The sequence below is a fragment of the Nomascus leucogenys genome, chromosome 20, assembly GCF_006542625.1.
Source record: "Nomascus leucogenys isolate Asia chromosome 20, Asia_NLE_v1, whole genome shotgun sequence".
NCBI classification, from domain to species: domain Eukaryota; kingdom Metazoa; phylum Chordata; class Mammalia; order Primates; family Hylobatidae; genus Nomascus; species Nomascus leucogenys.
Genome location: NC_044400.1, coordinates 83017760 through 83139685, shown reverse-complemented (window position 1 = coordinate 83139685; position 121926 = coordinate 83017760). Strand labels below are relative to the sequence as shown.

General features: G+C 54.6%; 5 protein-coding genes and 4 long non-coding RNA genes across 17 annotated transcripts; 4 read left to right on the top strand and 5 right to left on the bottom strand.

The window, feature by feature from the left end:
* Positions 1-4947: 4947 nt before the first annotated feature.
* On the bottom strand, positions 4948-7379 carry TMEM271 (transmembrane protein 271). Its single transcript, XM_030800848.1, has one exon. It carries the CDS (start codon positions 6685-6687, stop codon positions 5554-5556), a length of 1134 nt encoding a protein of 377 aa, XP_030656708.1. The 5' UTR covers positions 6688-7379; the 3' UTR covers positions 4948-5553.
* A 208-nt stretch (positions 7380-7587) lies between these two features.
* On the top strand, positions 7588-29506 carry LOC105738287. 4 transcript variants are annotated; one of them, XR_004027216.1, is made up of 4 exons: positions 7588-8010; positions 9293-9406; positions 28755-28949; positions 29434-29506. It is a non-coding gene; the product is annotated as an uncharacterized LOC105738287 (long non-coding RNA). The 4 variants fall into 4 exon arrangements; XR_004027214.1 differs by lacking the exons at positions 28755-28949; positions 29434-29506 and adding exons at positions 14834-14918; positions 16969-17008; XR_004027215.1 differs by lacking the exon at positions 29434-29506 and having other exon boundaries at positions 28755-29080.
* Positions 29502-53777, bottom strand: LOC115831733. Its single transcript, XR_004027218.1, has 4 exons — positions 53768-53777; positions 48669-48676; positions 31917-31923; positions 29502-30476 (listed from the first exon to the last, which is right to left on the bottom strand). It is a non-coding gene; the product is annotated as an uncharacterized LOC115831733 (long non-coding RNA).
* LOC115831734 lies at positions 34698-35226 on the top strand. The gene is made up of 2 exons (XR_004027219.1): positions 34698-34794; positions 35136-35226. It is a non-coding gene; the product is annotated as an uncharacterized LOC115831734 (long non-coding RNA).
* On the top strand, positions 48726-92412 carry PDE6B (phosphodiesterase 6B). 3 transcript variants are annotated; one of them, XM_030800845.1, is made up of 22 exons: positions 48726-49198; positions 57893-58045; positions 58446-58535; positions 75434-75574; positions 75662-75736; positions 76400-76464; positions 77886-77952; positions 78191-78238; positions 78689-78838; positions 79957-80100; positions 80882-80947; positions 82627-82773; positions 84811-84918; positions 85186-85295; positions 85753-85840; positions 86493-86593; positions 86814-86921; positions 87581-87644; positions 87956-88030; positions 89238-89321; positions 90448-90595; positions 92042-92412. In XM_030800845.1, the coding sequence occupies exons 1-22, from the start codon at positions 48731-48733 to the stop codon at positions 92101-92103; spliced, it is 2562 nt and encodes an 853-aa protein (XP_030656705.1). In that variant the 5' UTR covers positions 48726-48730; the 3' UTR covers positions 92104-92412. The 3 variants fall into 3 exon arrangements, with proteins under 3 accessions (XP_030656705.1, XP_030656706.1, XP_030656707.1); XM_030800846.1 differs by having other exon boundaries at positions 48731-49198; positions 92045-92237; XM_030800847.1 differs by lacking the exons at positions 48726-49198; positions 57893-58045; positions 58446-58535 and having other exon boundaries at positions 74853-75574; positions 90448-90533; positions 92042-92237.
* On the bottom strand, positions 74142-78596 carry LOC115831732. The gene is made up of 4 exons (XR_004027217.1): positions 78110-78596; positions 76483-77148; positions 75647-75795; positions 74142-75553 (listed from the first exon to the last, which is right to left on the bottom strand). It is a non-coding gene; the product is annotated as an uncharacterized LOC115831732 (long non-coding RNA).
* Positions 92413-94741: 2329 nt separating the features above from the next.
* Positions 94742-96686, bottom strand: ATP5ME (ATP synthase membrane subunit e). The gene is made up of 4 exons (XM_030801195.1): positions 96507-96686; positions 96207-96261; positions 95601-95699; positions 94742-94833 (listed from the first exon to the last, which is right to left on the bottom strand). Exons 1-4 carry the CDS (start codon positions 96633-96635, stop codon positions 94808-94810), a joined length of 309 nt encoding a protein of 102 aa, XP_030657055.1. The 5' UTR covers positions 96636-96686; the 3' UTR covers positions 94742-94807.
* Positions 96687-96805: 119 nt separating this feature from the next.
* MYL5 (myosin light chain 5) lies at positions 96806-104205 on the top strand. 4 transcript variants are annotated; one of them, XM_030801194.1, is made up of 8 exons: positions 96806-96977; positions 98377-98513; positions 100978-101085; positions 101233-101308; positions 102280-102384; positions 102860-102938; positions 103421-103469; positions 104070-104205. In XM_030801194.1, the coding sequence occupies exons 4-8, from the start codon at positions 101245-101247 to the stop codon at positions 104169-104171; spliced, it is 399 nt and encodes a 132-aa protein (XP_030657054.1). In that variant the 5' UTR covers positions 96806-96977; positions 98377-98513; positions 100978-101085; positions 101233-101244; the 3' UTR covers positions 104172-104205. The 4 variants fall into 4 exon arrangements, with proteins under 4 accessions (XP_030657054.1, XP_030657053.1, XP_030657052.1 ...); XM_030801193.1 differs by lacking the exon at positions 98377-98513 and having other exon boundaries at positions 96806-97081; XM_030801192.1 differs by lacking the exons at positions 96806-96977; positions 98377-98513 and adding an exon at positions 100240-100347.
* SLC49A3 (solute carrier family 49 member 3) lies at positions 104135-111368 on the bottom strand. The gene is given in 10 exon segments (XM_003280533.4): positions 104135-104553; positions 105016-105125; positions 105445-105602; positions 105843-105995; positions 106711-106827; positions 106944-107081; positions 108060-108136; positions 108332-108545; positions 108778-108936; positions 111234-111368. Coding segments are annotated over 10 exon segments (1680 nt in total).
* Positions 111369-121926: the final 10558 nt, after the last annotated feature.

The window sequence follows — 121926 nt, the reverse complement described above, 5'->3', positions numbered from 1 at the left end:
TCCTCAGGAGAATTCAGTTGTGGGGACATAATGATATTTGCACACTAGTTTCCTAAATTATTTTCTTCTTCCATTTTGTTGCTGTTTTTCTATCACATGCTGGAAGGCAGCAAGTTAAGCAAAGGCACAAGGCCACTGAGAAACCGAACCCGCTGCCATCAGGCCGCTGCCTCTGCCTCATTTGAAAAGGCAGGTACATCGGTACACAAACAATGTGTACTGATTTACGTGCCAGAATTCACTTTTCTTAAGGTTTCTACCATTTAGAAATTTTCTCTTGTATTTTAGTGAAAAAAATGATGCTTTGGAGTAATGATGACTTTGTGGGGCACTGAAGGACGCCATTGCTGCTCCACAGAAGAGCTGGCCTGAGGGCGACACATGGGGGTGCTGGCCCGGTCAGCACCAGAGTCAAGTGTAGCAGTGCCTGAACACCATGGACCTGCCGTGGGGCCTGGGAACTCCTCCTGGCACATCCGCCTCTCCGCCCCTCCTCCCGCTGCTCACCCGAACTCCAGCGCTCTCCCTAAACGGCTCCCCCTTGCTGTGCTGGCCCACAGGTGATGGCTGCCCCGTAGCCTGCTCCCACATGGACATGACACAGCATTCAGGGAACCTGCGTGCAGCTCAGCACTGACAGGGCGCCCTCCCAGGGACATACTTCCTGAGTGCTTATGCTAAGATGTTGTGGCAAGGGCGGCCAGGACAGCATGACCCAGTCCACAGCCAGGCCACAATGCCTTGCACAGGTTCCTCCTGCACCCTGGATGCTCCGCACAGGGCTGCTGGCCTGGCCCTCAGACACTACCCAGGAGGCCATGTGTGTGCATGTACAAGTGTGCACCCACGTGTGGATGTAGGTGTCCTGTGTGTGTGCAAGCATGTGAGCGTAGGTTCATCTATACACGTATGCATAGGTGTACGCTGTGTACGTGTGTACACATGTGAGCACGTGTTCATATACACATACATGCACACACACACATTCAAGGCTTCTTCCTGCAGTGCCTCAGGACACCAAGCAGGAGTAAAAACTTCAATCACCTGCAGTTTGATCTTCACAACAAAAAACCATCTGACTGATTTTTAGAATTAAATTATTGTTTAATTGCGTTTTCAGCCAAAAATCTCAGTTATGTGGTTCAAATTCACGTTGTCAAGGCCAGAGCACCTGCTCCAACCAAGGAAAGGTGTGGAACTTCAGATACCTAAGACCCTGGCTTGCTTGGTGACCGTGCTGCCCAGTTCTGCACAGCATCATGTGTTACCTCTGGTAAGCAATCCCTTAAAGTCGATGCCTCGCCAGCCACGTGAGCTGTGAGCTCCTACTGCTGAGCCGAATCACAGCTTTGTGTTTAAAACAGTAACTTACAAACTCAGCATTTTGCCATGTAAAAATGCTAAAATGTGTTTAATTTTTTATCTCATCGTCATGATAAACTCTTGACAGGGAAGCAGAATAAGACTCATTTTTAGAAAGGTCCAAGAACTGGCTGGGCGTGGTGGCTCACCTGTAATCCCAGCACTTTGGGAGGCCGAGGCGGACGGATCACCTGAGGTCGGGAGTTTGAGACTAGCCTGACCAACATGGAGAAACCCCGTGTCTGGTAAAAATACAAAATTGGCCGGGCATGGTGGCACATACCTGTAATCCCAGCTATTCGGAAGTCTGAGGCAGGAGAATCGCTTGAACCCAGGAGGCAGAGGTTGCGGTGAGCCAAGATTGCGCCATTGCACTCCAGCCTGGGCAACAAGAGTGAGACTCCGTCCCAACAACAACAACAACAACAGGGAAAGAAGGAAAGAGAGAAAGAAAGAAAGAAAAGAAAGAAAGAAAGAAAGAAAGAAAGAAAGAAAGAAAGAGAAAAGAAAGAAAGGAAAGAAAGAAAGAAAGGAAAAAGAAAGAAAGAAGAAAGAAAGAAAAGAAAGAAAGAAGAAAGAAAGAAAGGAAGAAAGAAAGAAAGAAGAAAGAAAGAAGAAAGAAAGAAAGAAAGAAAGAAAGAAAGAAAGAAAGAAAGAAAGAAAGAAAGAGAAAGATCCAAGAACTGGCATTATTTTGCAAGTAGCACAACAAAGAACCCACTCTCAACCACTAACTTCAAGTTTTAAAAAGGTACAATGAGCATGAATAAAATTGCTGCCGTGAGTTGGATAACCTCATTATTCAGCGCTAGAGCAGTAACTAACATGTCAGTGGTAACTAGGAAGGAAGATTGATGTCTTCGTGATGCTCCACTCATTTCCCTGAGAATTGATCTTTGGGGCAATTTGAGTTTAGAGGTATGTGGGATTCTATTTCCTCTGGTAAACTAAAACAAAACAAAACAAAACAAAAACCTTAGTATTCCACATCAGTACACGAACACCTATGACAGTGGAGGTAAGAATAGTCCTGGAGTTAGGGACACTCAATCTTAAAACAACTCATCTAACTTTCTGGTATGGAAGAGGCCAGTTTGCCCCAGCTGGGTCTTTGTGCACCCCTGGATTATCCTGCCACCCCGGCCAGGGAGGTGTACACAGAGACAGGAGGGTGTGCATGCAGGGACAGGAAGGGAGTGCACGCAGGGACAGGACAGGTGTGCACACAGGGACAGGAAGGAGGTGCACGCAGGGACACGAGGGGTGTGCATGTGGGGACAGGACAGGTGTGCAAACGGGCGACAGGATGGGTGTGCATGCAGGTACGGGAGGGTGTGCACGCAGGGACAGGAGGGTGTGCGAGCAGGGACGGGAGAGTGTGCGCGCAGGGACAGGATGGGTGTGCAAACAGGCGACAGGATGGGTGTGCCCGCACGTACAGGAGGGTGTGCCTGCAGGGACAAGAGGATGTGCGGATGTGCGTGCAGGGACACGAGGGTGTGCACGCAGGGAAGGAGGGTGTGTATGCAGGGACAGAAGAGTGTGCACGCAGGGTCAGGAGGGTGTGCCCGTAGGGACAGGAGGGTGTGCACGCAGGGACAGGAGGGTGTGCACGCAGGGACAGGAGGGTGTGCACATAGGGACAGGAGGGTGTGCACATAGGGACAGGAGGGCGTGCACATAGGGACAGGAGGGTGTGCACGCAGGGACAGGAGGGTGTGCACGCAGGTACGGGACAGTGTGCATGCAGGGATAGGAGGGTGTGTCCGCAGTGACAGGACGGTGTGAAGCCTACTCCTGGCCATGGGCCTCTGCTTTCTGTTCTGTCCCAAGAAAAGCCTGACACTTTAAACAGGTCGCCGATTTTGATCACAAGTTTGAAAGACTCATAAGGCATCTAACATTTTAAGCTGTACAAACAAAATTAAGACTAAACACTTTGGAAAACAAAAAGCACACAGGAAATTTGGCTTTTTGCATCTGCGCTGCCCATGCACTTGCTCCAGCCAGGGCAGCGCCAGGCAGCCTTCTGCAGGGAGCCACCAAGTGCCCATCCCCGGGCAGATCCACCTGGCTCCCCTGTTGCGTAGTTCTGGGAGGCTGGCCTTGCAGCCACCTGAGAGGCCTCTACTCAGAAAGCAGGAGGCACCTGGCAATGCCACGCTGATTGGATGTAGGCAGACAGAAGGAAGTATCTTAAAAGTCACCCTGCTCTGCCAGCGATCACATTTTTGCTTAGGTTGATGACTGCTGGGCTGGTCGTCCTGGGGCAGGAGAGGACTGAGCTGTAAATGGACAGTGGGACCAGTCAGGTCATGCCCTCTGTCCGGCTGGACCCCCTTTCTCACTCCACCATTCAGGGAGACCTATTATGAGCCAGTATCTGAAGAAGCCTGTGGATGGAAACCTAGTAAATTGGCTGTGATTCTTTGTCCTCTAGCAGCATCCACATAGCAAGGAGAGGACACTGGCCCATGGCATCTTTGACCAGATTCCCGAGCTTCGCAGTAACGGAGCAGGCATCAGCAGGGGAAGGTTTGCCAGCTCTGGAGATCAGCCCCCTGAATGGCGACAGGTTTCACTTCTCATCATGGAAATGGGGCTGCAGCCTCCTCCCTCTTGGGGCCCCTGCAGCAGCAGGGAAACCCAGCCAGGTGCCAGCAGGGATGGGGGTCTTGGTCACCAGGGGTACAGGGAGCTCCAGCTTTGGGCAACTAGGGGCTGAGGAGAGGCCTCACTCCAGAGCCTGCACCTGAAAACTATGCTCTGTCCTTAAATTTGGATACATTTTCCACAGCTCTAAGTAGACTTCCATACACAATACAGATATTACACGTGGTTTCTGTAGCTTCTCTCTCCTAACTGCTCTGTGCTGGCACTCACCCCGCAGAGCACTGGCTGCCTCTCCGGTCCCGGGGCAGGAGGTACTCATCTTTCCCACCAGGCTGTGGCTCTGCTCCCAGCTGCTCAGGGTCAGCAGCTACCTGCCTGATGCCACAATTCCAGCACGTGGGAGTCGGATCACCTTTTCCCAAGACTTGGAGCGGGACTGGATCCCAGCCAGCCCAGCAGACAGATGGAAACACACTCCACCAGCATATGGAACTCATTTCACATCATGTGTGAAAACACACACACACATAGCCTCATCATTTAAAAGTATGACCTTCACATCAATTAAGGCGATTATGGGGTATATTTTAAATGAAATGCTATCATACTCAAAATTACCAGATTAATGAAATAATCAACAGGAAAATTATCTATGCCAGAAAAACTATGATTAATTTTCCGAAATAGGATTAGATTGTTCATATGTATTAACCAAAAATAAGGTCTGCTTTGCAGTCGAAGCCACACAACCAGTTTCAAAAAAAAAAAAAGAAAAAAGAAAGGTATAGGATGTGGCATCAGTGTCTCTACACACACGGAAAGTTAGCTTTAGAAAGAGGCTGGATTCAGTCAACTAGCTAGCAGAATACAACTGTTCACACTCAACATTTGTCCGACCAAATGAAGCCATTTCCCCCCACACTGACTTGTGCGTAGACATTCTCTAATTCCAATTTGATGAATATTCTCCAATAACATAGCAATTAATTTAATAAAGGAACTCACCAATTTTAAATTGCAATAAATTTACCAAACATTTTCACTATTTATGGAGAGCTTTACAGTAAGAAAGTATCAACAAAAGCAGGCACATCCGTGTACAAAGTGTTGCTGTTGGGTGTTTTCACTTCTTCTTTCTGAATTACCAGCTGCTCTGCGTCTCCGTCTGCTCTTCCTCCGTGGGAAGTCGCCGTCCTGGGGCGCTCGCTGTGTCCCCCTCGCCTCGGACCACCAGGCAGAGCAGCCCCAGGGTTTGGACTTGCCAAGAAAAGTGCAGTCGGGCTAGCCAAGCCCAAACATTTATTGTAAACTTGAAAATGGAATCCAGATATGAACGACACAAATAAGAAGAGAAACCTCCCAGACACAGAAATGGTCACATCAGGGGCCCCCTCCTGTGGTCACGGAGCCCGCAGAGGGAGCCAGGCCGGAGGCTGCAAAGCCACGTGGAAGAGGCGGCGCCCCTGAGGCCTGGCCCTGGACCCCGCCCCGCTGCCCGTCCTCCCTCGCCGCGGGGGTCCTGAGCGGGGCGGGGGGAGCGCAAGCGCGGTCCGCGGGATGGGGGTCCGGCCCGCGGGCTCAGCAGGCCCGACGGGTTTCCCAGGGCCGCGGCGTCTCGCAGGGCGGCCGGCAGCAGTAGGGGTAGGAGGCGTTGAGGTCGGGGTCCGAGGGCGCGTACCCCGGCAGCTCCACCGACGGGTGCCCCCCGCAGCGCACCTCCGCGCCCGCCTCGTCCCGCGCGTGGAGGACGCCTACGTTGATGTAGGAGACCGCGTGGTGCGCCGCGAAGCCCGCGCAGTCCCCGGGGGCGGCCAGGTCCGACTCCTCCGGGGACAGGATGGAGGCCTCGCTCGGCCGCGGCTGCAGCCGCCGCCCCCGCCGGCCCCGCCGGCCCCGGCGCGCCCGAGAGGCGGGCGGCTGCGCGCGGAGCCCGGAGCCGCCGCGGGGCCGCGCCAGGGCCCGGCCTCCCCTCCGCCTGCCGCGCCGACCGCGCCGGGCCTGCGACGACTTGTAGTTCTTGACGAGCAGGAGGCTGAGCAGGCCCAGCAGGCACTCAAGCGAGTTGAAGACGGTGGAGAGCACCAGGCCGCGCTGGTAGTCCTTCAGCTGGCGGCACTTGGCGGACGTGGCGCTGTCCAGGGTGCTGCGAGCGCGCGGAGCGCCGGGGGCCGAGCCCGGGGCCGAGCCGGGGGTTGAACCTGGGGCCGAGCCGGGGCTCGAGCCTGGCGCCCGCGGGGGCAGGCAGTAGTGCGAGTACTTGCGCTCCACCAGGGACACGGTGTCGCCGTCGATCACGGCGCCCGCAAATGCGCTGAGGACCCCGAGCATGAAGACCAGGACGCCGAGCAGAAGCAGGTTCTGGCTGCTCACCGGCCCCGGGGCCCCGGCCGCGGCCCCCGGCTCGCCCGGCGCGGCCTCGGGAGCTCCCGCCGGCGCCGCGGGGACCCCCAAACCCGGGCCCGGCTCCGACCCCGCAAGGGGCGCGTCCCGGGGTCCGCAGCAGAGCAGGGCGGCGCCGAGCAGCGAGAGGCCGGCGGCCAGCAGCAGCCCGGAGTAGAAGGCGCCGGCGGCGGCCCCCAGGCGGAACGGCTCCCCGCGCAGCTCCGAGCCCAACGAGAAGCACTTGAGGCCGACGGCGGCGGCGCTGAGCGCGCAGGCGAGCAGGAGGCAGGAGGAGAGCGCGGCGCAGGCCCCGCGGACGCTCCACTTCATCCTCCGCGCCCGAGCCGGCCCGCACCCCGCGCGCCCGCCGCCGCCCGCCGCCGCCCCCGCCGCCTGCGCCTCCTCCCGGCGCCGCGCGGCCGGACCGCCGGCCTCCTCCTCATCCTCCCGCGTCCTCCCGGGCCCGCGCCGCCGCCGCCGCCGGAGCCCGCATCCTCCGCCTCCCGCCGCCGCCGCCGAAGCCGCCGCGACCCCGCGCCGGGAACCGATGCGGCGCAGAGACCGCAGGGCGCGCGCCCCCTCCCCAGCCCGCGGGGCCCCTCCCAGGACGCTCGTTCCCCCCCAACCCCCCACCCCGCCCGCGGCCCCGCGCGCCTCGCCCTGGCGCCGCCCTTCCCCGCCCGCGGCAGCCCCCGCCACCCCCGGGACGCCCCTCCGCCTCCTCCTCCCGGAGCGGGGGCCCCTGGCCGCGTCTCTCCGCCTTCCCTCCCTATCCGCGCCCCTATCCGGCGCGGGCCGCTGCGGAAACGCAGCTCTCCACCCCCAGCTGGCTCTCCCGGACCCCCTGGGCCCCACCCCCAGCGCTCCCCACCGCTCGGCGCCCCTGCGTCTGCGCTCCCCTCTCTCCCCTCTCTATCCACTGGGTCTGGGCCGCACTTCCCGCCCACCCGCCTGCCAGCGGCCGGGAAGCCTGTGGAAGTTATGGGGATGCAGGGAGAGGGGGAGAGGGGAGCTCGTGTGCTAGGGGTGAGTGGGTATGGGGGAGAGCCTGGGTAAGGAGAAGGGGAAAGGGGGAGCCTGGGAGAGGAGGGGGGAAAGGAGGAGAACCCGGGTGCTGGGTTTGGGGGGAAAGGAGCCCGGGGAGGGAGGGGGAGGGGCCGGGTGCTGGGGGGTGGGAAGGAGCCCGGGGAGGGGCCGGGTGCTGGGGGGAAGGGAGGAGTGAGCCCGGGTGCTGTGGGGGGAGGGGGTTGTTCAAGGGATGGGGACGATCAGGGTCTCTGGGAAGTGCTGACGTGTGCGCGTGTGCGGTGTGTTGCTTGTGGGTGCATGTGTGGTGTGTTTCGTATGTGGTGTGTGCATGTGTGTGCGCGCGCGTGTGTGCGGGGTGTGCGGTGCGCGTATGCACGCGGTTCGGGGGATGAGCAGGGGCGCTGACTTTTAGGACTAGCCATTTGAACCAAGTTGGAGGCGACGTCTTAGAATCTAGGATGAGTCTCGTTTGGTTTTAGTCTGCAAAGCTCGTCTGGATCAGACAGGAATTTTCCCCAGACGCGGGTGCACGTGAATTACTTCATCAGAAGGCGGTTCACGGCCTGAGTGAGGGGGACTAGGGCGGCGAATCCCTCCGCCTCATTCCTACCCTGACGATTCGAGGTGGGTGAGAGGAAGGCGTGGGGCGGCTGGGTGCGTGGGGTGGGGGAAGGTCACCTCTCCGGCCTCTCTGGGCCCTCCAGCCTCTTCCTGAGAGGAGCTCGCCTCGGCCCCTTGGCTGGGGGGATGGGAGCGTCTCCGGAAGGCCCTGGGCCGAGCAGCTGGGCCTGCACCCCTGGTCCCTTCCAGTTCGTTTCTGCTGCGGCGGCAGGAGGCTGGGGAGCCGATGACTCACCCTGCCGGCTAATTGCAGCGTTAAATAACTTTGCGCCGGATTCGGTGGCTGCAGCAGGGAACGCACTCCGGGCGCCGGGGGAGGTGCAGGGACGCCCTGTGAGAACGCACCTCCGTCCCTGTCACCAGCCTTAGCAAGTTCTGGCCTGTGGAGCCCTCACCCAGAGCGCACAGCTTCATGCCCCTGAAGGGCGCAGTGTGTCCCGTGGTGCCCGGTGGGCCCGGACAGAGCCCCCAGAGGCTCTGTCTGAAGGAAGCTGCACCCACAGGCTCCAGGCAGCGCGGGCGCGGGCCCGTCGCCCACCTTTCTCGGAAACCATCTGCCCATGTGAATCTGTGTGAAGGCCCTTCATGCGCTCCTGGACATCTGCGTGGGATTTGCTTCAACTGCTATAGCTGCGAGGAGGACGAGCATGTTTCACTGTATTTTTAGCAGAGAGTGCAGATTTTAGAACCTCGAGAACGGTCCTGTACCTACTGCACGATGACTCGCCAGAACAGTAGGAATAGTGACCCTTCCTTTGCATTTATGGTGCATAGGTTTTCAAAGGACAGTGTGTAAATCAGCTTGTGTAATAATCGTGGCACCCACGCGCGCAAGCAGACTTACCATGAGCTGACTTCCACTGATTATTTCAGTTTCCAGGGAAACGAGGTTTGCAGCCCCCTCCAGTGAGGGCGGAGCGGCCTCTCCATTCCCAATGCAGCAAGGCTGCTGCAGCCACGATGATTAGGCTTTGGAGGAGGAAGTGAACGGATGGGGCCTCATCCACCCTCCCTAAAGGATGAGGGTGGAAGGATGCGGCTGTGCCCTCTTAGGACAGGGAAAAACAGCTTGGAGGGGTTTCTGCCATCAGAGATCCCGTAGTAGGCAGGTCAGTCCTGTGGAATTTCTCCCCAGTCTGGCCTCCAGCCTCCCTGGCCCCTTCCAGAGGCCTCCATCCCACTGGCGGCTTGCTCCTGCCACCGGGCCTTTGCACAGGCACCTCCTGCAGCCTAGGGTGTGTCGCTTCTCCACGTCCTCACCGGCGTCTGCCTTTGTATTTCCCAGATGCTCGCTTCACCCCACTGAGGAGTAACTCAGTTTTGTGGGATCCCACTGCCCTCCAGGTGCCGCTCCGAGTGCTCTACACAGATTTTCATTCAGTCCTTGCGGCACACGAAGGTAGGCGGCCCCACTGTCCTCACAGAGGCTTCCCATGCAGAAGCCAGTGACTGGCGGAGCGCCACTCACACTCAGGCTCCGCGAACTGCCTCCCTGCCCTCCCCTGCCCCGGACAGACGGTCCTCCATAACAGGCAGGATTTCTCTGTGGTCCAAAGGTGTGTGTCCCTGCCAGATTGGGAGTTCAGCTCACTGTGGTCCTGTCCAGCTTGCCCCCATCTCCCGTCCCCATCAGGATCTGGCTTTGCCCCAGCTATGTGGAATGAATGCATGAACAAATGAATGGGTGGGTTGCCCCATCTTGTGACAGGACAGCAAAGTCAGCTGGTTCTGCTCCTATGGCGCTCAGGGTCAGGTGAGGCAGGCTGGCCCGCAGCCACACAGGCCCTCATCTCTGTATTGGGGGCGGGGAAGGGGCTCTGGGAGGGCGCATGCCCCAGCAGCAGGAACGTCAAGAGCAGAGGCCCTGGAGGAGACAGCCCGGAGCTGGCACACAGTAAGGTCCTCAGATAGGAGGGGCAGAGTGAGGTGCCACCGTCGGGCAGCAGGTGCCCATCCAGAAGGGTCTTTGAGCCTTGCGGGGAAGTTCAGACTTTACCCTGAGGATAAGGGAGGCCCTGGACCCGCAGGAGGATGCCCTGGTGGGTCTAGAAGGAGCCCTGCCACTGGGGAGCTGGCGGGGTTTCCGCCCTCACGCTGCAATCACAGGGTTGCCTGCTCATCTCCCCCACCCTTTTCCCATCACTTCCTGAGACTCTGCAAATGGTCAGCAGTGTTCCTGAGTGGATGCCATTGGGTTGGCAGAGAGAGGGGAGGGCAGTCTGTGGTCCCAGTCATGCAGAGCTTCCTTGGACAGTCTGTTGAGCTCACAGAGACCCCTCAATGGCCCTTCACTCCCAGGGATGGCCTCTGCACTTGAGCTGGTTTCTGACACCTAAAAACAGAAGTGGAAATGGGAGCAGACGCAGCCACATTTTGAAAGCTGATTCGGTTGCTTTCTGGCAGAATCCGTGCCCCCAAGCACCTGCTAGGCCCACCCATGAAGCCTCTTCCCACCCCTTAACTCCACCCCATGAGGGGACCTCAGGCAGCTGCAATCTAGTCAGGTGATTTGCAGGGCTCAGGGCTCAGGGAGGGGCACCCACCTCAGAAAGAAGCACCGTGCTCATGAGAAATGACTTCTACAGGTTGTTGGGGAAAGAGGAGTTATTTTAACGATGACAGAGCCTGTGATGTGCCAGGCACGTTCACACAGGGCATATAGTCTCCGCAGCTGCCTCTGTGCTGGGGCCACGTCACCGTCCTGTTCTAAAGACAAGGAACCTGAAGCCCAGAGATGGTGTCTTAAAACAATCGTGTGGTTTTTTCTGATTACAACAGCAATTGTGTTAATCCAACAATATTTTTCCTATCAACTGTAAACCTTATTTTACTATTTGCATAATTATTAGCATTTAAAATTCAGTCTCCTAGAATATTGACTTCAATTAGTTTGGCTGATTCTAATTTTTTTTTCTAATTTATTTATCACTTAACTTTTTAAGTACATTTTTTTTGAGACGGAGTCTCGCTCTGTCACCCAGGCTGGAGTGCAGTGCTGCAATTTCGGCTCACTGCAACCTCTGTCTCCTGGGTTCAAGCGATTCTCCTGCCTCAACCTCCTGAGTAGCTGGGACTACAGGCTCCCACCACCATGCCCGGCTAATTTTTGTATTTTTAGTAGAGATGGGGTTTCACCATGTTGTCTAGGCTGGTCTCAAACTCCTGACCTCAAGTGATCCCCAACCTCGGCCTCTCAAAGTGCTGGGATTACAGGTGTGAGCCACCATGCCTGGCCTCTTTTTAGTACTTTTATCCTTTATCTTTTTAACTACATAAGTACTCAACATTTTAAATTATTAATCTTCACTGTGTTATTTCCAAGAACAATCACTATTGATCTTTCACTTACACAGCCAGTGTGCACCTCTCTGTGTAACTGCACAGCTGGTGATTTATTGAAAGAACTTACTCTCAAAACCACAGCCAGCGAGTTCTCAGAGACACAATAATGCACCTTAATTATGAGTTTAAAAGCTCTTGTCTTGTGAAATGTAATCGATCCACAGAAAAATCATAAAGTATACATGTAATAGCTTAATGACTTATAAATGAAGATCTGTATACTTCCCATTCGAAAAACAGAATGTTGCAAGATTTGAGTACACAACCCATACCTTTCCAACGACAGCCTCCCTCCCACCAGAGCTTCTGCTGAGTTCACTTGAAATCACTTCCTTGCATTTATTTATACTTTTATTACCTTGACATGCATCCCTAACCATTGTAGTTTGATTTTGCCTGGTGTTTGAACTTTATATTAATGGAATCATAGGACATATTTCTTATATCTCTGGCTTCTTTCATTCAACTTTGTGTCTGCGAAATGTATCCATGTTGCATGCAACGGAGGCTCATTCATTGCTGGTTACTGATTCACTGCATGAATGTGACACAGTTTATTAACCATTTCACTGCTGATGAACATTTGATCGTTTCTAGTTTGGGAATACTATTAATAATTTTTGAACCTTCTTATTTGTGTGCCCTGATGTACATGGACATGCATTTTTGGGGTGTATACTTAGGGAAATTGCCGGTTCATGAGTAACACCTATCTTCAGGTATTACTTTTTGTGCCCTTTTATACTGAGATACAATTTACGTGCAATACTAATCATTCATGTTAAGTGTACAACTCAGTGAGTTTAGACAACTGGACACCTTGTTATGAGTCACCACCACCAAGACGATCCAGCACTGTCCCAACTCCCCCCAAGTTCTCCTTTGCAGGCACCCTCTCCCTCCATTCTGGGCACAGGCAACCATGACCTGCTATCTGTCACCATAGCTTTAGTATAAAATTTCACATACATGGACTCAGGGAGCATAGAGTCTTTCCTGTCTGGCTTCTTTCCGCTGGCAAAATGCTTGGAGACTTTTCCATGTTGCTGTATGAATCAATGGATCATTTGTTTTCGTGGCTGAGCAGAATTCCACCAACATTTGTTTACTCATCCATGAAATGATGGACATTTGGTGTTTTTCCATTGAGATTGTTATGAGTAATGCTGCTATTGTCATTCAAGGACAAGTCTTCTATGAACATCTGTTTTCACTTCTCTTGGGTACATCCTTAGAAGTGGTATTGCTGGACTGTATCAAAAGTTAATATTTACCTTTCAAGAAACTTACAAACTGTTTTCCAGAGTGGCTATACCATTTTGCATTCCCAGACTGAAGTGCGAAAGCTCCAGATGCCCCATGCCCTCACCAGCCCACGGTGTTGTCAGCCTTAATAATGCTGACCATTCTGGTGGGTTTGCAGTGTATCTCATTGTGTTTTAATTTGCATTACCTTGACAACTAATGGCGTTGAGACTTTCATATATCTTTAGTAAAGAGTCGTTCCAAATCCTCTGCCAATTTTTTAAAAATTGGGTTGTCTTCTTGTAATTGAGTTGTAAGAATTATTTATGCGTTCTGAACGTAAGTTATTTATTGGATAAATGTTTCGCAAGTATTTTCTCCCAGTCTTTGACCTACCTTCTCATCTTCTTATCAACATCTTTTAAAAAGCAAAACTTTCCATTTTGATGACATCCAATTATTACTTTTTTCTTTTATGGTTTTTGTGTACTATTTAGGAAATAATTGTCAAAACCAAGAGTACAAATATTTTCTTGTCTTTCAGAAGTTTTATGGTTTTAGCTCCTAAGTGTACATCTGCGATCCACTTTGAATTAATTTTTGTATATGGTGTGATGTAATGGTCAAGGTTTTTATTTTTGCATATGGATATCCAGTTGTTCCAGTACCATTTCTTGAAAATAATCACCAATACCATTAAATTACCTTGGTACTTCTATTGAAAATCATTGACTGGAAAATGTGGATTGATCTCTAGGCTCTCAGTTCTGACCCATTGACTTATATGTCTGTTCCTTTTTTTTTTTTTTTTTTTTTTGAGATGGAGTCTCACTCTGTTGCCCAGGCTGGAGTGCAGTGGTGCTATCTCCGCTCACTGCAACCTTTGCCTCCCAGGTTCAAGCAATTCTCCTGCCTCAGCCTCCCGAGTAGCTAGGATTACAGGCGTGTGCCACCGCACCCGGCTAATTTTTGTATTTTTAGCAGAGACGGGGTTTCACCATGTTGGTTAGGCTGGTCTTGAACTCCTGACCTCGTGATTCACCTGCCTCAGCCTCCCAAAGTGCTGGGATTACAGGCATGAGTCACCACACCCAGCCACATCTGTTCTTATGCTAACATCACAGTATCTGGATTATTGTAGCTCCATAGTGAATGCTGGAAGCAGGTAATGTGAGTCTTCCAACATTTTTACTCTTTTTCAAAATAATTTGGCTATTTTAGGTCCTTTGCATGTCCATACAGATTTTAGGCTCAGCTTGTCAATTTCTACCCAAAAATGTCTGATTGAGATTGTATTGAAACTATATCTTAATTTGGGGATAATTAGTCTGTTAGCAATATTGAATCTTCTAACCTACATTTATTTAGTCTTCATTAATTTATCTCATCAATATTTTGTAGTTTTCAGTGCACAGGCTTTGCACACATTTTGTTAAATTTCCCTATAAAGATTTCATATTTTGATATTTTTCGTTTTGTAAATGTTAATTTAAAGAAATAAGACACCCTCGTTACTTTTCTTTTTTTTTCTGTTTTTTTTTTTTTTAATTTTGTTCTTTTATAGAGACAAGGTCCTGCTATTTTGCCCAGGCTGGTCTCGAACTCCTGGGCTCAAGCAGTCCTCCCACCTCAGCCTCTCAAAGTGCTGGGATTACAGGCAGGAGCCACCACACCTGGCCAGATACCCTCGTTAGATTTTTGTGTCTATTCTTATTTCTTTAAAGTAACATTTACTTTAATAAATGTTACTATATAAACATATAGCATTAATATAAAATTGTTTGTTACTAGTACATATAAATACAATTAACTTTTTAGATTGCCCTCTTACCCTGTGACCTTGTTAAATTCACTAATTCTAGCAGCCACTTTTGTGTATTTGGTAAGATTTTCTACATAGACAATCATGCCACAGGTAAATAGAACCCATTTTACTGCTTCCTTTCCAAACTGCATGCTTGTTTTTTTTTTTTTTTTCTTGCTTCATTGCATTGGCTAGGTCCTCATGCATAATAGTGAATAGAAGTAATGAGAGTAAACACCCTTGCCTTGTTTCTTCTCTTAGTGGGAAACCATTTCACCCTTAAGTATAATGTAAGCTGTAATTTTTTTGTAGATGCCTTTTATCAGGTTGAAATCTATTTCTGTTTTGAATGTTTTTATCATGAACAGTTGATGAATCTTGTCAAATGCTTTTTCCCTCATCTTTTGAGATTATCATATGGCTTTTCTTTTTCAGCCTGTTAATATGATGAATTACACTGATTCAGTTTCAAATGTCCAACCAAGCTTGCACTCCAGAGATGAAGCCCACTTGATCACATGTATTATTCTTTTAATATATGATGGATACGACTTGCTGTTCTTTTGTTGAGGATTTTTGTGTTTATGTTAATGGGGATATTATTTGTAGTTTTCTTTTCTTGTAATATTTTTGTCTTTGTTCAGTGTCAAAGTAATGCTGACTTCATAAAGTGAGCTCCCTCATTTTCTCGTTTCTGTAAAAGAATTGTATAGAATTGATGTTATTTCTTCCTTAAGTGTTGAGCAGAATTCACTTGCAAAGCCATCTGAAGTTGACATCTTCTTTGGGAATGACTTGAGCTATAAATTCAATTTATTTAACAGATATAGGGCTATTAAGGTTATTTAATTTTTTTCTTGAATGAGCTTTAGTGTCCTGTGTTTTTCAAGGAATTTTTCCATTTTATTTAAGTTTTTAGATTTGTTGGCATAAAGTTATCCCAGTATTTCCTTAGAAGTTGTGACTTTTACTGCATATAAAACATTCCTCAATAAAGCTAAAATATATATATATATATATATATATATATGAATCCTTTTTGGCCAGGTACAGTGGCTCATGCCTGTAATCCCAGCACTTTGGGAGGCCGAGGCAGATGGATCACCTGAGGTCAGGAGTTCCAGACCAGCCTGGCCAACATGGGAAACCTGTCTCTACTAAAAATACGAAAATTAGCCAGGCGTGGTGGCGTGCGCCTGTAATCCCAGCTACTTAGGAGGCTGAGACAGGAGAATCGCTTGAATCCGGGAGGTGGAGGTTGCAGTGAGCTGAGATTGCACCACTGCACTCCAGCCTGGGCAACAGACTGAGACTCCATCTCAAAAAAAAAAAAAAAAAAAATCCCTTTTTATCTAAAGGATCTGTAATGAAGTCCCCTCTTTCATTTCTGATATTGGTAATTCGTGGGTTTTTTTGTTTTTGTTTTTGTTTTTGCGATGGAGTCTCGCTCTGTCACCCAGGCTGGAGTGCAATGGTGCAATCTCAGCTCACTGCAACCTCCGCCTCCCGGGTTCAAGTGATTCTCCTGCCTCAGCCTCCCAAGTAGCTGGGACTACAGGTGCCCGCCACCATGCCCAGCTGATTTTTGTATTTTTAGTAGAGACGGGGTTTCACCATGTTGGCCAGGATGGTCTCGATCTCTTGACCTTGTGATCCGCCCACCTCAACCTCCCAAAGTGTTGGGATTACAGGTGTGAGCCACGGCGCCCGGCCTCGTGTGTTCTCTTTTTTCTTAATTTGGTTAGAGATTTATCAGTGTTATTGATCATCTCAAAAAAACTAGTTTTTGGTTTCATCATTATCTTTATATTTTGTTTTCTATTCATTGATCTCTGCACTCTTGCTTATTATTTCCTTTTTCTGCTTACTTTGGCTTTCGTTGCCTTTCTCTAGTTCTCATTTGAGACCTTTCTTTTTTTCTTATATAATTTTTAATGCTATAAATTTTGCTTTAAACATTTCCTTAATTATATTCCACAATTTTCCTTATGTTATGTTTTTATTATTATTCTGGTGAAAATATTTCCTAGTGATATTTGTGATTTCTTCTTTGACTCATTGGTGTTTAGAAGTGAGTTAACTTCTAGAGACATTTGGGGTCCTTTCTAGATTAGTTGTTGCAGATTCCTAATTTATGACTGTTGTGGTCTGGAAACACTCTGCAAGATATTGACCTTTTGAAATCTGTTGAGACAAGCATGTGGCCTGTCCTGACGAATGTTTCACATACAGTTGGAAAGAGTGTGCGTTCTGAAGTTGTTGCTGACTATTTTCTCTAAATGTCAATTCAGTTTAGTTCATAGTGTCATTTGAATCTCCTGTATACCTTTTTCTTTTTGTCTACTTTTTGTATTACTGAGAACAGCATGTTAAAATCTCCAGCTATGATTGTAGATTTTCTATTTTTCCCTTTGGTTTTATTAGTTTTTGTTCATATATTTTGGCATTCTGTTATTACATGTGTATATGTTTGTAATTGTTGTCTCTTCCTATTGTATTGAGCAGGAATTATCCTTTTTGTCTCATAATACTCATTCTATTGAAGAATATTTTGTGTGCTATTAATACAGCTGCTACAGGCCATGTGCAGTGGCTCGTGCCTGTAATCCCAGCACTTTGAGAAGCCGAGGCAGGAGGATTGCTTGAGGCCAGGAGTTTGAGACCAGCCTGGGCAACATAGTGAGACTCCCATCTCTTAAAAAAAAAAAATGTTTAGGACATCGGCCAAGCATAATGACATGTGCCTGTGGGTCCTACAGAGGAGGCCCAAGCAGGAGGTGGCTGAAGCAGGAGGATCTACATAGGAGGCCGAAGCGGATCGCATGAACCTAAGAGTCGGAGGTTACAGTGAACTCTGATCACACCACTGCACTCCAGACTGGACAACAGAACAAGGCCCTGTCTTAAAACACACATGCAGGGCCAGGCGCAGTGGCTCATGCCTGTAATCCCAGCACATTGGGAGGCTGAGGTGGGCAGATCACAAGGTCAGGAGTTCAAGACCATTCTGGCTAACACGGTGAAACCCCGTCTCTACTAAAAATTGACAAATTAGCCGGGCGTGGTGGCGGGCACCTGTAATCCCAGCTACTCAGGAGTCTGAGGCAAGAGAATGGCGTGAACCCGGGAGGTGGAGCTTGCAGTGAGCCAAGATCATGCCATTGCACTCCAGCTGGGCGACAGAGCAGGACTCTGTCTCAAAAAAAAAAAAAAAAAAAAAAAAAAAGAAACACATGCACACGCACACAACCTTAGCTATGACAGCTTTCTTATGCTAGCTGTTTGCATGGTGTATTATTTTCTATCCTTAAATTTTAATTTCCACCTCTTTCTGTCTCTTGAAGACAATATAAGGTTGGTTCTTGCTTTAAGTCAGTCTGACCATTTCTGCCTTTTGCTCGGGATACTTCATTTATGTTTGATGCAATTATTTAAATAGTTATAGTTACATGATATTCTCTGTCTGTCTCATCTGTGTTTTGTTCCTCAGTTTATTCTTTTTTGCCTTCTTATTCATTCATTAATGTTATATTTTCTTTGGAGATATTTTTCTTCATTCATTGGTGGAAATAAATTTCCGTATCATTATTTTATCCATTAAGACCAAGCTGCACTGTTTGTTCAAATTTACATTCCCCGTCCCTTTCTCAGTTACCTTTTTCAATCTTTTAACTTTTGTTTTTTTTTAAATTTTATGTCTCTCTATAGTTTTCTGGTTATATCCATTCTATCTCCTTCTATATATTCTTATTTTATAAATGGTGGGCAACAAGTATGCCCAGAGAAAGGACGCGAAGCAGAAAGCTGACCGTGAGAGTGATGAGAGGAGGCTTATCCCCTGCTGCCTTGCCCTGGAGCTGCTCTCTTCTGGTAGCTTGAATCCATTTCTTTCACATCCAGTCTTCATCCCTCAGCAACCCAACTGGAGCCACTCAACACCCATGAGCCAGATGGACGACCATCGTTATTCTGGGGCAGGCAGCAGCTTCCAAGAAGATGGCCTTGTAATTCCAGGTCACGACTGCCTGCTGCCTTCAGAGGACGGACTCACCACAAATCCAGATTCTGCTGTGCGTGGCTGTCAAATGTGAGGCCATCTGGGGATGTGTCACGGGGACTGGGGTGGCCGTAAGTCACCTTTCTAGCTACCTGTTGGATAAGCTTTCTATATTTGATGAAAAGTAGTACCTGACTTCCGGACCTGGAGTTTGAAGCTCAGTTTCCAGCTGCCCTGAAACATGCTTGGGAGACTGACTTGGAAAACAGAGCGGCAAGGAAGCGGCATCTCAGCGTCACTTCCTGCGGGGAGGGGCAGCGTTTGGCGTCTTCTGAGGATGACTTCTCAGCAGAGGATCCCTGTGCCTGAGGCCGCAGTGCCTAGAGGTGCCAGGTGGAGCGGGAGACATGGTAACTGGGAAACGTAGCCCCCAGCCCAGTTACTGCTCCTCTTAGCTAGGTTAGCGAGGATTCAGTAGTTGCAGGACTCTGCCTGACGCCGTGCCCGGGCGTGGTCTGGGCAGTCTCTTCACATCATCCGCGAAGGCATCTGGGCTTTTTCCTGTCGGTCAGCGGGTGACTCCTTCCTCCGTCGTCCCTCCATGTGTGCGGCCATCTTTTCAGCAAAGGCATCTGGGCTTTTTCCTGTCAGCGGATGATTCCTTCCTCCGTCGTCCCTCCATGTGTGCGGCCATCTTTTGTCGCGTGCCTGCACTGTCGATGTCAGGCTGGGGACACACAGGACCGACTGAGCATGGTGAGATCTAGAATTTATGTCTCATTCAGTTAATGTTCTTTAGATATTTGTTCAACATTTATTTGGTAAGAAGTGGGTAAAAGTTTCCCTTGCACTTTCTCAGTAACCTATGTACCAGCTGTCCTTTCGCTCACACCTTTGAGCTTTTCTCCCTGTATTAGTCAGGGTTCTCTAGAGGGACAGAACTCATAGGATAGATGTATATGAAGGGGGGTTTATTAGGAGAATTGACTCACACGATCACAGGTGAAGTCCCACAATAGGCCGAATGCAAGTTGAGGAGCCAGGAAGCCAGTCCAAGTCCCAAAACCTCAAATGTAGGGAAGCCCACAGCACAGCCGTGTCTGTGGCCAAAGGCCCGGGAAACCACTGGTGTAAGTCCAAGAGTCCCAGAGCTGAGGAGCTTGGAGTCTGATGTTCGAGGGCAGGAAGCATCCAGCACGGGAGAAAGATGGAGGCCAGAAGACTCAGCCGGTCCAGTCCTTCCACGTTCCCCTGCCTGCTTTTATTCTGGCCGTGCTGGCAGCTGATTAGATGGTGCCCACCTGGATTGAGGGTGAGTCTGCCTTTCCCAGACCACTGACTCAAATGTTAATCTCCTTTGGCAACACTCTCACAGACACACCCAGGAACAGTACTTTGCATCCTTCAATCCAGTCAAGTTGACACTCATTATTAACCATCACACTCCCCAGCTCTAGAAAGCAGAGAAAGAAACAAAATCCCCCGAAACAGAACTCGACTTTCTCAGGAGTGTTTGTGAGCAGAACTTGCTTAGGATTGCAGGGGTACAGTGGCTTCTAGGTCCACAGCACCTCCGGAGAAAATTTCCTTTATCTTTCCTCCTGCCACGCCTCCCTCCCAGCCTCAGGAAGGCGGGCGTCCTGCCTCCCGACCCCACTGTTCAGTCTTCCCAGCTCCTCCTTTCTGGCTTTCCCTCAGGTCCCTTTTCCCGTCCCCCCTGTAATGCAGGGCAGCTCAGCTGTGTCCTCCCAGCTCCTGTCTTCAAGCTTGAGCAGCTCCCTCCAGCATCTCCAGGTCATCAGACACCACCTTAGAAAGTTGTGGGGGTATTTTTAAAATGGGTTTTTCTTTTATGAGTTCAAGTTTAAGGGAGTCAATTTACTCGCTAGTTTTTCTATTTCTGCGTAACAAATTATCACCATTTTAATAACTTAAAACAACACAAATGCATTTTCTCCACTTTGTTTTTTTTCTTTTTCCTCTCTTTTTTTTTTTTTTTTGTTTTTGTTTTTGTTTGAGACGGAGTCTCGCTCTGTCACCAGGCTGGAGTGCAGTGGCGCCATCTCGGCTCACTGCAACCTCCACCTCCCAGGTTCAGTGATTCTCCTGCCTCAGCCTCCCGAGTAGCTGGGATTACAGGCACCCCCCACCATGCCCAGCTAATTTTTGTATTTCTGGTAGAGACAGGGTTTCACCATGTTGGCTAGGCTGGTCTCAAACTCCTGACCTCAGGTGATCCACCCGTTTTGGCCTCCCAGGGATTCCAGGCATGAGCCACCGTGCCTGGCCCTCTCTCCACTTTCTATGGGGTCAGTTGGGTCTTCTGCCCCTTGCGCCTCCAGGCCAAAATTAAGGCATCACCCAGAGCTGTGATCTGATCTGAGGCACAAGGGTCTCTTCCAGGGTTGTTCTGGTTGTTGACTTGTCAACGATCAGTTGTACGGCCGAGGCCTTCACCCTTTCCAGAAGTCACCACCCTTCCCAGGTGGCCCACACGGGCCAGTCTGCGTCCTTCCTGCTCCTGCTTCTGCTCGCTCCTCTCAGGGCTCACCTGATGAGGTCAGGCCCACCAGAGGAGCCCAGGAGCCGGCATGTGCTGGAGTCGACGTGCATTGCCTCCCGGAGCGGGTAGCTGCACTGCCAGGAGCTTTGCTGTTAGATACAGACATTGCCGAAAAGTAAATGATATGCACTTACAATAAAATAAAGCTTAGTTAAAACATAGGTAATAAATACTCGAAGCCGTTGCTTTCTAATTATTTTACTACATTTTACATTGCCTGCGTTCCTGAGGTCACTGATATCGGCTGTATCTGTAGGGGTAAAAGCCGTAATGGGCTACCATGGTCTCTTCCTAGCACCGTGCTCGGTGACTTTTTGTGTGTGGCTCTAAGTTGGCCACGAGGGGGGCATTTACACCACAGAAATTGGCAAATGCTACAAATGCAGGCTGGATTGTTGCTTTATTGACTGTCTAGATTTAATGAAGTTATGGGAAAATATGAGTAATGTAGATTAAATTTAAACATGTGTTGTGGCTGTAACCATTACATTGTGAATACAACCAAAAATCAAGGAAATGTTCTTCCAGTATTAGAAAACTGTCGTCTGACTCAGAAGAGGCACTCATGTCATTGATGAAGTGACATTCCAATGTCTTTGTGATTTCAATTATCTTTTACTTATTAACATAAATGAAAGTATGAACCACATTCAACGCAGAACTGCACTGTTCATTAATAATGTGAGGAAGCTCTCTGCTGGGTCAGATGATAATCACGTATTTATTCAAAGCCTGTTTTTGTGATACCATTGTTGGTGATACAATTATAAAAACTGAGAGTGGCCCAGGCGCAGTGGCTCACGGCTGTAATCCTGGCACTTTGGGAGACTGAGGCGGGCAGATCACTGGAGGTCAGGAGTTTGAGACCAGCCTGGCCAACATGGTGAAACCCCTTCTCTACTAAAACTATAAAAATTAGTCAGGTGCGGTGGTGCACACCTGTAATCCCAGCTACTTGGGAGGCTGAGGCAGGAGAATCACTTGAACCCAGGAGCCAGAGGTTGCAGTGAGCCGAGATCGCGCCACTGAACTCCAGCCTGGGTGACAGAGTGAGACTCGATCTCAAAACCAAACAAAAAACTGAGAGTAGATTTTGTAAGAAATAGCAAGTCACACTGGAGTGATAGGTACAAAACAAAAAACAGATAAGAATTTTAGCTTAAAATATATGTTTTTTTTTTTTTTTTTTTTTGAGACAGGTCTCACTCTGTCGCCCAGGCTGGAGTGCAGTGGCGCAATCTCAGCTCACTGCAAGCTCCACCTCCCAGGTTCATGCCATTCTCCTGCCTCAGCTTCCTGAGTAGCTGGGACTACAGGCGCCTGCCACCACACCTGGCTAATTTTTTGTATTTTCAGTAGAGATGGGGTTTCACTGTGTTAGCCAGGATGGTCTCGATCCCCTGACCTTGTGATCCACCCACCTCTGTCTCCCAAAGTGCTGGGATTACAGGCGTGAGCCACTGCGCCCGGCCTGTTATTTCTAAAATTATATGAAGAAATTACTGATGGAAATTTTATGTTGAACTCTCAAGTAGTAGCACGGATTTTAATAACATAAAATTATTTTTCAAATTTTTATCCCTAACCCACCAAGAAAACAGAATAACTTATGTTTTTTAAGTGTGACAATGGTAAAAACACAGAGAAAAGAATCCTGGTGCCCTTCACTCCTGCACTTGCTTGTTGATTTGTTACTGTCAGGCAGCCAGGGGTTGCCCCAGGCCTTGGGGTACAGCAGTTTGCAAAAGGACAGGGCTCCTGCCCACTGGAGGAGCGTGGTGGGAGAGATGGAGATGAATCACATCTTCACAAAAATACCCAGTTACAAACTGTAAGTCCAGCTGAAACATACAGGAGCACGTGGCAGGGGATGCTGTCTCATGGGGGCTGGGTGGAGTCCCCTTCACACAGGTGTCCCTGAGGCTCAGCCCTTGATTCTGTCCCTTCTGTCTATACTCACTCCCTTGGTGACCTAGTCTAGTTTTTCTTTTCTTCCTGCCTTTCTTTGTTTCTTTTTCTTTCTTTCTTTCTTTTCTTTCTTTCTTTCTTAACATTTGAAGGTTTTTTTTTTTCTTCAGCTTTTAAATTCAAGGGTACATGTGCAGGATGTGCAGGTTTGTTTCACGGGTAAATGTGTGCCATGGTGGCTTGCTGCACAATCCATCCCATCCCCTAGGTAAGAAGCCCAGCATCCATTAGCTATTCCTCCTGATGCTCTCCCTCTCCGTACCTGCCACCACCCTCCAACAGGCCCCAGTGTGTGTTGTTGCCCCCCACCCCATGTCCATGCATTCTCATCATTCAGCTCCCACTTATAAGTGAGAATACGTGGTGTTTGATTTTCTGTTCCTGCATTAGTTTGCTGAGGATAATGGCTTCCAACTCCATCCAGGTCCCTGCAAAAGGACATGATCTCATTCCTTTTGATGGCTGTATAGTATTCCATGGTATAAATGTACCACATTTTCTTTATTCAGTCTATCGTCAATGGGCATTTAGGTTGATTTCATGTCTCTGCTATTGTGAATAGTCCTCAGTGAACATATGTGTGTATGTATCTTTATAATAGAATGATTCATATTCTTTTCTTTTTTTTGAGACAGAGTCTCACTCTGTCACCAGGCTGGAGTGTGGTGGCACGATCTCTGCTCACTGCAACCTCCACCTCCTGCGTTCAAGCGATTCTCCTGGCTTAGCCTCCTGAGTAGCAGGGACTACAGGTGCTTGCCACCATGCCTAGCTAATTTTTGTATTTTTAGTAGAGACAGGGTTTCACCATGTTGGCCAGGATGGTCTCGATCTCTTGACCTCGTGATCCACCCGCTTCAGCCTCCCGAAGTGCTGGGGTTACAGGCGTGAGCCACCGCGCCCGGCCAGAGTGATTTCTATTCTTTTCAGTATACACCCATCAATGGGATTGCTGGGTCGAATGGTGTTTCTGCCTGTAGGTCTTTGAGGAATTGCCACACTGTCTTCCACAATGGTTAAACTAATTTACACTCCCACCAACAGTGTAAAAGCATTCCTTTTTCTCCACAATCTTGCCATCTTAGCATCTCTTATTTTTTGACTTTTTAATAACAGTCAGTCTGACTGGCGTGAGATGGTATCTCACTGTGGTTTTGATTTGCATTTCTCTAGTGATTAGTCATGTTGAGCTTTTTTCATAGGTTTATTGGCCACATGTATGTCTTCTTTTGAAAAGCGTCTGTTCATGTTCTTTGCCCACTTTTTAATGGAGTTGGTTTTTTCTCATAAATTTAAGTTCCTTGTAGACTCTGGATATCAGGCCTTTGTCAGTTGGATAGATTGCAAACATTTTCTCCCATTCTGTAAGTTGTCTGCTCACTCTGATGCTACTTTCTTTTGCTGTACAGAAGTTCTTTAGTTTAATTTGATCCCATTTGTCAATTTTTGCTTTTGCTGCTATTGCTATTGGCATTTTGGTCATAAAATCTTTGCCCATGACTATGTCCTGAATGGTATTGCCTGAATTTTCTCCTAGGGTTTTTATAGTTTTGGGTTTTATAATACATTTAAGTCTTTAATCCATCTTGAGTTAATTTTTGTATAAGGTATAAGGAAGGGGTCCAGTTTCAATTTTCTGCATATGGCTAGCGAACTCTCCTAGCACAATTTATTAAATAGGGAATCCTCTCCCCATTGCTTGTTTTTGTCAGGTTTGTCAAAGATCAAATGGTTGTAGATGTGTGGTCTTATTTCTGAGTTTTCTATTCTGTTCCATTGGTCTATGTGTCTGTTCTTCTACCAGTATCATGCTGTTTTGTTTACTGTAGCCTTGTAGTATAGTTTGAAATTGGGTAGCATGATGCCTCCAGCTTTGTTCTTTTTGCTTAGGATTATCTTGGCTATTTGGGTTCTTCTTTGGTTCCATGTGAATTTTAAAATAGTTTTTTTTTTTTCTAATTTTGTGAAGAATGTCCATGGTGGTTAGATGGGAATAGCATTGGATCTATAAATTACTTTGGGCAGTATGGCCATTTTCACGATATTGATTCTTCCTATCCATGAGCACAGAATGTTTTTCCATTTATTTGTGTCATCTCTGATTTATTTGAGCAGTGGTTTGTAGTTCTCCTTGAAGAGGTCCTTCATTTCCCGTGTTAGCTGTATTCCTAGGTATATTTTTTGTGTGTGTGGCAATTGTGAATGGGAGTTCATTCATGATTTGGTTCTCTGCTTGCCTGTTGTCGGTATACAGGAATGCTAGAGATTTTTGCACATTGATTTTGTATCCTGAGACTTTGCTGAAGTTGTTTATCAGCTTAAGAGGCTTTGGGGCTGAGACAATAGGTTTTTCTAGATATAGAATTATGTCATCTGCAAACAAAGATAATCTGACTCCCTTTCTTCCTGTTTGAATACGCTTTATTTCTTTTTCTTGCCTGATTGCCCTGGCCAGAACTTCCACTACTATGTTGAATAGGAGTGGTGAGAGAGGATATCCTTGTGCTGTTTTTCAAGGGGAATGCTTCCAGCTTTTGCCCATTCAGTTTGATATTGGCTGTGAGTTTGTCATATATGGCTTTTATTATTCTGAAGTATGTTCCTTCAATACCTAGTTTATTGAGAGTTTTTAACATGAAGGGATGTTGAATTTTATCAATGGCCTTTTCTGCATCTATTGAGATAAATATGTGGTTTTTGTCTTTGGTTCTGTTTCTGTGATGAATCACAGTTATTGATTTGTGTATATTGACCCAGCCTTGCATCTCTGAGATGAAGCCAACTTGATCGTGGTAGATAAGCCTTTTGATGTGCTGCTGGATTTGGTTTGCCAGTATTTTACTGAGGATTTTCGCATCAATGTTTGTCAAGGATATTGGCCTCAAGTTTTCTTTTTTTCTTGTATCTCTGCCAGGTTTGGGTATCAGGATGATGCTGGCCTCACATAATGAGTTAGGAAGGAGTCCCTCCTTTTCAATTTTTTTGGAATAGATTCAGTAGAGTAGTACCAGCTCTTCTTTGAACCTCTGGTAGAATTCAGTTGTGAATCTGGTCCTGGGCCTTTTTTGGTTGGTAGGCTGTTTATTATTGCCTCAATTTTAGAACTCGTTATTGGTCTATGCAGGGATTCAATTTCTTCCTGGTTCAGTCTTGGGAGGGTATATGTGTCCAGGAATGTATCCATTTCTTCTAGATTTTCTAGTTTATGTGCGTAGAGGTGTTTCTAGTATTCTTTGATAGTTGTTTGTATTTCTGTGGGGTCAGTGGTGATATCCCCCTTATTATTTCTGATTGTGTTTATTTGATTCTTCTCTCTTCTCTTATTAGTCTAGCTAGTGGTCTATCATATTAATTTTTTCAAAAACCCAGCTCCTGGATTCGTTGATTTTCTTGAAGGGTTTTGGGCATCTCTATCTTCTTCAGTTCAGCTCTGATCTTGGTTATTTCTTGTCTTCTGCTAGCTTTGGGTGGGGCTTGTTTGCTCTTGGTTCTCTAGTTCTTTTAGTTGAGATGTTAGGTTGTTAACTTGAGATTTTTCTAGCTTTTCAGTGGGGGCATTTAGTGCTATAAATTTTCCTAACACTATTTTAGCTGTGTCCCAGAGATTCTGGTACATTGTCCCTTGTTCTCATTAGTTTCAAAGAACTTCTCGATTTCTGCCTTAATTTCATTATTAAGAGTCTTTCAGGAGCAGGTTGTTCAGTTTGCATGTAGTTCAGTGGTTTTGAGTGAATTTCTTAATCTTGAGTCTTAATTTGATTGCACTGTGGTCTGAGAGACTGTTATGATTTCAGTTCTTTTCCATCTGATGAATTGTTTTGCTTCCGATTATGTGATCAATTTTAAAGTAAGTGCCATGTGGCAATGAGAAGATTGTGTATTCTGTTATTTTGGGGTGGATAATTCTGTAGATATCTATCAGATCCACTTGATCCAGAGCTGAGTTTAGGTCCTGAATATCTTTGTTAATTTTCTGTCAATGATCTGTCTAATATTGTCAGTGGGGTGTTAAAGTCTTCCCCTATTATTGTGTGAGAATCTAAGTCTCTTTGTAGATCTCTAAGAACTTCCTTTATGAATCTAGGTGCTCCTGTATTTGGTGCATATATATTTAGGATAGTTAGTTCTTGTTGAAATGAACCCTTTACCATTGTGTAATGCCCTTCTTTGTCTTTTTTGCTTTTTGTTGGTTTAAAGTCTGTTTTGTCGAAAACTAGGACTGCAACCTCTATTTTTTTCTATTTTTCATTTGCTTGGTAAATTTTTATCCATCCTTTTATTTTGAGCCTATGTGTATCTTCGCATGTAAGATGGGTCTCTTTATTTTATTATTATTATTATTATTATTTTAGATGGAGTCTCACTCCGTCACCCAGGCTGGAGTGCAGTGGCGTGATCTCAGCTCACTGCAAGCTCTGCTTCCCGGGTTCATGCCATTCTCCTGCATTAGCCTCCTGAGTAGCTGGGACTACAGGCACCTGCCACCACGCCCGGCTAATTTTTTGTATTTTTTTCTGATGGGTCTTGGCTCTTTATCCAGCTTGCTACTCTGTGTCTTTTAATTGGGGCATTTAGCCAGTTTATATTTAAGGTTAATATTGTTTTGTGTGGATTTGATCCTGTCATCATGATGCTAGATGGTTATTTTGCAGACTTGCTTATGTAGTTGCCTCATAGTGTCACTGGTCTGTGTATTTCAGTGTGTCTTTATAGTGGCTGGTAACAGTTTTTCCTTTCCATATTTAGTGCTTCCTTCAGGAGCTCTTGCAAGGTAGGCCTGGTGGTGACGAATTCCCTCAGCATTTGCTTGTCTGAAAGATCTTATTTCTACTTTGCTTATGACACTTGGTTTGGTTGGATATGAAATTCTGGGTTGGAAATTCTTTTCTTTAAGAATGTTGAATATTGGCCCCCAATCTCTTCTGGCTTGTAGGGTTTCCACTGAGAGGCCTACTGTTAGTCTGATGAGTTTCCCTCTGTAGGTGGCCTGGCCTTTCTCTCTGGCTGCTCTTAACGCTTTTTCTTTCATTTCAATCTCGGAGAATCTGATGATTATGTGTCTCGGGGTTGATCTTCTCATACAGTATCTTACTGGGGTTCTCTGCATTTCCTGAAGTTGAATGTTGGCCTGTCTTGCTAGGTTGGAGAAGTTCTCCTGGATGATATCCTAAAGTATGTTTTCCAGTTTGGCTCCATTCTCCCCATTTCTTTGAGGTACCCCACTCAGATGTAGGTTTGGTCTCTTTACATAATCCCATATTTCCCAGAGGTTTTTTTCATTGCTTTTCATTCTTTTTTGTTGTTGTTGTTCTTGTCTGCCAATCTTACTTCAGAAATACAGTCTTCAGGCTCTAAGATTCTTTCTTCTACTTGGCCTATTCTGCTATTGGTACTCGTGGTTCCATTGAGAAGTTCTCAGGTTGTGTTTTTCAGCTCCATCAGGTCAGTTATGTTTCTCTCTAAACTGGCTATTCTGGCTATCAGCTCCTGTATTGTCTTATCGTGATTCTTAGCTTCTTTGCATTGGGTTACAAATGCTCCTTTAGCTCAGCGAAGTTTGTTATTACCCACCTTCTGAAGCCTACTTCTGTCAATTCAGCCATCTCAGCCTCAGCCCAGTTCTGTACCCTTGCTGTAGAGGTGTTGCAGTCATTTGGAGGAGAAGAGGCCCTCTGAGTTTTCAGCATTTTTGCATTGATCTTTTCTCATCCTTGTGGGCTTCTCTACCTTCAATCTTTGAGGTTGCTAACCTTTGAATGGGGTTTTTGTGGGGACTGTTTCGCTGATGTTGTTGTTGTTGTTATTTTCTGTTTGTTTTCTTTTAACAGTCAGGCCACTCTACCATAAGATGGCTGCAGTTTGCTGGGGTCCACGCCAGACTCTAATTGCCTTGGTTTTTCCCATACCTGGAGGTATCACCGGTGAAGACTGAGAAACAGCAAAGATGACAGCCAGCTCCTTCCTCTGGAAGCTCTGTCCCAGGGGGTACTGATCTGTTGCCAGCCTGAACACACCTGCAGGAGGTGGCTATAGAGACCTGTTGGGGGATCTCACCTAGTCAGGAGAAATGGGATCAGGGACCTGCTTAAAGAAGCAGTCCTGGCTGGGCGCGGTGGCTCACGCCTGTAATCCCAGCACTTCGGGAGGCCGAGGTGGGCGGATCACTAGGTCAGGAGATCGAGACCATCCTGGCTAACACAGTGAAACCTCGTCTCTACTAAAAATACAAAAAACTTAGCCATGCGTGGTGGCGGGTGCCTGTAGTCCCAGCTACTCGGGAGGCTGAGGCAGGAGAATGGTGTGAACCCAGGAGGCGGAGCTTGCAGTGAGCCGAGATTGCACCATGTCACCTCCAGCCTGGGCAACAGAACGAGACTCCGTCTCAAAACAAAACAAAACAAAACAAAAGCAGTCCTGCTGCTTTTTCATAGAGCAGGTGTGCTGCGTTTTGTTGTGGGGGTTGGGGGGGAGGTCCTTCCTAATCCACACCATTTGTATTCTCCAAAGCTAGCAGGCTGGAATGACTAAGTCAACCAAACTACAGAGATGGTGGCTGCGCCTCCCCACAGGAGCTCTATCCATAGAACCCTGGCTGGAGTGGCTGAAGCCCCTGCAGGGAGGACCCACCCAGTGAGGAGAAGTGGATGGGATCACACTTAAAGAACCACTTTGGCCATGATCTGGCAAGGCAGCTGTGCTGCCTGTGGGGGACCCCTTCTCATCTGAACCACTTGTGTTCTCCAAAGTCTGCAGGCTGGAACGGCTGAGTCTACCGAATTGCAGAGATGGCAGCCACCCCTCCCCTGGGAACTCGGACCCTTATCAGGCAGAGTCCAGCCTGTTGCTGTTGGCTGGCTGGGATTCCAAGCCAGTGGGTCTTAACTTGTGATGTGCCATGAAAGTGAGGACTGCGGAATGATTCTGCTTGGCTCCATGGAGTCAGCCCTCTTCCCAGGAATCTGGAAGGATGGATTTCCCACCTTGCCAGGGATCCTGGGGCCGGAGTATGTAAAACGCCTGGGTCTCTCTGTGTGGCTGAGTGGCTGCTCTGCTGAAGTTCCACAAAGCTCTGTGTATCGGGCCCAAGCGCTTTGTGGTGGGGGCTCATGAAGGGATCTCCTGATCCACGGTTGCAAAGATCCATGGGAGAAGCATGATTTCCCAGCAGGGTCCACAATCGCTCACCACTTCCTTGGCTGGTGGTGGAGGTTCCTTTGGCTCCGTGCCACTGCTGAGTGGGCCATTGACCCTCCCACCACTTCTTTTCATTCTCCGTGGGTCGAGTTGTTTGCCTAGTTAGTCCCAATGTGAGAACCTGGATATTTCAGTTGAAGGTGCTGAATTCACTCACCCGTTTTCATTCTTCGCTGTAAGTGCCTCAGACCGCAGCTGTTTCTAATCAGCCATCTTGGATTCACCTGAAGGTTATTTTAAAGTCATCTAGTTTCATGGCTTTAAGAAACACCTGTATTCTGGCCACTCCCAAATTCATATTTCAGCTCAGATCTTTCCCTGGGCCTCCAGATAAGACAGATCCGCGTGTCCAACATCTCCCACCCATAACGTCGAAACTCAAGCGTCTGTTCTGCTCACACAGATCAGACCCACCCTGTTGTCCCCTGTTTGGGGACTGGAAACCCCTACTTTGCTCTGGCCAGAAACCTCAGGGACATCCTCTACGCCCCCCACTCACAGCCAGGCAGCAAATTCTGTGGCCTCCAACCTCGACGTGCATCGGATCCTGACGGACCCCTGCATTTCTGACCTGGGTGCTGAAGGAGCCACCCCTGGTCTTCAGTCTATTCCAAAGGAGCAGCCAAAATTAGCCTTCAAAATTTTAAGTCAAGTACATCATCCTGTGCTCAAAATGGCTTTGGGCTCATTCGGAGTAAAAGCTGAAGTCACTAAAGGAGACTGAGTCACTGTGTGAGCTTGTCTCTATCCACCCCCAGCCCTGCGTCAGCCTCCGCCTCTGACAGCCACAGGGCTGCCCCTCCCCCTCTTGATGTCTTTACCCAGACATTGCGCAGGGAGGCCTTCTCTGACTCAAAGTGCACCCCCAGGGCTCCCAGTCTCTTTTCTCAGCTCTATTTTTCCCCATAAAGGAATCACCTTTGTGTTGTAGAAGTCACTTGTTTGCGATGTTTATCTTTCCCATAAGCTCTGGAAGACAGTTTTGTCTCTTTTGTTCACTGATGTTCCCAGGAGGAAGAACAGTGGCTAGCACAAGGTAGGTGCTCCATGAGTATTTGTGGAATGAACTAGCTAAACAGTTTAAGTAATTAAAATCCGTGGATGGAACCTTAAGCTCTTTGCTAGGATGGGCTACGGTGAAACGCCCTTCATTACCCAAATCCTCCGCACACCTGCTACTCACCAGGGTCGCTGACGGGAGTGAGGGGCAGGGCCTGGTGTCCAGGCCTGGGGTGCTGGATTTCGTTCTGCTCACACAGATCAGACCCACCCTGTTTCCCCCTGTTTGGGGACTGGAAACCCCAACCTTGCTCTGGCCAGAAACCTCAGGGACATCTTCTGTGTACTGGGAGACTGCTAGGACGTCTTGATCAGGAAAATGATGGGACCAGATCGGTCGTTTCAGAAAAATCTCACTGGCCACAGCATGGAAGAAGGATGGGGTGGACGAAGCTGAGGTTTGGGCCACTCTCGCCGCTTGGTCCCCACACACGGCTCTGCCTTGTTTCTGCTCAGGCCTGGGCACTGGCAGCCGCCCTGCTGGGCAGATCAAGGCAGCGAAAGCATTTGTTCTCCAAAATGCTGACGGGAGATGGCTTGCCCCAGCCACCTTGGTCGTGAAAGAGGAATTTCAAAAGCAGTTGCCGAGGATCCCACTAGGCTTCAAGAACACGTGGCCTCTCTCAAATTCAAGGCGCCAAAGGTGGGGGCGGACTGAAGGGACGTGAGGGAGCCCCACGGGACAGACGGGGGCAAGCGGCCCAGCCAGGCCACAGGGGCTGCCTCAGCCCAGTCACCTCCCTCCTCGGGCGTTTGTTCTGCCCCTTTCTACCCAAAGCCGGCCATCCCCCTGCCCTATAACAACCCACCCATGTCTCTGTCGAGGGCAGCAGGCACCCCAGGCTGCTAAGACATGCACTCTGAGCGCCCTCCCAGCCCAGGAACTGTCCCCAAGGTCCAGCTGCCCTGGGGCCCTAAGCAGCCACTCCCACTTCTTGTCATCACAGCCGATTAAGGACCTGCAGATGAGGGCATCCTATCCCACCCCAGCCCTGGGGGCTATGTTCAGGCCAGGAGAAGCCACCAAACACTGCCACCATCTTCCTGGCTCCAGAGGCTCTGTGCCAACACCAGGCCCCCTTGGGCCCACCTAGCCCACAGACCTTGCAGGCAGGTGCATGAGCAGGTGCATCCATCTCATGGACTCTGATGGGCTGTCAGGAAGGATGCAGGTAGAGCCCAGGTCTTGCCCAGCAGGTGCAGTTCCAAGGCTGCCTCTGGGTGGCGTGCTTGGACCAGTCAGGTGCCCTGTGTTCGCCTAACACCGCAGAACCCATTTCCAGCTGCCAGGGCGATGCAAGCCAGTGGAAGCACAAACGCAGTCATTGCTCAGCCCTGCCCAGGCCTCGAGGGTGGAGGGTCAGGGACCTCTGCACAAAGGCTTTGATCCCCCAAATACACACAGACCCCCACTTTCCTTGTTAGTTTTCTAACACTGCCATTGCAAGCTACCACAGAGTAGGTGACTTCAGCAGCGGAAATGTGTCCTCTGACCATTCTGAAGGCTGAGCGTCCGGGATGAAGACGTTGGCGGATGTGGTCTCCACAGAAGCCTCTCCTTGGTCTGCAGACAGCTGCTGTCTCGCTGCCTCTTCACGTGGTCTTCCCTCCACGTGTGCTCACCCAGGGGACTCTGTGTGACCGGGTCTCCTTGTCTTACAGGAATGCCAGTCATGTTGAATTAGAGCCCCACCTTCATGCCTCATTTCTACTTATCACCTCTTTATTTTTAAAATTTATTTATTTTATTTATTTATGTCTTTTTTGAGACTGAGTCTCACTCTATTGCCCAGGCTGGAGTGCAGTGGCACAATCTCGGCTCACTGCAACCTCCACCTTCTGAGTTCAAGCGATTCTCTTGCCTCAGCCTCCCGAGTAGCTGGGATTACAGGTACATGCTACCACACCCAGCTATTTTTTTGTATTTTAGTAGAGACAGGGTTTTGCCATGTGGGCCAGGCTGGTCTTGAACTCCTGAGCTCAGGCAATCCACCCGCCTCGGCCTCCCAAAGTGCTGGGATTATAGGCGTGAGGCACTGTACCCAGCCTAAATCACCTCTTTAAAGATCTTACCTTCAAATATGATCACATCATGAGGTACCGGGGGCTGGGACTTCAACATATGAATTTTGTGGGACACAATTTCAATCCATAACACTGACGTAAGGTTCTTGCACTGCATGTGAAGTGGTATAATATGTAAATGTGACAATTCATAGAGAAAGAAATGTCTTTTCAACCAGTGATGCTGGAACTATTGAATATGCATGTGCAAAAAGAAAAAGCCTCAATCTATACCCGGACCACATATAAAAATAACTCAAAATGCACTGTAGACGTAAATGTCACACCTAAGACTACACAGTTTCTAGAAGTAAACATACGCGAACATTTCTGTGATCTTGAGTGGACAAAGATTTTTTAGCCATGATATCAAAAGCATCATCTATAAAAACTATAAACCAGCACAACTTTTCTTCAGGGTTAAGCATTGCCTCTTTTTTTCCAAAAGAAGAAAAAAATGCATTGTGGTAAAATACATAAACATAAAATGTACCATCTTAACCATTTTAAGTATGCAATTCAGAGGTATTAAATATGTCATGATGGCTGCACATCATGAATATATTCAACATGTAAAAGGTTTAATATGTAAAAGGATGTAAAAGGTTTCATCTCCAGAACCTTTTAGTCTTCCCAAACTGAAGCTCGCCACCATTAAACATTCACTTCCCCCTCTCCCGTCCCCACCCCGGCACCCACCATTCCACTTTCTGTCTCTGGGAATGTGACCTGTGACTGCTCCAGGGACCTCTTACGTGGAATTACACAGTATTTGCCCTTTTGTGTAGGCTTATTTTAGTCAGCGCAATGTCCTCAAGGTTCATCCGTGCTGTGGTGGGTCTCGGAATCTCCCTCCTTTTTAAGGCTGAATAACATCCCATCGTATGAATGGGCCACATTTTCTCATCCACTCGTCCCTTGACAAAGGCTTGGGTTGCTTTCATGTTTTAGCTGTTGTGAATAGTGCTGCTATGAACACGGTGTACAAACGTGTCTTTGAGACCTGTGGGGTGGTTTATGGTACAGAATTGCGTCTGCTTTTCTGCAGCTGTAAACAGAGGGAATTGTTTTCACTACTTACTTTGTCAAGATTTATTTCACCAGAAATTGGGAGAGCTGGCAGGTTTTTTTTTCAAAGGGATACTGTCTTGCTCTGTAGCCCAGGCTGGACATGAACTCCTGGGCTGCAGTGATCCTCCTGCCTCAGCTCCCGAGCAGCTGGGACCACAGGCACACACCACATGCCCAGCTAACTGGCAGGTTTTAAGGCCAGGTGTAGGAATTCCATTAATTAATTCTAAGAGGGAAAAAAGACCAGAGTGGGAAGTTCAAAATTGACAGAACATAAAAAAGCCAGAAATATGTTATTGACCCATGGAAGATTGACACATGGAAGATGGACCCATGGAAGACTGACACAAGGAAGATGATTGACCCATGGAAGACTGACACATGGAAGACTGACACAAGGAAGATGATTGACACATGGAAGATGATTGACACATGGAAGATGATTGACACATGGAAGATGGGATGTGCCCTGTTTTGCAGGTACAGCGCACAGGTCCTGGTGAGACCGCTGAGGAGGGAGTGTGGCGTGGAGGAGCCCTGCCCCTTCAGGCTCAGGTGGGGGCGTGAGGGTGGAGCCTGAGGCAGAGTCAGTGAAGAGCAAGAGGAAGGTGCGGAAGGGGGTCAGGGGAACACAGAGCCCCTGAGGAGCTTAGCAGTGAGGGTTGTGGGAGGGCGTCTGAGCACCTTTGTGTCGGTGGGGAGGCGACCTACCCAGAGAGAGCTGTTGATGCAGCAAAACCCTCAAAGTGGTGACAGGGTGGTAGCGTAAGCCAGGAGGGATGGGAGAGAGGGAGACACAGGGGATGAAGGTCTCATTGCAGGTGCTGAGTATCAACGTCATCCGTGCAGCTGAGAACCCGGCTCCCTTGCTGATGGAAAAAATTAAAATTAAAGCTTCACTGATCATCCTAATGCTGTCTCAATGGACTCCTTCGCCTTCCCCCAGATTTTCAGTCACATCATCTAAATAACAATGAGAAGTTCATCTCTCCCTCCCCGGAATTTAGGCTCCAGATTCCTGTTTCCTCTCTTCCAAAGTAACATTAGGGACAGTGTTATGGCAGTTGTCTCAGACTGGCACCGCGGGACGTCTGTGAAGATGACACAATCCCTCCCTTCGCCTCGTGCCTCTGCGATGAGACTCTGCTGCTCTGTTATCAAAAGGTGAAGCCTTTTCTCTGCCCCTTGGATCCAGGCTGGGCTGTGACTTACCTTGACCCACAGAGAGTGCCAGAGGAGCCAGGAGGGACCGTCCCAGGGAAGGCCTCCAGGCCGCTCAGCTCTGCTCCTGCCTTGCAGAACCTTGCCTGAAGGCTGTGAGGCAGCCAGCTCTAGTCCTCTGGAGTAGCAGCAGCTGCGTGGAGCAGCTGAGGCCTCCTGGACCAACCAGTCAGGGGCGGGCGCCAGCTGCCAGGCTCATGAGAGGTGTTGCCACATCCAGCCCAGGACAGCTGCCAGATGGCCAAGCTGCACAGTAACCATAGAGAACTGCCCAGCTGAGCCCAGCCCAAAAGCCTGACCCACAGAATCATGAGCAAATAAAATTGTTTAACCCACTAAATTTGGGAGCAGTTTGCTATGCAGCAAAAGACAGCTGATACTCCAGGACTGCCTAGAAAACAGCCTGGGGCAAGGGTTAAGCGTGAATCATTTATTAAGGAGATACAATTCCAGGCAGTAGTGATTCAGGGAAGAATTGGCAGCAAAGCCAGGAACAGCGTTCGTGTCTCACACCTGGCTTGTGACAAGCTGCAAAGAGACGCAACGGGTTGCTCAGCACGTGTGCTCTCGGCCGCTTGCAGGGCGGCATTTCACCCCTGTCTAGAAATGGCAGAAAAGAACAGCCAAGAGGGAGATGATGCCCTCCCAGCCCCCGTGATGGGTCAGCACCAGGTGGCACCACAGGGACCCAGGTGGGCCAGGCGGAGGTGGCTGAGGCAGAGACCAGGAACCTGGGGACAGCGGCCCTAGGACCATCTAAGGGGAGAGACTATACAAGCAAAACCTGTGCACCGTCGGAAAGTGAGGAAAGCATCACGCCTTCACCTGCACGCAGAGGCTGGGTGTGAAGTGTCGGGGGAGCAGGTGCTGGTCTTTCTCAGTCACGCCTTCACCTGCACGCAGAGGCTGGGTGTGAAGTGTCGGGGAGCAGGTGCTGGTCTTTCTCAGTCACGCCTTCACCTGCACGCAGAGGCTGGGTGTGAAGTGTCGGGGAGCAGGTGCTGGTCTTTCTCGGTCACACCTTCACCTGCACGCAGAGGCTGGGTGTGAAGTGTCGGGGAGCACGTGCTGGTTTTTCTTGGGAATGCTATTTCCATTCAAGAGCTTTATGCTGGGCCAGGCACAGTGGCTCATGCCTGTAATCCCAGCACTTTGGGAGGCCAAAGCGGGCAGATCACTTGAGGCCAGGAGTTCAAGACCAGCCTGGGCAATATGGTGAAACGAAACCTTGTTTCTACTAAAAATACAAAAATTATCTGGGTGTGATGGCCCAGGCCTGTAGTCCCAGCTAACACTAATGCATAGTATTAGTTTCTTTATTCCCAAGTGCATCCATGTCAGATAAGCTGCCGATTCTTTTCTCCAAGAGCCCCTCCTCCCAGGCTGTGTCTTTGCCCTCTGTAGCTGGGCGAAGGCTCCTTCCTGGGTTCTGGGCTCTGTCTTAATCATGCCAGTGCCTCCCTCCAGGGTTAACTCTCTGGGGAAGCCACCTGGGTCCTGCCTCACTCTGATGAGGTGGTGTTAAAATGCCAGAGCATAGGAAGCCTGGCTCCATTGTGGTCTAGCAGCGAGCACCACAGCTAGAATGAGGCAGGTGTAGCTCCTGGGACAAGGTGCCACCGGTGGCCACCTGGAGAGCAACCAGTTGAGGGAAGGTCCTGGCACGGCTGTGGCTCAGGCATTGGGGAGGCATGGGGCGGAGGGTGGCTGGGCATCGCCAGGTGGTGGATGCCGGTGGAAGAGCAACAGGAAACTGAAGGCAGATGCCAACTGTGAGAGCCCGAGGGGCCCCTGAAGAGAGGCACTCATCTCCTCCGAGGAAGGGCGGCCGGGCCGAGTGGACAGCGCAGGCCCCAGTTGTGAGTGACAATGCCCCAGGGCGTTTAACTGCTCAGCCAAGGCAGGGCTGGGGTGAAGGGACTTCTGGCTGCATCAGCCGCCCTGCCATGGAGAAGCTTCTGGACTGAGAGGTACCGGAGGGTTGTTTGCTGGAGGCACAGCCAAAGCCCCCCTTGGAGTCAGCCCTGTGTGATGGGGGACAGTGCACCACCTTCCAGGTACACGAAACCCAGGGCGCCGTGTGACATCCAACGCCACCAGGAAGACCAGCATGAGCCTGGAACCAAGAGGCAGAAGTGGGGTGCTCTACTCCCTCCCCCCAGGGACCCTTGGGGCCTGGTGCTTCCTGACCCTAAAACACTGGCTGGCGAGGCTGGGGGTCCTCATCTCCTAAGGGGGCATGCTGTTAACAGGGGCCACGACTCAGGTCCTTGCTGCCGGGAACTGGGACTCTGGTGTCCAGGGTTGAGGCGGGAGAGGAGTGGCTGTCTTGGTGGAGCAGCTGGGCCCGAGCAGCAGAGGATGTGGGGCAGCTGCACACAGGCAGGAAGGCACCTCATGGGGCCAGGCCAACCTCAGGGCACCCTTGCCCTGCATCACTGTGCTGGGCAGGTGCAGCCACCCCTAACCCAGTAAGAGTGTGATCATTAGGGGTTCAGTCCCCTCACGTAGCCAGGGAAGACCCCAAGACCTACAGAAGTGATAGTCAAGGGAGAGGAGGTGAAAAGCGAGGATGGAGGAAGAAGAGAGACCCTGTCATGGCCCAGTGAGAAGCGATGATGGAGGCCAGCTGCAGGGCTGGAGGCTGTGGCGTGCCCCACTAACTGTGCAAAGCCTTCTCTCGGGGACAGGCCCCAGGAACCATGAGGAGCTCCTTCACCGGCGTGGATGGAAAAGTTGGACTGTGTGGCCTGGGGCATGGACTGGCTGCCATGGTGCCTGCTCAGACCTCCCTTCTAGAGACCCACACTGAGGAGTGGGGCCACGGCCTCCAGGCATCCCCGCCACCCACTCAGCAGAATTGGAGTTGTCTCATTCTGCTCAGGCTGCCATAACAAAATACCACCCCGACCCAGTCTCTGACACAGCAGACACTTATTTCTCATAGTTCTGGAGGCTGGGAGTCCAAAATCAGGGTGCCAGCACGGTCAGGTTCTGGTGAGGGCTCTCTTCCTGGCTTACAGACAGCCGCCTTCTTGCTGTATCCTCACATGGCCTTTCTTTGATACATGTGTGGTGGAGGATCTCATCCTCTTTTTAGAAAGCCACCAGTGGTGTTGAATTAGGACCCCACCCTTGTGATCTCATTGCACCTCAGTTACCTCCTAAAAGCCTTTTCTGCAAACAGTCACATTTGAGGTCAAGGCACAATAAATAAACTTTTGCGGAGACAATTCAGTCATATCTGACTGAGCTTGTTTAAGTCTCCAACCATGATCATGGATTCATAGCTTTCTCCTTGTGGTTTTTGCCTCACATGGTTTGATTCATATCCCTTAAGGATTGTTATGTCTTCTTGAACAACTCGACTCCTTTATCATTATGGAATGCTTTCTCTTCATCCCTGGTAGCTTTCTTTGCTCTGAAGTCCACCTTGTCTGAAATTAAAATAGCTACTCCTGCTTTCTTTTCTTCAGTGTAAACATGGTGTCTCTTTCTCCACTCATTTACTTTTAGTCTATACGTATCTAACTGTAAAGTGTGTTTCTTGTAGACAATATATAGTTGGGTATCATTTTTTATCCACTCTGATATAAAAATCTCTGTTTTTTTTGTTTGTTTGTTTGTTTGGTTTTGTTTTTCGGAGTCTCGCTGTGTCGCCAGGCCGAAGTGCAGTGGCGCCATCTCGGCTCACTGCAACCTCCGCCTCCTGGGTTCAAATGATTATCCTCCTGGGTTCAAAATTTCTTCTGCCTCAGCCTCCCGAGTAGCCGGGACTACATGTGCATGCCACCATGTTTGTTTTTTTTAAGTAGAGATGAGATTTCACCATGTTGGCCAGGATGGTCTTGATCTCTTGACCTTGTGGTCTGCCTGCCTCAGCTTCCCAAAGTGCTGGGATTACAGGCATGAGCCACCGCACCCTGCCAAAAATCCCTGTTTTTTTAATTGTTGCATTTAGACCATTGATGTTCAAAGTAATTATTCATATAATTGGATTAATATCTGCCATTTTGTTACCGTTTTCTATTTGTTGCCTTTGTTCTTTTTTCCTGTTTTTTTTCCCACTTTTTTCTGCCTTCTGTGATTTTAATTGAGCATCTTATATGCTCAGTTCCATTTCTCTCCTTTCTTAGAATATCAATTAGTGATTGCACTAGAATTTGCAATATCATCCCCAATTAATCCAAGTCTACTTTCAAACACTCCACTGCTTCACAGATAACATGAGTTCCTTACAGCAACAACATAATCTTAATTCCTTCTTCATGTCCTTTGCATGATTTATGCCATTTGTTTCCATCATGTCTAAGCATACATGAGCGTATATGTACGTAAGACACATGCAAGATACATAAGGAACCATACATAATTGAATGCATTGTTGTTATTATTTAGAGCTGTTATCTGTTAGATCAGCTAAGAAGAAGCATATTAACAATTTTATTTTACCTCACTATTCCTTCTTTGGTGTTCCTCCTTTCTTTATGTGGATTTGAGTTTCTGATCTATGTTACTTTCCTCTCTCTAAAAAGCTTCTTTTAATATTTTTGCAAGGCAAGTCTACTGACGACAAATTCCCTCAATTTTTGTTTTCCTGAAAAAGTCTTTATTTCTCCTTCACTTTTGAAGGATAATTTCATGGGGTGCACAATTTTAGCTTGGTGGGTTTTTTTCTCTCAACACTTTAAATATCTCACTCCGCTCTCTTCCTGCTGCGTGGTGCTGTGGTTCGGATGTCCTCTCCAAAAGTCCTGTTGAAATTTAATTGCCATTGTGACAATATTGAGAGATGGGACCCCTGAGAGGCGATTAGCTCCTGAGGGCCTCACCCTCGTGAACAGATCAGTGCCATTATCTCAGGAGTGGGTGCATTGTCTTGGGAGTGGGCTCCTGATAAAAGGATGAGTTCAGGCTGATTTCCTCTCTGTCTCCCCTGCTTGCGTCCCTACTCTGCCCCTCACCATAGACTGACCCTGGCCAGATGCCAGCACCAAGCTCCTGGACTGCCCAGCTCCCAGAACTGTGAGCCAAATAAACTTCCTGATAATTTACCCCATCTGTGGCATTCTGTTACAGTGGCAGAAAATGGACTCAGACACATGGTTCCTGAGAGAAGGTGGATGTCATTCTTATCCTTGTTCCTCTACAGGCAAGGTGTTGGTGTTGGGAGGTTTTTTTCTGGCTTCTTTCAAAATTTGTTCATGTTTGATTTTATGTAGTTTAAATATGAGATGCCTAGGTGTCATTTTGTTTACTTGTTTTCTTCGGGGACAGAGTTTTTTGTTTTGTTTTGTCTTGGCATTTATCCTGCTTGGTATTCTCTGAGCTTCCTGGATCTGTGGTTTGGTGTCTGACATTAATTTGGAGGAATCCTCAGTCATTATTGTTTCAGTTTTTTTGTTGTTCCTTCCTTCCTTCCTTCCTTCCTTCCTTCTTTCCTTCCTTCCTTCCTTCTTCCTTCCTTCCTTCCTTCTTCCCTTCCTTCCTTCCTTCTTCCCTTCCTTCCTTCCTTCCTTCTTCCCTTCCTTCCTTCCTTCTTCCCTTCCTTCCTTCCTTCTTCCCTTCCTTCCTTCCTTCTTCCCTTCCTTCCTTCCTTCTTCCCTTCCTTCCTTCCTTCCTTTCTTTCTTCTGCTTCTGGTATTATTTGTGTTACACCTTTTATGGGTGTCCTACAGCTTTTGGATATTCTGTTCTGTTTTTTTTTTAGTGATTGTTCTCTTTGCCTTTCACTTTTGGAAATTTCTACTGAGCTGTCCCCAAGCTCAGAGGCTTTTTCCTCAGCTGTGTCCAGTCTACTAATGAGCCTATCAAAGGCAGTCTTCATTTCTGTTGCCGTGTTTTCTATCTTTATGTTTCTTTTTGATTCCTTCCTAGACTTTCCATCTGTCTGCTTACATTGTCCATCTGTTCCTGTGCTGTCTACTTTACCCACTAGAGCTCTTGGCATCTTAATAATTGCTGTTTTAAATTCCTGGTCTGATAATTCCAACATAACTGCCATGTGTGGTTTTAATAGTTGTTCTGGCTCCTCAAATTCTGGTGTGGGTTTTTTGTTTGTTTGTTTGTTTTTGTTTTTTGCCCTTTAGTGTGTCTTGTAATATTTTCTTGATAGCCAGACATGACGTACAGAGTATAAAGACCTGCCGTAAAGATGCCTTTAGTGATGCAGTTGTAAGATGTGGGGGGAGGGGAAGCATTCTAGAACCTTCTAACCAGGCCTCAGTCTTTAGTGAACCTGTGCATTGGGCTGTGAACTTCACAAGGGTTTCTCAGCCGCCCACCCCTCACCTTCTTAGGTGGGACAGGATGGCTCGAGGGGGCAGAAGTTGGATATTTCTCTTCCCCCGCAGGTTATATTCTAGTTGAACAGTTTCTCCTGAGGGCAGATCTTGTTAAGGACAGAATGTTCTGGTGTGTTTTAAAATGATTCCATTTTCCATCCTCCTACCTGCGGAATGAGATTTTTCTCTGATATTCACTGTGAGAATGTGGTAGAACTCCTGGGGTAAAACACACACGTGTGGTGTCCGCCGTGACTGGGTCCCCCTGTGCTGTCCCCCATGACTGGGTCCCCCCGTGCTGTCCCCCATGACTGGGTCCCCCATGGTGTCCGCCATGACTGGGTCCCCCTGTGGTGTCGCCATGACTGGGTCCCCCGGAGGAGTTTGGAGTTGCCCGCACTGAGCCTCCAGGGATATATCAGCTACAGTTCAGGTTTCCCCGCCCTGGAACAGGCTCCTGAGGTGGTTTCCACTGATGCATCTCTGCTCTGGCAAACCATGGCCCCTGTCATTGACAGGCTAGTGCCTACCAGCCCCTCAAGTCTTGGGTGTACCAGGTACCCTCACATTTCAAGCTATTTTGGGTGTGGGAAGAATTGTTGATTTTCAGTCTGCTCAGCTGACTTGTTGTTAGGGTGGAGCAGCAGCTCCTGAGCTCCTCACGTGAGGTGCCAAAGGCTGGAAGTCCAGTTTGGGCAATGGCAGGTGCTAGACTCAGAACGTTCCATGCGCAGGGGCTCCCCCGAAAGGCGTTCTTTCCCCAGGGCTCCTCCAAGCCTGGCTAGTACGGTCTCGAACTTCAGTCTGAGGCTGGTCCTGCCCAGCCACCTTCCTTCCCTCTCCTTCCACAGGTGCCACAACCACACCCCCACCTGGTTCCCCACCTGCTCCTCCTTCATCTCCCTTCTACCCCTCACAGGGAGCCCCCATCCCATAAATCCACTTCCTATTCTGCCTTGGCATCTGCAGGGCAAGTCCCAGATGGCCTTGGAATGAACAAGCCCCTCCCTTCTCATGCGTAGTTCTCGAGAATACCTGAAGAATGTGCCAGGAATGCAACCACCTGGTCTAGGGAAGGACCGGCCGGACAGCCCTGGCTCTGCTCCTGTGCCTCCTAGGGCAGGATGTCCCACACACTGTAGCCCCGTGAGTCACCCCTGGCTGTGGAACCCAGAGCAGAGTGCACCTTTGGGATCCCTCAGCTGTGTGAAGCGGGGCACACATAGACAAGGCTCCATTCGTTCTGGGCAGCTTTCCCGAGCCTCGGGGACGCGCTCACCATGGATCCTAGGCTTCTGCTGTTCCCTGCTGCCTGCCTGTGAGTGATAAAGTTGCTTTCATAACTGGTTGTGTGCGTGTTCTGTCTCCCTGGACTCGTGCATGTGAGTTGATGCCAGTTCACGGTAGTGGGAGGTCTCTAGGGTCCTCCCCGAGGCTGAGTCCAGGGCATCAGTCAGGAGTCCAGGCTGAGTCCAGGCTGAGTCCAGGCGGAGTCCAGGCTGAGTCCAGGGCTGAGTCCAGGGCACGCTGGAGTCCAGGGCATCAGGAGTCCAGGCTGAGTCCAGGGCACGCTGTCTTAGTCCAGCTGTGTTGCTGTAAAGGATCACCTCGGGCTGGGTCATTTGTAAAGAAGGAGGTTTCTCTGGCTCACGGTTCTGCAGGCTATACAGGAAGTCTGGCACCAGGGTCTGCTTCTGGTGACAGCTTCAGGAGCTTCCACTCGTGGGGGAGGTGAAGGGGACCCAGCATGCCAGGGTGGGAGAAGAGGGGGGTGGGGGCCAGGCTCTAACAACCTGAGCTCACAGGGGGTGAGAGAGAGAACTCAGCCCCACAAGAGGAGCACCAGCTGTTTGTGAAGGATCCACCTCCATGACCCAATCACCTCCCACCAGGCCCCACCTCCAACATCAGGGATCACATTTCAACATGAGGCTTGGAGGGGACCAACGTCCAAACAAATCAACAGTGAACCTGCTTCCCAGCATCTGCTTCCTGGGGAGTCCCAACTGACACCAGCCCCAGGGTCTGAATCTCTTGATCCTCTGGAGCTGTGGGGTAAATCAGTGCTTCTCACAGGGGGACCTTCCTGTGGCTTTTTTTTTTTTTTGAGGCAGAGTCTCACTGTATTGCCCAGGCTGGAGTGCAGTGGTGTGATCTTGGCTCACTGCAACCTCCGCTTCCCGGGTTCAAGCAACTCTTGTGCCTGAGCCACCCAAGTAGCTGGGATTGCAGGCACCCACCACCACACCCAACCAATTTTTGTATTTTTAGTAGAGACGGGATTTCACCACATTGGCCAGGATGGTCTCAAACTCCTGTCCTCAGCTGATCCACCCACCTCGGCCTCCCAGAGTGCTGGGATTACAGGCACCCACCACCACACCCAACCAATTTCTGTATTTTTAGTAGAGACGGGATTTCACCATGTTGGCCAGGCTGGCCTGTGGCCTTTTTGGTGGGCCTCCCCTGCGCCTTTAAATCAGGCAGCCATAGCTCTCATCTGCTGGTAATCCTCTTCTGTTCAACTGTTCTTTGTAATTTCATTCCTTTCTACCAGTTCAGTGATTGTTTCTCCAGAGAGTTGCCATTCTCTTTTTTTTTTTGGAGGGGGGACGGAGTCTCACTGTGTTGCCCAGGCTGGAGTGCACTGGCACAATCGCGGCTCACTGCAAGCTCCGCCTCCTGGGTTCATGTCATTCTCCTGCCCCAGCCTCCTGAGCAGCCAGGACTACAGGCACCCGCCACTACGCCCAGCTAATTTTTTCTATTTTTTTAGTAGAGACAGGGTTTCACTGTGTTAACCAGGATGGTCTCAATCTCCTGACCTCGTGATCCGCCCGCCTCAGCCTCCCAAAGTGCTGGGATTACAGGCGTGAGCCACAGCGCCCGTTGCAGAGAGTTGCCATTCTAACATTCATACCCATGCCATCTACATTTTAAATATTTTATGGATGATCACTATGGGATAATAGAGGAGAAAATAATTTTTAAAAAGACTCTGCAAAATTACAATCGTTCTCCTAATCATGAGATGCTTGCTTCAGAGTTTCGGGATCCATCCAACATGGGAAGTCAAAGCCTCTCTGGGATTCTACAGGGCTAAGATGCACAGTTGCTCAGGTTGTGCACAACACAAGGGCACCCTATTCACATGAAAACATCTTCATTATTTTGAAAATCTGCAGAGCACTGTGTAGACACATTAGGGATTACCTTACATGAGGCTCTACTAATTTATGATAGCAATTATTTATGTGCTGTTATGGAAAACTGGGAGACAAAAATGAATTACTGTTTTGAGATCTTATGAAGCTTGGAAGACAGATTGGCCCTGGGGAGGCAGCGGTGGCTGCAGTTTGCAGGGAAGATATCTGCCGAGGAGGAATCTGTGCACACAACAGGCCCCAATGATCTGCACAGAGCCACATGGGGCTTTGGCTGAGGACTAAGCTTCGCACGCATGGCACAAAACCCCAAGAGCTGAGCAAGAGTGGCCACCTGGGAGCCCCCTGAAGGCTGCACCAGGACAAGGCCCCTCTGACCAGGGCAAGTGGAGAGCCCTGAGGAACCTCGGTTGGTTATGGAGACCTCAGAAAATCCCGGCCACTAGAAAAGAAGTGTTTACATGATTGAAAAAAACGTTTGCAGAAAAGAGGTGAAATGACAGAACGAGGGAAAGACTCAGCAGAATGTAGCCCAGAGACATCGCGATGGAGATGTGAGCTCACTTTCTGTCTCCTCATCAACCAAGAACCCCATAATCAAGGGCAGAATGCTCCCTGTGTCCAGCACTGAGACCGAGACTGAGATGCACCAAGAGATTGAGAAACTGAGACCCACAGACGCGCAAAGACCTACAGATGCACAAAGACCCACAGACGCGCAAAGACCCACAGACGCGCAAAGCAAAACACGTTCTGACGCCCCGTGTCAGATGCGTCCTGAAGGATGAGCGATGGTTTCTGCCCGCTGAGAAGTATCCATCTGGAGCTGAGATTTAAGCCCCTCCACCCCACGGCAGCAGGAGTCTCTCCCCACGCTGGCGTGACCCACATGCAGAGCACGCACACATGTGAGGGGCGCCAGCTGAGAGGAGGTGGTGCCTGCGCCCCCTCCAGGCTGCACCTCAACCTGTCCCACCCTAAAGTGAGACAGACTGGATCCCTCACCGGCCAGGGCTGCCTGGCGTCACACCAGCTCCCTCTGCTCTCTGCGCCATCGTCCCCTCCATGTGGCTTCCCAACCCACGGACACCCGGCATCTCCATCAGCCTTGGGCCTGGGCACAGTGAGTGTTTTCCATGCATTTGTGGGATTTTTAAAATAAACTTCTGTTGCCCTCATTAGATTATAGGCCTTGTGAGAACAGGGACCAAGTCTTTTATGGATGAGGGGCGGATGTCCGGAGTTTCAACATGGCACTTCCAGGGCTACAAGGAGGTAAATGGATGAAGAGCTCCTGTTGAGTGGAGGCAGAGGAGCCCTGGGGCCTCTCTATGAAAAAGCAAAAATAAGCACCATGGAGCAGGTGGTCGTGCCGCTGGTGGGAGCGGGATCATCCCGCTAGGCACCAACCGCCCCCAACCAACAGAGGAACACAGGCTCTGCACCCCCTCATCACACACAGAAACGTCCTCGGCTGTATTCAGATCTGAGCAGGAGCGGGTGCCGCCCTCACATCTGGAGGGAGCCTGAGACTGCCCGACAGGAGCCACAGGTACCACATGACGAGGACCCCCTTCCAGACAGCCCCCTGCCCGGCTCCTGTGGACCCTCCCCCCAACCTTTGCCAGGCGGGGACCGTGGTCCTCTGTGGCGCGTCGTCTGCACCCGTCTTCATCGGGGGCACTAGCACCTGCCACATACTCAAGGGGCAAAGTGGGGGCGTCCAGAAGGGGGTTGTGAGGAACTGGGGGACGGGAAAGAGCCCGCAGAGGAAGAAGGAGGTGGGGAGGGGCTGCGCGTGCATAGACCTCAGGGCAACCGAGAACCTGAAGGCTCCGCCCGGCCGCCATCCTCACATCCAGGCCCAATGTGAGCTCCGTCCCTGGGAGTTGGGAAATGCGCCCGGCAGGCTCTGGAGGCTGTTCTGGGACTGAATGCAAAGCAGGCGACCCTCCACCCTGGCCCCAAACCCAAGCACCGCAGCGGCCCCGCAACCCCTCCCCCCACCCGCATCCCCACTCCCCCGTCCCCAGTGAGAATTCACTATTTTTAGGAAAAAGGGGAAGCCTCTCAGCAGATCCTTGAAAGGAAGTGACTTTGTGACTAAGCGGAGGCAGGAACATCATGGCACAAGGGCACACGTCGCACGCCCAGCTGGGCCCACTGTGGACAGTGAAAGGGGCCGAAAGGGGCCGGGCGGAGACCAAACTACACCGGTCACGGTCAAGAGATCTTTATTGGAGGTATCAAGGGGAGAAGGAAGGGAAGAGAAGAGAAGAGAGAGACAGAGCTGCTGGTGTGCTGGGTTTTATATCCCTTGGGCCTACGTGGGGCGGGCCCAAGGGAAGGCGGGAGATGCTTCTTTCTGATTGGCCCTCCTTTGGCGGGTTCAGACAGTGCCCGGTCAAGGAAGGGAGAAGAACCCGGAACCGGCGCCATTAAGGTACCCCTGTTGCCTAACAGACAGAGCAGCCTCCGAGACAGGCAGCTGCCGCGGTGCAGCCCAGGGCCCTGGCAGAAGCTTCCCTGGGGCCTGGCCTCGTGCTGAGAGAACTCTGCGCTCCAGACGGCACCCGGCTGTCATGCACACGTGCTCACACAAGAACACACACACCTACACGTGTGCACACTCACACTCCGTGCACACACGTATGTGCACACTCATGCACGCGTGCACACACGTCTACCAGCTGAGTGCAGTAAAAGAACCATATGAAAACCATCCTGGTTAAAAGTATGGTGACAACATGGACAGATAAACTGGAAAAGATGGGAAGAAACCTTAAGCCCAGGATCTGGCAGCACAAAGGTGCCTGGAAAGCTTCAATCAGCGTTTTCATATTCAGGGAAGTCAGGAACACTGCCACCCGCCCACCAGGCCGGCGCCCATGCCAGACCCAGCCAAGGTGCTTCCGGCCACATCACCCCTGCTGGCCCACAGGGAGCTGGCCCAGGAGCTGAGAGGCCTATGGGAGCAGGCAGGGCTTGCTGCAGTGACAGCGGAGAGGAGAGGCCGGGCTTTGTGGCCAGGCAGCCCCCAACATTCAGGTCCTCCTGCCACCGACAGCCATGTGGCCTCAGAGCGGTGTCACCCAGAAGCTTGTCCCAGCTGGGGCCTGACAGCAGGTGAAGGCTGACTAGCGACTCTGGATCCCTCAGAGTGTGGGGGAAGGTGGATGTGGTCCCACCTCCACGTCCAGGGTCCCCTTGCTGGCCTCTGGGCATTTGGGTCCTGGTGTGATTACCCGGCCCCCTCTCCCTGCACAGGGTGAACTGCATCTCCTGGAGGCAGGGCCAGTGCCCCACCACCTCCCCAGCACACCCCAGCCCAGGTCTGGGCTCCCAGGAGGGCCTGGGGCCACCTGTGGGACCAACCCAAACCCTCAGGCAGCTCCGCCAGCAGAAAGCATCATGCTGTGTGTGGGATAACCTCCTCAGGGGATTAGCTCTCAGGGCCTGGTCCGCTGGAAGCCAAATGCCTGTGCCCAGCTGCCCGTGACCCCTGCAACAGGCAGGAGATCCCCAACAGTTACTCCCAGCCTTCATTCCACGGGGTCTGGTTTTCCTGGAAGGCGGGAAGTCCCGGGGTCTGAGGAGAGGGAGCGCAGGCCCCCATTTGTAGGAGTGAGTCAGCTGACCCGCCCCCGGGGTTCCTAATCTCACTAAGAAAGACTTTGCTGATGACAGGGTTTCCTGGGAGTCCACGCGTGCCTGGAGCAGCAGTGTCTCCGGGGACAGGCAGCCACCATGAGCCTCAGTGAGGAGCAGGCCCGGAGCTTTCTCGACCAGAACCCCGATTTTGCCCACCAGTACTTTGGGAAGAAACTGAGCCCCGAGAATGTGGCCGCAGCCTGCGAGGACGGGTGCCCGCCGGGCTGCCACAGCCTCCGGGAGCTCTGCCAGGTGGAGGAGAGCACGGCACTGCTGGAGCTGGTGCAGGACATGCAGGAGAGCATCAACATGGAGCGTGTGGTGTTCAAGATCCTGCGGCGCCTCTGCACCCTCCTGCAGGCCGACCGCTGCAGCCTCTTCATGTACCGCCAGCGCAACGGCGTGGCCGAGCTGGCCACCAGGCTCTTCAGCGTGCAGCCGGACAGCGTCCTGGAGGACTGCCTGGTGCCCCCCGACTCCGAGATCGTCTTCCCGCTGGACATCGGGGTCGTGGGCCACGTGGCTCAGACCAAGAAGATGGTGAACGTCAAGGACGTGGCCGAGGTGGGTCTGTGCGGAGCCTGGGTGTTGTACCCAGGCGGGTTAGAGAAAACACCACACTTTGAGACGAATTAAGAGTCCGTTTATTTAGCCAGCGGCCAAGAGACGGCTAACGCTCAACGTTCTCTCGGCCCTGAAGAAGGGGCTAGATTTTCTTTTATACTTTGGTTTAGAAAGGGGAGGGGGGTCTAGTTAAAACAATTTTACAGAAATAAAATAGGCAAAAAGTTAAAAGGATAAATGGTTACAGGAAAGCAAACAGTTCCAGGTGCAGCGGCTTTAAGATTATTACAAGGTGATAGACGCGGGGCTTTTGGGCGTTATCAATCAGACGAATTCCTGGGAACTGTGGATATTGCTCGCCACGGTATCTTATCAGTTAATTGCATTCTTGGATGTGCTGGGAGTCAGCTTGCACAAGTTAAGTCCTGGAGGACGGGGCTGCCGTGAAGGAGCCAAGATGGAGTCTGTCTGGCTCTTAGCTAAGGGAGAGTCAACTCAGGTGGAAGCAAGGCTAGGTGATTAAAGGAAGAGGGAGAGTCTAAAAACAGGGTAGTAAACACCAGGTTGGCATTACATCGGGGAGGCGGCTGTGTGCATCTTTTGCGCCTGTCCCAGGTGTCCAAGGGTCAGCTCGGATCCTCAGGCCCCCAGGGAGGCCTCTCGTCAGGCCACAGGTTTGTTCTGTGCTCAGGAGCAAGTACCTAGAGCCCCCTCCCGGCACTGTGCCCTGGCCGCCTGCCTCTCCGACTCGGCTTCTGGCTCGAGCTGACATCACGTGGCCACTGAGTTGGTTACACCTGAGTCTAGGAGCCTCAGCTGAAGCAGACTCAGTCTCAAACCAGGTGCCCCTGATTCTGCATCCACGTCCCATGGTGGGGGCCGTGTAGTCCGTGTGAGGACCCCTGGCTTCCAGGAAGACTGACCAGATGGGGGCTTCAGGGCTCTCTGGGCTGGGAGGGAGGCCCTGCCTTGGGATTTGGGAAGAAGAGGTCACAGTCGAAGGTGGTGCAGACGCCCACAGGGAGAGGGAGCCGGGGGAACCCCAAACTCCCACTGTGGCAGAAGCAGCTTTATCCCATGGGAACCCACGCCGGCCGCCGGGGAGAACAAACCTGGTAGCCACTGAGCACAGGGGTCCAGGGTGAGACTGGGGAGGGACAAGAGACTGAGAATCGAATGAGGCTCACTAGAGTCACTGAAGGAGGGAAGGGCAGGGCCTGTCCATGCAAAGCACAGGCTGGGGCAGACGCTTCCCGAGGACAGAGGCAGTCCTGGTGGGACTGGAGAACAAGCGGGATGTGAGGTGCCTGCCAGACTGGGTGAGGGCAGCGGCCAGCAGAGACCTGGAACGGCCCTGAGGAGCTGCCCCGCAAGGGGGCTTCGAGGAAGAAGGGGAGTGGGGAAGCCCCTTCTCCCTGTCCTGCACCTGTCCCAGCTTCCCCTCCCCTTTTCTGTCCCCACAGCTAAGGAGGCTACAAGAGGCCCAGGCAGCCTCCGCTCTTGCTGGATGAGCCTTGGGAATTACCCACCAGGCCACCAGCCCAGGGGCAGGCATGGTCCCTCCTTCCCAGGCAGCTGGGGAGGGAGTGGCAATCCTCTTTTTTTTTTTTTTTTTTTTTTTTTGAGACAGAGTCTTGCCCTGTCACCAGGCTGGAGTACAGTGGCACGATGTCAGCTCACTGCAACCTCCGCCTCCCAGGTTCAAGCGATTCTCCTGCCTTGGCCTCCCGAGTAGCTAGGACTAGAGGCGCCCGCCACCACACAGCTAATTTTTGTATTTTTAATAGAGACAGTTTTGTCATGTTGGTCAGGCTGGTCTCGAGCTCCTGACCTCAGGTGATCCACCTGCCTCGGACTTCCAAAGTGCTGGGATAACAGGCATGAGCCACCACACCAGGCCGGAAGTGGCAATCCTCTTATCCCAACGGTAGTAAGCAAGCAGCAAGGCAGTGACCTAGATTCAGTAATCCCCGGGTTACCTTCATCTCCACCTCCCTCCTAAGAAGTGGGGCACCCACAAATCAATCGTGCATCAGGAGCATGAGTTACCAGGAAGCCAGGAAACTTCACAGCACTGGGGCCTGGGGTGGACACCAGCTGCCTCCTCCCTCCCCCTGTTCCCTCCTCCCTCCTCCCCTCTCTCTCCTGCCGCCCTCCTCCCTCCTTTTCTGCCGTCCTCCCTCTCTCCCTTCCTTCCTCCTGCACACAATCCCCAAGACAACTTCTCATCCCCACCCTGTCCCGAGCCTGGGCTGTGTCCTCGCTGCCAGGAGTTTGTCCCAAGCCCAGGCTGTGTCCTTCTTGCCCCCAGGAGTTTGTTCCCTGCTGCCACCACCCCTTCACCCCTTTGTCCCCACCTGGTTGATGGTCTCTTGTCCCTGCTCTGCGGGTCCCCCTCAAACTGCTGGGCTGTCCTAGGTCCTTCCCTCAGCCTGGCCTGTTCCCCAGGGCTGTTCCAGGTCCTGCCACCCCCACCCCCAGTGCCATGGCCACACCTGCCCCAGGACTGACCTCCTCCAAGGCCTCTCCCCTGCCCAGTGTCGCTGGTGCCACTCCAAGGGGCTGGGCGTGGTGTCTGCCCCTCCATTCTGTGGAGTCTTAGTTATCTCAGAGTAAGGGAACAGAAACTTGAGTCTAAATTGCCAAAAAGAAAAGCAAATTTTCATGAAGTGCAAATCCTCATGAAATGCATCTCAGCACCCTAAGCACTGCCAAGTGGCTTCTGGGTTCATGTCTCCGTTTACAGAAGGGGGGACTGAGGCAGAGCACACCTCAGTCTGGCCCACTGCACCCTCTTCGGAGGGTGTGAGCCGCAATGGCCATTTCAGGAGAGCAGCTCGTGGCTGTGGTGCAAGAGTCCCTCAGACGGGGCGTGGGTGGCCAGCACGCAACACCGGGCCACCCGGAGTCTCGCCCACCTGAGCCCTGTCTCCCTGTTTACACTGGGGAATCATGTCTGCCTCGCACGGGCACTGCCGCGGCTAAACCAGCTCCTGAGCACGGGCGGGCCTTGAGTCTGCAGGCCCCGGGCAACCAGCTCCTCCCTGAGCTGTGAGCGTCCGTCCTCCTGGAGCTGAGGGTGCCCGCCCAGGGCGAAGGCTGCAGTAGCCTGGCCTGTGGGCCCTCTTGTCCCCAGGGGTCTGTCCCAGGAGCCACCACGGAGGGAAGGGCTGCCCAGGGCTCACATTCTCGGGCCTACAGGGAGCCCAGGCAGTGCCAGGCCACGTGGGACCAGCTTCTGGGAGGTACAGGGCTTCAGCTGATGGCTCCAAGTCCCTGTCTGCTCCCAGAACCCTGCGACTACGCATGTTGTGTGTCACAGCAGCCCCCCGGGGAGACACGGTGGATCCTAAGGCCTGCACAAGGGGGGCCCTGCCAGGACTCAGGACTGAGCACAACCTTCCTGGAGCCTGGCCCAGGCCTGGGTGTGGATGGTGAACCCTAAAACCTTGGGCTCAGGAAACACAGGACCCAGAAGGTGGACACCAGGCCCCCCTCCATCCCTCCCAACATGTCAGCAGCCGGGTGAGAGGCCCTGCCCAGCCACCCAGTGTCCACGGCCCCTAGACAAGCCTCTTGGCAGGAAGGAAGCACAGGTCGGGTGCAGAGAGGGAGGAGCGAGTGGGCCTGTGAGGCAGCACGGCCTTCCCCGTCCCCCACTGTGCACCCCGGGCAGGGACGCCACCCACACCTGATGAGGGGGAAGCCACCAGCCCCACCATCACCCCTTTGTGGCTCCTCAGACCTGCAAGAGTTCACAGCGAGGGCAGCTGGGATGGACGATCCTGGAGGGCTGGTGGAGCTCGGCCACGGCCACCAAGTGGCGGGACAGGACTCACACCCCGGCTCTGACTGTGCAGCGGTTTCTGAGTCCAGCTCCGGCCGAACAGCCACGGACCCCATAGTGCTGTGCGTGCAGACTCAGCCTCCACCCCCTTCCAGCTCCTGTCCCTGGGACCGTCATGGGAACCCCTCCCAAAGGCCCGTCCCGGGACCCTGGTGGGTCCCCTGACCCCTGCCCCAAAACACCTCATCACGGGGTCCTGCACGTCGCCAGCAGTCAAAACTCTTGGACTCAGTCCTGTGGTGGCCTCTACAAGGCTGGACAGAGCAGGGGCATTGAGAACACAGGCTGGGTGGGAACCCGGAGACAGAGGGAGGAGGGCGGCAGGGCCGTCAGCCATGCTGAGCACAGACGGCAGAGGAGGCGTGGGGCTGGGGCAGTTGGGGGTGCTTTGGAGAAGCCACAGTGGGTGTGAAGGCCCCAGAGCAAGGCCCAGCTGCTCGGCTATGTGAGCACACACAGCCGCCTGGCCTGCTAGAGGCAGAGCAAATGCAGGGGGTTCCCAGGAGCCTAAGAGTCCACAGCTGCCGCCTGCTCCCAGGCAAGGCTCCTGGCACGTCTGACCAGGAGGCTCTGAGGAAGCAGGGAAGCCCGGACTGGACAGTGGAGAGGAAGAGACCAGCAGGCAAGGGCCCCCTGGCCAAGCATCACTACAGGGGACACAGAGCCCAGAGGGCACCAGAGGAGAGAGACGGGGCCGGCAGGGGCCATGTGTTAATCTTCACCAACAGACACGATGGTGTGGCTGCATTTCACAATGGGTGGGGCAGCTGGCAGTCGGATGGGGAGGCCGAGGGGTCCATCCCTGTGGCCAAGGGGAGTGTGCAGGGCTGTCATCTCAGAAAGTGAAGACTGGGCTGGGGTCGGGCTACTGGGCCACCAGGGGCAGAGGGAGGGAGCCGCTGAGGCTGGAAGCTGCACCAGCCAAGCTGGGACCAAGGTGGCTGTGGCCCGGCTGGTCCCGAGTGCCCATCCATGCATGGGCAGCAGACTGACCAGACGCTGGGGAAAGGAGAGCAGGTGTCAGTGAAAGAGTGGCCAGAGGTTTCCACGTGGGACTCTTCTAGGTCTTGATGGCAGATTTACAAAATAGTAAACATTCCGTGTGGTGTCAGGGAAGCTGAGGAGGGCAGAGGGCAGAGTGCAAGCCAGGGTTTGGAGCAGATGTTCCTGGGAAGTCCCTGGGCTGGGCCAGCTGCTCACAGAGGCCTGACAAGGTACAGGGAAGGAGGAACGAGGGGCAACCTCACGCAAAACCAGCTGCTCAGAGGAGCATAGCTTCTGGCAGAACCTCCGCGGTGGCCAAGCCCCAATTCTGGCTGCCTGCTCTGGACCTCTAAGGAGCTGTTCCCCTCAATCCTAAGGGTGTGGGGGCTGGTGAGACACAAAGAGGCCGCAGTCACAAAGCCTCAGGGTGAAGGTCTCAGTGCTGGGACCAAGGGTGTATCTGGCACAGGCCTGGAAGGACCAGGGAGTGAATGGGGCCAGCGGTGAAGGAGAGAGGCTGTCGGCATAAGGATGGTAACGGCAGCCCACCTCAGCTGGGAGAGCTGAAATGGAGCCAGGTGCCTGCTGAGACCAGTGACGCAGCCAGGAAGGCAGGGGACCCAGGAGCAGCTGTGAAGGAGAAAAGACGGCAGACTAATGGGCTGAGAGAGCATTTTACAGAGTCCTGAGTGCACTTAAATCCCAGGATGGGGAGAGACTATGAAGAAGAGAAGGTGACAAACAGCGTGAGGTTCTTGGGTGGAGGGTAGGCCACAAGAGAGAGGCGGGAAGGCTCTGTGGCTGTTCCCGTACTTTCTTTGTGAAACAAGAGCTGTGAAAACGTGTGGGGCAGAGAGAAGTGACAGAGTCAGGTCTGAGATCCAGGAAGAAACTGGTAGAGACAAAGCTGGCAAGAGAAGTGAGGCTGAACATTCATCAACTATGGGGCACCATCTGAGGGTCACGTTGTATGGATCTGTGTGGCTCCATCTAAGAGTCACATTGTGTGGATCCTGTGACACCGTCTGAGGGTTATATTGTGTGGATCCTTGTGGCGCCATCTGAAGATCATGTTATGTGGATCTGTGTGACACCGTCTGAGGGTTATATTGTGTGGATCCTTGTGGCACTGTCTGAGGGTTATGTTGTGTGGATCTGTGTGGCAACATCTGAGGGTCACATTGTATGGATCCATGTGGCACCATCTGAGGGTCACGTTGTATGGATTTGTGTGTGGGACCATCTAAGGGTCATGAGGGTCACGTTGTGTGGGTCCATGTGGCTCCATCTGAGGGTCATGTTGTATGGATCTGTGTGGCACCATCTGCTATCTCAGGGTCACATTGCATGGGTTCATGTGGCACCATTTGAGGTCATCCTGTGCGGATCTGTGTGGCACCATCTGCTATCTCAGGGTCACATTGCATGGATTCATGTGTCACCATCTGAAGGTCATCCTGTGTGGATCTGTGTAGCACCGTCTGCTATCTCAGGGTCACATTGCATGGATTCATGCGGCGCCGTCTGAGGGTCATGTTGTGCTCTTTCCAGAATCACTGGTATAAGTCCAGGTGTCATGCTGTGATCTGTGTGGCACCATCTGAGTATCACGTTGTGTGAATCCATGTGGTATCAGCTGAGAGTCATGCTGTGTCGATCCATGTGGCACTGTCTGAGGGTCACGTCATGTGGATTTGTGTGTGGCACCATCTAAGGGTCATCTTGTGTGATGCCATCTGAGGATCACATGTGGATCCATGAGGCACCATCTGAGGGTCACGTTGTGTGGATCTGTGTAGCACCATCTCTGGATCACATGTGGATCTGCGTGGTGCTGTCTGAGGGTCACATTGTGGGGATCTGTGTGGTGCCGTCTCAGGGTCATGTTGTGTGGATGTGTGTGGCACCATCTCTGGATCACGTTTTGTGGATCCGTGTGGCACAATCTCTGGATCACATTGTGTGGGTCTGCATGGTGCTGTCTGAGGGTCACATTGTGTGGATCTGTGTGGTGCCGTCTGAGGGTCACGTTGTGCTCTTTCCATAATCACTGGTATATGTCCAGGTGTCATGCTGTGAAGATCAGCAGCCAGGGAAGGACCCCAGGTGAGGGTGTCAGTGAGGTTGGCAAGGGATGGGTAAAAGGATGGGCTCCAGGTAGAAAGGGAGGGAAACAGTAACAGAGACTCTGAATTCAGCAGGGAGCACACATGGTGGCCACTGTAGCACTGATGGCTGGTGGGGGAGACTCTGTCCAAACCGCCACAGGCACAACAGGCACCACGACAAGCAGGCAGGAGTGTGCTGTGTGTGGCTCAGGGGACACAGGTGCAGAGATGAGCGCTCGGGGGACGCAGGTGCAGAGATAAGCCCTCAGGGGTTGCAGGTGGTGAGATGAGCCCTCCCTCAGGGACCATCCCTGTTTCAGATCCAATAAAGGGATGCTGGCCCCACTGCCCACGCTGCCACCCCTGCCAGGGCTCACTCACCCGTCTTTGTGCTCCACCATCTTTTAAACACTGGTTTTCCTTCAATGCCAGCCCACATGGCTATGGGCAGCAGCTGTATCTCCAAGAATCAGGAAAGGAGGAGCAGGAAGGGTGGGTGCCATTTAGGAGCATGCTGGCACCTCGGCCAGCCCCCAGCAGGCTTCCTCTGACCTCTCATCCTTGCTGCAGGGGAAGGGGGTGGAGGGGAGTTGCGAGGAGTCTGCCCTCTGCCGCTGCGGGGCCGCCGTCCCTAGAAACAGCAGGAGATATGAGGCGCATCCCAGGAGCTCCCGTTCAGCTGGCGGCGCAGTGGCTGAGGGCAGAGCCTGTTATTTTTGCCCCATTGACTGGTGAGGAGAAGGCCACAGAACCGGCCTGTGCCTGCTGCAGGTCGCACAGGTGGGAAGTCCTGACCCCAGCAGGGCTGACCCCAGAGCCGTCCATCTGGGTCACTGCCCCAGGGCACCCTGGCCTCATGTAAACAAATGTCAGAACCAGGAAGTAAGAGGAGGGCCTGGGGTCACATCCAACTCTCTGAAGGACAGAATCCCGGTCGCTGGGGGGTGCCTGGTCTCAGTTACCCTCACTGTGTCTGGGCTGAGGCAGAGTTCAGCTGACCCGTTCCTTGAGGGGCCGGAACCTAAGACCCAAGAGTGGAGGGGCTGCTCTAAATCTGGTGGGAGTGAGGGTAGGAGTGAGGGTGGGTGGGTACCCCCTGGGAGCCAGAGGCAGGCAAAGTTCTCATCACAGTGGGCCCCAGACCCCAGGGAGCAGACCCCTGGGAGTGTGGGCCTGGGAGGCCAGAGGGGTGAAGGACAGACACCAGGAGTGCAAGGACTCCCACCCCGGCCCGCCAGCTTCACCTGCCCTGGATAAAGCGTCCGACGAACAAGCCCCCAGTCAGGATGGGCCCATCTCACATCCTACCAATGGCTGTCTCTCAGGGAAGAGTGTAGGAGTGTCCTGCAGGGGGCTGAAGGCAGGAGAGGGTGGTGGGCACCAGGAGGCTTCAGGGACAAGGCAAGCAGGCAGGCTCAACAGGCATCCAGGAGGCCCAACATGGCCAGAGGGCGGCAGGTGCAGGAGGTGCCAGGCAGGGTGGGGCCACCCACGAGGCCTGTCCAAGTCTGCTGGACTGACCACTGGGGGGGCACCAGCGTCCTCCACACAGAGGTGCATGGAGCCAGGCTGGAGTCACAGGGACAGGCCTAGCTGTCACTGCCCAGTGGCTACGTCCCAGTGCCCAGCAGGGCCCCGGGGCACCTCACACCTGGAGGGCAGCAGCCTCCACAGAGCTGAACGACAACCCCAGTGGTGCGGGCTCCAGACCCACGGAGCGACAGCCTCTTTAGCCTCTTTCCTCTCTTGCGGCAGTGCCCTCACTTCAGCTCATTTGCTGACGAGCTCACTGAGTACAAGACAAAGAATATGCTGGCCACACCCATCATGAATGGCAAAGACGTCGTGGCGGTGATCATGGCGGTGAACAAGCTCAACGGCCCGTTCTTCACCAGCGAAGACGAAGATGTGAGTGTGGGGGGCACCTGGGCAGCCGCGAGTCTGCCTCCCTGCCTGCCTGCCCGCCCGCCTGTTCCGTGCTGAGCGTCCACCTCCTTACCTGCCTGCCTGCCTGCCCGCCTGTTCCGTGCTGAGCGTCTGCAGGGCCGCTGGGCTCCACGTGCTCATCTGCACATCGCTGTGCTCCTGTGTGTCTGCACACACCTGTGTGTGTGTGTGTGTGTGAGCGATTGTGTGCCCGCCCTGTGCACCTGAGCTTGTGTGTGCCAGTCCATGTCTGTCTGCGGGGCACAGCTTCCTGGCGTGCCTGGGCACCCTCAGGCGAGCATGTTTCTCCTGCAAAATATCCACGGGGGCACATGTCTGAAAACTGGAATTTTAACTCCTCTTGTTGCAATTCCTGTTTCAGGTGTTCTTGAAGTACCTGAATTTTGCCACGTTGTACCTGAAGATCTATCACCTGAGCTACCTCCACAACTGCGAGACGCGCCGCGGCCAGGTACCCACACGCGGAGCACAGCTCTGCCCACATGGGCCAGGGTCCCTCCGCCCATCTCGCTGCCTGCACAGAGGCGGGTGGTGGCAGGTGGTCTTGTGCTCACCTGGGTAGGTCCTGGGGTGGACATTGCTCTGGGGGAGAGGAGGGCTCCATGGCTTCTGTGGCTGTGCCGAGCTGCAATGGCCAGACCCATCTGCCACCTGCCTGCGATCTGGCCAGAGTGGGTGTGAGGCACCTGCAGAGGGGGAAAGGGGCACCCTTCCTAGAGGCTGCGCCCAACCTCCTTGGGAGAAGCCAGCATGAGTGATGAGTGAGCAGGGAGCAGAGGGGCTCCCTGGCAGGTCCGGCCCTGGCTGAGACGCTGGGGAGGGAGGCCTGAGGACCCTATGGAGTCAGGTGTGCCGAGATGCGTGGGAAAACGCAGGGGGATGGCCTCCAGGGCAGGTGGTCCTCCCGTCTGAGACCCTGGCTCAGGGGAGAACTGGATGGATAGTGAGTGGGCCAGGGGAGGGAGGCTCTATGTTGGGGCTGGGAAGCCGTCCACACAGTGGCCTGGGGGCTGAGCCACAAAGGAGAACTGTGAAGACGGCGGGTCACCTCCTGCCTTCGCCGTGTCTTGTTCTGCCTGTGGGCGCTGCCTGGCCCTGGTCACCTGCTGCGAGCCTGCTGAACGTGGCGAGGGGCTGAGGTCTTTATCTCAGCATCTGGAGGAAGGCTGGGTTTAGGGGCCTCCTCCTGGCCCCAGGGCTGCCTCAGGGGCAGTCTGGAAAGGCGGTCAGGGCCCCTGTGGCATCCAGCCATCCAGCCAGTGGACACCTATGAGAAACCCCCGGAGGGACATCTCAGCCCCAATCCAAGCAGGCCTCTCACAGGCCAGGGCCGTGGGAACCGGGGACCAGGGAGACGGTCTGTGTAATGTATCTGGAATTCTTTTGCATGAGAGATTTGTCTCTTCTCCTCATTTACTAATTTATTCAACCATTTATTTATGTCAGTGTGGACTTACGAGTATTGTATGCTTAGGTTATAATTCAATATGATTTTATTCATTTTCTTGCTCACGTGAGTCCAGCTTTGGCCACTGGGAGCTCTTTTACTTGGCTCCTGTGCGCTTTTTACATGACCCCATCACTGAGGGGTTTTGCTTTGGTTTGTTTTTTGTTTTTTTTTAGTTTTGTTTTCGAGACAGGGTCCATCTGGGCTCACTACAACCTCTGCCCCCCGGGTTCAAGCGATCTCCTGCCTCAGCCTCCCGAGTAGCTGGGATCACAGACGTGCACCACCACGCCCGGCTAATTTTTGTATTTTTAGTAGAGACGGGGTTTCACCATGTTGGCCAGGCTGGTCTCGAATTCCTGACCTCGTGATCCGCCCACCTCAGCCTCCCAAAGTGCTGGGATTACTGGTGTGAGGCACCGCGCCCAGCCTGGCTTGGTTTTGAAATTCGTCGATTCTTAGCGCTACAGGATGCCCCTGGCTCATTGTGTATTTCCTGCCCTGGTCTCGCCATCAGCCACTTCTCCCGGGAGCCCGGTTCCTTCTGTTGGAAAGCAGTAACAGGAGCCGCGGCCTGGGGGCCGGCTGTACTGGTTGCCGGGGTCGCTGCTTCCAGGCCCTCTCGGCCAGCAGAGTGACAGGCAGCCGTGCTCTGCCAGCCCTCGCGCGTCCCCTGCGTGTGTGCAGAGCTGCAAATGTTCCTGCACGTGACCATCGCGCTCGAGCTGACGTCTCCAACCCTGGTCCACGACACCTCTTGCTGCCATGTGAATTCCCATCCAACAGTGGGACGCCTGGGAGCCGTCCTCCGCCCAGGCACTTAATTGTCTGATTCCAGCGCAGGGGTATAGCCGCGTCAGGATTGTTCACCCGCACCCCGTGGAGAACAGTGTCATCGAGTAGAATACCGGGTTGATGCAGAGTTTCTTTTGCCCTCAGTCTTACTGAGGCCAGAAAGCAGCTTGCTCTGTTCCTTCCCACCAGTGACGAGTGAGCGTTCCTGCTGCTCTGCACCCTCACCGGCATTTGGTGGAACTGTAGTGGGATGCGCGTATGGTGGCATCTATTATTGTTGTAATTCACAATCCCCAATGACAGATGATGTCACACGTCTATTCATTTACATATTTGCCATCTGTACATCTTAATCTTTGGTGAGATGTCTGTTCAGATCCTTTGCCCTGTTTGATTGGGTTGTTTTCTTATCATTTAAAGAGTTTTGTTTTTATTTTATTTACTTATTTATTTATTTATTGGAGACAGGGTCTTACTCTTGTCACCCAGGTGGAGTGCAATGGTGAAATCTCGGCTCACTGCAACCTCCGCCTCCCGGATTCAAGCGATTCTCTTGCCTCAGCTTCCCGAGTAGCTGGGATTACAGGCGCCCGCCACCACGCCCAGCTAGTTTTTGTATTTTTAGTAGAGACAGGGTTTCACCATGTTGGCCAGGCTGGTCTCGAACTCCTGACCTCAAATGATCCTCCTGCCTCGGCCTCCTAAAGCACTGCGATTACAAGTGTAAGCCACTGCACCCGACCAGAGTTTTTAAATATATTTTCAACACAAGTCCTTTATCAGATATGTTTGTTTTGAGAGCTTCTTGCTAAATTGGGGTCCCATTGAGGGCCCCAGTGAGGGTCCCAGTAATGAGGGGTCCTCGTTTCCCTAGCAGGTAATGAGGGGGGCTGGGCCTGATGTTTATCCCGCACCTTTCACAGGATCATTCTTTCACTCGGTGGGCAGCCTCGTGCCTAATTATCCAGCCCACAACCAGGGACTCCCTCACGCAGGAAACTTGTTCATATCGGCAGGTGCCTGAGGCTTGTCTGGCCCATGCCCAGGTCATGCCTACCTGGCCATCGCTCTGGCACAGGGAGCCCAACCCTCTGTTCCCTCCAGCATCCCAGGGAAAAGCTGGCCTAGGGTGGCTCCTAGCTCTTCAGATGGAAGCACAAATGCAGTCCACCACTGTGATAGGAAACACGTGCAAAGATTTTTACTACAGGTCCCGGGCAGGAAGGGCACAGTGACTCCAGAGGGCAGTTTTGTTTTTTGGGGGTATTTTTTTTTTTTCTTGAGACAGGCCTCACTCTGCTGCTCAGGCTGGAGTGCAGTGGTGCAATCATAGCTCACTGCAGCCTCCAACTCCTGGGCTCAACAGATCCTCCTGCCTCAGCCTCCCAAGCAGCTGGGACTACAGGTGTGCCCCACCACACCTGGGTAATTTTTTTTTTAGAGACAGAGTCTTGCTGTGTTTCCCAGGATGGCAGGAGGGCAGTTCTGTGATGTTTTTCTTGGGGTCCACAGTTCACAGGAGGCAGAAATGGCAGGTCAGGCAGAGCAGGGGCTCTGCTAGCAGCAAACATGAGGCAAGAGAGAGCAGGTCCCTTAAGTTCACGGGCAAATGTCTGAATGGCCTTTTCTAAAGGAAAGGGGGAGAAGTGGGGAGCTCAGGCTTCTGGGCAGGAGAGATGCCTCTAAGTTCTTACAGCTGCCATCGGCTTGAGCCATTTAGGTGCAGAACTGGAAACTGTCAAGGGTGACTAAGCCCTGCTTCTGGCATGAGAAAGTTAAACTTGTATTCAAAAGTGATGCTGAGGCTGGGCGTGGTGGCTCACGTCTGTAATCCCAGCACTTCGGGAGGCCAAGGCGGGCAGATCACCTGAGGTCAAGAGTTTGAGACCAGCCTGGGCAACACAGTGAAACCCCGTCTCTACTAAAATACAAAAAATTAGCCAGACATGGTGGCACATGCCTGTAGTCCCAGCTACTCGGGAGGCTGAGGCAGGAGAATCGCTTGAACCCAGGAGCTGGGTTCTCCTCTTCAGGTCCTCCTGCCCAGGACCTGCAGTGAGCCGAGATTGCACCACTGTACTCCAGCCTGGGCGACAGAGCGAGACTCCATCTCCAAAAAAAAATATAAAAAAGTGATGCTGAGACCAGGGGCAGTGGCTCACCTCTACAGGCCCAGCACTTTGGAAGCCTGAGGTGGGAGAATCACTTGAGGCCAGGAATTTGAGATCAGCCTGGGCAATATAGTGAGACCCCATCTCTACAAAAAAAGAAGAGTGATTTGCAAATATTTTCTACCAAGATGTGGCTTGTCTTTTAGTTCACTTTACACTGTATTTTGCAAAATAGTTTTAAATTTTATTATAATAAAGTCCAATTGGCCAGGTGTGGTGGCTCATGTAATCCCAGCACTTTGGGAGGCCAAGGCAGGCCAATCACCTGAGGTCGGGGGTTCAAGACCAGCCTGGCCAAGATGGTGAAACCCCACCTCTACTAAAAAAACATGAAAATTAGCCAGGCATGGCAGCAGGCACCTGTAATCCCAGTTACTCAGGAGGCTGAGGCAAGAGAATCACTTGAACCTGGAAGACGGAGGTTGCAGTGAGCGGAGATCGCACCATTGCACTCCAGCCTGGACAACAGAGCGAGACTCCATCTTGGAAAAAAAAAAATCCAACTTAGTATTTTTTTTTCTTCATGGATTGTATTTTGTGTTGTATCTAAAAACTCATCACTAAACCCAGGGTCAGCTAGATTTTCTCTCATTGTCTGCTAGAAGTCGCATAGATTTGTATTTTACATTAGATGCGTGATTCATTTTCTGAAAGGTGCAAGGTCTGCATCTAGATTAACTTTTTGTGTTGTTGTGTTGGCATGTGGAAGTCCAGTTGATGCAGCACCATGTGTTGAGAAAAGCCCACCTTTTCTCCGTCGTATTGCTTTCGCTCTTTTGTCAAAGATCACCTGGCTCTGTTGGTGAGTCTATTTCTGAGCTCTTTATTCTGTTCCACTGTTGTATGCGTTTATTCGTCCATGATACCAGACCATCTTGATCACTGTAGGTTTAGAGTTAAGTCTTGAAGTTGGGAATGTCAGCGCTGTAATTGTCTTTCTTCTGCATGTTGTGCTAGCTATTCTGGGTTTGTTGCCTTTCCACATAAACCTTAGAGTCAGTTTGTCAATATCCACAAAGTAGCTACTGGTATTGTAATTGGGACTGTATTAAATCTGTAGATCAAGTTGGGAAAAATTGCCATCTCAGAAATAATGTATCTTCCCATTGATAAACACAGAATATCTCTTCATTTATTTAGATCTTTGATTCCTTTCATCAGAATTTGCAGTTTTTGCATACAAATCCATAATTTTATTAGATTTGTACCTAAGTATTTCATTTTCCCATGGTAATATAAGAGATATTGGGTTCTTAATTTTAAATTCCAATTGTTCATTGCTGTTATAAAGCAAAGCAATGGACCTCTGTATGTTAACTTTGTATCCTGGGCAGAGAAGAGGTGAGGGTGAGGTGGTCAGCGCAGGAGCCAGGTCAGGCTGGGCAGGGGTCCCTGAGTGCTCAAGGCCTCACCTTCTCCTTGGTCATGTCCAGGGGGCTCACCAAGTACTGTCACAGCCACACTTTTAAAACCAAGGTCTGTTGGGCTGTGTGGCAGGGGCAGGCCACCCAGCTCCTGGGGGACCCATGAGGCCCTGACCGCAGCCCCACACACAGCCGTCAGAGACACATGTGTTTTGTTTTTTGTTTTCTGAGACAGAGTCTCACTCTGTCACCCAAGCTGGAGTGCAGTGGCACAATCTCGGCTCACTGCAACCTCCACCTCCCAGGTTCAAGCGATTCTCCTGCCTCAGCCTCCTAAGTAGCTGAGACTACTGATGTGCGTCACCATGCCCACCTAATTTTTGTATTTTTAGTAGAGACGGGGTTTCACCATGTTGGCCAGGCTGGTCTTAAACTCCTGACCTCAGGTGATCTGCCCACGTCAGCCTCCCAAAGTGCTGGGATTACAGGTGTGAGCCACTGTACCAAGCCAGGAGTTTTGTATTGATTATTGGTGTTTTTACCTAGACAATCATGTCATCTGCAAACAAAGATAGTTTTATTTCTTCCTTCTCAATCTATATATATTGTATTTCTGTTTCTTGTCTTATCGCACTAGCTAAGACTTCAAGTATAATGCTGAATGTGAGTGGTGAGAGGAGGGAGATATCTTTGCCTTATTCCCAATCTTAGGAGAAAGCATCCACTTTCTCACCATTAAGAATGAATCGCCCAGCTGGGCGTGGTGGCTCACGCCTGTAATCCCAGCACTTTGGGAGGCCGAGGTGGGTGGATCACCTGAGGTCGGGAGTTTGAGATCAGCCTGACCAACATGGAGAAACCCCCGTCTCTACTAAAAATACAAAAAATTAGCCGGGCGTAGTGGCACATGCCTGTAATTCCAGCTACTTGGGAGGCTGAGACAGGAAAATCGCTTGAACCAGGGAGGCAGAGGTTGTGATGAGTCAAGATCGTGCCATTGCACTCCAGCCTGGGCAACAAGAGTGAAACTCCGTCTGAAAAACAAAACAAAAAAAAGAATGACATCACCCAGCACGGTGGCTCATGCCTGTAATCCCAGCACTCTGGGAGGCTAAGGCAGATAGCTTGAGCCCAGGAGCTTGAGACCAGCCTGGGCAACATAGTGAAACACTGTCTCTACAAAAAACGCAAAAAAGTTAGCCAGGCATGGTGGTGTGTGCCAGCAGTCCCAGCAACTCGCCACTGCACTCCAACCTGGGCAACAGACACTGTCTCAAAAAAAGAAAAAAAAAAAAAAAGAATGCCGTTAGCTCTAGGATTTTTGTTGAATTTTTAAAATCTAGTTGAGGAGGTTCTCTCTATTTCTAGTTTGCTAAGTATTTTTATTTTTTTAATTTTTATTTTTTTGAGACAGATTCTTTCTCTGTTGCCCAGGCTGGAGTGCAGTGGTGCGATCTCAGCTCACTGCAACCTCCACCACCTCATGGATTCAGGTGATTCTCCTGCCTCGGCCTCCTGAGTAGCTGGGACTACAGGCACACGCCACCATGCCCGCCTACTTTTTATATTTTTAGTAGAGACGGGGTTTTGCCATGTTGCCCAGGTTGGTCTCGAACTCCCGGCCTCAGGTGATCCGCCCGCCTCGGCCTCCCAAAGTGCTGGGATGACAGGCGTGAGCCACTGTGCCCGGCCCACAGGGTTGTTTAGTTCAGCAATGTCCTTACTGTGCCTCTGCCTGCTGGTTGTGCTCATTCTGATAGAGGGTAGTAAGTCTCCAACAGCAGTGGAGGATGCGTCTCTCCTTACAGCTCTATCAGCTTTTGCTTCATGTGTTTCGATGCTTTGTTATTAGATGTGTGAACATGAATGATTTTTATGTCTTCATAGAGAAACAACCCCTTTATCATGTTGTCATGCCTCTTCCACCAATAATTTTCCTTGTTCTAAAGTACTCTTCGTCTAAATTAATATAGCTACCCCAGTGTCTTTGGATTAGTATTAGCATAGCATATATTTCTTCATTCCTTACTTTTAAACTATGTGTGTCTTTATACTTAAAGTGGGTTTTTTATAGACAACATATATATGGTCAGGTCTTAGTTCTTTTTATCCAGTCTGAAAATCTGTCAAGTGGTGTATCTAGGCTAGTCGCATTTAAAGTGATTATTGATAGAGTTGAATTAATATATACCATATTCTTAAACATCTTCTCCGTGTTGCACCTATTCTTTAGTATCATCCCCTCTTTTTTCTGCCTTCTCTGGTTTTCATTGAACATCTTATCCCACACTCTCTCCTCTCTTAGCTTATCAGTTATACTTGTTTTTCTAAAAAGTTTTAGCATTTCTCCAGAATTTGCAATAATCATTTATGACTACTATAAGCCCTCTTCCAAATAGCATTAGACTGCTCCACTTAGAGTGCGGCTGTCTCACAACAATGTACCTACAATTTCTCACTTCCACCCTTATAAAATTTCTGTCATTTATTTTACTTATCCATGTGCTATAATCATGTAATATACTGTTACTATTATTACTTTGAACAAATAGTTATTATTAGAGAAATTAAGAAAAATATGTTACTTTCCTGTCATTTATTTATTTTCTGCCGCTCTTGCTTTTTTCACACATATGCAAGTTTCTGATCTATCTCATTCTTCCTGTTTCCAAGGAACTTCTTTGAACATTTTCTGCTGGGCAAGTCCACTGGTAACACATTCCTCAGTTTCTGTTTATCTGAGAAAGTCTTTATTTCTCCTTCACTTCTGAAGGATAATTTTACTGGATACAGAATTATAAGTTAGCACATTTTTTTCTCAACACTTCCAATACTTCACTCCACTCTCCTCTTGCTCGCATCGTTTCTGATGAGATGTTTCCAACGTCTCGTTCCACTCTTGGTCAGATGTTCCCGCACCCCCAGCTTCCCTCGAGGTTTTCAGCTTGGTTGTCTGCTGTTTGAATATGACGTGCCTTAGGATCAGTTTTTTGGCATTTGTCTTTTTTGACAGTCACTGAGCATCCTAGACGTGCGGTTTGGTGCCTGTCAATAATTTTGGAAAATCGCAGCCATTATTACATCCAACATGTCTTCTCCTTCGCTCTTTCTGCTCCTTCCGGCACCCGCCGCCCACTCGCACCTTCTGCAATTGTCTCTCTGCTCCTCTCGCTCCGCTCGTGGTTCCCTCTGCGTTTCGGGGGCGTTTCTGTCTTCGCGCTCCCGGCCGCCTTCCTCGGACACGCGCAGCTCTGCGTTTCCACCTTGCACTTCCTGTTCTCCAGCACGCCTTGTCCTTCCCAGAGCGTCCATCGCTTTGCTTATGTTACCATCTGCTCCGGTGCGCTGCCTCCGTTTTCTAGTAGCGCCTTTAGCTTATTGATCATCGTAATTTTACTTTTTTTTTGAGACATTGTCTTGCTCTGTGGCCCTGGCTGGAGTGCGTGGCTCAATCTCGGCTCACTGCAGCCTCCGCCTCCCGGGTTCCAGTGATTCTCCTGCCTCAGCCTCCTGAGTAGCTGGGATTACAGGTGCCCACCACCGCGGCCCGCCTAATTTTTGTATTTTTAGTAGAGACAGGGTGTCACCATGTTGGCCAGGCTGGTCTTGAACTCCTGACTTCAGTTGAACTGCCCGCCTCAGCCTCCCAAAGTGCTGGCATTACAGGCGTGTGCCACCTTGCCCGGCCTGATCATAGTAATTTTAAGTTCCCAGTCTCATAATCCCCAACTTCATGTCACATCTGAGTCTGGTTCTGAGGCTTGCTTTGCCTTTTTGGACTGTTGCTTTTTCTTGCCTTTTAGCACGACTTACAATTTTTGGCCAAAGCAGGGACTGGAGCAAATCAGCCTTGAGTGTGGGATTTGGGGTCCATCTGGCCGGGAGCTGGGCTGTATTGAACATTTGCTGCAGCTGAGGGTGCTGGCAGCTTCCATGCCCTTGTTTGTGGTTTTTGCTTCTGTATTAGCTTGAGCCGCCATAACAACATACCACACACCCAGCACCTTAGACAGTGGGCATTCATTTCTGAAGCTTCTGGAGGCTGTGAAGTTCCAGATGAAGGTGCTGACCAGGTTCCGTTTCTGGCGAGGGCTCTCTCCCTGGCTTGCTGTGTCCTCGTCCCATAAGGGCACCAATCGTCTCGTAGGGGCCCCATTCTCGTGAGCTCACCTAACCGTAATCATCCCCCAGGGCCCCACCTCCACTCACCATCGCATCTGGGGTGAGGGCTTCACAGATGCATGGGGGAGGGGCACGCAATCTGGTACACAGCGGGAACCACCCAGCAACAGACCTCAGTTTTAAAAGTGTGGCTCTGGCCAGGTGTGATGGCTCATGCTTGTAATCCCAGCACTTTGGGAGGCTGAGGTGTGCAGATCACCTGAGGTCAGGAGTTCGAGACCAGCCTGGCCAAATGGTGAAACCCCATCTCTACTAAAAAATACAAAAAATTAGCTGGGTGTGGTGGTGCGTGCCTGTAACCCCAGCTACTCAGGAGGCTGAGGCAGGAAAATCGCTTGAACCCAGGAGGCAGAGGTAGCAGTGAGCCAAGATTGCGCCACTGCACATTAGCCTGGGCAACAAGAGGAAAACTCCGTCTCAAAAAAAAAAAAAAAAGAAAGAGCCAAGTCAGGCGTGTTTGCCCGTTCTGTTGTCTGGTTACCCCAGCCCTAAACCAGGCAATAAGTGAATTACCGACACCTAGGAAACCCCTTGTTTGCAGCCTCTCAGCCTGCAGGCGTGTGGAGACCCGCCCAAGGTTCAAACACATGACCTTGCGTCTCCATGCGAGCTTTCGATTTTGCAGCAGACATTGCCCAGTCCTAGGAAAAGCTGTTTCTGGGTCTTCCCCTCCGAACAGCATTTTTAGGCATCCTGACTTGCAGGAGGCACAGGCCTGCCTCACGGCTCTTTTTGAAAATAAAAGTTTGTGATGAGCAAAGATTGGCCCCTGCAGTCCACCCAACGCCTGCACTTCGTCTGCCTCCTCCTTAGCTCTGGAAGGGAAGCTGGTCACTGGGATTGAAGCAGCCTCCAGGCGCTCACCCCTCCCTCTGTCCAGGGCCCTCACCTGGACAATCAGGAACTATCTTCTGTCCCAGGCACCCTCCGGCTGGAGGCCCCTGCCATTCCCTTTCTGAAAAGCCTCTCGGACACTCCCGTCAGAGCCAACAGAAGCCGCAGGGAAGCCATGGGTTAGGCCCTGCAGAGCTCAGGTTTCTCTCTGACCTGTCACGGCAGCCGCCTGTTCGGCTTAGTGGAGCAATTCTCATTGCCCAGGTGTCTGAGCTGCAGCAAGGCTGCATGAAGGGCCTGTGGGTGCAGGGCTGCGGCTCCCTCCTCCAGGCCCGCCGTGCGTCAGGACCCGATGGCTCACTGCAAGGGCAGAGGAGGTGCCCTGACTCACGTCAGGCATGGGAGGAGCAGGGGAGCCTTCCGTCTCAGCAGGTCTGACTCTTGCCTCCTGTGAGGAAGCAGAGCCATTCAGAAGTGAGAGGCAGCCAGGAGGGGTGGGCGTGGTCTGTCCACACTGGGCAGTGGCGGGAGCCTGTTGAGCTGGCCAACTTCGTGACTTAGGGCCCCACCATGATGAGCCAGACGGAGCCGTGGGGAGATCCACCCTAGCACAGCAGCCCATCTGCCGTAGCGAAGCCCTGAGCACAGGCAACAGCGACCCACAGTGGGGCGGGGCGGGTGAGCCTGGGTGTCTGTCGCCTTTCCTTTTAATACAGAGTTCTAGTTTATAGGTTACATGATTTAATTGTCATAATGGCCATGATTTAATTGTCATAATGGCTATATTTAACGGCTGGCTCTCAGAATGCCTGAGGATTTAACAACCAGCTCTGAGACGCTCACCACGAGATGAAGCCCTCCGCCCTGATGCCAGGACACACACTAGATTTGGGGATGTCAAGGCCCTGGGCCTGGGGGGGGAAACGTCTCCAGAAACAAGGGTCCTGGGGCTGGGGCTTCAGTAGGCACGAGGCCTGTCCTGGCGACCAGGCCTCCAAGGGACGCTGGGGCCACCTGCTGCTGCTTTGAAAGTCCGGGAGCGCCATTCTTGGATTCCCCAGGCACTCGCTGGGGTCTCTCATGCTGACCACAGCCTGGGAGACTGCTCACTGGTGGACCCACAGAGGCCTGGGGTTGGGACCGCGTACGCCTGAGCACTTGCCTCCCACCACGGCCGTGGCCCAGGGCTCAGCGGTCGGGGGGAGACTCTGGCCCTACTCTGCTGGGTGGGCAGCCAGTGGGGATCCATCTGCCCCTCAGGACCTCCTGGCCCCTCCTGCCCATAAGTAATGAGAGGGCCGTGAGGCTGAGCAGCTCCCCTTCCAGGGCCACATGCGTCTCTGTGCCTTCTACTCCCCCATGTCAGTGGATCCTTCATTTCTGAGTACACTGGGCAGCCACCGCTGTCACCCTGGTTTCACCCTGGAGCATTAAACCCGACCCCAGTCAATGCAGGAGGGACACAACCTCAGCTTCCATGCAGCCCAGAAGCCCAGGCAGCTCGAACCATCCCCGGGGCCTTGTGGATGCAGCAGGTGTATCCTGTACCGGGGTGCTGGGATGCTGGGCACGGGCTCGGGGCAGGAGGGGTCCCTGGGGGACACTGGGCACAGGCTCAGGGTAGGTGGGGTCCCCACGGGACGCTGGGCATGGGCTGGGGGCAGGAGGGGCCCCCGCTCCCCGAGGAGGGGACGAGTCCGGAAGACTCCAGGGCAGGCCTCGAGCCACACCATGAAAAGGGGGTGGGGGTCCCACCCAGCACTGGACGTTTGGCTTAACAAGTTCCCAACATTTTAAAGTCGAGACAATTCACGTAAGAATTAGGGTTTCTACATCTCTTGAAAGGCTGGGAGCTCAACGCTGCTGGGTGTCCGGCCCCCTGGGCCACTGCCCGGGACAGGCAGACCCCGGGTGCGAAGCCTCACAGGCTGCTTCCTCCTCACAGGCAACAGCCTCCATCCGAGGCCTCAGGGCTCCCCTTTGATCTGGAGACGCTGCCCAGGAAGAGGCCAGGGCCACCTGCGTGGGCAGAGAGGGCCCAGGAAGCCCCAAGGGTGGGGTCAGGGCACCGAGGGGACAGAGTAGAGGGGGTCCCCCAGCCCAGAACCACCCAGGCACCAAGACTCCCGGCAGTCAGGACAGAAACAGCTCCGGCACCCACACACAGGGAGAGAGGGCTGGCAGGGAGGACTGGCGTCTGGAGGCTGCAGAGGCGAGAAGGCTGGTTCGGGAGGCTGCATAGATGCAGTTTCAGAGCTGGCCAGGGTCACAGGTCGGAAGAGCCATTCCGGAGGGCAGAGGGTATTGACGGGGGCGCAGAGGAATGCCCTGAGCCTGAGCCGGCAGCGAAAATCCACCCACTGCACGCTGAAGACGCCTGCACTTCAGTCAATTGCTGTGTGCACCAGCAGGCTTATAACCGGAAAATTAAAAATGAAAACAAGGAGGAAAGGCAGAGGCCTCAGGGTGGGGCTGCTGAGCTCGGACCACCTTGAACTCAGCGCCTGCCCTCACTGAAGCGCCGACGTCAACAGCAATGGGGCTGTCACAGGCAGGGCAGGGCTGAGGTGGTGATGTCAACAGCAGTGGGGCTGTCACAGGGCAGGGCTGTCACAGGCAGGGCTGAGGTGATGATGTCAACAGCAGTGGGGCTGTCACAGGCAGGGCTGAGGTGGTGATGTCAACAGCAGTGGGGCTGTCACAGGCAGGGCTGAGGTGGTGATGTCAACAGCAGTGGGGCTGTCACAGCGGGGCAGGGCTGAGGTGGTGATGTCAACAGCAGTGGGGCTGTCACAGGCAGGGCTGAGGTGATGATGTCAACAGCAGTGGGGCTGTCACAGGCAGGGCTGAGGTGGTGATGTCAACAGCAGTGGGGCTGTCACAGGGCAGGGCTGAGGTGGTGATGTCAACAGCAGTGGGGCTGTCACAGTGGGGCAGGGCTGAGGTGGTGATGTCAACAGCAGTGGGGCTGTCACAGGTGGGGCAGGGCTGAGGTGTGATGTCAACAGCAGTGGGGCTGTCACAGGCAGGGCTGAGGGGTGGGGGGGGGGGGGGGGGGGGGGGGGGGGCTGAGGTGGTGATGTCAACAGCAGTGGGGCTGTCACAGGCAGGGCAGGGGCTGGGGACGTTCGACCAGCCTTCGACACTGTGGTGGGAGGGCTAAACCCTCTTCCCGATGTCCTCAGACAACTCAAAAAATTAGATGTGAAGCCCAGCCCTCCCTGAGCTCCAGCAGAGTGAGCTGCGGCTGTGCCCAATGTCCTGGCCACAGCTTGGTCCCCAGCAGAATATCTGTGCAGTGGACGCACAAGCGACTCACACAGCCACACACGAGGGGCTCCCAGAGCCAGGCACCCTTGGAGAGTGTGACAGGCATTACTGCCTGCAACCCTCCCTGCACCCTGAGTGTAAAACACTCTTCCTGTTTTACACCTGGGGAAACTGAGGTCCAGGAGTGAGATGGCCTTCCTGAGGTCACAGGGCTGGTGAAAGGTAGCTCAGCGTCCTCACTGCTGTGTGTTGGGGAAATGCCTGACTCCCCGTCCATGCATTAACAACAGAGGGTTGAGGGGCTCACCCTGCAGCAGGCGGAGGGACGTGAGGGGCAGAGGGGCGCGCGGGGGCGGGAGGCGGAGGGGCTCACCCTGCAGCGGGCGGAGGGACGTGAGGGGGTGGGGGTGGGGGGATGAGCCGCCCTCCCCGTTGCTCATGTGTGGAGACAGGCCTCCTGGTGGCCACTGGCTGCAATCACACAGTGCCTGGAGGTCTGCATTGGGCAGAAGCACCACCGAGCGCGTGGGCGCAAGGCCCATACGGGCACCAGCACCTGCACCTCCCAACCCCATACAGGCTGCGGTCCAGGGGGCCTCGTGAGGCACCCCTCCATGGGGTCAGACTGAATGGGGAATGGGGGCCCCAGGGGGGTTGGTGGGTCCTCAGGGAGGGCCTCCTGGAAAGGACTTGAGGCCAAGCCTTGGGAGGAGGAGGGCCTGGGATGAGGGCCTGGAGGCAGAGGCCAGAGCCCGTGCGAAGGCGCTGAGTTCGGCAGGAGACAGACTGAGTGTGCGAGGGACGCAGAGGGCACAGGGGGTGGGGCCAGGCCTCCACCTGTGGCTCTGGGTGAACCAGTCACGCGAGGAGAATGCACCCGGCGATTCTGCACATCTACAGCTGAAGGTGTCTCCGAGCCGCAGGCACTGGGATTACGAAGAGCCGTCTCCATTCAGCAGGCGCCAGGGCTATGAAGAGCTGTAGAGCAGTCGCATTTGCACCTGCTCTTTTCCTAAGTCCTGTTCTGGACCCACTAACTCCAGTGACTGAGCTGACTTCTGCACACGGGCACGGGGCCGAAGCTCCTGACTGGTACAGGGACACAGGGGCGGGACATACTCAGATAGGGGCTGGGAAGGCTGGGAGCTTCTGCTGAGGGTGGCACCAGCAGCAGCTCCATGACGGTGACTGTGGCCAGGGCGGCTCTGTGATGGTGGGTCAGGGCGGCTCCACGACAGTGACTGGGGTCAGGGTGGCCCCGTGAAGGTGACTGTGGTCAGGGTGGCTCCGCGACGGTGACTGGGGTCAGGGCGGCTCCGCGACGGTGACTGGGGTCAGGGCGGCTCCGTGACGGTGACTGGGGTCAGGGTGGCTCCGTGACGGTGACTGGGGTCAGGGCGGCTCCGTGACGGTGACTGGGGTCAGGGTGGCTCCGCGACGGTGACTGGGGTCAGGGCAGGAGAGTGAGGAGGCCAGTGAGGAGGGTCCGCGCCCATCGGTGAGGCAGGAGTCAGTGTAGGCTGCAGACCGGGTGGAGACTGGAAGGCAGGGGTCAGGGTCACTGGAGAAACATGGCTCAGGAAAGGCTTCAGGGAGAAAAAGGTGTTGGACGCCGTGGGGAGAGAGGCTGGTGCTCAGGGGCTGCTGGGGGCCGGGCCTCAGCAGGGAGGGAGGGAGGGACTCTGGGAACAGCAGAGCTGGCACTGAGGATGCTGCCAGGGAAGAGTACTGACGTGCATGGACCTGGAGGATGCCACTGGCCGAGAGAAGCTAGGATCTCACTCACATGTGGGATCCGAAAACCCTGAATTCATGGAAACAGAGAGCGGAAAGGGGGTTGCAGGAGGCTGGGGCAGGAGGAGAGACAGAGAAAGCAGAGACGTTGGTCAAAGGGTGCGAAGCGTTCGTTAGCTGGAGCCGTGGGCTTCGAGGTCAGCCGCACTGCATGGCGGCCACCACTGCTGTTAACCACAGTACACAGGGTGCTCGGTAAGTGCGGTTCTGCTTCTGAGGATTTATTATGTGGGAAAGTTTTAAATTAAAAATAAGAATAAGAATGTAAAACAATACAGTAGAACAGCCGTTTTCATGGCATTGCCTTGCACTGGGTGCTAAGTCATCAGAGATGGTTTAAAGTGTTGGGGGGCGCGTGCAACCTCTGTGCAAACTCTAGGCCATTTCACATCCGGGACTTGAGCATCCGCAGATTTTGATATCAGAGTGGCGTCCTGGAACCAATTTCCCTGAGGATACCGAGGGATGACGGTATTGTTTACCAAATTGCTAGAAAGTAGATTTGGAATGTTCTCACCACAAAAAAACAAGTTGGTGAGATGATGGATATGTTGATTAGCTTAACTGAATCTTTCTGCAACAAATACGTAGATCAGAACATCACACCAAACCCCGTAACACATAAACCCCATAAATACACACAATTATTCAACTGAAGATAAACTAAAATCAGTAAAATCAATGTACTGGGAAATAAAGCTACGAACGTCTCACTGCCCTTGGCAACAGGAGAGCCTGGTCCTGTTCCCACCATGAGCTGAGTGCCAGGGGGTGGAACTTCAGAAGGCCTGGCAGGGAGAGAGCCGGGCTAGGACACCGCAGCGGAGGACAGGGAGCTGGCACCACGCGGTAGAAGACCCAGCAGCCACCGCGAGTGTGAGGAGGCGGGGCCTGGCGGGGCCCGGGTCTGGGCCTTGACCAAGGAGGCAGAGAAAGGTGGCCCAAGGAGGGCCCTGCGGTGAGTCTGAGCCTGGCAGCAGCGCTGACCCAGCAGCCAGGGGCCCGTGTGGCGGGATGTCCTGCGCGGGGTCTGGCCAGGACCTCGTGGAGTGCGTCAGCAATGCTTCACTCTCAAACGCTTGGCGGAGGCCACAGGGGGCCTGACGTCCGGAAACCACGGCCCCATGTCCCCAAAGCCCTGCTCGCCACAGGTGATTCTGGAGCGGCCGGGCTGAGGAAGGGCTGGTCGGATGTTTGCCTCTCAAGCTCAGAGCGACGGATACCACTTTCCACTCGTCCACTCGCGAGTCATCAGGGACGCGACTGCAGCCTCCAGGCCTCACCGCCAGCCGGCTCCCGGGCCCCACAAGCTCAGATGAAACCTGGCCACGGCACCACCAGTCAGGGTCTGTGCCGGGCTCTGCGGCTGGGCAGGTGGTCAGATCAGGGAGCACACCTGAGTGTCAGGCTTGAGTTAAACCCCTGCTGCTGTGGTCAGACAGGCGTGAGGGTGGGAGTGGCCGCAGGCCCACAGGTGTGCCCCTCCCTCCAGGTGCTGCTGTGGTCGGCCAACAAGGTGTTTGAGGAGCTGACGGACATCGAGAGGCAGTTCCACAAGGCCTTCTACACGGTGCGGGCCTACCTCAACTGCGAGCGGTATTCCGTGGGCCTCCTGGACATGACCAAGGAGAAGGTGAGGCTTCGGTGGCTCAGGGACCCCCTGCCTGGCCCGACACAGGTCCCGCGCTGACCGCCCCACCCTCACCTCTTCTCTGCCCAGGAATTTTTTGACGTGTGGCCTGTGCTGATGGGAGAGTCCCAGCCGTACTCGGGCCCACGCACACCTGATGGCCGGGTGAGTCTTAGGGGAGGGGCCCAGGGCCCGTCCACACGCCTCTGTTTCCCTGGCTCCAACTGCAGGGCAGGAGAGGGAGGGATAGGGATGGGGTTTAGGGAGGTGGGAACTGGCAGGTGGGCCTCCGGGTGCCTGTCTGTCGTCTCCACCAGGCTCCCCTACTGCTGTGCTCCAGGGATGGGGTGTCCAGGGCTGGTCCTCGAATGAGGGCCGCCAGGCTGGTCGTGAAGGCCCACGTCGGCTCTGATTGTGGGGGCTCCTGCTGCCCCATCTCCCCACGTGGGACCCCCTCTGCACGTGTAGGATGCGTGTGTGTGTGTGTGAGAGTACGGGCCCAGCTTGTGTGTGGATTGTGCAGAACACAGACTGGGAAGACAGATCTAAAGCACGGCGTGTGATGCGCGTCCCGTGAGTATTGATGACGGTCTGCGTGTGTGTGCACCCTGAGCCTGTGCATGTGTGGACATGGGTGTGAGTGCGCCCGTGTTCGTAGAATACCTGCGCACGGCGGAGACATCTGTTCACGTGTGTACACATGCACGGTTATGTGTGTGGGGGTGTGCATGTGTGTGCATGTGTGTGGCTGTGTGTAGCTGTGTGTGTGGGGGGGGGCCCTCAGAGCTTGGCCAGGCAGCCCCCCGACGGGTGTCTTCTGCTTCTCAGGAAATCATCTTCTACAAAGTGATCGACTACATCCTCCACGGCAAGGAGGAGATCAAGGTCATTCCGTAAGTGCAGGATTTTACCAGAAGCGTCCCTGGGGGAGGGACCGCCCCTCAGACAGCGGCTCAGCCTCCAGGGCCGTTCTCCCAGGGCTTCCCACGGTGCAGTCAGCAGCGTCGGCCTGGCCCGGCCCTGCCTGTGGTGCTCTGTGTGCCATGGGGCATAGTGGAGTAGGGGGTGAGACAGAAGCCGACTCACTGTTCTGGGAGATGGTGAGGAGGACGTGGGCAGCTGAGGAGCCTGAGTCACTGTGGACATTCAGAGTGGACGTCCAGGGGACCAGGCAAGCTGTCCAGGCGGCCTCGTTAGCAACAATTGAGCATGAAGGCCCCAGGATCTGACCCTGGCTCCACCAGCCCAACCCAGACAGTGGAGCCTCCAGCCAGGAGGCCGAGTCTTGGCCCCGTGGGGCTGGAAGAGGAGGAGAACTCCAGTCCGGAGGTCAGGGCAGGACTCCAGCCAAGGGAGGGACAGCTGTGTGGCCCAGTGGCCCTGTGATCCCATAAGCCTATCAAGACCCCATCCCCAGGCCCCAAGCAGGAACCAGGATCCAGGTGCCAGGCTTGAGCACAAGTCAGGGTCAGGGGGGCAGGGCAGGCGCCAACGCTGAGTCCTAGAAAGCAGGCTGAAGCCACACAGCCTCCGGAGAGGGAGGGGTTCCCAAGAGGGAGGGGCCCCAGCACGGCAGCCTGGGGAGGAGGAAGAAGGCAGTACAGCCGTCCTCCAACCCACACCCCGGCCTCCTCGCCTCCTCAACCCCCTGGCGCTCAGAGAAGAGAGTAAATGCTGAGGATGGCACATGAGCCAGAGACCCCCAGACCCCTGCACGCACGCCCAGTCCGGCTGACCCCTGTACACCTACATCCAGCGCAGCCCGGCACCTCTCACCCCTGCACACACGTGCAGCCCGGCCCGGCCCCTCTCACCCCTGCACACACACGTCCAGCCCAGCCCCCCCCCCCCCCCCCCCCCCCCCCCCTCACCCATGCACACACCGTGCAGTCCGGCCCAGCCCCTCTCACCCATGCACACACCGTGCAGCCGGCCGCCCTCTCACCCCTGCACACACACGTCCAGCCCGGCCCAGCCCCTCTCACCCATGCACACACACGTGCAGCCCGGCCCGGCCCCTCTCACCCCTGCACACACACGTCCAGCCCAGCCCGGCCCCTCTCACCCACGCACACACACGTGCAGTCCGGCCCGGCCCCTCTCACCCCTGCACACACACGTCCAGCCCGGCCCAGCCCCTCTCACCCATGCACACACGCGTGCAGTCCGGCCCAGCCCCTCTCACCCCCGTACACACACATCCAGCCCGGCCCGGCCCCTCTCATCCCTGCACACACACATCCAGTCCATCTGACTCCTGCATGCACACATCCAGCCCAGCCCGGCCCATCTGACCCCTGCTCTCTGCCCACAGCACACCCCCAGCCGATCACTGGGCCCTGGCCAGCGGCCTTCCAAGCTACGTGGCGGAAAGCGGCTTTGTGAGTCCTGTGCTGTCTGGAGCCCCCACAGCCTTGCCCTCGCTGGGTGTGGCGATGTGTGCTTGTGCTTGTCTCTGCCACGTCCTGCCCTCCTGGCCAGCCTCCACGTGCCTCAGCAAGCCCCCAGCTGCCCTGCTTTGCCTACCTAGAAGCTCACCTCAGGGCCACAGAGGCCATTTTAGATCATAACAGACCTTCCGCTGCTTTGGATGAAATCGTTTTTCTGATCCTTTTACAGATTTGTAACATCATGAACGCTTCCGCCGATGAAATGTTCAAATTTCAGGTATCTGTCCATGCCTGGGTAGAAATTATACTTACTTACAAAAGAGGAGATTTTGATTCAGCAATGAGGAAGTGAATTTGTTTTTGCCACTTAAGAAACAACCTCAGCCAGGCGTGGTGGCTCACGCCTGTAATCCCAGCACTTTGGGAGGCCGAGGGGGGCGGATCACCTGAGGCCGTGACCGCAGCCCCCACACACACGCCCATGAAACCACTCCTGGTGGGAAAACGTCCTCTACCTCCTCCAGTGGGAAAATATCATGACACAGAAACCATGCATGTAAACTCCAAATGCAAAGAGGGAGAGAGGGAATGCAGAGAGCAGAGACAGGAACGTGAGCCCGGTCGTCACGGCTCTAGGGGAGGAGACGTGAGGTCACTCTGCCCGGCCACACGGCCGGGCCAGGGCCAGCCTCAGGGCGGAGCTCAGCTCTGGACACGGCTCCCGCAGGAAGGGGCCCTGGACGACTCCGGGTGGCTCATCAAGAATGTGCTGTCCATGCCCATCGTCAACAAGAAGGAGGAGATTGTGGGAGTCGCCACGTTTTACAACAGGAAAGACGGGAAGCCCTTTGACGAACAGGACGAGGTTCTCATGGAGGTAGCACCTGGGCAGACATGGCTTTGCCGGGGATGCCCTGCAAGGGGTGGGGCCTGTGCGGTGTGGGGGCCTCCCCGCCAAGCATTCGGCTGCATGTGTGTGCTCGTGTGTGTGCTGTGTGTGTGCTCGCGTGTGTGCTGTGTGTGCTCGTGTGTGTGCTCGTGTGTGTGCTGTGTGTGCTCGCGTGTGTGCTGTGTGTGTGCTGTGTGTGCTCGTGTGTGTGCTCGTGCGTGTGCTGTGTGTGTGCTCGTGTGTGTGCTGTGTGTGTGCTGTGTGTGTGCTCGTGTGTGTGCTGTGTGTGTGCTGTGTGTGCTCGTGTGTGTGCTGTGTGTGCTGTGTGTGTGCTCGTGTGTGTGCTGTGTGTGTGCTGTGTGTGCTCGTGTGTGTGCTCGTGCGTGTGCTGTGTGTGCTCGTGTGTGTGCTCGTGTGTGCTGTGTGTGCTCGTGTGTGTGCTGTGTGTGCTCGTGTGTGTGCTCGTGCGTGTGCTGTGTGTGTGCGTGTGTGTGCTGTGTGTGCTGTGTGTGCTGTGTGTGCTCGTGTGTGTGCTCGTGCGTGTGCTGTGTGTGTGCTCGTGTGTGTGCTGTGTGTGCTCGTGTGTGTGCTGTGTGTGCTCGTGTGTGTGCTGTGTGTGTGCTGTGTGTGCTCGTGTGTGTGCTTGTGTGTGTGCTGTGTGTGCTCGTGTGTGTGCTGTGTGCTCGTGTGTGTGCTCGTGTGTGTGCTGTGTGTGCTGTGTGCTCGTGTGTGTGCTCGCGTGTGTGCTGTGTGTGTGCTCGTGTGTGTGCTGTGTGTGCTCGTGTGTGTGCTCGTGTGTGTGCTCGTGCGTGTGCTGTGTGTGTGCTCGTGTGTGTGCTGTGTGTGCTCGTGCGTGTGCTGTGTGTGTGCTCGTGCGTGTGCTGTGTGCATGCGGCGCAACGTGCAGCCAGGGAGAGGACGACAAAGGGCCCCCCCTGCGAGCAGGGGACTCTGCAGAGCACCCGGGAGACCCCGCACAGAAGCACCACGACACCACGGTGGCAGCCCCAGGACCTGCCTGCTGAGCCACGGGGCCTGGCACACGGGCACACGGGAGGGGGCGCGCTGGGAGCACTGAACACCAGTGACACTGCCACCCCCTCCAGTCCCTGACACAGTTCCTGGGCTGGTCAGTGATGAACACCGACACCTACGACAAGATGAACAAGCTGGAGAACCGCAAGGACATCGCGCAGGACATGGTCCTTTACCACGTGAAGTGCGACAGGGACGAGATCCAGCTCATCCTGGTGCGGTGGGGGCAGGTCGTCCAGGGGTCACCCAGGGGTCACGGCTGTGTGGTGGGGGCAGGTCGTTCAGGGGTCACCCAGGGGTCACAGCTGTGCGGCGGGGGCAGGTCGCCCAGGGTCATGACTCCTTCTCTGTGCAGTGGGGGCAGGTTGCCAGGGGTCACAGCTGTGTGGTGGGGTCAAGTCGCCAGGGGTCATGGCTGTGTGGCGGGAGCAGGTCACCCAGAGGTTATGGCTGTGCGGTGGGGGCAGGTCACCCGTGGTCACAGGTGTGCGGGGCAGGTCACCCAGGGGTCATGGATGTGTGGTGGAGGCAGGTTGCCCAGGGGTCACAGCTCCCTCTGTGCAGTGGGCGGCCAGGTTAGCCAGGGGTCACAGCTCTCTCTGTGTGGCGGGGACACGGCCCTGGGGCCATAGGTGAGTACAACCCTGGCATGCCCCCAAGGTCCCTCTGCCTGCATGGCCCCGTCATCCCTTCCCTGTGCTCAATCTCCCCAGCCAGGGGCCTTGTGTGGCCAGAGCCTTCCTGGTCATCATGAGAGAGTCCCATTGTTATGCCTGAGGACTGCGTAAGGCAGTGCCCGAGACAGGACAGGTGGGAAAGTCAGCAGGCCATGCACGGTCATTTGTCTCCAGATCAGAGGCTGCCAGGGCCTTCCCAGAGTGAAAGCACGAGCTCTTGACAGCACCTTCCTCCAGCTCACACGGGGTGGACGCACCGCCGTCACCTTTTCCCACACACGAGGCTCTTTCTCGTGACACTTCTGTGTCTCTGTGCTAGCCAACCAGGGCGCGCCTGGGGAAGGAGCCTGCTGACTGCGATGAGGACGAGCTGGGCAAAATCCTGGTAAGAAACTCACTCCCGTCCCTCCCATGGAGGCCGGCCATGTGTGAGGCTGAGAGGAAGAGTTCTCCATTGTCCAGGACCCGAGGGTGCTTTGCACACGCAGTCATCGGGGATGTTGGTGCTGTGTGTGTGTATATACTTGTGTATCTAAGCACCTCAGTGTACGTGTGTCTACATAAGCCTGGCTTTCAGTCTCAGCCAGTGTGTCCCTGAGTGTGTTTGCATGGCCAGAATATGGCTTTGATGTCTGCACTCCTGAGTGTATCTTCGTGTCTTCCTGTCTCCTCTGCGCTTTGCCAGATGTCTAGTCTTCACTGGATGTTTAGTGGACCTGACTTGGACTGTGTCCATCTGTGTCAACTCTGCTGTCAGAGTGCCTAGGTGCCTGCAACACCCAGTGTGTGTGCATCCGCATGTGTGTGCACACATGGGTGTCTGTGTGCGTGTGTGTGCACACGTGGGTGTCTGTGCGTGTGTGCACAGGTGTATACATGTGTGCACATGCGGGTATGTGTGCACACATGGGTGTGTGTGTGCACATGTGGGTGTCTGCATGTGTGCACAGGTGTGTACATGTGTGCACATGCGGGTGTGTATGTGTGCACACGTGGGTGTCTGTGTGTGCACATGTGGGTATGTGGGTGTGTATGCACAAGTGGGTGTCTGTGTGTGTGCATATGTGGGTGTCTGTGTGCATGTGTGCACATGTGGGTGTGTGTGCACAGGTGTGTACATGTGTGCGTATGTGGGTGTGTATGTGTGCGTATGTGGGTGTGTATGTGTGCACACGTGGGTGTCTGCATGTGTGTGCACATGTGGGTGTGTGTGCATGTGCACATTGAGTATGCATGTGTACACATGTGTGTGCACACGAGTATGTGTGTGCATGTGTGCACATGGGCATTTATGTGTGTGCCTGTGTGTGCACCCATGTGTGTGCGCTCATGTGTGCACAGGTGGGTGTGTATTGTGTGCGCATGTGTGTTTGCATGTGGGTGCACATGGATATATATAGACACATGCTTGTGTGTGTCTCCCAGAGACCATTGCTGGATCAATGTGGGGATTATGTGGCGTCCCCATCACCCTGGGTCTGCCTGTGCAATTTAGAATCTCCTGGGGCCACGAGCCTTGTGAGTAGGCCTTGGACCGAGCATGGCAATGTGCCTGGTGAGTCTGAAAGTCCACTGTCGTGTGTGTTACCTCATGGCTGTGTGCGTATGCCTACATGTGTGAGTCTGCACGTGTGTGCCTGCGTGTCTGTGGGTGTGCCTGGGTGCTCATGTGTGTGCCTGTGTGTCGAACTGGTGCCTTTGTATTCACAGGAGTGGCCGTGTGTCCAGGTGTGCCTGTGTCACGTGTGTCTGTATCCGTGTGTGTGTGTGTTTCTTTTCATGTGCATACCTTTGTGTTTGCTTGTTTCAACAACATCACCCTGTCCACCAAACTGGGCAAGTTCTTCACTGTTAGGCCACAGGGTACAAGAGGGGAGAGTGAGGCTGAGCCAGGGGGGCATGTGAGCAGCCTGGGATACAGGCTGGAGCGCCAGGAATGACACGTCTCCTCAGACATGCCTGAGGTGTCTGAGGCTTGACAGGGGATCTGGAGAGAAGAAGGGATGAGAAGCAAGTGGGGGCTGTGGCAGGCCAACCTCCCTCAGCCCACAATCCCTCCCACAGAAGGAGGAGCTGCCAGGACCCACCACATTTGACATCTACGAATTCCACTTCTCTGACCTGGAGTGCACCGAACTGGACCTAGTCAAATGTGGCATCCAGATGTACTACGAGCTGGGCGTGGTCCGAAAGTTCCAGATCCCCCAGGAGGTGGGAGACACCGCAGGGCGCATAGTCAGGTCCCTGAGGCCGCCCAGGATGTGGGGGTGGGATGTGATCAGGGCCTCAGGTGCCCCAGAAGGTGAGGGGGATGGGATTGGGGGTTCCAGATCCCACAGGAAGTTTAGAGGGCAGACATGTTCATCGCAGAACAGGTAAAATGCACACGGGAAGTAAGCATAAAACAAATAATTGGATGGCTGGGTGGCTGGCTGGATTGATGGGTGGAAAGCAGGGAGGAAGGAGGGAGGTTAGGAAGGAAGGAAGGAAGGCAAACAGGCAAGCAGAAAGAAACAATGGAAGAATAAATGAATGGATGGGTGGATGCCAATGGTAGTCGGATAGTTGGATAAATGGATGGATGGGCGGGTGGCCAATGGTAGCTGGATGGTTGGATAAATGGATGGGTGGGTGACCAATGGTAGTTGGATGGTTGGATAAATGGACAGATGGGTGGGTGGGCCAATGGTAGCTGGATGGTTGGATAAATGGATGGGTGGGTGGGCCAATGGTAGTTGGATGGTTGGATAAATGGACGGATGGGTGGGTGGGCCAATGGTAGTTGGATGGTTGGATAAATGGACGGATGGGTGGGTGGGCCAATGGTAGCTGGATGGTTGGATAAATGGATGGGTGGGTGACCAATGGTAGTTGGATGGTTGGATAAATGGACAGATGGGTGGGTGGGCCAATGGTAGCTGGATGGTTGGATAAATGGATGGGTGGGTGGGCCAATGGTAGTTGGATGGTTGGATAAATGGACGGATGGGTGGGTGGGCCAATGGTAGCTGGATGGTTGGATAAATGGACGGATGGGTGGGTGGGCCAATGGTAGTTGGATGGTTGGATAAATGGACGGATGGGTGGGTGGGCCAATGGTAGTTGGATGGTTGGATAAATGGACGGATGGGTGGGTGGGCCAATGGTAGTTGGATGGTTGGATAAATGGACGGATGGGTGGGTGGGCCAATGGTAGTTGGATGATTGGATAAGTGAATGGATGGGTGGATGGCTGGAGAAGTGGTTGCGTGAGTGATGAGTAGGTGGGTCAATTAATGAATTAATAGATGGGTCGATGAATGAGTGAATGGATGGGTGGACAGTAGATGGATGGTGAATGGATAGATTTAAAGTTTTATTATTAGGAGTTCCAAGCAATTTGACCATTAGGTACATCATCTGGCAATAACAGGGGATTTGGTGTGGGGTACTGAGGAGATAGAAGCCTCCCATCACCTAAACAGAAAGCACAAAGTGGGCCTCCAGGTTTGGCCACAGCAGCGCTCCTCGGAGACCCCCTGGGGAGGCGGGTGGCTTTCCCAGCCCTCGTCCGCAGCCCTGTGCCCTCCCTGGGTTCTCCTGCCCTGCCCTGCTTCCAACATCTCAGGGGACTTCCCACAGCCCAAGGAAGAGAATCCTCTTTTCTCATGCCCCTCTGAGAACAGGTGCAGCAGGTCAGCATTTCCAAAAAAAGTTTTACTAAATACTAAGGGAAAACACTCAAGGAAAAATGTATAGAAAATATTTGCAGAATAAAAAATATTTCCAAATAATTTTCTGACCCTGAAAATCACAGTGGCTGCAGGAACAGCCTCCTGGTGACCAGCATTCTCTTGCCCTGCAGACATCGGCTCTCCCACCCCAGCCTGCAGCCCACACATTCTGCTCATTCAAATGTCCATGCCTCAAACCGACATCGTAAAATATGCCGCATCCCCAGGGGTCCTCCTCCCAGCTTGAGGCCAGGCAGTCGGATGGAGGATGGGCGGCCCCTGAAGGCTGGGGCTGTTCTCAGCTCCTGCCCTGCCTGGCTCCACCCCATGGGTGCCAGTGTGGCAGCCCCTACCCAGGAAGGCCAGCGGAGGCCAGTGGGAAACGCCAGGATGGGGAAGGTCAGGGAGTCCAGGAGACAGGGTATGGGGACGATGGCACATAGCAGGGCTTCCACGGTGAAGTCAGCCACATGTGCCGCTCCGGCGGGACTTACACACTTGCCGCCAGAGCCCTGTGTCCTCTCGGCTCCCCTAGGTCCTGGTGCGGTTCCTGTTCTCCATCAGCAAAGGGTACCGGAGAATCACCTACCACAACTGGCGTCACGGCTTCAATGTGGCCCAGACGATGTTCACGCTGCTCATGGTGCGTGGCTGCCAGAATGACCAGGGTTGTGCGGGCCCTTCTGGTACCAAGGGCAGCGCTCATGCACCCCGAGGGATGAGATGGGGGTCCTCCCAGGGCAGAGGGATGGAGGAGGGCAACGCCGTCTGACACCGCGCACCTCGCACCCCAGCCCTGCAGTGGTTGGAGGTCCGACCTCCAACCTGACTCCTCTGTCATCCCAACCCCTCACCACTCCCCACCCTGCTGGAGCCAGGACCCGTGAGCAAGGCAGCCCTGTCTCTACAGACCGGCAAACTGAAGAGCTACTACACGGACCTGGAGGCCTTCGCCATGGTGACAGCCGGCCTGTGCCACGACATCGACCACCGCGGCACCAACAACCTGTACCAGATGAAGTAGGCACCACAGGGCGGGCATGTGAATTAGCCCTAAATCAACGCCACGCGCTCGGCGTGAATCAGGCTCCGCATAGCAGGCTATGTAGAAAGTGGAGTCCACGGCCAGGGCCCGTACTCCAGCGCTGTGGGAGGCCAAGGCGAGCGGATTGCTTGAGCCCAGGAGTTCGAGACCAGCCTGGGCAACACGGCAAGATCTCTCCTCTACAAAAACTTAAAAAAAAAAACAGCTGTATATGGTGGCGCACGCCTGTGGTCCCAGCTACTTAGGAGGCTGAGGTGGGAGGATCACGTGAGCCCAGGAGGTCTAGGCTGTGTCCAGCCATGACTGCACCGCTGCACTCCAGCCTGGGTGACAGAGCCAGAAAGAAAGTGGGGCCCATCTGGAGAGGCTGCAGAGCGCAGGGTGGGCCGAGGGCAGGTCCCACGGGCCTCACCCCCACCACCTGTGTAACAGGTCCCAGAACCCCTTGGCTAAGCTCCACGGCTCCTCGATTTTGGAGCGGCACCACCTGGAGTTTGGGAAGTTCCTGCTCGCGGAGGAGGTTGGTATCCTCACTCTCGGTTTCTGCTGTGGGGGCTGGGGACGCAGCGTCCGCAGGACGGCAGGGCCGTATCCTGCAGAGCAGGGCTCTGATGCAGCGGGTGAGCACTGGGCGGGTGAGCACTGGGCGGGTGAGCACTGGGGGAGTGAGCACTGGGCGGGTGAGCACTGGGCGGGTGAGCACTGGGGGAGGGCGGCAGAGAAGGCCCAGGGCCGAGGCTGCGGGCAGGTGCATTGGAGGCCCCGGGAAGACGCTTGTGGGGCTGGATCCACATCTGGAAAGGACCCCTCGTGGGGTGGGGTGGAAGCCGAGGGGGAAGCGGCTCGGGACCCACTAGCGGGGGGAATGAGGGGCAGCCGAGCCCCGAGCGTCCCCCAAGGACCTGGACCCTCAGCGGCCCCCTCCCTGCCCTCCCCGGTGGTGACCTCTGAGGCCATCTGCGTCCCAAGCCGACGACCCGGGGCAGGAGCCGCTGGTGGAGGGCTGGGCACCCTGAGGAGGGCCCCGCGCAGCAGGGGATTCGGGGTCCCGCCCACCGAGGGCCCGGGGGCGGGGCGTGAGAGTGACAGACGGCCGGGGCGGAAGGGCGGGGTCCGCGGCACCCTGAGAGGCGGCCGCAGGGCGCCTGACGCACTGGGCGCAACCTCCGCAGACCCTCAACATCTACCAGAACCTGAACCGGCGGCAGCACGAGCACGTGATCCACCTGATGGACATCGCCATCATCGCCACGGACCTGGCCCTGTACTTCAAGTGCGCGCCTTCGCGGGAGGGGGCGCCTCGCGGGGCGGGCGGGAAGCCTGGGATCCCCCCGCAGACACGGGGGCGCAGCCCCGGATTCCATCCCTGCCCGCCGGCCCCGCACACTCCGGATGGGGCCTCGCTCCGGCTCCGCGCCTCCCTGCAGACGGGCGCTTGGGGCGGGGTCTCCACACTTGCTCCCACCTGCACCTCCCTTGTTCCCCGGGTTCAGGAAGAGAGCGATGTTTCAGAAGATCGTGGATGAGTCCAAGAACTACGAGGACAAGAAGAGCTGGGTGGAGTACCTGTCCCTGGAGACGACCCGGAAGGAGATCGTCATGTGAGCGCGGGCGGAGGGGGCACGAGGGGTCCTTCCCTGGCAGGGACCGGGCCCACTCACCAGCTGGTTAACCCTGCAGCCCTCCCCAGACGCTCTGGAGCAGGAAGAGCCAGTGGCGGCAGCTTGTCGAGGCCTGTGAAACAAATGCGCCGTCCTTATTTCCCCCCAGCTCTCAGGGAGATGGTGCAGAGCTGGGGAGCACACAGGCACTGCCTCGGTCTGTAGCCCTTGGCAGTAACTTACTTCATTTTGACCTTCCATTTTTTCACCTGTAAAATGGTGATTCACAACCAGCCCCTCCTCAGGCTGGTCCCAAGGACCCAGTAAGAAAATACACGTAAACCCAGCACTTGGGAGGCCGAGGGGAGTGGATCACCTGAGGTCAGGAGTTCGAGATCAGCCTGGCCAACATGGTGAAACCCCGTCTCTTCTAAAAATACAAAAATTAGCCGGGCATGGTGGCGGACGCCTGTAATGCCAGCTACTCAGGAGGCTGAGGCACAAGAATCAGGAGGCAGAGGTTGCAGTGAGCTGAGATTGCGCCATTGCACTCCAGCCTGGGCAACAGAGCAAGATTCCATCTCAAAAAAGAAAACATATATAAACCACCTGCCCTCAGGAGACGCTCATCAGCACTCGTGCCTGGTTTGTGTCTGCAGGGCCATGATGATGACAGCCTGCGATCTGTCTGCCATCACCAAGCCCTGGGAAGTCCAGAGCAAGGTTAGAACAGAGGGCCCTCCAGACCCAGTCAGTGCCGCTCAGCACAGGGGACTGCCGGGCGGGCGGGAGCCTCGGATGGCGACGGACCATTGTTTGCAAGGAGCTCTGAGGGCCACCTCCTCCGGGCCAGGCCAGCGTGGCAAGGGTGGGGGTGCTGCAGTATGCCTGCATGGCCCAGCCGGAGCCCTGTGTGGTGGGGACCCCGGGGGTCTGGGGCAGAGAAGACCAAGGCTCAGAGCCTCACGGGGCGGGCCCAGGCCCTTCCGCATGGGCTCAGAGCTCCACAGACAGCTGCCTTCCTGTGCCTCCAGGTCGCACTTCTCGTGGCTGCTGAGTTCTGGGAGCAAGGTGACTTGGAAAGGACAGTCTTGGATCAGCAGCCCATTGTGAGTGCTGCTTCTGGAACCTTCCACTCCTGAAATGGGCGTTAGAGACCCCTCTTGGTCCTCAGGAGCCTCAGGTCCTGGCTTGGTGTCAGGCAGGGGGTTCTGAGGTCCTGGGGTCTTTATCTCACTTTGTGGGGTCATGTGACATGCATGTGGGTGGCTCGGATCTGGGTACAACTGTGGCTTGGGTGATGCTTATGCAGAGGTGACGTCGTTGGCACTGGAGGAACCAAGGCCACCGGCTCATCACCAAGAGCCTCTGGGTCCAGGCAGCTCTGCAGGTGAACCCCAGCGGGGTCGCGAGCCGTGCCCCAAGAAAGCCCTGGGGAGGGTTCTGGGGCAGAGAACGCATGGGGGGCATCCCGGGCCCACACCATGGTATGATGGACAATGCCGGGGTCCTCAGGTCAGCAGCAGGGTCTAAATACCTGCTGGCAGCAGGAGAGGCGCCAGCAAATGGGAGAGGCAGGATAGGCACCAGGAACAGGAGAGGCAGGGCTGCCCCAGCCCCACGTGGACCAGATGGGAGCAGTGCTTTCTCACACACCCGCTCCGGTGGGTGGCGAGGGGCTGTCTGGAGCCTGCGGTGGAGAGGGCTTAGGCCAGGTGCAGCCTCGGCAGGAAAGGGGGCCTTGGTTGGTCAGCAAAGCCCCACGGGGGAAGGACAGGTAGCAGGTCCATCCCCCGGGCCCGACCTCTAGAGTCCTGCGTGGTTCACCCTCCACGGGGAGACTGTGAGGGGACTGACAGATAGCCCAGGGCACTCGGGGTCTGACACTAGAAACAGCTCCAGAGCACATCTGTGTCTGCCCCAGGAGAGTGCACGGCGAGGTCCTGGTCAGCCGAGTGTCTGGGCAGCGCAGCCCAGCCCGGCTCAGCACTGTGTACAGCGCCATCCCCCTCCCCGCCTCTCCCCAGCTGCAGGAAGGGTCGCCAGAGCCAAGAGGGGGCTGCCCTCAGGGGACCACGGGCTGGAGCCAACAGCAGCTGTGGGAAAGAGCTGCCCACGGTTCCTAGGAGCTGTGGAGCAGCTGGCCGAGGGGGAGGGTGTCAGCTTCCCCTCCCGAGAGCCAGTTTCTGTCGGGCAGCCTCCGTCACAGGCTGTGTCTCCATGAGCACATCTGAGTCACGGGGTCAAGGGGCTGGGCAGGGCCCGAGGAGCTGCCTCCCCGGTCACTCGTCCCCTGCCCTCTGTTCCTCCCACCAGCCTATGATGGACCGGAACAAGGCTGCCGAGCTCCCCAAGCTGCAAGTGGGCTTCATCGACTTCGTGTGCACATTCGTGTACAAGGTACGTGGTTCACGGGTGTTCCAAGCTGACTGAGGGGCAGGGTGGCTGGGAGCAGGCAAGGGGGCGCGGGCTGGAGTCGCGTGGACTCACACGGGCCCGGCGTGTCCTCGCTGGAGCAGGGATGCCAGTGCCGGCTTCATGCTGCTCTCGAGTGGGGCAAATGGGGAGGAACATCAGTTTCCGTACCCCCACAGGTGCCCCAGCCCATCCTCACCCTGCTGTGCCCCTGGAAGCTCTGAGCCCTTTCCCAGCCCAGAATGTCCTCTGCTAGCCTCCAGGCCCCCCCAGAAGTTCCCCGTCCGTGTCCCCGCCATGGCCAGCACACTGTTTTGGGGGCCCTGGCTGCAGCTCTGTGGGTTCATTTGTTCCATGTTTGTGAACCCTCGCGGTGGGGCTGGGTGGCTGGGTCGGCCTGTCTGCTGGGTGCCCGCCCACAGTGGCATTTGGAACAGCAGAAGGAGCCACATCCCTTTCAATCTGCCACCATCTGATGCCAGTTGAGTCTCCGAGGACACAAGGCGGGCACTGAGGGGGAGACTCACTGGGGCAGGGGTCTGACCGTGGGGCCCCTGTGTGATGCCCATAAGAGCCAGCTGCCTCCGGCCGCTCTCCCTGGTGATAGAATCCACGCCCCAAGGAGGATGCCATGGGTTCCACTTGAAGTTGTCCCGGAGTGGGCCGTGCCCACTCCCCACCCCGTGCCACCCACCCCGCCACACTCCATGTGTGATGTGCACAAGTGCACGCGTGTGCTGTGCTTGCATGATGTGTGCCGTGTGTGTGTGGGAGGGATGGGAGAAGGCACTGCAGGGCCTGCTGTCCGCCTGCGCCCACCACCCCTCTGCTCGGCACCCTGCCCCCGCGCCGAGCTGTTCTGCTCTTTCTTGGGTTCCTCTCCCTGCAACGCTGCACCCTAAGCATTCACACCCTAAAGCTCCCAGCTTTAACGTCACCAACACAGGCCCCGAGGTTTCTCCCTTCATAGGGCTCTGCTGGGAAGGTGCCCCCTCTGTGGTGCTCCCTCCTCCTGCCAGGCCGTTCCCCTACGAGGGGGATGAGCTGGGGAAGGGCTATCTTACTCTGGCAGGCAGGACAGGATTCACAGTGACTTCTCGCCTCCCCTCAGGAGTTCTCTCGTTTCCATGAAGAGATCCTGCCCATGTTCGATCGACTGCAGAACAATAGGAAGGAGTGGAAGGCGCTGGCTGATGAGTATGAGGCCAAAGTGAAGGCTCTGGAGGAGAAGAAGGAGGAGAGGGTGGCGGTCAAGAAAGGTCTGGCTCTGTGTGGCCTGCGGGGCAGGGACTCGGTGACGCTCCCAAGGCAAAATGAAAAGACAGGGCACAGAGCAGACTTAGAATGGAGAAAAGCAGCAGCCCCGAGGGGGACAGGGCCGTAGTGCAGGGAGAGAGGCCATGGCAGGGGAGGGTGGCAGCTGACTCCACCTCGGTAGCAAACCCGGACTGAAAAATTTTCTCCGTGCGTAGCCAGTGAACCCCATTTTTCACTAAAGAAGTAACCATATGTTATGTCCTTTATAAAGGCCTTAGTTGTAACAAGTCAGCACACCCCCAAGTTCAAATCCCAAAGGCATCGTGGTCTTGCCATTTGCCCGCGCTTGGCTACCTTAGCTCTGAGGTTTGGCTTGCTATTCCTGCTTCTCCCAGTATCCCATGCTACTCCTGCTATGGCATGCTATTTATTCCCACTACCCCATGCTATTCCCCTACCCCATGCTATTCCCACTACCCCATGCTGCTCCCACTACCCCATGCTATTCCCCTACCCCATGCTATTCCCACTACCCCATGCTATTCCCGCTACCCCATACTATTCCAGCTACTCCATGGTATTCCCACTACCCCATGCTATTCCCACTACCCCATGCTATTCCCACTACCCCATGCTATTCCAGCTACCCCATACTATTCCAGCTACTCCACGGTATTCCTGCTATGCCTTGCTATTCCCACCATGCTGTGCTATTTATTCCCACCACCCCATGCTATTCCCCTATGCCATGCTGCTCCCACTACCCCATGCTATTCCCACTATGCCATGCTATTTCCCTATCCCATGCTATTCCCACTACCCCATACTATTCCCACTACCCCATGCTATTTCCACTATGCCATGCTATTTATCCCCACTACCCCATGCTATTCCTACTACCCCATGCTATTTCCCTACCCCATGCTATTCCCACTACCCCATGCTATTCCCACTATGCCGTGCTATTCCCACTACCCCATGCTATTCCCCTACCCCCATGCTATTCCAGCTGTCCCATGCTATCCCCACTATCCCATGCTATTTCCACTATGCCGTGCTATTTATCCCCACTATTCCATGCTATTCCCCTACTCCATGCTATTCCGCTATCCCATGCTATTTCACTATCCCATGGTATTCTCACTATCTCATGCTTCCCATTATCCCATGTTATTCCCCTACCCCATGCTATTCCTGCTATCCTATGCGACACAAACAAGGCGACTTCAGGACTATGGAAGCCCAGGATGAGCATAATGAGGGCACAGTGTCAATAGGGGCTAAAGCACTAAGAAAGGCTCAGCCTGGCTAATCGGCTTGGGCTGGTCACAGACCCAGGCGCTGTCCTTCCTCCTGCAGGGGTTGGTAGAGGTCACACCAGGCAGGAGGGAAGGAATAGGGCTGGTGTGCACAGTTGGTTCCACTCACCATCTTGTCTTCTCTTGCAGTAGGCACAGAAATTTGCAATGGTGGCCCAGCACCCAAGTCTTCAACCTGCTGTGTCCTGTGAGCACTGGTCCCGTGGGGACCCCATGGCTCCCTCAATCTTCACCCACTAGGATTTGGGTTCTGCCTGTGGCCATTTGCTACAAGAGGTTAGGAAGCCCAAGAAAATGACTGAAGATCATCCTGGATTTTTTTTTTTTTTTTTTTTTTTTTGAGACGGCGTCTTGCTCTGTCACCCAGCCTGGAGTGCAGTGGCGCGATCTCGGCTCACTGCAAGCTCTGCCTCCCGGGTTCACGCCATTCTCCTGCCTCAGCCTCTCCGAGTAGCTGGGACTACAGGCGCCTGCCACCACGCCCGGCTAATTTTTTGTATTTTTTTTTTTTGGTAGAGACAGGGTTTCACCGTGGTCTCGATCTCCTGACCTCGTGATCCGCCCGCCTCGGCCTCCCAAAGTGCTGGGATTACAAGCGTGAGCCACCGCGCCCGGCCCATCCTGGATATTTTAATTTTTTTTTTTTTTTTTTTTTTTGAGATGGAGTCTTGCTCTGTCACCCAGGCTGGAGTGCCGTGGCACGATCTCAGCACACTGCAACCTCCACCTCCCAGGTTCAAACGATTCTCATGCCTCAGCCTCCCAAGTAGCTGGGACTACAGGCGCCCGCCACCACACATGGCTAATTTTTGTATTTTCAGTACAGACGGGGTTTCACCGTATTGGGCAGGCTGGTCTCGAACTCCTGACCTCAGGTGATCACCCCCGCCTCAGCTTCCTGAAGTGCTGGGATTACAGGCATGAGCCACCACGCCCAGCCTGTTTTTATAAACTGAAGCCAACTGTGAATAAACCGTAGGCTACATTACTCATCCGTTTTTGGATAGTTACCACTGGGAGACCTTTGAAAAGGGTCCGTGAACTCTGAAATCACTGAGAACATTTGCAGCCACACATGTACATATGTGTATGCAGGTATCGACAGACGGACACAGAGAGGCCGTTTCTCATCCGGCTTAGGAAAACACACATGCTCAGGAATTCAGAATAAAATAAACAGAAAACTACTTGCCCATTATTTGTGGTAAAATGATAGCAGAAGCCACACTACATTTGAACCATCAGAAAATTCTGCCAGAAAGGTCACGGCCACAAGTAGAGCGGCCCCCCCAACTTCAGTGGTCTGAGCGGAAATGATCTGTAACGAACACCATGCAGTGGCTCTGATGGCCCCAGACGGCACCAGGAGGGCAGGGCGGGGCTGGATGCCGATGCCCGTGCACCCCCATGATTAAATATTGGTGAGCCTGGAGTAAAGGACAGAGGCAAAGAAATGGATTTCCCAGCTGAAATGGGTATTATGTTACATTCAGGATGTTCAACTCACGATGTGAGCTCCAAAGCATTTGCTCCCAACACTAGATGACACTTAACTAGATGGGATCATTGGGGTGGGCGTGGGAGAGCAGCAGACATGCCCAGCACAGCCATAGACCTGCAGGAAGGGGTGCTGGGTTGTTTGAGACAGTCTCACTCTGTCACCCAGCCTGGGGTGTAGTGGTGTGATCTTGGCTCCGTGCAACCTCCACCTTCCGGGTTCAAGCAATTCTCCTGCCTCAGCCTCCTGAGTAGCTGAGATTACAGGCACCCATCACCACAACCAGCTAAATTTTGTACTTTTAGTAAAGACAAGGTTTCACCATGTTGGCCAGGCTGGTCTTGAACTCCTGACCTCAAGTGATCCGCCCACCTCGGCCTCCCAAAGTGCTGGGATTACAGGTGTGAACCACTGTGCCCAGCCTTTTCATCTCACTGGTCAGAGACCCTGGTATCCAGAGCCTGGGACTGGGATGACGGGCTCTTAAGAGGTTCTGAGGGATCCTGCAAACAGCCCCTCTGGACGCCAGGATAGGATGTGAAAACATCTTGCTCACTCAAACCTCACCTTAACCAAATGTCCTGAAAAACTTGTAGACTGCTTCTCCCTTTGGCCTTATATTTGCAAATGAACTCATTTTACAAACTGGGGCTCCAAGCCTAGATTTGCTCAAGGCACGTAACTGGGAAATAGCAAATTCAATCTGTCCATTGCAAACCACCAGGCCAAGGATTAGGGTTGTTGGCAAGCTCACAGCCAGGAGGGGCGAGAAGCCGAGGAAGCCTCCTGCTGGGGAGGGACGTCGCTCAGGCACCACAGCACCACCTCCCTGCACAACTCACACAGCACTCAGGCCGTGCTCAGGAGGTTACATCACTGGACTTTTAGTCCCAAGTCTGACCTGGCCACCTCCTGGGATCAAAGGGAGGATTTGTGAAGTGGCAGGTGGGAGCGAGGGGTTATTGTGGAGGACCCAGCTTCCCAACTGTAAGGGTGTCAGTCAGTGCCCACCCCTCCCCATCCAGGAGTCTGGGCTGCTGACAGCAGCAGCCTAGAACTCAGAATCAAGACAACCCCAGTACTCATGAGGCCCCCAGCTGACTGACTCCATTACAGACACCCTTTGGGGCTCCCCACCTGGATGCCCCAGACAGAACAGGCAGCGCGCATCTGTCCTTCCCATTGGGTTTATATGATGCATTCTGGGTCTGTGAATGGTGACGTGGATTCTTTTGAAACCCCCTCCCTGTCTTCTACCTCATGTGAACTGGGAGGTGGACAGAACTTCAACCTAAGAATTCGACAACCAGCAACAGCAAATGAGAAGGAGCTGGATCACACAACACAGGAAGCTTTATTCATCTGCTGCTGCTCCAAAGAGAGGGTCGCAGGGTCACTCACTTTAATATGCTGTCATCTTGGGCTGGAAGGTTAGAAGAAAAGCACATGTTACTACATTCAGGCAACCTAAAGACCATTTCAGCTTCCCAGTTGTTTTGATTTTTTGTTTTGAGACGGAGTCTCGCTCTGTCACCCAATGGTGCAATCTCAGCTCACTGCAACCTCTGCATCCCAGGTTAAAGCGATTCTCCCACCTCAGCCTCCTGAGTAGCTGGGATTACATGCATCCGCCATCATGCCTGGCTAATTTTTTTTAGACAGTTTCACTTTGCTGCCCAGGCTGGAGTGCAGTGGCGTGATCTCAGCTCACTGCAACCTCCGCCTCCCGGGTTCAAGCAATTCTCATGCCTCAGCTTTCTGAGTAGCTGGAATTACAGGTGCCTGCCACCATGCCCGGATGATTTTTTGTATTTTAGTAGAAATGGGGTTTCACCATCTTGCCCAGGCTGGTTTGAAACTCCAGAGTTCAGGCAATCTGCCTGTCTCAGCCTCCCAAAGTGCTAGGATTACAGGCATGAGCCACTGCACCGGGGCATGCCCGGCTAATTTTTGTAGAGACAGGGTTGCACCATGTTGGTCAGGATGGTCTGGAACTCCTGACCTCAGGTGATCTGCCCACCTCAGCCTCCCAAAGTGCTGGGATACAGGCATGAGCCACCACGCCTGGCCAGCTCCCCCATTTTTAAACAATCCGCATCTACTTAGCTCTGCTTAAATGTCCTCCTCCATTTTCCTTATCCCTGCACAAACCTGGGAGGAACAATCTATAAGAGCCGGTGTCACTCGTACCTTCTGCCAATTCTCTGGCAATCCGTTTCAGTTCATCCTGCTTCTTCTTCTCCTCTGCTGCTATCCTCCTCTCCTCTTCTGCCCGAGGTTTTAGGTAATCTGTTTGGCGGAATGCAGGAGAATAAAATTCACTGGAAATGCTGCACAAAAGGAACTGAGTCCACAGGTCAAGGTATCTTCAGCGACGCTGTAAACCAAACGCACCTGCTGTCACCTCTCTTTATGTTAATGCGAGTCAACGCCTGACCTTCACCCTGAAGAGTCCAACCCAGAGGCTACAGGGTCCCTGCTGCCCACCCACTCACGCACTGGCTCACTCGTCCTCCGCGAACAGGGACTGCCTCCCGTCAGACCTCAGCACTCCCAACACCCACTTAGCACCCGTTTTCACCAAGAAGCCGTTTTCGAGTCCCCCGCCCGGGCCTCAGAAGCCTGAGCTTTGGGTGAGCTGATTCCACTCTTGGGGTCACGCTCGGTGGAGGACACGGTCCTGCAGCCTCGCATGCGTCCCAGCCCCACTTCCAGAGCTGGAGTTCTCCAAATAGCACAGGAACTCCACGGGAAAGCCGAGCAGACCCCGCCCCGGCCCCGCCCGCGGTCACTCACTGTAGCGCGTGGCTCCGTAGGCCACACCGAGGAACAGGGCGGAGTAGCGGCCGAGCTGCGAGAAAGGTTGGTCAGAGGCGGCGCGAAACGGGGCTCGCGGGACGGGGGTCGCGGGAGGAGAGGGGGTGGGGTCGCTGGGCAGAAGTCGCAGGAGGGGCGGGGGTCCGGTCGCCGGGCGAAGGTCGCCGGGCGAGGATCATGGGGGCGGGGGCCGGGGGTCGCAGTCCGCGGGGGCGGCGCTGCGGGGCGGGACACGGGGGAGCCCAGAGCACTGGGCGGCGGCTGCAAAGCCTGGATCACCTTGATAAGCGGAGAGACTTCCACCGGCGGCACCATCTTGTCCCTGACCTCCCCACCGGAAGCACAACCTGCAGACCGAGGAGGATGCCGCACAAGCCCGCAAAGCCTTGGAGGCAAAGGCGGACGCATGCGCCGCCAGCGGCGAGAGGGCGGGGAGAGGGTGGGGGGCCGCCCCCTGGCGGCCAGAGGTTGACTGCGCGCCCCCGCGCGGCGGTGACGTCACGTTAGGCGCACGCGCACAAAGGCTGGGGAGTGCGCGGCGGACCATGGGCTGCGCCTGCGCAGTTGCTGCTTGAGGCTGGGTCTGCGCCGAGTGGGCGGGCGGTTTCCTTTCCCCGCAGGGCTGGGCGTCCGCTGTCTCCCCGCGCTGCTGCCGAGGCCCCGCCGTCCGCGTCCTGGCCGTGTGTCCACACCCCAGACTGCGGACCGGCGCGCACTCTGTCTTCTTGCACGGAGCGTCGGAGGCCTGAGGTCAGGGCGGCTCGGGCGGGTCCAGCCCCGCGGACCGCGCCCACCCGAGGGTGGCCTGGGCAGGGACCTGGGGGTCCTGGGAGCGGAGTGTGAGCCGAGTGCAGGTGGCTCCCCGGGCAGGTCCTTCCCCTAAAAGGCAGTAGTGTCTGTCGCCTGCCGGGCCGCGTTGGATTCCGCGGCCCGCGGGAGCATGGTCTCCAGGCCCCTCTTCCTGCGGCTGCTCTGCCTGGGAGCACCGGGCGCCCTTCGCCCCGGAGCTGGAGCTTCCTCACCCCAGGATGCCCCTTCACTTCTGTCCTGAGGAGGGGCTGGAATCTTCTTGGGAAGACCAGGGACAGAGGCTGCCCCCTGGGTCCCCCGACTCCAGCCCTCAGGACTCCACGGCTCCAAGGGCTCGCCCCGGCCCAGGCTTGGGGGCCACTGAGCCCCACACTGGTCTTTGCTGGCCTCTGTCCACCTCCCAGTAGCTGTGTGTCTCCCACAGCTGCCCAGAGATCGGCCTGCGGTGCCCATGCAGCCTCCCCGCTGTGCCCGAGGTGCTGACCCGCCAGCCCCATGGACACCAGGCCTGGAGTCCAGGCAGGAGCCTGACCCCTCCCACATTCTGGGTCTTCCTGGCGGCAGCCATGCTGCCCGTGCTGGGCCACCCGCGGGCCCCCTTTGGCCCCATGCAGTAGAGACGCAAGGCCTCCTGTGTCCCCTCTCCTGGCCCTGCACTGCTACGGGCGGAAGCAACTGGAGAACTATGGCTCAGGCCTCGCTAAGGTGCAGCATCACAAACTCCAGGACTCCTGAAGCGAGCATGGGGAGGACCCGTGATCCTGGCTGCCTGGGCTGCCTGTCTGGGCCTAAGTCGCCTCTGCCCCCTCTCCTGGCTTGCTCTGGGGTCCAGGGCCTGGGCCTCTCTGGTGGAGAAACTAGGAAGTCACTGGGCTTTGTTTCCCGGGCTGGGTATACCAAGGCCAATCATACAGGACAGGGGTCCCCAACCCCCAGGCGCAGACCAGTACCAGCTTGTGGCCCGTTAGGAACCGGGCAGCACAGGACGAGGTGAGGGAGCATTGAGGGAGCATGATCGCCCAAGCTCTACCTACTTTCAGATCAGCCTGGGCATCAGATTCCCATAGGAGCGCGAACCCTATTGTGAGCTGTGCACTTGGATCTGGGTTGCACTCTCCTTGTGAGAATCTAATGCCTGATGAACTGAGGTGGAATAGTTTCATCCCAAAACCCTCCTCCCCAATACGGAATAATTGTCCTCCATGAAACCTGTCCCAGGTGCCAAAAAGGTTGGGGACTTGCTGTAGGGCCACCCTGATCTTTTCTCCAGCTTCTGTGAGGTTGACCGGCAGCCCCTGAGGACTCCTGCCTGAGGCCTCTGCCTGAACCCTGTCCTCAGGAGGCCAGAAGCAAACTCCAGCCCTCCCCAGGCCTACTGCACGCTGAGGAAGCCGCAGGTGCACACCGGATCCACGAGGCACAGAACCATCCTGGCCCTCAGCAAGCCCCCTCTTCCACCAGGGCAGACGGCCTCAGGTGACAGTGGGTTTTCCCTTCACTGGATTTTAAAATAAACCAGCCTCCTCAGCAACTCCTGCTTACAGAATCAAAAATAAGTGTCTCTGGGGCCCAAGGTGGGGAGTGAGGGGGACATACCAGCAGCTTCCACCAGAGGTGGGGCAGGGCAGGGCACCAGCAGAGAAAACAGGCGGGCAAACACACACCGCCTGGGGAAGACCCCCTGAAGCTGATGGAGACTTGCCTTTGCTCAGGGCCTTTCTTGAGAGCATAGTGGTGGGAGGGTCCCACCTGGCTCAGCACACCACCCTCGGGGCCGCCTGCGGGGGCCTCTGCAGCTGTCAGGTCAGCTGTGGGTGCAGAAGCTGATACTCCCCCGGCTCAGGCTCTGCTGCTATCTTTAGCACTGTGCTCAGACTCCAGTAGCCTGGGAACCCTCTGCAGGGGGCTCTGCAGCCCTTCTCACATTCCCGGTGGCCTCAGGGGGCCTCCCAACCATGCTTCCCCCCTCGCTGTGGTTCCCATTCCTGCAGCCCAGCAGTGCCCCTTCAGGGTCACACCCAGACCCCACTGGACTGGCAGCAGGGGATGACCTGGCTCTTGCTCCCAGCCCCAGGTTCCCACATCTGGTCACCTGGCCCCTTGCAGTTGGCCCTAGGTCCCTCCTGGGCAGGTCATGCCTCCCAGGATCCTCGACCTCAGGCGTCCGTGCTTCATGGAGGCCGCTGGACCTGGGGATGGCACCAGGCAGCATCTCAGGAGACGCCAACTGTGACCATGTGTCCCTCCGGGGGTAGGACCTCTGCTCAAGAGACATGCAAGTGGCACCTGTCTTTTTAGCTTTGCAGACACGGTGGCGCCGCCAGGGGATTCCACCCGCTATTGTGGCTGCATACACCCCCACCCCTGCCCCTGCAGCACCGAGGGGCAGGCACCCTGGGTCCTGTTACCTGCTGCCTCCCACCCAGACGCAGGCCTGGGGGGCTCCAAAAGCTTGTTCTCCATTCAACCTGTAGGCCTCCTCCTTGATCCTGCTTGGCCTGCAGACCCTCCTCTCACCCCTTGAACCAGGGCATCTGGATTCTGACTCTGTGGTGGCCTCTGATGTCTGGCACCACCAACAGACCCTGGGCCAGGTCCCTTCCCCAGACTCTGCCCCTGAGGCCATGGAATAGTGGGGAAGACCCGGCTCAGGGCCCTGGAGTCCCCACCCCCAGAAGCCCATCTGAGCGACTTGGCCATCTCTATGGCTCCTCCAACCCAGAAATGTCATCACCCATGGGCCAGGCAAGGAGCTCCCAGCCATGAGGTCAGACGGGGTGGTCCCAGGGCCAAGGCTATGGACTGACTTTTCTGTCACCAAGGCAGGGAGGGGCGTGGACACCCCTGACAGACAGAGTGTGCTTGGCAGAAGCCTGGTGACTAGCTGCAGTCGCCCACAGCAGCTTTGTGCAAATCTAGAAAAAGTGCCCCTTCCTCTGGCTCCTGCAGTTCCAGGGTGCCCAGGCCCCCAGCCAAGAGCGTGTACAGGTGGCCCTGGTGACACACAGAATCCTTGGGAGAACAAAGCCTCCCCAGGGCTCGGGGACACGTGCGGTGGGAGGTGGTCCTGGCCAGAGGTGTCTGGGGAGGCTGGGGGCCTTGCGGGGTGGGGCAGGGCAAGGGTGTGAGTCACTGCAGGGCTGCCAAAGCTCACTCTGCAGTTGTCCGGTCCCCTGGGGTAGCCCCAAGCCTGTCCTTGTAAGGAGTGGCAGCCGGAGTCTGAACTGTCCTGGGGGACCAAGCAGGAGCTTAAGATGGGCAAGACCTGGGGCCCTGGGCATACGCATCGAAGCAGGCAGAAGCAGGCATGGTGAGCAGGCCACCGTGCATGCCTGGGGCAGGCATGTGGGTGTGAGCCGTGCCGTGCATGTGTACATGTGCACAGACAAGAGCGTGGGCGTGTCTGTGCATGCGCGTGAGTGCAGGTGTGGGCGTGTGCTGTGCGTGCATATGTGTGTGTATGAGCGTGTGTATGTGCGTGTGTGTGACCTTGCACGTGTGGGTTGTGCTGTGTGGTGGGAGGTACATGCCCCACGCCGCTGCCCTGGTGAGAGTCCAGAGCAGGATGAGGGGGTTCCTGGCCTTCACGAAATCCCGGTACCCAGAACAAGCCCACCCAGAGTCCACTTGCCCCTCAAGCCTTCAGGGGCCAAGCTGGCTCCTGCTGGACCGCGATCCCTGACCACTGTGCGCTGTGGGCCTTTCTGGAAGCCACTGTCCCTCCCCCACTCCCTGTGCTGAAGCCAGACACCTGCAGCCGTCCTGCCCCCAACCCCAGCTACCCAAGCCTGAGGCTGGTGTGCTCCTCAGCTGCCTGGCCCCCTCCAGCCCCAAGGGCTGAGGTCACCCTTCATCTGAGTTAAGTCTCTCAAAACTCTGGGTGCCCTGGAGGGTTTCCTCAGCCAGCCCAGGACCCTCAGCCATGGTGCTCCCACTGCAGGCCAGCAGGAAGACCAAGAAGAAGGAAGGGGGTGCCCTCCGGGCCCAGAGAGCCTCATCCAATGTCTTCTCCAACTTCGAGCAGACTCAGATCCAGGAGTTCAAGGAGGTGAGACTTTCCTGCTTCACTGGGAGCCCCACCCCCAGGAGCCTGTGCTGGGAAGACCCCATGTGGGCTAGCTCCAGGGCCGGGAGCAGGGGGCGGGGCAGAGCCCAGCCGGGTCGGCAGCACAGCAGCCCTGGCCTTGGTTCCCAGGCATTCACACTCATGGATCAGAACCGAGATGGCTTCATTGACAAGGAGGACCTGAAGGACACCTACGCCTCCCTGGGTAGGTATCCAGGCAGAACACCTTGGAGCCCTTGGAGGAGGCAAACACAGAGGTCCTCCAGCTCCAGACGTCGCGGCCCCTCCTCGAGCGCAGCCAGGGCCCGCGCCTTAGAGGCCCACCCACGGCCCTGAAGGCTGCGAGGCGATGGCCCTGGCCGCCCTTTGTTCCATCAGAGCTGGCAGAGAGCGTCCCAGGGTGAGACAGGGTGGATGCAACAGCCCAAGCCTGGAAACTCAGAGTGGGCTTTGGGGCAGCAGGCTCCAGGGAGGGGCCGACGCTCTGGTAGGACGCCACAGGCAGGCAGGTGGCTTGCCCCCAGGCCGGACCACAGAGCTGACAGGGCGTGGAGACCCTGCCCAGCGGGACCACAGAGCTGGGGGAGGGCGTGGAGACCCTGCCCGGTGGGACCACAGAGCTGGGGGAGGGCGTGGAGACCCTGCCCAGCCGGACCACAGTGTCAGGGTGGGGGGTGGGGGCATGGAGTCCCTGCCCAGCCTCTGCAGCACAGCCCGAGTGTGGTGGGGCACACTGCCCTCCCCCAGCTTCAGTTCTCTCTGTGGCACATTCTGTTCCCAGCAGCTGCCTCTGACCTGAGGCAGGAGGGCAGGAGGCTTCAGTCCTGCCCTGGGAGCTGGGGAGTGATTTCTCCTTGGGGTGGGAGGGTCGCAAGTGACCCACCTTCCGCTCGGCCCTGCTTATGCCCAAGTTAAGAACAGCAGATCCCAGCACCTTCCCAGGCTCTGTGTCACCTTCCTCTCCCTCAGCACTTAGTCCTGGAGCTCAGGGTTTGGGGTGAGGTGGACAGAGCCAGCCAGATGCACCCACTGCCCCACGTGCCTGGGCCAAGCGCCTCCTTCCCGCTCCCTCCCCACCCCTCCCATCTGCCCGCCTGGCCCTGTGCTGGGGTCACCTGCTGATGGCACAGGGCAGGCAACAAGCCCTGCCCTGTGACGCCCCCGCGTGTGTAACAGGCAAGACCAACGTCAAGGACGACGAGCTGGACGCCATGCTCAAAGAGGCCTCAGGACCCATCAACTTCACCATGTTTCTGAACCTGTTTGGGGAGAAGCTGAGCGGTGAGCACTGGTGGGGCAGGCCTTGCCCTTCTAGCTAATTCCTGACAGTTAGAGATCTGGACATTTCACATAAAAATCCCCCTTTTCTGATCTCTGGAGAAGCCCTAGGGCCTGGCACTCTGGGAGCGAACAACTGTGGGGCCCCGTCAGCCACCCCAGAGCCATGTGCTCAGGCCCGCCCTCCTGCCCCACGTGCTCTGTGACCCGCCGTCGACACCTCTGTCCCTCACTCATGCAGCACTCACCCCCAGCTCCAGGCCTGGGCTGACCCTGGGCACCCCAAAACTCACTACACCCCAGGGCAGGAGTGCCCAACAAGGCCTCCTTGGGGCTCAGGAAAGGAGAAGGCCTTCAGGCAGAGGCTTGGAGTCTCCCCCTGCTTGGGGCAGGGGTCTCCCCTCCTGCCATCTGCCCTTGGCAGCCATAGCAGAACTGCCACCCTGAAGGCCCAGGGCTGAAGCTGCCTTTGTGGCAGGTACCGATGCCGAGGAGACCATTCTAAACGCCTTCAAGATGCTGGACCCGGACGGGAAAGGGAAAATCAACAAGGAGTAGTGAGTGCCCGGCTCGGCCAGGGCGGCCCGGCCTCCAGGGGACCCCAGCGATCTCACCCTGTCCCAAAAGGGACAGTCAGCCACCAGATGCCACGCCCACCTCCCCACCTCTGACTGGCTTCAGGGCCATGAGGAGCGAACCCAGGACCCTGCTCACACAGGGACCAGTGCCTTTGCCGCGGGGCGGGGGGCGGCTTCCCCTCAGCCCACTCCTCCATCTTCAGCTCCTGCTAGGCGCCCGGGAAAGTGCCAGGCGCTGGCCTGTAACCTCCTTCCGGCTCTGTCCCCATCAGCGGCTCCCCCAGAAGTGATGACCCCTGAGTGTGTGTTGGGAAGGGACCTGCCCCAGGGCCACACTCCAGCGGGAAGGGCGGGAGTGCAGTGAGCGAGTGCAACCTGGGGCCCCTGGAGCACCTGAGCCCCACCGAGAAGGCCCCTGCGCCCCCGCATCAGCGCGCGCTGACCCCTTTCCTCGTCCTCAGCATCAAGCGTCTGCTGATGTCCCAGGCTGACAAGATGACGGCGGATGAGGTCTGGCCCGCAGCTCCCCTGCCAAGCCCACGAGGGGAGGACGGGGCTCCCGGGGTCAGCTGGGTGGAGGGGGACGCGGAGCCCGAGGGGCTGCAGCGCCGCGGTTAGGACCCAGGACAGGACAGACCCCCGGGGGCGCTCCCGAAGTGCCCGTCTGAGGGACGGAACTGGCTCAGAGGGGTCAGGTCAGCGGCTGGAGACCCCTCCGCGGCCCGAGCGCCTGTCCCAGCCGGAGGCGCGGGGCTCACAGCTGTGCGGTCCGGAGCCGCCCTCCACCCCCAACGCGTCGCTCCCAGCCCCAGCCCCAGCGGGCGAGACTAATGCCCGGCCACCCCCCAGGACCCCCGCACCTCCCCCAGACCCCACACGGTCCTCCCCGACGCTGCTGAAGGGCCGAGCCCGACACCTGCGCCCAGACTGCGGCTGCAGCCGCCGCCGCGACCCCCCATCCCCGCCCCCTCCAGCGCCGCCCTCACCCCCCACCCCGACCCCTCCCCGCTCCCCTCCCGCGGCGCAGAAACCACACCCGGTGCCGCTGCAGGTGCGCGCTTGTAATTCGCTCCCGGAGCCCGCAGGGAGCCCTTTCGCCCCCGCCCGCAGGTGGACCAGATGTTCCAGTTCGCCTCCATCGACGCGGCGGGCAACCTGGACTACAAGGCGCTCAGCTACGTGATCACCCACGGGGAGGAGAAGGAAGAGTGAGGCCCGGCCCGGTCAATAAACCTGGACGGTCGGACCCTGCCTGCGAGTCTGCCGGGGCGGGAGGGCGCGTCGGTGGCTGCTGGGCCTTGCGCGCGGGGAGTCGCTCGGTGTCAGGCTGGGTGGGGGCTCCGGGGCCCTCTGGGGTCCTCTAGCGAGGCCCCCTCCGCCGTGCACTCCGGAGTCGCCGTGCTGGGCCCCAGGACCCCAGCCCTTCCCGCTCCCCCTCGGTCCACACCTGGCCCTGAGTCTGCGCCGCCCACAGCGTTCCGTGTGGGGGGGGGCTCCCCAGACTCGGCCTGCAGGCGCCGGTATGGGGTGTGGAAGAAGAGCGCCAGGATGCAGCTGAAGAGGGTGCACAGGCCGGCCATCAGCAGCAGAGACACTGGGGACACATAGCACAGCTGTCCCCACAGCCAAAAGCAGGGGCCACAGATGAGCAGAGCCCGATGCTGGCCTATGGTGACCCCACTGCCCTTGACCACAGAGTGCCCCAGACAGAGAGCCCACTCCCAGCTCTTGACAGCCCTGAGGGGGTGTTTGCAGACCCAGGTCCTGAAAGAGGTCACTAGCATGGGGTCTGGGATATGGGTGTGCCAGCCCCACCTCTGATCTCAGCCACACCTGTCCTGTTGCCCGGGGACTCCCTGCGTGGGGTTCACCCGTCCTGCTGTCTAGGGCTCCCCACGTAGGGTTCACCTGTCCTGTTGGCTGGGGACTCCCTGCGTGGGGCTCACCCGTCCTGCTGTCTAGGGCTCCCCACGTAGGGTTCACGTGTCCCGCTCCCGGGGACTCTGCATGGGGCTCACCTGTCCTGTTCCCCGGGGACTCCCCATGTGGGGCTCACCTGTCCAGTCAAGTGGAACCTCCCCCTGCTGGCAGGTGGAGAAGGACGGCCCCGAGCGTGGCACAGTCAGTGCCGTCATCACCAGCATGATGAGTATTCCCTCCGCCTGCCTGGACACACGTGGCCCTCAGCCCCCGCTGCACTGCCCACCCCCTCGGAGCCAGGTGCCACCTTGGGAAGTGTTGACATCGGTGCTGTCCCTTCTGCCACCACCCTCCCGAAGGCAGCACGCAGCCTCGGTCACGGGCCCTATCAGCCGGCCCGGCCTGCACACAGCAGGCGCTCAGAACCTGCTCGGCCCTTGCCAGAGCCAGGCAGGTTCCCCACCTCCCCGAAAAGGGGCCTGGACCACATGGTGCAACCCCGGGGGGGTAGGGGTGGAGCAAGGGGAGTATCTCTGGGGTGCAGCAAGGGCAGATGGACACTCACCCCAGCACAAAGATCAGGCCTATGGCAGCCCCCTCCCCCACGGGGAAGGAACACTCCACCGCCAACTCCATGGCCACGGGGGCCACCGAGAAGCCAAACAGCCCGAGCAGCGAGCAGGTGGCGGCCAGGGCAAGGGTCTGTCCCTGCAGCTGGGACACCTGGGAGCAGCGGAACAGCAGGCAGACAGGCGGAGGGGGTGGCGGTCAGAACTGGACCTGGCTTCACGGGACATGGGGCACGGGGCAGGAGAACGCATCCCACCAGGGGCCACCCTGGCTGGCAGAGGCTGGGCATGAGAGAGTCCAGACCTCCTTTCCAGCCAAGCCGCCAACCGCCCTCTCCCGGCCTCACCACCCACCCACCCCCACAGGGCGGTCTTGGCTTGAGGAGACCCTCACCAGGGCAAAGGCCACGCAGGCCAGAGAGGTCAGGCACAGGCCGATCTTGGTGGCCTCAGTGAAGTGCTTGGTCCGGTCCACATAGGGGCCGAGAGCCAGCGCCCCCAGGATCCCAAACATGATGAAGAGAGCTCCACAGAGGCCGGAAAACCCCTGGAGGAGGCGAGAAGAGGCCAGGGCCCCAAGAGGCCACCATTATCCTAGGTGCACGCCGTCAGGGCCGGGGGCTCAGCGTAGGGCCGTGTGCTGTGCCCAAGGCCCAGGCATAGCAACACAGGTTCCAGCCGCACCACTGGCTGCCTGCGGGGTAGGGTTTCCTGCCTTGTGTTTCCCACCCCACCCCAGAGCAAAGCAATCGCTAAAGGGAAGATCCTGTCTCCACAGAGGCCCCACAGGGCCGTGGTGCCTGTGGCCCTGGCAAAGGTGGAAACGTGCCCCGAATCCTACACTGAGCACTGATCCCAGAGGGCAGAGGGCCAGCTCCGAGATGTGTGGGCACAGCAAGGCCCTCCCCGCTGCACGTCTGGATACCAGAAGGTGGCGCGGTCCTGCAGACCCACAGGGGTGGGGCCTTGCTGGGAAGAGGCACTGGGAGCCCTGGGGGCCCCACCTTCCCATCCACAGGGCACCATCAGTCCCTCCGCTCCATCCCACAGCTGCCCCACCCCACTGCAGCTGTGCCCACCACCTCCACTGCCTGCAGACATAATGTCACACAGGGCATCTGGGGAGGGCCCACAGCACAGAAGGGTGTCAATGTGGCCCCCGCCGGGGTTGGACACTGGGCACCCTGGAGGCGGCGGTGACTCTGTGGCCATATGGGGCAGGTGACAGAGACACAGCCCCCAGGGGTGGGGCCAGGGCTCACACTGGAGTAGCCGCTTGCGCAGAGAATCTGCTCCAGGAGGGCTGAGAAGCTGGTGAAGATCCCGATGCTTCCCCCCAAGCACACGGCCAGGATGACGTAGGCCTTATTCCGCACGAGCTGCGGGGAAAGAGCCTCTCAGCCCCGGAGCCCGGGGGGCCCTAAAACCATCGCCTCCTCAGCCTCTTGCTCCCACCCCCAAATCCACCCTACCCCGGGGATCCCACGGCACTGACCAGCTTGAGCCCATCCAGGAACTTCTCTGAGGTGGAGCTGGCGGCCCCGGCAGAGGGCGGGGTGGGGGGCACGCTCTCCCAGAGGCAGATGGTGGACAGCAGGCAGACGACGCCAGCAGGGATGGCGTAGACACCGAGCTGGGGAGGGGTGTGTGTGCACAAGGAGACCACGTAGACTGGCGCCCACACACGCCACAGCCCTGCCTGCCCCGGGCGCCACCTCCCAGCTCCTCCTGCCCCACCACTGGCTGCCTCCCAACCTCTGGTCTGCAACTGCCCTCTGCGAGGCCCAGGCTGACAGGGGCCTGCTCCAGGGGCTTATGGGGACCCCTGGCTGTCATCGCATCCCTCACCAGTGACACTCTCCTGGCTGACATTAGCCCAGCAACCCCAGATTCCAGACTCACATCTCACTGCCAGCTGCACAGCCCATGATAGGGCTCAACACACGGACACGGGTGGGTGCAGAGGCACACGTGCACACACACACACAAGCTCAGTACATACCCACAAGCACAGACACACCACACGCACCCGATTCACATGCACGAGCACACACGGGCACACACCACACATGCACAGATACACAGACACATACGCACACACCACACAACACACGCGGGCACAGGAACAGAGACACGCGCCGCACACACCACACACAATACACACAGGCACACATAGAAACAGCACACACTGGCCGGGCACAGTGGCTCACGCCTGTAATCCCACCACTTTGGGAAGCCGAGGCAGACGGATCACAAGGTCAGGGGTTCGAAACCAGCCTGGCCAACATGGTGAAACCCCAACTCTACCAAAAATACAAAAAAAAAAAAAAAAAATTAGCCAAGCATGGTAGCACACGGCTGTAGTCCCAGCTACTCGGGAGGATGAGGCAGGGGAATTGCTTAAACCCAGGAGGCGGAGGTTGCAGTGAGCCCAGATCCCGCCACTGCAATTCAGCCTGGGCGACAGGCTGAGACTCCTTCTCGGGTGGCTGGGGGGGGACGGGAATCACACACAGGCATAGGAACATGGACACACTTGGGCTCAGGAACACACAGACGTGCAGGCTCACACACCACACAGGCCAGGCACGGGCGCCTCATGACCCCTCACCATTAACGGAATGTCCTCGCCCTTCTTGACCAGCGCAGGGGACAGCATGTTGGCCGCAAGGACGCCCAGGGGGTTCGCTGGGTGGGCGGATGCACAGAGAAACGTGTCAGCTCGGCTGTGGCCCGGCTTCATCGCCAGCCCACAGGCAGAACCTTCCGGGCCCCAGCTCCTCCACCCTGGCCAGAGAGCCCGGGGAGCCGAGTATCTGTGCGTGGAGCCGGAAGAGACCCTGGGGTGAGCCCAGGCAGGCGGCCTCCCTCCCCGGAACTCACACATGGTGGCGAGCATGTTGGCCGTGGCTCGCTGGTGCTCTGGGAACCACAAGGCAGCCAGCTTGGCCGGAGAGGAGAAGACCAGGGTCTGGGCAAGGGCACAGAGGCTCTGGCCGCCCATGAGGAAGGCAAATGGGCTTTGGGTCCCAACAACCATGCAGGGCACGATGCGTAGCACACTCCCGGCAAAGTTCAGCCACGCGCCCAGGATGGTCTGTGAGGAGGGGGTCAGGGACGGGGTCAGGAACGCTGCCACCAGCCCAAGTGCCCGCTCCGTCCTCCGAGCACCTGGACCTCCCACCGCCGCCACCTCGACGGCTCTGCTGGGGTCCCCAGCTGTTGGAACTGGTGGGCCCTGGTCTGGGGAGGAGGCCTTGACTCTCGTACCCAAATGCAGGGGCCCCTGCCCTGTCCCAGAGCAGCCCATGGTGTGGGGTCTGACTCACTGCCGCACGGAGCCCGACGGAGTCCAGGACCCAGATGGCCGCCACGCCAAACGGGGTGGATACCACGAGGTAGACCAATGACAGCCAGTTGATCTGCCCCATGGACAGGACGAACTCCTCAGCAATGATGTCAGCCACAGGTGCGAAGCTGAGCCATAGCTGCGGGGGCCGGCCCTGGTCAGCGCAGGGCCACAGACCCCGGACCTCCATGCTCTGGCCCCAGCCAGCCCGAGGGAGTCAGAGTGCCAGCAGGCCTATGAGGCTGAGGGGATGCAGCGAGCTGGACACAGGGCCTTCCTGCCCAAGGAGAGCGCCACCCTGCCTCCCCCGAGGGCGGGCACCCAGTGCAGGGTCAGAGAGCGTGTCCTGACCGGGGACCAGCCTGAGGGGCAGACACTGAGGCCAAGGACCTGGCCAGAGCCCACAGGACCACGAGCCCTGCCCAGACCAGACCTGGCGCTCCAAGGCAGGGAAAGGTGGGCATGACAGGGTCTCAGCTAGAACCTCTAGGATTGCAGGCCGGCCCCACCCAAGGCCAGCCTGACCTTCCCTCCTGCAAGGCCCAGGTGTTTGGGCAGAATGTTGCCAGAGCGGGCACCATTCGCCAGCCGCAGGCATTATCAAGTGCTAGAGCTCTTCACCCCACAGACGTCCAGCACACGACACAAGTGCACGCTGCGGCCGAGGGGAAGGCCGCCTAGAAGAGGTGAGACTGGCTCATCCCTGAGGGAGGCCAAACTGGAGCAGGTCACCGGGGCTCACTCCGGGAGGGAGGAGGGCGTCTGGGCGTGGGCCCCGAGGAGGCCGCGTTACTCAAGGTCAACTTCGATGAGTCGACTGAGCTCCAGGCCACACCCTCGGACAGAGCAGCCAGACCCAGGCTCCGCCCGGACAGGGTCTGACTCAGCCCACGAGACAGGGAGCTTGGGCAACAGCCACCTTGTCTTCCTTTTTCTGCAGGACAGGGCCGGGGCAGATCTCCCAGGCACAGAACGAGCTCCCCAGGCCCAGCTGCTGCCTGCCTGGCCGAGCCCAGGAGAGAAAGCCCGCTCTGCGGAGCCGAGCCCGCCGCTCCAGCCTCAGCCCTGTCCTGGTTCCTCGGGGGCCTGAGTGAGGCCCACAGCTGACTCACTGAGCAGAGATGCGTCTGAAGCATGCGGGGCAACGTCGGAGGACGATCTGTCCGACTCCCTTCCTCCCCTCCCAGCCTCGACCCTGCCTGCGCTCGCCCCCTTGGGTCCTTTGAGTCTCATCCAGAGCACTGGGCTGCCTTCCGGGGTGGGTGTTGACCCAAGCTCTGCTCTGCCCACCCCTCATGCTGCCCGTTGGAACCCGGGATCCCTGGTCACTGGCTGCTGATGAGTAACCTCCAGCCTCAAGGAAACTTGGCTGGAGTGAACGTGGTGCTCACGGCTCACTGTGGTGACCCAGGCAGAGACCATGAGGACTTTTGGTGTCAGGGTGAGATTTCTGTGTGTTGCATGATGACTTGTGGATATTAATAAAACGGTGAAGAACTGCAGTAGGACTGTTCACGGAACGGCCCACACGCAGGACACCCAGTGACTCTTGGACCATGGAACCAGCCCTGCACCCTCAGACACTCCACCCAAAGCCAGTTATGGCTTCCCCAGTGCCTGGACACGGTGGGCCAGGACGCCAAGCCACAGCAGTGAGTTACAGCTCGTGCCAGCATTGTGGGCAGCAGGCAGCCCCCAGGCCTGACCAGCAGATCCCGGGCCTGTCTCGAGCTGGCTCTCCATACCCAGCCAGCAAAGGAGGAGGGGAGAGGCCCCGTGGTCCACCTGGAAGAGCCCTGACCCAGGCCTAAGAGTGACTCCTGCCCCTGACCTCCTGACCATCCCCGTGACCCGGCGCCTCCCTGAGCTGTGGGTCCTGCTGCCAACTCTAGCTGTTCATTGCACGTTGGCCCGATGCTGCCCGACCAGTTCCTGCGGCTCCGGGGGATGGCGGATGAGGGCACACAGGGCGGGAAAGGATGCAGCGTGCAGCACCGGAAGGGGGTGGGGGCAGGACGGAACCCAGCCCAGCCCGGGAGCCGCCCCTCACTCAGAGTCAGGTGGAGGGGAGGGCGGCCCCAAGCGCGCCTCTGCTCTGTGCCTGCTGTCCCGGGGCTGGGAGGCGTGGAGCGAGAGAGGGCGACCGCAGGGCCACCTGTATGTGACTGGCTGGGGAAGAGGGACACAGGCCTCTGGCTGGAGCCACTGAAGGCTGGGAAGGGCTGGGACTCCGTGACTGGCAGATCCCCCTGGGCACCCAGCCCTGCTCTGTGCCCTGGGCCCGGCCACCTCCAGGACAGACAGTGCCCCCAGTGCCCGCAATCCCTAGCCACCCCCAGAAGGCACCCCCCGCCCCCAGCCAGCACCTGGCACCTCGGGCTGTGGCCACAAGAAAACAAAACCCGGCCGGTCCGAGGTCCCCGCCCCTGCCCCTACCGTGGCGTTGGAGCAGTTGAGCAGGCTGACCGCGAGCAGGAACACCCAGCGGCGCGCGTAGGTGCGGTGGCCCCGCTGCGCGCACAGGGCCCGGTGCTCGGCCAGCCCCGTCTCGGCCTCCGTCGGCCCCGCCATCGTCCGCGGCCTCCACGGGTCTCCGCCGGTCCCGCCGGCCGCCCGGGCTTCAGGACCTTCCCGCGTGGGCCGGGACCGCCTGCGGGCGGAGGTGGGGCCGGGCCGGGCCACGGGGCCAGTTCCGCCCCAAGGACTACGGAGGAGGGTCCCGCCCTGTCCCAGGTAAAGGAGACCCAAAAAAGCGGGGGAAGGGCGGGCAAAGGTGAAGTTGGACCCTCCGCCTTCGGCCTCAGGCTGGAAGTCCCCGCCACAAAAAGCGAATGTCCCTTCCGGAAAGGGCCCCGGTCACAGCCTGTGTGCTTCTCAGGGTGGGCGCAGGAAAGGCGGCCTGGAAGTCACTCTGCCCAGCAGAAGCTCTGCATTTCCTAAAGGGGGCAAGTTCCTGAGGTTCAAGCCAGCCACAGGGAGGGGCCAGAGGCCAGCCTGGAAGAAGAGGCTGGGCTCGCTTTGCACAGAGCCTCAAATCAGACCAGTCCCTCTAGTGCCCCTGCGGGAAGCAGGCATGGGGTAGGAGGGGCGAGGGGCTGCAGGCCAAGGCGGGAGGGAAGGCCAGGAAGGCCTGTGGGCCCCACTCTGGGGTAGGTAGTCCGCCACACACGCACCGGATTGTTACCTGCATTTTACAACGGAGGACACAGCGCTCAGAGGAGTAGGCACAGGTTTCTGTTTGTTTAGGATGGAGAAGCCTGTGTGTTGGAAGGCAGCGGAGGGAGTTTCGGCTTAGTCTTGTCTGCAAGAACCTGCTGACCCCACAACTGTGCCTGGCCCACCCTGGGGGAACCCAAGGGGCTCCAGGCTCTGTTGCTGAGGCCAGCAGTATAGGGGTGGGGTGGAGGCTGGCCTGGTCAGACGTGCAAACAGGATTTCCCCCAAACAGGGAGGCTCTCTTGACCCTTGAAACCATCCCCGTTTTCTGACACAATATTCCTGGTTTTTGTCTTAAACATTCATCTCCTTTGCCAGGGCCTGTCCATTGTCCACACCTGAGTCTGAACAGGCTCATCATGAGGGCCCAGCTTTCACCGTGCAGCCTTCTGCAGGGATTGTATGTGTGTCTCAGACAGAGCTGTCCACTTTGGGATTTTTGTTTTTTTTGTAGAGTCTCATTCAGTAACAAAGAGGAAATGGAGCTCACCCAGGGGTGTCCTGAGATGGGTGGGCCCCAAGGGGGTTCCACTCTCTGAGACGTGTGATGGGGCCCTGTGGTCCTCACTCTCTTTATCTCCTCTGCCTTCCCCCTGTCTAGCCTCCCTCCTCATCTTTGTTCCCCATTCCCACCAGTTCCTTCTGTTCTCCTCCTCACCTCTTGCTCACCCTGCCCTGAGGATCCAGCCCCCTCACAACCTTCCTCCATAGCCCAGTGCCAATGTTGGCCTGGGGCCTTCAACATCCCCTAACCCCACCTGGCAGAGGGGGAGTTGCAGTGCAGGCTTCCCTGTGGAGGGACCTCACTATTGTGGAGCACTGCCTCTGACAGGTGGTGTCTGAGCCTGTCACCATGGAATGGGGCAGCCACAGTAGCTACCTCCATCGTTCAGTCTCTGTTGAGCGTGCATTATCGAGGGACTCCTCCTCCCTACGTGTCGGAACTCTTGGGTTGAGCAGGTGAGCTCAGCAACATTGCAGAATGCAAGATCAGCACACAACAATCACTTGCAATGATGTATACCAACAAGAAACATGAAAACCAAAGTTAAAGACATTCATAATTACTCCAAGGAAAATTAAATACTTTGGTACAAACTTAGCAAACCAGCTACAGAACTTGCATGCTAAAAATTACAAACCATGGGCCGGGCATGGTGGCTCACGCCTGTAATCCCAGCACTTTGGGAGGCCAAGGCAGGTGGATCACAAGGTCAGGAGTTCGAGATCAGCCTGGCCAACATGGTGAAACCCCGTCTCTAGTAAAAATACAAAAGTTAGCCAGGTATGGTGACGTGCACCTATAGTCCCAGTTATTTGGGAGGCTAAGGTAGGAGAATCTCTTGAACCCGGGAAGCAGAGGTTGCAGTGAGCTGAGATCGTGCCACTGCACTCCAGCCTGGGCGACAGAGTGAGACTCTGTCTCAAAAAAAAAAAAAAAATTACACACCATGGCTGGGCGAGGTGGCTCACATCGATAATCCCAGCACTTTGGGAGGCCAAGGTGGGTGGATTACCTGAGGTCAGGAGTTCAAGACCAGCCTGGCCAATATGGTGAAACCCTGTCTTCACTAAAAATGCAAAAAATTAGCTGGGCATGGTGGTGCATGCCTGTAATCCCAGCTACTCAGAAGGCTATGAGGTGAGAATTGATTGAACCCGGGAGGCAGAGGTTGCAGTGAGCTGAGATCGTGCCACTGCACTCCAGCCTGGGCAACAGAGTGAGACTCTGTTTCAAAAAAAAAAAAAATTGCACACCTTTAATAAAAGACATCATCAACAAACACCTAAAGAAATGGAGAGGCATACAATGTTCATGGATTGGAAAACCCAACATGGTAACAATGTCAGTTCTCCCTAAATTGATCTATACATTTAATTCAATTCAATCAAAAGGGTTTTGTAGTCATAGGCTGGGAAAAATATTTGCAAACCACATATCCAACAAAGGTCTAGTATTGAGAATATATAAAGAACCCTCAAAACTCAACAGTTTAAAAACCCAGTTGGTAGCCAAGCATGGTGTCACATGCATGTAATCCCAGCTACTCAAGAGGCTGAGGCCAGAGAATTGCTTGAACCCAGGAGATGGAGTTTGCAGTGAGCCAAGATTGCACCACTGCACTCCAGCCTGGGTGACAGAGTGAGACTCCGTCTCAAAAAAAAAAAATTTAATTTTTAAAAAAATCACATAGTGTAAGTCCACTCATTTGGAAACAATGACTTTTTCCACTCTCGCATCTAGTGAAACAGTTTTGTTTAAATTTCTCCACAAGCACCTTCTGCACACTCATCTGAGCTGCCTGAGTTTTGGATCTGGGTAGAGCACCATCCTGGGATCCTCACCCCGAGCCCAGAATTGCCTGTGTACGTTTAGATGGTGACCTCCATACAAAGGCATCCAGCATCTTGCTTTTCAAAAGGGTCTTCGGCCAGGTTCGGTAGCTCATGCCTGTCATCCCAGCACTTTGAAAGGCCAAGGCGGGCAAATTACCTGAGGCCAGGAGTTCGAGACCAGCCTGGCCAACATGGTGAAACCCTGTCTCTACTAAAAATACAAAAAAAATTAGCTGGGCATGGTCGTGGGTGCCTGTAGTCCCAGCTACTCGGAAGGCTGAGGCAGGAGAATCACTTGAACCAGGGAGGCGGAGGTTGCAGTGACCTGAGATCGCACCATTGCACTCCAGCCTGGGCGACAGAGCAAGACGCCGTCTCAAAAGAGAAAAAAAAGGAAAGAAAAGGATCTTCGAAAGCTTATTTAAATAATCCTTAACATAAACAGTTATGGCTAAGTTTGCATTTCAATGCTGTTATCTCTCTTCTTTTAACCCAACATAGACTTCTGTCAGCATCCCAGACTAGCATTCGCTAATTTCGGGCTAATGTGTCTTCCCTAAACAGTATCTTGTTCAAAATCAAGCCACTGGGAACAGTTGCTCTGCCAAGACTGAAAGAAGAGGCAGGCCGCCTTTTCCAGCCTGTCAGGGAGGAAACCTCACCTGCTGGGCTGAGACGGCCTGTCTGTCCTGCCGCTCCTCTGAGTGGTTCTTATCTGCTCCTCCCGGAGAACCTCAGCCATGTGAGGGCAGGAGCCATCTGCCCACCCCGAAGCCCTGGGGGAAGGACTGCCCAGCACAGTTCCAGGGTAAAAACAGAAACTGTGGGACGCATGGCCTCTCTGCTATGGGTCCCTCCACCGCCCCAGGCCTGCCAGACAGGCTCCTCCGCGGGGTGACCACTTCCTGTGCGGAGCCTTCCTGAGCTGTCTGGTTCCATGTGCCCCATCTCCACGTGCCTGCATGCCATCACTCCCACCTGTCTCTGCGCCTCCCTCCAGGGCCCGGCCGCTGATAGCCCATGCGGGACAGCCCCCGTGGCCGGGACTGAGTCAGCACACCCAGACCCGGATGCACAGGCTGACCCAGAGTGACAACGTGACTGCATCCTCAAGCATGTGGAAGGCCCATCTTTTCCAGAGATGTGCACAGGAACATGAGCCTGTCTATTTACTTAGACAAGGGAGGGCTCTGGCCACGTCCAGGCCACGGAGGGAACATGAGCCTATTTACTTAGACAAGGGAGGGCTCTGGCCACGTCCAGGCCACATACCACTCCAGTCGGGCCCGCCAGAGCGGAGCCCTCCGTGTCCTCCTCCTCCCCTCCCCATCCAACGTGGAGGCTCCCGTGAGCCCTGAAGTCGGGGCACCTTGAATCTGGAGTCTAGGGGGCCCCTTCTGTCTCTCCTTCACAGAGGATTTGGTATCAGCGGTCGAAGGACCTGGTGTTCTCATTTGTGTGTAAATGAAAATTAAAATTCTAAGCCCCCAACCAAAGGATGGACCCTCCCCTTGGCTAACAACATTCTAAATTATCCTGAAAAACTGCTTCAGGCCATGAGGGGAAATGGGAATCAGACCAGCCTCACAAACATCAACACAGAGACCTTCAGTCTCCTTGAGTCTGATAAGCATTTACCATCTATGCTCCCTCAAGTCTTCTGCCTGGAGGCTTCATCTGCAATAAAACCTTGCTCTCTACAACCTCTCATCTTAACCCAGGGATTCCTTTCTGTTTGATTCCAGGTCTTTAGATAATAAGTCTTTCAACCAATGGCCAATCAGAAAATCTTTAAATCTACCTGTGACCTGAAGCCCCCCACCTCCTCACGTTGTTCAGCCTTACCAGACTGAACCAATGTACATGTTACATGTATGGATCGATGTCTCATGTCTATTTAAAATGTATAAACCAAGCTGTGGGCTGGGTGTGGTGGCTCATGCCTATAATCCCAGCACTTTGGGAGGCCGAGGCGGGCGGATCACCTGAGGTCAGGAGTTCGAGACCAGTCTGACCAACATGGTGAAACCCCATCTCTACTAAAAATACAAAAATTACCAGGTGTGGTGGCGGGCGCCTGTAATCCCAGCTACTCGGGAGGCTGAGGCAGGAGAATGGCATGAACCTGGGAGGCGGAGCTTGCAGTGAGCCAGGATCACACCACTGCACTCCAGCCTGGGCGACAGAGGGAGACTCTGTCTCAAAAAACAAACGAACAAACAAAAAAACAAGCTGTGCCCCCAATCACCTTGAGCACGTGCCATCAGGACTGCCTGAGGCTATGTCACAGGCCGTACTTAACCTTGGGAAAGTAAGCTTTCTAAATCGGCTGGGCGTGGCGTCTCGTGCCGTAATCCCAGCACTTTGGGAGGCCAAGGCAGGCGGATCACTTGACGTCAGGAGTTTGAGACTAGCCTGGCCTACATGGAGAAACCCCATCTCTACTAAAAATACAAAAAATTAGCCAGGTGGGGTGGTGTGCGCCTGTAATCCCAGCTACTTGGGAGGCTGTAAAAAGTTAAGTAGAGATTCCTCTTCAAAAACTTTCCTCCCCATCCAATTAGGAATAAATAGTAACTTCTCTTAGAAGCAAAATTTATTCAAAGACCTGGGCTAACATCCTTAAATATCTGCTAGCCGGAATAAAGAAATCAATGTACTTTTTGTTCTTAGCTCCCACAATTTAGCCTAAATATCTGCCCTGGCATGCTTACACTGCTCCCAGTCCGTTCCTCTTCCTTATTTGAAGGCGTTTTTACCTTTCTCAGCATTCCACAAGTCACTTCCTCCTTCCTTCGTTTTCCTCTACATTTGCCTCTTTTAAAAACTTCTAAGTTGTTAGCCAGTCAGGACAAACACAGAATGTGGGGTCCCGTTCCAGCCAGTGGAAACCAGACACAGCAGTAGGGCGGACGCGTCAGGTTATAAATGACGCTGTCTCCTTTGTTCAGTGTACTCTCGTGGCAAAATTGCTGGCGAGTGTGCCCTTTCTGCAGAAAGTAAGAAATGGCCCTTGTTGAGTACATTAAATTTATGTTCAAGTGCTATTGCTTTATGGCACCGGGGAACGAGCATTTCAAACAAGGTTGCAGTGAACTGAGATCTCACCACTGCACTCCAGCCTGAGCGACAGAGTGAGGCTCTTGTCTCAAAAAAAAAAAAAAAAAAAAAGAAGAAGATGAAGAAGAATTTGTGTGTGTGTGTGTGTGTGTGTGTGTGTAGGGTTTAAATAGTTATCTAATATTTTGTACATTGTGTGATCAGGTATCTACTTTCTTATCTACATGGTGTGAAGTGTGTGTGTGTGTGTGTGTGTGTGTGTTATAAAATGCGCATGTGTTAAATCAGAGGCTTGAAGTGTCTGAGACTTTGCTCACAAGCTAACAAGATAGCCATCCAGTTTCACACATACATGGACACGGGAAACATTAGTTCCCGTCAGAGACCGAGTGCATTCACCGCTCCCGGCAACGGCAGCTGCCAGTCCGGTCCCCGTGTCTCAGCCTCGGACGATGTGGGTGGAACCTGGACAGGCAGCGGGTGCATGTTGGGGAAGAACCCCGAGTTTAGGAAACTCTCTTATCCTTTTTTTTTTCCTTTTTTCAGCCGGAGTCTTGCTCTGTCACCCAGGCTGGAGGGCAATGGTGCAGTCTCAGCTCACTGCAACCTCCCTGTCCCAGGTTCAAGTGATTCTCCTGCCTCAGCCTCCCGAGTAGCTGGGATTACAGGTGCCCGCCACCACACCCAGCTAATTTTTGTATTATTAGTAGAGACAGGGTTTCACCATGTTGGCCAGGCTGGTCTCGAACTCCTGATCTTGTGATCTACCCCCCCCCCCCCCACCCCCCGCCAGCCTTCCAAAGTGCTGGGATTATAGCCGTGAGCCACCATGCCCTGCCATAACTCTCTTTTCCTTTATGTGGCTGCTGGGGGCCTCCTCACCCTCCCTTCCAGAGAGACAAACCTTGTCCCTTCTCTAGAGTGTAAGTAAGGCTTCTCCAGGGACAGAGGTAGGTCGGGGGCGTTGTGGGGGTGGAGGAGGTCTTTGTTCTTTCTGCCCCGAAACGTCTGCAGAGAAGGAGACTTCCTGAGCCTCACTATCCTAGAGCATCTCTGGGACAAACATTCTTTTTTTTTTTTTGAGACGGAGTCTCGCTCTGTTGTCCATGCTGGAGTACAGTGGCACAATCTTCGCTCACTGCAGCATCCACCTCCCAAGTTCAAGCAATTCTTCTGCCACAGCCTCTCAGAGCAGCTGGGATTACAGGCATGTGCCAATACATCCGGCTAATTTTGTATTTTTAGTAGAGACAGGGTTTCACCATGTTGGCCAGGCTGGTCTTGAACTCCTGATCAAGTGATCCACCTGCCTCAGCCTCCCAAAGTGCTGCGATTATAGGCATGAGCTACCGCACCCAGCCCGGACAAACATTCTTAACATGGTTTCAGTGACTCTGAGGACCTGGACCGTGGAGAAACATGAGGTGTGGAGAATTGCCTCCCAATAGGGTCTAACCTGCTTTAAGACTTTGAGATGGGGGCCAGGCGTGGTAGCTCACGCCTATAATACCAGCACTTTGTGAGGCTGAGGTGGGCGGATCACGAGGTCAGGAGATCAAGACCATCCTAGTTAACATGGTGAAACCCCATCTCTACTAAAAATACAAAAAATTAGCCGGGCGTGGTGGCGGGCGCCTGTAGTCCCAGCTACCTGGGAGGCTGAGGCAGGAGAATTGCTTGAATCTGGGAGGCGGAGGTTGCATGAGCCAAGATCGTGCCATTGCACTCCAGCCTGGGCAATAGAGCAAGACTCCATCTAAAAAAAAAAAAAAAAAATGCCGGGCGCGGTGGCTCACGCCTGTAATCCCAGCACTTTGGGAGGCCAAGGCAGGTGGATCACGAGGTCAGGAGATCAAGACCATCCTGGCTAACACAGTGAAACGCCATCTCTACTAAAAATACAAAAAATTAGCAGGACATGGTGACGGGCACCTGTAGTCCCAGCTACTCGGGAGGCTGAGGCAGGAGAATGGCGTGAACCTGGGAGGTGGAACTTGCAGTGAGTGGAGATTGCGCCGCTGCATTCCAGCCTGGGCGACACAGCGAGACTCCGTCTCAAAGGAAAAAAAGAAAAAGACTTTGAGATGGGTATTTAATGTTTTTGCATGTCTTTTGGCAGGTAGGTATTGCGTGTGTTTGTGTGCACATGGCTGTGTGTACTGTACGTGTCTAATTTCTCTATAGGTATGACTGATATCTAACCTTTTGTGTATTGTGTGGCATAACTACTTTGTGTATGTTATCAAATTTTTATTGAATATGTTGGAAATGAGCATCTTTTTTTTGTTTGTTTTTGTTTTGTTTTTCTTTTTGAGATGGAACTCGTTCTGTCGCCCAGGCTGGAGTGCAGTGGCACGATCTCAGTTCACTGCAACCTCCACCTCCTGGGTTCAAGCGATTCTCCTGCCTCAGCCTCCTGAGTAGCTGGGATTACAGGTGCCCGCCACCACGTCTGGCTAATATTTGTATTTTTAGTACAGACAGGGTTTCACCATGTTGGCCAGTCTGGTCTGGAACTCCTGACCTCAGGTGATCCACCCGCCTCCGCCCCCGAAAGTACTGGGATTACAGGGGTGAGCCACCACACCCGACCAATTTTGTTCTTTTTAAGGTTGTTTTGGCTATTCTGAGTCCCCTGAGTTTCCATATAAATTTTAGGATCAGCTTGTCAATTTCTGAAAAAAGCTCACTAGGGCTTTGATATGGATTGTGTTGAATGATTAGCTTGGAGACACTTTAACAATATTGTCTTCCCACCACGGACGCAGGAGATCTTTCCGTTTATTTAGATCTTCTTTAGATTCTTTTGGTCATGGTTTGTAGTTGTAGCCTTCAGAATATTAGTTTTGCACTCTTTGGCTACATTTATTAGTAATTTGCTTTTTAACATTCTTAGACTTTATGTTTCAGAGCAATTTCAGGTTTATGGAAAAATCTATCAGAAAGTAGGGCGTTCCCATACACCCCTCTCTCCCCCAGACCTTGCGCTCCACTTCCCCATTATCTACATCTCGCATGGGTTTCGTACCCTTGTTATGACTGATGAACCGATATTGACATGTTCTTCTTAATCGAAGTCCCTCCTGAAGTCCACACTGGACGCTGTCTATGTGGTGTGTTCTATATTGGTTAGTTAGTTTGAGACAGTCTCCCTCTGTTGCCCAGGCTGGAGTGCAGTGGTACGACCTCGGCTCACTGCAATCTCCGCCTCCCGCGTTCAAAGGATTCTCCTGCCTCAGCCTCCCAAGTAACTGGGATTATAGGCATGCGCCACCACGTCCAGCTAATTTTTGTATTTTTAGTAGAGACGGTTTTGCCATGTTGGCCAGGTCTCAAACTCCTGATCTCACGTGATCTGCCTACATCAGCCTCCCAAAGTGCTGGGATTACAGGTGTGAGCCACCATGCCTGGCCATTGACATTCGATTTTTAACATACACAATTAACTGCACATTATTCCACGAGAGGCCAAGGCCATACAGTGTCTCCAGGCTCTCCTGAATAGGCCGGGGCTTTAGAGCATGCTCCCTGCTCACCACACCACATGCAGCTTTCTGGTGGTCATTGCTGAGTTTTAGTTTTGTGTAAAAACACACACACACACACAGGCCGGCCACAGCAGTGGTTCACGCCTGTAATCCCAGCACTTTGGGAGGCCAAGGCGGGTGGATCACCTGAGGTCAGGAGTTCGAGACCAGCCCGACCAACACGGTGAAACCCGGTCTCTACTGAAAATACAAAATTAGCCGGGCGTGGTGGTGGGCGCCTGTAATCCCAGCTACTCAGGAGGCTGAGGCAGGAGAATCACTTGAACCCGGGAGGCGGAGGTTGCAGTGAGCCAAGATCGCGCCACTGCACTCAAGCCTGGGGGACAAGAGCAAGACTCCGTCTGAAAACAAACAAAACAAAACAAAAGGCTGGGCGCGGTGGCTCATGCTTGTAATCCCAGCACTTTGGGAGCCTGAGGCGGGCGGATCACGAGGTCAGGAGATCGAGACCACGGTGAAACCCCATCTCTACTAAAAATACAAAAAAATTAGCCAGGCGTGGTGGCGGGTGCCTGCAGTCCCAGCTACTCGGAGAGGCTGAGGCAGGAGAATGGTGAACCCCGGAGGCGGAGCTTGCAGTGAGCCGAGATTGCGCCACTGCACTCCAACCTGGGTGACAGAGCGAGACTCTGTCTCAAAAAAAAAAAAAAAAAAAAAAAACCACACACACACACACACACACACAGACACGCAAACACAGACGAACGGCTGGAATTATTTCTCCGGCAATGGTTAAATTATACTTGGGTTCAGCTGTTGGTGATGTGCCGGCTGCTCAGGGTCTGGCTCTTCTGACTCTTTTGTGGGCGTCCTGCCTCCCCATATCCGGCGTCCTACCAGGCGTCTGAGCATGTTCCTAGCACGACGTTTGCATCTCGACCTGCAGAGTCAGGTTAGTCCTCAAGTCCGAAGCTCCTCACGACTCTCTCTTCCTCTGCTCTTGTGAGACCATCACATCTGTGATTTCA

Bases quoted from the DNA above. Each gene is read 5' to 3' on its own strand.
- TMEM271 (XM_030800848.1), bottom strand. From the start codon at position 6,687: ATGAAGTGGAGCGTCCGCGGGGCCTGCGCCGCGCTCTCCTCCTGCCTC.
- PDE6B (XM_030800845.1), top strand. From the start codon at position 48,731: ATGAGCCTCAGTGAGGAGCAGGCCCGGAGCTTTCTCGACCAGAACCCC. The intron at 49,199-57,892 runs GTGGGTCTGTGC...CTCTTGCGGCAG, and splicing joins ACGTCAAGGACGTGGCCGAG to TGCCCTCACTTCAGCTCATT. The intron at 85,841-86,492 runs GTTGGTATCCTC...CAACCTCCGCAG, and splicing joins AGTTCCTGCTCGCGGAGGAG to ACCCTCAACATCTACCAGAA.
- ATP5ME (XM_030801195.1), bottom strand. From the start codon at position 96,635: ATGCGTCCGCCTTTGCCTCCAAGGCTTTGCGGGCTTGTGCGGCATCCT. The intron at 96,262-96,506 runs GTGATCCAGGCT...CCTTTCTCGCAG, and splicing joins AAGTCTCTCCGCTTATCAAG to CTCGGCCGCTACTCCGCCCT. The intron at 94,834-95,600 runs GTACGAGTGACA...CTAACCTTCCAG, and splicing joins TGCCAGAGAATTGGCAGAAG to CCCAAGATGACAGCATATTA.
- MYL5 (XM_030801191.1), top strand. From the start codon at position 100,960: ATGGTGCTCCCACTGCAGGCCAGCAGGAAGACCAAGAAGAAGGAAGGG. The intron at 102,385-102,859 runs GTGAGCACTGGT...CCTTTGTGGCAG, and splicing joins GTTTGGGGAGAAGCTGAGCG to GTACCGATGCCGAGGAGACC. The intron at 103,470-104,069 runs GTCTGGCCCGCA...CCCCGCCCGCAG, and splicing joins ACAAGATGACGGCGGATGAG to GTGGACCAGATGTTCCAGTT.